General features: G+C 33.1%; 9 protein-coding genes and 1 long non-coding RNA gene across 15 annotated transcripts; 6 read left to right on the forward strand and 4 right to left on the reverse strand.

Annotated features, from left to right (window-relative positions):
• Window positions 1-236: 236 nt before the first annotated feature.
• Window positions 237-2269, forward strand: LOC130979466 (uncharacterized). Of its 2 annotated transcripts, XR_009086649.1 has the most exons (3): window positions 237-542; window positions 818-850; window positions 1455-2269. It is a non-coding gene; the product is annotated as an uncharacterized LOC130979466 (long non-coding RNA). The 2 variants fall into 2 exon arrangements; XR_009086648.1 differs by having other exon boundaries at window positions 818-2269.
• A 6745-nt stretch (window positions 2270-9014) lies between these two features.
• On the forward strand, window positions 9015-15222 carry LOC130982000 (phosphoglucomutase, cytoplasmic). Its single transcript, XM_057905808.1, has 19 exons — window positions 9015-9104; window positions 9273-9364; window positions 9718-9799; window positions 9926-9981; window positions 10384-10497; window positions 10677-10739; window positions 11401-11520; window positions 11636-11736; window positions 12052-12111; window positions 12212-12311; window positions 12415-12572; window positions 12667-12762; window positions 12879-12942; window positions 13020-13101; window positions 13212-13384; window positions 13463-13539; window positions 13664-13796; window positions 14682-14798; window positions 14908-15222. The coding sequence occupies exons 2-19, from the start codon at window positions 9284-9286 to the stop codon at window positions 14977-14979; spliced, it is 1749 nt and encodes a 582-aa protein (XP_057761791.1). The 5' UTR covers window positions 9015-9104; window positions 9273-9283; the 3' UTR covers window positions 14980-15222.
• Window positions 15223-25542: 10320 nt separating this feature from the next.
• On the reverse strand, window positions 25543-32820 carry LOC130981856 (aspartate--tRNA ligase, chloroplastic/mitochondrial). Of its 2 annotated transcripts, XR_009087048.1 has the most exons (16): window positions 32265-32820; window positions 32000-32143; window positions 31677-31786; window positions 31297-31408; window positions 31069-31140; window positions 30357-30448; window positions 29783-29903; window positions 29360-29482; window positions 28951-29146; window positions 28677-28864; window positions 28506-28577; window positions 28049-28147; window positions 27881-27961; window positions 26688-27127; window positions 26344-26401; window positions 25867-26037 (listed from the first exon to the last, which is right to left on the reverse strand). XR_009087048.1 is itself a non-coding variant. In XM_057905588.1 (15 exons), exons 1-15 carry the CDS (start codon window positions 32661-32663, stop codon window positions 25859-25861), a joined length of 2046 nt encoding a protein of 681 aa, XP_057761571.1. In that variant the 5' UTR covers window positions 32664-32820; the 3' UTR covers window positions 25543-25858. The 2 variants fall into 2 exon arrangements, 1 of the variants encoding a protein (XP_057761571.1); XM_057905588.1 differs by lacking the exon at window positions 26688-27127 and having other exon boundaries at window positions 25543-26037.
• Window positions 32821-40917: 8097 nt separating this feature from the next.
• LOC130983301 (protein NUCLEAR FUSION DEFECTIVE 4-like) lies at window positions 40918-45931 on the reverse strand. Its single transcript, XM_057907521.1, has 3 exons — window positions 45117-45931; window positions 42074-42668; window positions 40918-41693 (listed from the first exon to the last, which is right to left on the reverse strand). The coding sequence occupies exons 1-3, from the start codon at window positions 45582-45584 to the stop codon at window positions 41170-41172; spliced, it is 1587 nt and encodes a 528-aa protein (XP_057763504.1). The 5' UTR covers window positions 45585-45931; the 3' UTR covers window positions 40918-41169.
• Window positions 45932-47003: 1072 nt separating this feature from the next.
• On the reverse strand, window positions 47004-53027 carry LOC130979101 (protein NUCLEAR FUSION DEFECTIVE 4-like). 3 transcript variants are annotated; one of them, XR_009086522.1, is made up of 4 exons: window positions 52400-53027; window positions 50772-51995; window positions 48770-48882; window positions 47004-47327 (listed from the first exon to the last, which is right to left on the reverse strand). XR_009086522.1 is itself a non-coding variant. In XM_057902458.1 (3 exons), exons 1-2 carry the CDS (start codon window positions 52892-52894, stop codon window positions 50808-50810), a joined length of 1683 nt encoding a protein of 560 aa, XP_057758441.1. In that variant the 5' UTR covers window positions 52895-53027; the 3' UTR covers window positions 48663-48882; window positions 50772-50807. The 3 variants fall into 3 exon arrangements, 2 of the variants coding, with proteins under 2 accessions (XP_057758441.1, XP_057758440.1); XM_057902458.1 differs by lacking the exon at window positions 47004-47327 and having other exon boundaries at window positions 48663-48882; XM_057902457.1 differs by lacking the exons at window positions 47004-47327; window positions 48770-48882 and having other exon boundaries at window positions 50607-51995; window positions 52400-53026.
• A 23608-nt stretch (window positions 53028-76635) lies between these two features.
• LOC130980190 (calcium-dependent protein kinase 10-like) lies at window positions 76636-81344 on the reverse strand. Its single transcript, XM_057903841.1, has 7 exons — window positions 80493-81344; window positions 80111-80254; window positions 79835-79987; window positions 78771-78886; window positions 78484-78651; window positions 77546-77776; window positions 76636-77187 (listed from the first exon to the last, which is right to left on the reverse strand). Exons 1-7 carry the CDS (start codon window positions 81148-81150, stop codon window positions 77014-77016), a joined length of 1644 nt encoding a protein of 547 aa, XP_057759824.1. The 5' UTR covers window positions 81151-81344; the 3' UTR covers window positions 76636-77013.
• Window positions 81345-90442: 9098 nt separating this feature from the next.
• On the forward strand, window positions 90443-92884 carry LOC130981427 (uncharacterized). The gene has a single exon (XM_057905027.1). The coding sequence runs from the start codon at window positions 90443-90445 to the stop codon at window positions 92882-92884; it is 2442 nt and encodes an 813-aa protein (XP_057761010.1).
• A 17778-nt stretch (window positions 92885-110662) lies between these two features.
• On the forward strand, window positions 110663-115342 carry LOC130979556 (protein DEFECTIVE IN MERISTEM SILENCING 3). Its single transcript, XM_057903017.1, has 8 exons — window positions 110663-110933; window positions 111502-111645; window positions 111895-112009; window positions 112644-112881; window positions 113094-113285; window positions 113359-113679; window positions 114227-114452; window positions 114785-115342. The coding sequence occupies exons 1-8, from the start codon at window positions 110919-110921 to the stop codon at window positions 114797-114799; spliced, it is 1266 nt and encodes a 421-aa protein (XP_057759000.1). The 5' UTR covers window positions 110663-110918; the 3' UTR covers window positions 114800-115342.
• Window positions 115343-127446: 12104 nt separating this feature from the next.
• On the forward strand, window positions 127447-133329 carry LOC130983168 (uncharacterized). The gene is made up of 2 exons (XM_057907354.1): window positions 127447-128439; window positions 132247-133329. Exons 1-2 carry the CDS (start codon window positions 127817-127819, stop codon window positions 132689-132691), a joined length of 1068 nt encoding a protein of 355 aa, XP_057763337.1. The 5' UTR covers window positions 127447-127816; the 3' UTR covers window positions 132692-133329.
• A 1417-nt stretch (window positions 133330-134746) lies between these two features.
• On the forward strand, window positions 134747-141007 carry LOC130979772 (LRR receptor-like serine/threonine-protein kinase FEI 1). Of its 2 annotated transcripts, none has more exons than XM_057903308.1 (13): window positions 134747-134988; window positions 135116-135257; window positions 135379-135450; window positions 135562-135633; window positions 135723-135794; window positions 135977-136048; window positions 136127-136198; window positions 136783-136889; window positions 137011-137196; window positions 137283-137615; window positions 138667-138915; window positions 140160-140293; window positions 140693-141007. In XM_057903308.1, the coding sequence occupies exons 1-13, from the start codon at window positions 134904-134906 to the stop codon at window positions 140915-140917; spliced, it is 1821 nt and encodes a 606-aa protein (XP_057759291.1). In that variant the 5' UTR covers window positions 134747-134903; the 3' UTR covers window positions 140918-141007. The 2 variants fall into 2 exon arrangements, with proteins under 2 accessions (XP_057759291.1, XP_057759292.1); XM_057903309.1 differs by having other exon boundaries at window positions 137011-137193.
• Window positions 141008-144179: the final 3172 nt, after the last annotated feature.

Raw genomic sequence — 144179 nt, forward strand, 5'->3', positions numbered from 1 at the left:
GACCGAAAAACCAATAAACCGGTCATCTGGCCGGTCCAATTGGTCATTCTGATCGAATAAGGAATAAAACCGGAGAAAACCGGTTTGAACCGTCTGGTTTTGACAAAAATCGGAGAACCGGCAGTTTTGTGTAACCGGCCGGTTCGGGAATTTTTCCCCCTTTTCCAAACGCGACGTCGTTTTGGATTTAAAAAAAAAAAAAAAGAAAACACTCGAACTAACCCCCTTCCCCGTAACCCTAATCCCCTAAATGGGCAAACGGCAGTAACCCTCCTTCAAGTCTTTCTCACCTCATCTGCTCATCACACCGTAGTTGAAGAAAACCTCACCTCACATCAACTCACTGCTGGCCTGTCGTCTTCTTCATCTCGCCGGAGATGGTGCGCCTCCAATGACATCTCAACCTCACCTCACTGTCGCGTTTTGGGTCGCAAGCCGTCCCCTTCGTCGCGGCTCCTTGTTCCGCGGCTCCACGTCGTCGTCGTCGTCGCCGTCATCGTGTCCTCTCCATCCTCTGCGTCCTCTCTCAGACTATCGGACAGGTTGGTGGTTTCCTCATTGCTCATTCTTCACTTCTCTGCGTTCTGCATTATCTCTGATTTTTTAATTATTCTGTTTATGATATATTTGTTAATTCTTGATCATGAAATTCTGTTTATTGGTGTTATATTTATGTTATATTTTTAGTTACTTTATTGTCTTGTTTCCCTGATATTTGTTTATAGTAATATTTTAAGTATTTCTAAATCTTCTGCCATTGCAATTTGTGCTTGTTTCATTGGCTGGGTGGGGCGCATTCATCTATGGGAATTACAAGTTCTTCACTAGAGGCAAGGGCAACAAAGAAGTGGTACATAATTTTACCTTCATTGGAAGTCCGAATTCAATTTTGTGGCTACTTCTTACACTCTGAATTTGCGTGGCAATTTATCTTCTTCTCATGATTTTACTTGATAAAGTTTCTGTGGTTGCTTGTTACATTTAATTCTACAAAAACTTAATGAGAAATTATTTATCCTTCTAATTTATAAACAAAGAAACTAACGAGTGCTTTTTATGTTCTCACTATTTAGAAATCAGGAGAATATTTAGGAAGATGTTCAGGAAGATATATCATTACTGAATTGTAATTGGCATGGTTTCTAAGTTTGGGTTCTCTTGCTTCAATTCATGAAATTACCAACCTAGTTTATGAGGTTCCGAATTTCAGTTAGATATGCTAAATGTGACTGGCATGATTAGGCTAAATGCATATTCTAGCATTCATTTATCATTCACAAATTTTATTTTCGGATTTTCTGTGCATCATATCACAAATTTTAAGGTGTCTACTTTTTAAATGACTTTTAAGCAGTGACATTGATATTGAACATGTTTTTAGTGAAAACATTTTTTAGGGTTGTAACTTAGCACAATTATTTTTTTTAAACAAATTAAGTTTTACATTTTTATAGAGACTTAAGGTGCTTAGCTGAGACGGATTAACCACACAATGACACTTCTTAAGATTCTGATGCTATATCACATGGAGGCCAACTTCGAACATAGAATAGAACTTATGGACTTCTTCTTCAACAATATCTTGATCTCTGTCTTTGTAGAAAGATGATCATCCGAGACACGTATATTTCACTTACCATGGGATGTATTATCATATTCCAAGACGGGGTTGAACACTTAGAGTTGTGTATAGATGGAGATTCGGTAGGTACATGCATGAGAAATTTTCAGAGGTACCATCAACATTTGACCTAAAATTGGGTACAGAAACTACTCAGAGATAGGCCAACCGAGCTGGCTCAGGTCAAAAAGGACATATTTGCCATCAATATGACATGACTTTGAAGAGAATGTAGTATATTCTTGTTGATGTTGATCCTCAGACATGGCGCAGTTTATCTAGTGCTATATGATGATGCTCATCAAGGGTATTTGATGATGGACATGTCGAACAACTTTGTCCATATTCGATGGTTTCCCTTACTAGTGAACATCACAATTGCAAGGTTGTCCTAGAAGTCGGCAGTGTTGGCGTGGACTTATAGATCCCTTAGTAGTGCGACTGATCGGGATACTACAGACATTGTCGGATGCCTCCTCTAATTGTTAATTAGATATAACATAGGTAAACAATTAGATATAACATAGGTTTCCTACTAAGGGACCTAAAGATAGAGGTGTCTCGACATTTCACTTGGTTGTTAGGTGATATGTGAGTATCTTTCTTATCTTTTCCTAATGAAGTTGCATTTGAATTTGTTAAGTTTAACCAAGATTTAGATATTTTAAGTCACTATAAACGCTACTTTGAGTTGTGTGCAAGTTGGTCTATTTCAAGTAGCGTTCGAACGGATTTGACAAAGTTTAGAAGGAAGAAATGGATCCTGAACAATCCAAGAAAGTGGCGCCAAACTTGACAATCTCTAAGTTTGGTGCCGTGATCATCACAAGGCTTTCATTTGTTGCTGGCATGGTGGTGCCAAACTTGGGAATTCCAAGTTTGGTGCCAAGATCAATACATGCACACATTCATTTGCGGACAGGGTAGCACCAAACTTGGTCCGGCCCAAGTTTGGTGCCAATTTCATATTTCAGGATGGTCCCCACATCTCTATGAAGCCAGCAACGTGATCTTTTAAGAATTTTGATTAAAACTTTATTTTATTTACAATTAGAAAATATATTATTTAGTTTTAGAAAATATATTTTACATTAATTAGGGGGCAAATTACTATATTAAGTCAAGGAGAGCAAAATTTTACACAAATCTGCCAAACCAGAAACTGGTTCATAAATCCACCAATGCACATTTCTATATAGTTCGAACCAGGTCAATTCGAAATTTTGAATCAATGTGATTCGAACTATGTACATACGCATACACCCATTAATTTGAATCAACCTGATTCGAATTACACACAGTAATTCGAATAAGGTGATTCGAATTACACCCCAACACGCAATCTCAAGTAATTCGAATTTGACCGATTCGAATTATTCATGGTATAATTTGAATTATGCTGTTAAAAAAATAATAATTTATTAAAAAATTTTATTTAAAAATTAAAAAAATATATATTTTATTTCATACATTAAAAAAAGCTAACAAAATATTTAATTACGAGACTTCTTTAAAATATTAATGAACTATCAATTCGAATTCCATACAATACTCTTTTGTCCATTTTTAATAGCTCATGAATATTTTTTAACAAATTTTTTTAATAAATTTATTTAAATTATACTACAAAAAATATTTTATTCTATGCAAAATAATTTTAAAAAATGGCTTAAAAAATATTAAGAGTACTATAAAAATTGGTAATATTCTAGTGACTTAGGTAAATACATGCATGTACTCAAATTTTAAATAAAATACTGTACATAGTCAATAATCATTTAGAAATTAAATAAAATATTTTATTCCATACAAAACAATTAAAAAATATATTTTTTTCTATACAAAATAATTTTAAAAAAATGGCTTAAAAGATGTTATGAGTATTATAAAAGTTTGTAATATTCTAGTGATTTAGGTAAATATGTGATAAAAATATATTTTCTTTAATTTCTAAATTATTATTGACTATGTAGTGTATTTCTTTAAGTCCTAAGTCATTAGGACGTTACAAATTTTTATAGTACTCCTAACATCTTTTAAGCCATTTTTTAAATTATTTTGCATAGAATAAAATATTTTTTGTGGTATAATTTAAATAAATTTATTAAAAAATATTTATGAGCTATCAAGAATGGGCAGAAGAGTATTGTATAGAATTTAAATTGCCCACCGTATATTTGAATTAGAGTTATTTGAACTTTTCCATGGTAATTCGAATCATGTAATATCTCACCATATAATTTAAATAATTTTATTAAAAAGTTATTATGAATAATTTTTAATAAATTTATTTAAATTATACCACAAAAAATAATTTTATTCTATGCAAAATAATTTATACCAATGGCTTAAAAAATGGTTAGGAGTACTATAAAAATTTGTAACGTCCTAATGACTTAGGATACTAAAGAAATACTCTACATAGTCAATAATAATTTAGAAATTAAAGAAAATATATTTTATCATGTATTTACCTAAATCACTAGAATATTACAAACTTTTATAGTATTCATAACATCTTTTAAACCATTTTTTTAAATTATTTTGTATAGAATAAAATATATTTTTTAATTTTTTTGTATGGAATAAAATATTTTTTTTAATTTCTAAATTATTATTGACTATGTACAGTATTTTATTTAAAATTTGAGTACATGCATGTATTTACCTAAATTACTAGAATGTTACAAATTTTTATAATACTCCTAACATTTTTTAAGCCTTTTTTTAAAAATTGTTTTGCATAGAATAAAATATTTTTTGTAGTATAATTTAAATAAATTTATCAAAAAAATTTGTTAAAAAATATTCATGAGCTATTAAAAATAGACAAAAAGTATTGTATGGAATTCTCATTAATATTTTAAAGAAGTCTTGTAATTAAATATTTTGTTAGTTTTTTTTAATGTATGAGATAAAATATATTTTTTAATTTTTAATTATTAATTTTTTTAGTAAATTATTAATTTTTTAAATAAAATTTTTAATAAATTATTAATTTTTTAACAGCATAATTCAAATTATACCATAAATAATTCGAATCAGTCAAATTCAAATTATTGGGATGGGATTGCCTGCTGGGGTGTAATTTGAATCACCCTGATTCGAATTACTGTGTGTGTAATTCGAATCAGGTTGATTCGAATTAGTGAGTGTGTGCGTATGTACATAGTTCGAATCACATTGATTCGAATTACATGTAGTTTGAGTTTGAATTGACCTGGTTCGAACTATATAGAAATGTGCATTGGTGGATTCATGAACCAGTTTTTGGTTTGGCGGATTTGTGTAAAATTTCGCTCTTCTTGGCTTAATATAGTGAATTGCCCTTAATTAGGATTAGATATAAAAGAAGAAGAGATATTGGCCTAAGGTTTATTCTTCTCTTCTTCCGCACTTTTCACAATTACACACTTTTTTTTGCTAGGGATTACTTTCTTCATGAGCAACTAAACCTCCCCTGTTAAGGTTAGGAGCTTTGTTTATTCTATAGATTAATACTATTGTTCTCTACTTCTGATTAATACAATGATTTACATTCAATAATTGGTTTCGTTCTTCATCTTAAAGATTAGAGTATATTAAAAAATAACTTTTTTTTAACTTGAATTCTTGTTGATTCTTGTAAAAGCTACATCACTTGAATTATAAGCTTGAAACTAAATTCTCATGAACCTCTGATTATCTGAGTTTAATGTGATACGTGACATTTAATCAGATTATTTTTGGGTCTTTAGGATTTTTTGTGGCTTGAAACTAGGGTTTGAACTTAAACCCTCTAATGAGATTAAGTGACTAAGGAATTGACGGTTAATTGAGTTAGAAGAGGATTAAATTACCAAAAAATTGGAGTCTAATCACTTAAAGTTACTGTGAATTGAATTTTTGCAAAATCAAAATAGTTAATGAGAATTGTTAATCTAGAAGTCTAAACATCTCTAAAACCTTAACTGTTTTCTCACATATTTCTCACACCAAATTTATTGTTTGCTTTCTGAGTTCCTGAATTATTGTTTCATGTTTTTAAATCTTAAAACACTACTTTCTGCTTGTCTGACTAAGTGAATCACTCAATCATTGTTACTTGGTCCATCAATTCTCGTGGAACCGACCCTCACTCATCTAAGGTATTATTTGGTACGATCCAGTGTACTTACTAGTTAATTTGTGGGTATGAAATTTTGTACCAAATTTTTGATGCTGTTGCTGGAGATTGACAATAATTAACAATTAACTGTTGTTTGATTGTTTAGATTAAGTGTTTTACTTTAATTTTATTTAATTTCTTTTTTAAAAATTTTTAAAATTTATCTGCTTTAATTTTTTTTAATTTCTGAAATTAAATTTAGTTTCTCCTAATTTTTAATTTATTTTAATTACGTGTGCACATATATAAAGTACTTATGAACATATCTCCATCAGAGTAGGCACGAAATAGTTATGAATATATTTCATTAAAGACGAAATATGTTTAGTTAGCATCTACAAATATATCTCATCTACAATCGAAAACACTGTCAATTTTTGTACGTATTTTATATCCAATAAAGACAAGATACTTTTATAACTATTTTGTCTTCTATGCGACTAAAATATGTAAGGCAAAGAAAAAACATAATTTTTTTGGTCCGTGCCTACATGCATAGTATTATATTTATTTCATGTATTTGGAGGAAAAAAAATCCATGAGCAAAACTATGTAATTTACATGTAACTAGCGAAATACACTCAAAGGTTAAATCCATCTCATACTCAAGGTAGCGAAATAGAATAATGCTTTCTTGTTTGTGAAATACGGAAACAAAAATGCTATGTGCTAGAGTGTATATTAAAATCAATTATTAAATTAGTTATTGTTTATTTGTGTATAAATATATAAAATTTAATATTTTTAATATGTATTTATATTTTAATATATATTTTATATTAATTAATAACTAATTTTAGTGTACATTTTATAGCATAATTATTAAAATCGAACTGAACCGGTTAATTCGACCAAAAAATTAGTAAATCGAACTTAATACCGGTCTAACTTGGTCCAAGTTTAGGATCGTTTAAAGCAAAAAACTGGCACGAACCGGTCAAACTTAAAATGAACCGATAAAAATTGGTCAAATCCGAACCGGACCGAACTGCTTGGATTGCAGTTGAGACGCGTTGACGCACCAGCATATGCTCCATGTCTTGCCAAGTGTCAAGGCTTGTGAATTTTGAAAATTTTTTCAAAATGACCAACATGAGGTTCGAACCCCTTCATTTTAGAACCGGATCGAACCGCTCGAGTCGCAGTTGGAGGGAAACCTACGACACGTCGACGCTGGGCAACATAGGATAAATTATACCACCCAACTGCAGTGCTTCTTACAAATTTATGTACAAATTATAATACATATAGCAATATTTTATTTTATTTATATTTAATTTATTTTAATTGTAAAGTCACTCATTTTTAATTCAATTATATTTTTATTTATCTATAAATTTTATTAAATATATACAAATTAAAAATAAATAAAAAATTTTTATTAATCACAATTTATTTTTTCTTTTCATGATTATATGATATCTATTAATATTATTTTTTAATAAATTATAGAGTAAATGCTCAAAATGGTCCCTGAATTTCAAATCGCTATTCAAGTTAGTCCTCGACTTTTTAAAATGACCAATTAAATCCCTGAAATTCGAAAAACTGCATCTCCGTTAGTCCCTTGCAGAAGTGCCATCTAAGCGTTGATGATGTGGCATTCCAGCTATATGCTGATGTGTACCAAACTTGAATTTGATTCAAATTGGTACCTGAAATTGCTTAATAATATCCAAATTAGTCCATTTTTAATTATAAAACCCTAATTCCTAAATTATTGTCTTCTCTTCTTCGATCTCTCTGCTGTCTTCTTCTCTTCTTCGTCCTCTCTGCTATCTTCTTCTCTTTTTTGACCTCTCCATTATCTTCCAATTCATCTTGTTTTCTTGTCTGCATGAGTGATGGTGGGTGGTGGGGAGAGAAGTCAAAGTAGCTCAAGTAGGAACAACTCTGTAGGGAGACCTTATGGCAGCAAAAGAATGTGCAACAGGGGAGGTAAGAACGCCATTTTCTGTAATTGCAGACTTCGGATGGTGATGAAGTACTCAACGACGATAGAGAATCCTAGTAAACTATTTTATGGTTGTCCAAACTATGAGGTAAGGTTATACCTCTAAAAAAATGTTAAGATAGTTTCACTTTGAGTTTGGATTCACTTGCGTTTTTTACTTTATAGTATAGAATCCATTGTAATTTTTTCTGTTGGGTTGATGGAGGTGAAGACCAGTTTGTGCAACACCCATTTCACCAAAAATTTTGCATGAGTTCAATTGAAAAATGACAAATTTAGAAAGTGATGTTAATACCTTGAAGATGATGATAATGGTTACCTTCTTAAAAGTGGAAAATATATTTTAGCTTAATGGACAAACCTGCAAGAATACATATAATTTAAATCTGTGTTGAATTTAAAATTAATCCAACCGCATTAACTTGTAATTAAAATAGTTTTTAGGTAAGTGTACTGATGTTGTAGTTCAGGATGAATATGATCTGGAAGATAGCGGAGAGGACGAAGAAGAGAAGAAGAAAGTAGAGAGATCGAAGAAGAGAAGACAATAATTTGGGAATTAGGGTTTTATAATTGAAAATGGACTCATTTGGATATTATTAAGCAATTTCAGGTACCAATTTGAATCAAATTCAATTTTGGTACACATCAGCATACAGCTGGAATGCCACATCATCAACGTTTAGACGGCACTTCTACAAGGGACTAACAGAGATGCATTTTTTTGAATTTCAAGGATTTAATTGGTCATTTTAAAAAGTCGAGGACTAAATTGAATAGCGATTTGAAATTCAATGACCATCTTGGGCATTTACTCATAAATTATATAATAATAGGTAAAGACTTACATGCAATTGTTTTAATATGAAATTCATAGTTGAAAATCGTCTAACGGTTCTTAAATATCAACTTCACATAAAAATAATTGTCATTCAATTTTTATCTATAATAACATAATAATAAAATAAATATAAATTAATTAATAAAATATTAAAATTTAAAAATGATAATTACTTTTTATAAAAACAAAATAAAAATACTTATAATAAAAAATAATTAAATTTTATATAATTATTTATTTATATCGGATTAACCGGTTCGACCAATAATCTACCAATTAAATCAGTAACTCAGTGACCCAATAATCTGTCCAGTTCGATTATCGGTTCGGTTCTGATAACTATGGTTTACAGTTATATCAAAATATAACACAAAAATGTAAATTTTTAGACCTTTGTGTAATTTGAAAAATATTTTTTCTTTCATTACAATAAAAAGGTGTACACAAGATTGCTCGAAAATTCGAAAACAGGGGACTCTCGCCCGATAAATTCCCTGTCGCACAAGCGTCATCCCAGCAGCAACTCAACACTTCCAAGCTGGTACGCTCATCTTCTCCTCCCCTTGTTCGCTTCGCCCCATTGGCCCCCCCCCCCCCCCCCCCCCCCCCTCTTCTTTTCTTCTCTGTAGTTAATTAATGATCACTTCTCTCTCTTGCATATACTTCTCACTCACACTCACGCTCTCTGTCACGCTTGTGCTCTGATCAGGTGACATAGCCATGGTTGTCTTCAAAGTTTCTCGCGTTCAGACCTCTCCCTTCGATGGCCAGAAGCCCGGAACCTCTGGTCTCCGCAAGAAGGTCTCATTTCATATCCATAGATTTCTCTTTTTTATTCTAATTTTTCATTATCTGGCCATTGAATTACTGGATCGTACTTGAACTTATATCTTCTATGTCGGATCTGTTTGCGATCAAGCTTCTACACTCGCGATTCTGTTTCTGATGGGTTTCGCTTCGTATTTTTGTGAATCGTGATGGATCAGAGATGTATGCATCGTTTTGCATGTTTTCATCAAAGTTCAGTGTCGTCTAGAGAAATTAGCGATCGCATTGCATTGCATTTGTGTTGTGTGGTGAGATCTGTTATGTTTCGCTTGGCTTGGATTGTTGTACCTTGTGATAATGGATTTTTGGTTGGATCATCATTTCAGGTGAAGGTGTTCGTGCAACCTAATTACTTGCATAACTTCGTTCAGGCCACCTTCAATGCACTCACTGCTGAAAAAGTTAGGGGTAAGTGTCCTTTCTGATAAACCGTTGAATTTTGTCTAACTGTTTTCCTTTCATCTGTTTATTATCAATCTTTCAATTATACTGAATATGTTGGATTAATGAGAGTGGTTCCTTTCATATTTCTAGGTGCTACACTGGTTGTATCCGGTGATGGTCGTTATTTTTCAAAGGATGCTATTCAGGTATATTTTCACGCAACAACTTTCTTTTTGCTATTTTATTTTATTTTTTCGCATTCCTTTTGCTTTTCAATGTATAGTTCTTGGTGGCTAAAAAAACTTATATTTCAGTTAGTATTGATCCCTGGATAGTGGTCTTTGATGTAATCTATTTGAAATGAGCTGTTTACCTTTGGTGTTTATTAGTTAGCATGGTTACAACTGTTCAGTATTGATTAGTTAGTGCTGTCTTGTCCAGTCAGCTATTTCGTTTCTTTAGCTTACTGTACCTATTGGCTCTGCATTTATTTACCGATGAACTTTTCAAGGCGGTACACATTTCTTGCTACACGCCACAGTGACATACCTATCTTATTAGTCTCATTAGCATATTGTACATTACTGAAAATTTTAATGAATCTGCAGATAATTACTAAAATGGCAGCTGCAAATGGAGTAAGACGAGTTTGGGTTGGTCAGAATGGACTGCTTTCAACTCCTGCTGTATCTTGCGTTATACGTGAACGAGTTGGCCCTGATGTAAGTCATAGTTACTATAATCTGCGTCTCTTTATTCTTGCCTCTTTCTTTTCATAGAAAGTATTTTATTTTATTGAAGAAGTCCATTATTTTTATGAGTACGTTGCAAATGTAGGCAACCAATCTTCTTCCCTGCTTTATAAAGCAAACACTAGGTAAAAGTTGTGTTATTTGTACAGGGTTCCAAGGCAACAGGTGCATTCATACTGACTGCAAGTCACAATCCTGGTGGCCCTCATGAGGTGAGTGCTGCATGTTTGCTATTATTACTCTTATAATGACATCTTGTATGTTGATTTGATTTATAGATTTGTTACATCTATTTCTCATATCTAAACTGTGTAGGTTGACGTTTAGCCTGTAGCTTGGTTACAAATAATTTTTAGGTTGATGTCCTTTGATTTTACGTAGTTTATATATGCCAGGAAGAACACGGTAAAACTTTCAAAAAGGGAAAAGTTTATTAGTAAGCCTCAGATGATACTGTTTAGAAGGATCTGTTTCTGATATTAAAATCCAAATAATAAGAAAACTGGAAAAAAACATTTGCAACCTTGATGTAGGTGAACACCAAAATACTTTATTCATGTGGTCATGGCAGCACTCCTGAGCATCTCCCCTCCTTTCCACAAAATTAAAAGGCAAAAAACTAGGTGAATTGCCTTGTTTTCAATAGACGATGGTGGACATAGAAAATTGCCGTTTTTCTCATATATCAGTATGACATAAATTAATATGAAGAGTATTTTTAAAGGTGCAAGTATTCAGTTGATGGATATTTGACTTGGCTTCTAACCAAGTAGTTGACTAATTCAACTTTAACTTTATTGTAAGATATTATGGTGAACCCTTGTGTATGAAGTTAATTGTGATTGATTCTTATTGCCCTTTGGTTTTATGCAGGATTTTGGTATTAAGTATAACATGGAAAATGGTGGGCCTGCACCCGAGGGAATTACTGATAAGATATATAAAAATACAACTACAATTACAGAGTACTTGATTGCTGAAGATCTGCCAGATGTATTACTTGCAACCTGTTAAAAAATATTTTTTTTTTCGCAATTCTTGTTAATTAAGGTTACTAGGTGCTTTATGTACCTAAACATTGTTCTTAACTCTCCATTTGTTTTCTCAGGTGGATATCTCCGCATTAGGTGTTACAAACTTTACAGGCCCTGAAGGACCATTTGATGTTGAGGTGTTTGACTCAGCAACCGATTATGTAAAATTGATGAAGTACGCTATAATTTTGACTAGATTAATGTTATATCGTATAGAAAGGACATTTATGAAAGTATATTTACTTGTTCTTTTTTTATGACCTGCAAACTAGTTAATTAAAAGGAAAAAAAAATGCTTGCAAATTGGTCATGCTTCAAGATATTCTTGTAAAAAAATTTCTTGCTCTTTACATTTTTGAGTATCCAGCTGCATTGGAATTACTTATGATCTAGTTCTTGCAATTAATAATCTTGATGTTCATAACATACTAAAAATATGAATACCTTCATTGTGCCTCTGCTGATTCAGTCCTTCAATGAAATTGTGCAGGTCAATTTTTGATTTTGAATCTATCAGGAAACTGTTGACATCTCCTAAATTCTCATTCTGGTATATATTGTGGATGTTGTTCTGATAAGCTGTGATATGAAATATTCTTGGCTCTTTTCTTCATCCCAAAATTTGCTAACTTTCTGTGATATTGTTGAAGTTATGATGCACTACATGGAGTTGCTGGAGCATATGCAAAGCGTATTTTTGTGGATGAACTTGGGGCACAAGAAAACTCTTTACTTAACTGTGTACCAAAGGTCCTATTTTGTTGTTGGTTGATTCCAGGTTCAGCTTTGAGTTATTCTGAATGATATGGTTATGATATACTTCTAATTTGTAAATTACTTTTATTGGATACAGGAAGACTTTGGAGGAGGACATCCAGATCCCAATTTGACTTATGCAAAAGAATTGGTTGCTCGGATGGGATTGGGCAATTCAGAAACACAAGGTGAGCCACCAGAGTTTGGTGCTGCTGCCGATGGTGATGCAGATCGCAACATGATACTTGGTAAAAGGTATTGACACCTAAATTAATGACAACTTAATGATAAATTTGAATATAATCTAACTGTTAATTTGTAATTTGTCCGTATACCTTGTTTCTTTTAGGTTTTTTGTCACTCCTTCAGATTCTGTGGCCATTATTGCTGCAAATGCTGTTGAAGCTATACCATACTTTTCTGCTGGCTTAAAGGGAGTTGCCAGGTTTCATCCCCTCTGCATGAAAAACCCAAATTTCTTGATCGACCATTGGCTGTCAAGTTATTCCCTTGTCATGCTACCAATATATAATCCAGTTTGATTTGTAAATATTTTTGTAGGAGCATGCCAACCTCTGCTGCCCTGGATGTTGTGGCCAAGCATCTGAATCTGAAATTTTTTGAGGTATATTGTTTCTCGAATTATGAAGTTTGAGAAAGGGCATATAAAAATATTTAATTTAATTTCTCATTCGAATCCAGGTTCCGACAGGTTGGAAGTTCTTTGGTAATTTAATGGATGCTGGTTTATGTTCAATCTGTGGTGAAGAAAGTTTTGGAACTGGTATGTGTTGGCTATTTTGTGTTGAAAAAGCAAACTGCAAATGTTATGATAATGATAATCAACCGTCTAAGCTTTTATGTCTTGTGATTATTTCTTGTGTACTTGGATAGGTTCGGACCATATTCGTGAGAAAGATGGAATCTGGGCAGTTTTGGCCTGGCTTTCCATACTTGCATATAAAAATAAAGATAAACTCCAGGACAAGCTTGTAACAGTTGAAGACATAGTTCGCAACCATTGGGCTACTTATGGGCGTCACTATTATACTCGATATGACTATGAAGTATGTTCATTTTCTGTACTACGTTGATATATTTTACTTCACAAATCAGTTAACCTGTTCAATTTTGTTTCTTAAAAGAATGTAGATGCAGGTGCAGCAAAGGAGCTGATGGCATATTTGGTCAAACTGCAGTCCTCCCTCCCAGAAGTCAATAAGTATGTTACTTTTACTACCCCAGCATTATTTTCATGGAAACTGCTTAAAATATATTTCCCGTGCTAACATTGTGGTTTCAGACTTATCAGCATAATCTAATAAATTGTATTTGCGTTTTGTTAGGATTGTTAAGGGAGTAAGATCGGATGTTTCGAACGTTGTCAATGCTGATGAATTTGAATACAAAGATCCTGTGGATGGTTCCATTTCGTCACATCAGGGAATCCGGTATTTGTTTGAGGATGGATCAAGATTGGTAAGTTTACTTGGATTTCTTTTTCCTCCCGTATTTTTTTTTTTTGGGTCTGGGTGCAACTTGGTAGACACTCTTACTAGCTATATGAAAAATGTAAAGTGTTAGGAAAATAACTAAATAAGGACATTTAGATCGAAAGTTCTTTTTTAGTTCGTCTATCGCCAGTGCTGGAAATCCAAGATCAACGTGGTTTTCTTTCCCGTAGGATAATTTTAACGTTGACAATTTGACACTTCCCGTCAATTTGTTTTGATATCTAAAGCTTTCTTTTTAAAGGTAGACTACTAGAATGATATTGGAAAATTCATGTTGCTGATATCTAAAAAAGATACGAACAACAAATAAGATTCCTCAAAATTTTAGAATTTGACAAAACTAACTAGGTATTATTCAAAAGGGGTTTTGATGCCGACTTCTTAAAAATATGATTAGAAAAAGAAATTTTTATTTTTAAAATTTGGTGAATTTAAGTGAATTTATTTAAAAAGTCTTGGGAGCCAGCCGATTTTAGCAATTTTGGCCAGCACAAACACCAAATTGTCTTCAACAAATAAATTTTACTGATTTATGAGAACAAATTCTGGTAAATATTGGTACAAGCTGTGTTGACTAATGTGCAAATTCTAGTAAATATAGGTGGTGCAAACTATGTGCTTTATGTGGGCAAACTCCTGGAAATATGAGTACAAATTATTGCTGGTCCAAAATGATAATATTTGCTTGTTATGGAATTTATTGTGATCTTTTTTAATGGCCAAAATTTAAATAAAAATAAAAGAAGAGGTGAATTTTGTTTCAGTTTTTTGTCCGAACTTCTGATTACTATTTTAGTAGTTTATCTATTTTTTTAAAAAATTTATATTTATGTTGATACTGCTGTCCTAGATTTTCCGTCTCTCGGGAACTGGATCAGAAGGTGCAACTATTCGACTATACATTGAGCAGTACGAGAAGGATCCATCAAAAACTGGGAGACTTTCCCATGAAGCCCTTGCTCCTCTTGTAAGATCCTTTACATAATAATCAACTGCGTATATGCATTTCATTGCTAAACCTGAAATCGTATGGCTGGCGGACTGAAATTAATCGTCAATTATTATTGTTATAACAGGTGGACGTTGCATTGAAACTTTCGAAGATGCAGGAATACACCGGTCGATCTGCTCCAACAGTCATTACATAAGTGAATATCGGTTTTAATCCAAAGCTTGCGCAAGTCGTTTCTTGTCTATCTTCATTTTAATCTTCTGAGTGCCCAACCTTTGCTGTTTGGGTGTTTGCCGTCCCCGGCGCTTGAGTGGAACATAAATTACTGCAACTAAGTTTTGATGTGCTCAATAATTTAAAACTGCCGTGTATGTGTTGATTATACACGTTTTGCGATTTCTTTTTACAATAATGCTCTGCATTCAAGTAATTTCTCTAATCAAGTCCAACCATGTTATTATAATATTATCTCTCGCGCCGCGCCACCTTTTCTTTCATGGTTTTTCATAAACCTTTTCTTTCATGCTTTCATAACAGATTTTTAACGTAAAGTTTCATTCTTTGTTCTTTTTCAACGTAAAGCTTCTTTGTTCTTTTTCGATTTTGCTGATTTTTCTTCAGATTTTCGTTCATTTTCATTGTGTTTTTTCTTTGATTTTTTATCTTTTTTTTTTTCAGATTTCGATCTACATTTGAATAGTATATTATTCTTCTGAATTGAATAGTGTATTATCAAAACAATGAATGATTCAAGTTCAAATCTGTTGAATGAGAGCAATTTGGATTATTCTTCTAAATCGAATCAAGTGAATCAGGTTTACACCAGTCTTTATTTTATCTAGTTTCATTCTTCAACAATTTTGAATTGAATGGAATGGAATGGAATTGAATAAAATAATAAAACTAGTGTTTAATTTTCGGTTCATTTGGTATTATACAAGGTTTTATTTTAATAATATTTTTAGTTCATTCTAAAATGCAGGAGTTTTTGAATTTGAATTTATATAATGTACACTTTTCGATTCATTTGTTATTATACAATTATCATGTTATGATATTATTTCGGTTCATTCTTTAACAATTTTGAATTGAATAGAATGGAATGTAATTGAATAAAGTGATAATGAATAATTTTGTTTTTCTTTGCTAAAATCAGTGTTGTTTATGAATTTGAATTTAGATAGAATACAGGAGTTTCTGAATTTATAGAATGCATATATTTCGGTTCATTGGTTATTACACAATAGTCTTGTTATGACAATATTTTAGTTTATTTTACGGTCTAGTGTGTGTTGTCGATGAACAATTTGTTTTAAAGGTTGGGATGACTTTCAAGACACTCGAAGAAGTTAGAAAGTTCTACAAATATTATTCCAAACTTGCTAGTTTTTCTACCAAAATAAGGAACACCACTCGGAAGGAAGATGAAATTAAGAATCAACTAATTATATGTAGTAGAGAGGGGAAATGGAATTCAAGATATCTCCAACTCTGAAGGCAAATCTCTCAGCTGGAATAAACTGTCCAGCTAGGATTTATGTACATATATTGACGGACGTTGGTCTTTGGATTATTTCTAAAGTTGTTCTGAATCATTTACATCCTTGTTGTCCTGATCGTGCAGATATGCTTAAACAACACAGGGAGCTAAGCATGTTTGTGCGTCGTACCATTGAAAATAACGAGGAAGCCGGAATCAGACTGAGTAAAACATATAAGTCATTTGTAGCAGTAGGGGGTAGTCATCGTGAACTAAATTTTATTGAAAAAGATGTGAGGAATTACATTACAAGGGAAGTGCGGAATATTTTTGAACAAGATGATACCAAAGAATTTGGGAAGCACTTATTAAGAATGAAAGAGAAGAATCAAATTTTTTTTTTAGCTTAACCTTGAAATTGATCACTCTATCAAAAATGTATTTTGGGCTGATGCAAGAAGTAGAGCTGCGTATGAGTATTTTGGAGATATTTCATTTGGTACGACTTACAACACACACAGGTATTCGGTTCATTGTGATATAATATTCGGTTCATAGGCATAACCAGTTTCGATTCATAACTGTTGGTGTCCATTTGCAGTACAATATGGTTTTTGATTCTTTTGTGGATGTGAATCACCACGGTCAGTCGACACTTTTCGGATGTACTTTAATGAAAAATGAGGATATTCATCCATTCAAATGGTTATTCGAATATTGACTTCGTTGCATGAGAGGAAAGGCACCAAAAGGAATTGTTACCGATCAATGCGCATCGATGCAAAGGACTATTAAGAGTTGTATGCTAACAACAATTTATCGGTGGTGCATTTGGCATATCATGAAGAAAATCTCAAGTATATTAAATGAAGCGACATGAAGAAATCAAACAAGAGATGAGTCATTGTTTGGAACTTGTTTACAAAAGATGCATTTGATAGAAATTGGAGTAATCTTCTCAAGAAGTATGGTGTTGGAGGCAATAAGTGGCTTTCAGGTAACTGAGGTTTCATTCGAATTAATTAATGTTATTTTTCGGTGAAAACGGGTATAAGTTTTGGTTTATTTTGTGTTTGATTTCGGTTCATTTGCAGAGCTATTTGAAGATCGTCATTTATGAATTTCAGTTCATTTTGATCACCACACTTTTGGGTTGGGATGAGAAGCACACAAAGGAGTAAGAGCATGCATGGTTTTTTTAACAAGTTTATTACATGTAATAGCTCCTTGATTCAATTTGTAAAGCAATATGATAATTGCCTAGGAAGCAGAGAGCAAAGAGAGAGAGAATTTGATGCTGTAGATTTTCATACTTTCATACCATGTGCAACAAAATCATCAATAGAGGCTCAATTTTAGCATGTGTATACTCATGAGAAGTTCAGGAAAGTTCAAACACAATTTAGAGGAAATGTGAATTGCATCACAAGATCAACGCAATCAGTTCTAGGTTATACGGTATATGAAGTTGTAGAACAGGTTTCTAACTTAACATTTAATAAGTTTGTTGTTACATATGATGCGATATCATACGAAGTAAAATGTCAGTGCTTATTGTTTGAGTCAAAGGATATATTGTGCCATCATTCTTTGAGTGTCTTAAGCTTTGAGCAAGTAGATAAAGTGGCACTGAGATATATATTGGAACGCTGGAGTAAGAACGTAAAAAGGAGACACACATATCAAGAGCAACCAAGAAAAGCCTTTATTAGAGCCAAAAAATAAGAGATTTGATGATTTAGTGTTTCACTTGCACAATATTTGTGAATTTGCATCAGAATTCGAGGAGTTGATTGAAATTTTGCACTAGACTTTTGATAATGTCATGGCTGAGATGCAAGAATATCAAGTGAAAAGTAAAAGTAAATGTTCGTTATCTCACGAAGATGCTACGTTGAATGATGTTAACGACCTTCAAAGTTCTCCACGTGTTAGAACAAGAGAACGTCCCAAGAATAGACTGGGATAAAATATGGAAAAAAAGATCGCAAATGCAATAAAGAAAAAAAAAAGCTAGCTCTAAGCGAGTTTACATTGATTTGTTTTTTATTAGGGAAAAATGCGTTTGTGCATTTTGCTAATCTATAATTTATTTCTTTTTGCAGTTGAACCTTTTAGATGGTGGATCAATGATTCAGTCAAACTCCAACCTTTATCATGCACAGGATATGAATTATCTCAGAAAGGATTATAGAAATGGTATTTATTAAAATAAATTGTGCTAATATAATGTTTTTCCCTTTGATGGAAATGAGGGTTAATTTCTTGTGTTATTTTTTATTGAATAGCTACATTTTGGTTTTTCAAACTAGTTGCTGTAATTGTGTTATGGTAAATAGTTTTAGGTATTTAATAGAATACATTTTGATTCATGTATGACTAAATTTCGGTTCATTTGAGCTTTAGTCATATAATGAGGGTTAATTTTTTATTTATGTTATGTTTTATTGAATAGTCACTTTTTGGTTTTTCAAATTAGCTTCTGCAATTGTATTTGCGGCAAATAGTGTAGGTGTTTCTGCAATTGAATAGTCATATAATGAGGTTCATTTTTTGGTTCATTTTGTGTATAAATTTTGATTCATTTGTGTTTTTTCCGCTCTTGAGGTTTAATAAATACATTCAACATATTCAGTGTGAATTTAGGTTCATTCAAATTAATGTGATTTCAATATAGCCTATAACGCACTAATTTTTAGTACCTCATGATCATACTAAAAGTTTGAGTACTATTCACCTCTACACCTTTTTATTATATACTATCTTTATTTAATATTGAGCCTTCGCGAATACGAACCGAAACTTTAGTTAATAAAACGAAAGGAGACTTTATCTTAAATCACTTAATCACAAAAGTATATATATTCACATAACTTTATATACATAGACTTATTCAAAAAATTTCAATTACAAGTCCTATCCCTCTAAAAAAATAAAATAATAAACGAGAGAAAAATAAATTCTAATAACTCAACTCGTGAAAATAATCTTCTATACTCCTGTATCTTTACACTAAACTTTCGTACTTGTAACTGAAAGAAGTGAAAATAAGGAGTAAGAATAGGGAAGTTACATCACCGTCAACTTTTAGCAAACACAAGTGACACCAACACGTAGAGGAGGAAGATACGAATATTTTTATCAGATTATATTTTTTGTTAGAGTTACGGATTGCAAAAAATTGAAGCCAAAATTTCAATAGGAGTTACGACTTTCTTCCAAGCAAGTTTCGGACTCTCTCTTCCTTATTTCCTTTCTTCTTTTTCGGTGGTGATAAAAAAGAAATGAAGAATGATGATGGATGATTAATGGAATAAAATATATATATATATATATAAAAAGCCACGTTTGGCTTTTCCTTGATTTTTGTTTCTTTATGGCTTCAGCCATATATATATAAACAAGCCACGTTTGGCTTTTCCTTGATTTTTGTTTCTTTATGGCTTCAGCCATTAATAATAATAATAATAATAATAATAATAATAATAATTTTTTATCTTTTTTAAAATATTGTATTATAATAAAATTTATTTAAAATTTTAATAGATTTTAAATTTAAAGTACCATAAAATTTAATTTAATTATTTTTAGAAAAATATTTTTTTAAATTAAATAATAAATCATGAATAATTCATTATTTAATTTTCAAAAATTCGGGTTGTTACACAACTCAGACATTTCCAACAAATAAATCAAACGGAATTTAAAAAAAGATTTTTAAAAATATATATTAACATTTACAACGAGTGAAAGAAGTGTCTACCTCTTTACAATTTCTTACAAATTAGTGTTAATCACAGATTGAACCTATTTACTTTCTATATTCCCATATGAGAATTTACAAAAAGGACTTGAGAGGGTAGCGGATGGATTTGGAATTCTTATGGCTCCAAATGCCTCAATGACTTTGTCTCTCAATTTATTTACCTTGTCCAAGAGAATGGTTGGACCATATTCTTGTCTAAAAGCATCTATTTCTTACAATTCAATTGAAAGAAATTACTTAATTTGAACCCAAATAAAATAAAAAATGAATTAAAATTTATTAATTTAGAAATTACTTACCTGTTTTCAAGTTTTTATATTTGTATTTTTCATTTTTAATCTTTTCGAGATCAATTGTTTCCAGCAATTTCATGACATATATTCCACAATCATAACTAAGAAAGAAATAAGAAAGTAAAATATAATTAATAGGAGAGACACAAAAAAGCACAGTAAAACATAGTAATAACAGTACTATAGCAAAAAAATATTTATACGATGTTCATTGACCATTGATCGTAATATATGGTGCTTCAACGTCCTCTTCATTGTCCAACAAAGATTTTTTTCCAACATAGACCCTCATCTGGGATACTATTAAGCCCTGAAAAGGATACAAAAAGTGCACTTCAATTCAGTAATAATTGAATGAAATCAACCCCACAAACAATGCTCAATCAGGCAGAAGAGTGATTGATAATGGTTAGAAATAAGAGATAACTTACAACAAAAATATGTATTACGTAAATAACTTACAACAAATTTATTCAAAGCTATTCTTTCTTCAGGTATATCTTTTTTCTTGATGGGGTCAAGCACATGGAAGACCTTCTTCTTAACATCACCAATCCACAACCACCAATGGTCTTCATGGCAAACTGGTGCAAACAGCTGAAGTTTAGAAAAAAGATAGAATATTTCAGTCTAAATAATAGCAAACGATAGAATTATTAAAGAAGTTTTAGAAATCACAACTTACAAGTGAATGCGATGCCAGTTTTTTTTTTTTTGGTCAAGAAAAAGCAGGTAGTCCTTAAATTCACTGATCCGGTAGGCCGTCTTAGTTTTTGGATCAATGTATTCATGGTTGTACTTCTCCAACATTAAATTCTGTAAAATGAACCAAAATAAACTAATAAATGAACCAAATTACTTAAAGAAGAACAAATTTGGTCAGTATTTATCAGCAGCATCAAGTCAACCTCAATTTAATGACAAATGAACCGAAATTATTATTATATAGCATCAAAACTAATAAAAAAGATTTTAAGTAAAACTTACACATTAAGATGAACTTCTTGCTCTGATTCCCTTTCCAAAATTTCTACCGGAGCTTGCTGTTGAGTTTGGGACTGATAGCTGGATTACATACTAATGTGTTTAATAATGAACCAAAAATATTATTATATAGCATCAAAACTAATAAAAAGTATTTTAATTAGAACTTACTCATTAACAGAAGCTTCTTCTGTTTGAGTTTTTGAAGGAACAAAAGTAAAGGTTTTTTGTTGTTTTAGCTCTTCCACAAGAGAACTTAAAATAGCAATTGCAATAGAAACTCTAATGAAGGTAAACAAGAAAGGAGTTAATGTTAAATGATTAGAATTGAAAAGTAAATTGGAAATCTGCACTAAGTAAATCTTCACATTGATTAGAATAGAAAAGTAAATTACAAAACTCACATATCCAGATGTTGAGAATGACTTTCTTCTCAAACCAAAGGATTTGTTCTTGAGGGTCAGGTGTTGGGCTACTGATAAATAAACAAAAATTCTGTATCATTGCCTAAATTTAAAAGACTAACCTAAGTATTTCAACTTACATAGTTAGAGGTTGTAAACTCTGTTTTTTCTTTTTTTCATGCCATTTTTTTCTTCTAAAAAATGTAACTGGAAATTCAGGGGTATTTTTTCTGATAAAAAAGATATGAAAATAAAATCGTCAACCAAGATATTCTAATTAAAATAAGAAGAAATGAATGTTAAGAGAAATTACTTGGTATTGCTTGGTGCGTTTACAGACCGTGCCAAGCTCGTCTGTGTTTGAAACATAGGTTCATTTTTGCTGCTCAAATTTACCGTTGGCAGTCTAAGAAAAAAAATTATTATTCAATAAAACCAAAGAAATTATATAAGGTTTTAGGAAAACTTAGCAGAAAGAAAAAGAAATTTATATAAGAAACTTAATCTTACGTCCACGATAAATCATATCACGCGTCCGTCGAGTCACGGTTATCCGGAGCAACATTTGTTTTTGTAGCACCGTCTTTTTTTCTCTTAATTCTTTTTGTTTTCTGTTTTTACTACTCGTCTCCTCTACTTCTTCACTTCTTATAATTCATACAAAAAATTTTTTTAAAATCAGGATGAACCTTAATTCAAAAATAAATGAACCAAAATTTTTAAATGATTTGAACATACAATCCATGTTCGAAAATAAGCAAAGAAACAAGCAGCCAAATTAGTTAATTCCCAAATGAACCAAAATTATTTCAAATTTGAACAAGCAGCCAAATAGACTCAATCATAAAGAAAAACGCATCGAATGTATACAGCTGACAAATATCAGAGCTATAACTAACTTAAAAAGCACACATGAATAAATTCATCAAATCCAAGTGAAACTAAACCAAATGAACCTCAATTAAACTTAGAAATGAACCGAAATTATCAATACTTATCAACATCATCAAGTGAACCTCAATTAATTCACAAATAAACTGAAATTATTTCAAATTTGAACAAACAGTCAAAAAGACTTAGTCAATAAAAACAGAACATATATTTATAACAACAAAATAATCATTTTTGAATCTTACTCATCTTCGGATTCAGTTTTGCTTTCCGAATCTGTCTGAACAATCTTCCTTTTTTGCTTTGTTTTTTTGCCACTCTTGGTGGTTGTTTTCTTTTCTTTGGTTGTGTTTTCTCCATTTCTTCCTCTCTGCAATAAACACAAAAAATTTTGTTAAAATAACAATATAAAACTTTAAATAAATAGATAGTTTTCGATAAGTGATGGTGAGAAATATACTCAAATTCAAAAAAAAATTCTTCTTCCGAAGACGAATGCAGTATGACAAGTTTCTTTTTTCTTTCTTCTTCTTTTCATTCGTTTTTTCCTTCTTTTCTTTTATCTCTCTCCTCCTCAATTCTATTCATTTCAGAATTTCCTAAAACAGAAACTTCTTTAGTTAGCACAATAATTTAAAAGCACCTGAACCAAAATTTTAAGGAAAATAATTTTTTTATTTACCATTTTATTATTTGTCTCAAAGGCAATTCGGTCAACCAGTCTCCTCCATGTCCAGTACTCCACCCAAGGTGGCCCGAGAGCATCATCTGCTTCTGGATCAGGAAATTTCGTTTCATTGAAATATATTATCATTAAGAGAAGGACGCAGCCATCAACTGAAAGTTTGTATCCTATTCTCTGGACTTTGTTCCCCCTTTATCCGGAAGCTCACCACATGAGACGCCCAATTCCATTGTCGGACCATCTTTATAAGAAGGAGAGGTGGCTTATGGACCGGGGAATGTGTGCTTATTGTTGTCGGCAACAAGAAGCATTTCTGGACAAAGAAGATGAAGTAATGAAGTTCGTCTTGAATTTCAGCAACTTCCCCTCCCCTTCAACACATATCCATCACAGATTTTATCAAAGATGTCAAAGTAGCACCTTTGAAGCTGTCGATAATCTCCTTCTGCTGCTCATTCAATTTGCTATACACAACTTTTTTAGAAAAATTATCCCCTACAATATTTTAATATAAACAAATCAATTCCGATTTGAACATGTAGTCAAAAATCATCAACAAGAACACATTGATTTTATTTTCTGTATCCAAATGAACCTCAAATATACTAAGGAATGGACCGAAATTACTTAAGAAATAAAATTTTTTGTCAATACTAAATGAATTAACCAAAATATTTTAATATAAACAAATTAATATAAAAATAACAAAAAGATAAAAAAAAATACAAATGTAAAAGATGAAAAGTATAATACCGCCTGAATTTAGGCCCAGTGCATCTCCTATCTTGGCAAAGGTTATGTAGATTTTGCTATAGCGAGTATCTAAGAATTCATGATAGAGATCAAAGTAAAGAATCAATTCACTCAAGAGTTTGTGCGAGACATTCAATTATGGGATGTCTCGGTGCACTGAATCCTATTTCTTCTACGATAACTTTCTTTTGTTCACTCAATTCGGCGAACATCCTAGCTATCGATTTCGTTGAGTATCTCAAATCGTGATTGTTTTGCAAGGATTTGAAACATTATGTTATGATATATTTATAATACAAAAATAGAGTTGATTTAATATGTATATGCTTACATTGTAATGCGGCTTCTCTTTTTTTGAGATGGTCATCTTTTTCATTTTTGCTCTAAGGAATAAAAAATTTTGTCAATACTTAACAGCAGCCTAAACCTCAGTTAATTCACAAATGAACCAAATTTGGTTCAGATTTGAACAAAAACTAACTAAACAACCCCACATGAACAAGTTCAGCAAATTCAAGCGAAACCAAACTAAATGAACGTAAATTAAACTAAGAAATGAACCTAAATTTCTTAAAGAATAACAAATTTGGTTAATACTTAACAGTAGCATCAAGTGAACCTCATTCAATTCATAAATAAACCGAAATCGCTGCAAATTTGAACAAAAACTAACTAAATAACCCCACATGAACAAGTTCAACAAATTCAAGTGAAACCAAACCAAATGAATGTAAATTAAACTAAAAAATGAACCTAAATTTCTTAAGGAATAACAAATTTGGTCAATACTTAACAATAGCATCAAGTGAATCTCATTCAATTCACAAATGAACTGAAATTGCTTCAGATTTGAACAAAAAATCATAAACATTCAATCAGCAAGAAAAACACATTCAATTCATTTCTGCATGCAAATGAACTCAATTAAAGTAAAAAATGAACCAAATTATTTATCAAAACTAATAAACTAACACAATTTCATTTGATGCCCTAGTTATGGAGAAAAACAAAAAAATGGAATCAGAGAGAAAAACAAAAAAAATGGAATCAGAAAAACTCGATCTACTAAATGAACAAACTCGATCCACTAAACCTTAAATCAAACTAGTAAAAATACAAGATTTGTAAGATATTAACTAAACATAATAACAATAGTTTTCTCATTACTTTGCGAAATCTTTGTTCTTATTTTTGTGTATTTTTTGTTGCTAAATTCAAACGCACCACCAGATTCTGCAGTAGTTTCCGCAGAAAAGTACAAAGAGAAATGATAAAGATTTCTGGGGCGTGTAACCACTTCTTTAATAAGAGTGAGTTTTTTTTGTGTTAGACCTACTTAGTTGAACTTAGATACAATAAGGTTTGGATGTATAACCCAACTGTTCTTTTTAACTCTGATATGCGATGCGAATTAAGAATCTTATTAAATAACCAAATTAGAAGAGAAATTTTTAGAGAGTAAATTAAGAATATGCCAACGAGCGTGTAGTTCATCGACAAATATTATCCTATTAAATACTCGCTTTGATTCATAATATTTATCGTTTTAATTTATGTTCACAAACAGTTAGGTATAAAGAGTATTACAGTTGTTGGACAAAAAATAGTCAGTCCATGTCAAACATAGTGCTGAACCTAACCATTTGTCCTAATTATTGATAACTGTGATAAATATAGACAAGGACAAGTGCTACATAACTCCATTTATTCCACATGAAAACCAAAAGTCCATAATATACGTACACAGATGTAAAAATGGTGTTGTGGAGAGGTATAAAGAGGGTGCAACATCTAATCCAAAAATAGGAATATGGATACATCAATGTTGGTGTGAAGTTGCAATAGAGAGATCTTGGAGCTGCTGGGGATCGACCTCAGATGGTGACCTTGTGAGGGCACACTGTGCAGTTGTTGTCTTTGGGAATGCAATCACATCCCTTATGGAGTTAGCCCCGGCCAACAACATTACCATTCTGTCCAACCCATAAGCTATCCCCCCTACACACATACACATATAAGTCAGTACCCATAAAATAACAATCACACATCAAATTGCACCAACATTAAATTACCAAACAAAAATCCTATCATTATCTAAAATGGTGACATCCTAGTGGAATAAAGCTTTATTGTTGTTGTTCTTGTTTAAAATGGTAACATACATATTCCTTAGTCCTCACAAGTTTCTCCATGAACCACTTTAGGCATGCTTTAACAAACGCAACAAAAATATGCTAAATAGAGTTTCTATCTTTAATTGCTTGTAACTCTGTACATGTTTCTAGGATGCACAAAGCTGCGTACCATGTGGTGGAGCCCCCATGTCAAGCGCTTCAAGAAGATAACCAAACTTCGATTCAGCCTGAAAGAAAGTATAATGTGTAATTCAGGTCAGTTTAAGTCTCAAAATATCTTCAAAGGTAAACAGCATTTAGGTCCAATTGCAGACCTGAAAATTTGTTATTATCAAGTCTGTCAGATAAGGATCATCCAAATAAAAACAAAAATAAAAAAAGGCTTAAATACGTTTTTGGTCTCTATCAAAAATAGTATTTGCAAATCATGTGTACAGCTCTATTCTTGGCAACAATGCAAGTCCATGTAGAAGGTTTCGAACTGAATTTGAGCACATCAAAACATGAACCAACCTTATGATTTACGAATTCCCCTTGTTTCTGTCAATAACATAATAGCCCCAAAAATTGGCATGCATGTCATGTCAGTGTGTTCCAATTGCATTCTAGAGAGAGAAAAAGATCTTTTAAGAAAAAAATAAAAAAATCTGCCCATTCCCCATTTCCACTGAAAATATGGGAGTGCATGTGACTTGCACTTGATCTTGCTGTAGCCAATTCCCCCTGCCCGTGTCAATGAGGATTACCACCTTCCTCGCTTCCTGCATTAACAAAACCCACCACCTTGAAAGACTTGTGGTCGTGAGAGTGAGCATGCTCTTATGGGACAGCAGCAAGGAACACATCATTAGCATCAAGGGACCCTCGTGTGGCCCTCCTTGCTCTTCATCAATTCCCTCTTCATCAGGCCCTTCAACCAGCAACAAGTGGTAGTGGCTCAAACATCTCCCACTCTGATGGCAATTGTAAGGGACCACAGAGAAATATAGGAAAAAATGTGTGTATTATTAACATCTATAGCTGGATCTAAGCTACAAGTGGAGAAAACTCAGAATTAGGCGACAGAGGAAAGACTGACTTCTATCTCCCAGGCCAATTTCCCAAAAAATGACCTATTTATAATCCCAATCCTTATTTTATTTATACCTTTTCCTATTGACATTCACTCACATACTTCGTACTCTCTCTGTGCCATATCTCCTCCTCTACTCCCACGCTCTGCTAAACTGGCCCCACCTACCTCTACTTGTACTACGCCTGAATTAATGCCTAAACTGTCCCTGTAATTCTTACGCTTGAATACTCACAGCCCATGGGAAAATTTCTCTCCAACTCTTACACTCCTACTCTAAATTCACTCTCAACTCTCTTTTTCATTCTTCTGCTGTAAATAAAGGGCAGAGGTTCTACTTTACCACCCTCAGTCTTCTCTTCATTTGGGTACTTAACAATAACCCTAACCAATCTAACCATTTGCTTCAAGGAAGTGGTGCCAAACCTGGTGGTCTAACAATAATATGGTAGATGGTGAAACCAGGAAAAATGGCCATACAATTGGAGGGGAAAAAGACAATAGGAAAACTGTACATAATTCCACTCCATGTTTGAAAATATTTCAGTGAATAAACAAGATTGGAAGTAAAAGTAAGATTTAATAAGCATAAGAATGAAATCCTAATTAAACTTCAGACAAATGGTCAACTAACCTGCTCAATTGAGATTCCAACAATCTCCAAAACCTTTTGTTGTATATCACGCTTATAAATTCTTAGACTTCCACCGCCAATCTGGCAGAAAATAGGATCAAATTAATCATCGTTCATGCTAGCAGCATAAAAAGTATAGAAAGTAGCCAAGAAATAAATCTTAATTACCTCCACCCCATTGTAAACCATGTCATAAGCCAATGCACGAGCAGATGCAAGGTCATTCATGTCTTCAGGATTTGGTGCAGTGAAAGGATGATGCAAAGCCTGTACTTGAATATAATTTAGAGAATAATATTAGAATAACCATAGATATATATCCAATAACCAAATTCAAAAATCTCAATCTAAGAGATGAATCGAGTACATTATGCTATAAATCGACGGAAATAAAAGATTTTTTTATTTTTCTAATGCTTTTATTTTTACTGCTAGAAATTTGCCAAACACGCTAAAAATAAAAAAAAAAATCTTTTTTCAATGGAAAAAGATCTTTTTCTATCGACTTAATGGCGCTCAAACAAGCACTTACTGCAACAATAAAGAATAATCATAAAAATCCATAACTAAACATGCTGTTATGTTGAGAAATAAATTGACGAATGTTACTAAAATTTGAACAGACCTCAAGCCGCTGCTCTGTATCATTCCACTCAAACATTGGAAAATCAGTAATCCACAAAATTGAATGCCTGCCCTAAAACCCAGATAATGAAAGAAAATCAAAGAGAAAATAGTAAGGAAGAAAGATAAAGTACATTTTCTTTTTCTCTTAAGAGTCGGATCAGTAACTTACATGGTCAATCAAGCCAAGGTCATTGGCAACATAAAGTCTAAGACGGTCTAGAGTTCTATTAACAGACGCATGATGACCCACTGCAAATAAGATCAGATCACCGGGTGCAGCAGAGCATTGTTTTAACAAATTCTCTCTAGTTGTAGCATCCATACTCGATATCAAAGCAGCAATTCCGTCAATCTCCCCTAAAATCAAAGGTCAACAGAATAAATCATGGAATAAAATATGCCTTTTGATGTCATAAAATAAATATAGAATGTCCATCGTTTACCATTATCCAAAACCTTAAGGAAAGGTAAACCCTTAGCACCAGCTCTCATCGCTTCATTAAAAATATCGCCTTTCTTGAGAGCTGAATTTGAGTATCTTTTTGCACCAGAAGGTATACACAACACTTTAATAATTCCCCCACTTTCCAAAGAATCAGAGAAAACTCTGAAGGATGACCCTAAGAAAAGGTCAGATAACTGCAGCCCAATTAAAAATCAAACTTCAGCAAGATGAAGTGAGAAGCAAGTACATGTAAATTACCACAGAACAAAAAAAAAAATTATTTTCAAAAAGGAACAGAAGCAAGCTATACCAAACCAAATAGTTTATGAACAGAATAGTGGATCATCTTTAAATGTGAGATGCTAGAAAACATGATACTACTGAGGAAGAAAAAGCAAGATCATTACATCCTTTAACTCGAGATCAAATCTGGTATCCGGCCTGTCTGAGCCATATCTGCTCATTGCTTCAGCATATGTAAGCCTGGGAAAAGGGTTTGGTAATTCCACCCCTTTAATATCAAGGAAAACCTGCAACAATAACTTCGTGTTTATCCCACGCAATGAACATGTATTGTTATCCAGGAGGAGAGCAATTTCAAAATAGACATAAATAATTGCCACTCAACAATCTGCAATACTGCCAACACTAGAGGTACTAAATCACCCACCAATCAGATAAATTATTCAACTTTAAGTAATGGAATTTTGCATCTGCATTTTCTGATTAATCCATTAAAAAATACATGTTTTCATTCTACCAAATGTAAGATAATTGACAAATGTGGTCATAACCCATAATAGACTAGATTACAGATGGCATAAGCTAACCTTTCTGATCAATTCTTCATTTAGAGATAACATATCCTCTAAAGGAGTAAAAGCCATTTCCATATCTAGCTGGGTGAACTCAGGTTGTCTATCTGCTCTTAAATCTTCATCACGAAAACACCTGGCAAAATGGCAAAATGGTTATTTGAGTTGTTTCCATGTGATCTCAAGGTCACGGGTTCAAGCCGCAGAAACAGTCGTCGATGTAATAATCAGGTTAGGCTGCGTAAATTACACCCTTTGAGTGCGGCCCTTCTCTGGACCCTGCATTAATGCGGGATGCTTGTGCACCGGGCTGCCCTTTTTTTTATTTTAAAAAGACAGATATCCTATCTTCTTAGTCAACGACTAATCAGATCATAAACATTCTTTTATAGAAATGCAGAACATTTATTACAAATAAGAAGGGGAAAATAATACCAGGAGGTTATGATATCTTCACAGAAGAGATCAAACTAATCAAAACTCATAGGAACACATTTAAAGTGAAGAATGCAGCAAGGCCAGCAAACACTTCGCATATCTTGAACACACAAATATGAATAGAGATTCAAACATTAAAAGAGAAGCTAACCTTGCTAACTGATAATATTTATCAAAACCTGCTACCATTAGCATTTGTTTAAATAACTGTGGACTTTGTGGCAAGGCGTAGAATGTTCCTGGCTTCATAGAATAAATCAACACTACTTTAATAAAAGAAGTTTCTTAGGCAAAATACAGAAAAAATATTTATAATGATTTTCCTCATTTAGGATGTACCAAAGTGATGCTTTAAAAGTGTTCACATCAGATAAAAGATCAACAGTGTTGCTACCGAATCATATCCACAAGGCAAAAGTTCTATGTCAATTCCTTTGAGGTACACACAACCACTTTTCAATTTCTAGTAATAGATACCATAAGTAGGCAATTCAACATTTTTTCTTCTAACTGAACAACTAAAGGAACAATGAATGAATATAGTTCTTCAAAAGCTAAAGCTAAACCTACCACATGTACTATCCATGAACAATATCTTTAAGGTCTCTTGATGTCTTTACTTTATTTATAATTGGAACACATTAAAAAGAGGGGAAAAATAATAATCCAATATTTTAGAGAAATCTAGTGCAAGGTTGTCCTAACTTACAGGGAGGATCCCAATAGTATGATGTATAAATAAATGATAAGAGAAATATCTGAGAAATTCAAATTATAACCATATTCTCATGTTACTATCTTGACTGAAAAAGATTCTGAAAGAACAGTTGTAACACTGTCATGACATAAACATATTTAACTACCTGGGTTCTTGAAGGAACTAAATAATCCCGGGCACCTTCTGGCGTGGATTTAGACAGTATTGGAGTTTCAATCTACCTTATGACCAGAAAAGGGTAAAGATCAACACTGGGATACCAACCACCAAGTATCAACAACCAAAGTAAAGTAGCAATGGAAGGTGGAAACATTATAAATCGTTAAAGAGAGAAAATAGCCGAAATGATGAACTAACAATCAGAGAACAGTACCTCAACAAAACCATGGATGTCTTCTAGATATCTCCGAATGAGTTTAACAACTTTATGTCGCAGCAATATGTTGAAACTCATTTGTTGCCGCCGTAGATCAAGGCATCGATACCTTCCAACAAGTAATCATAAACAATAGATCTCCCACAAAAGAATACATTATACAAGAAAACTAACTTCTGAACATGATAAACAAAGACCCAAAAAGAAAAGGAAGAAAAACTAGTACAGAGTGCTGTGTGTGACTTGCCCAAGGAGCAGAATATAGTCCATGTCCGCACCAGATTGACAAGTAAACTGGCGAGAGCTTTTGACATTTGTACAAGAAACCAACTAAAAACATATATAAGCCACTGGGAGCAATAATAAATGGGTACTACCTCAAACGGATTTCCTCTTTAAGAGAATCTTTTGCATCATCTGCTGTAGTAACTAAGAATGGCAACTTTGAATTTACAGCATTTAACACTAGAACACTAGTAGCAGCAACCTGCCACACACATAAACAACTAATTCACATTCAAACAAAACCGTAAATAAACAAAATATTCAAAAAAGAAACGATGGTCTGATCCAAGGCACTAATTGGTTCCTAAAATGCATACTTCTTTGCAGACTAACAAGCAAGAAACAATATGAAAAAATGACAATATCCACAACCCGATTATTATCAATCCAATAGAAAAACACTAAAACTATATACCTCAATGGAGCCTGTTTTCATATTCTTATTGATTGACTCGTTTGGCCTAGACCTGACAACACCGTCAATTGCAACCACATACTCGAGTCTCAAGTCATTGATAGCAGAATGCGCATCTGGAAATTCTTCTGGAAGGGTCGTAACCTAATTTTCAGTTTCATAAAAACAAAGCAGAGACATAAAATGTTTTCATATTCTTCCCCAATAAAATAAGATCACAATTCACAACCATCAAGTTAGTTGCAAGAGTAGAGTATTGAAGTACCTGAACAATACCAGTATGGTCCCTAAGATTGAGAAATGTGAGGCCACCATGGACCCTGTGAAGTGCAACCCAGCCACAAAGCTGAACCTTTTTCCCCACATCGATTGAGGACAATTCACCGCAGAAAGCAGTTCTAGAAACCCAAGAAAGTGACTGAGACCAAGTCTTAGCGTTGGACGAGAGTGCTTGTGCTTCAGAAGAAGAAGGAGGTGGTTGTGTCAAATGAGACGTTGAAGTTGAAGCAGAAGCAGAAGCAGAAGCAGAAGCAGAAACGCAAGACAGAGTTCTTGTTCTAGAAAGAACCCTTGGAGTGGTGGTGGAAACGCTGCAGAGGAAGAAGAACGATGACGGCCTTTGGCGGAGGGCCACCAAAGGCAACGCTTTCAGCAACACAGACATCTTGCTTCCACTAAAAGAGAAAAAAAGTGTCAAGAATTCATTTTTGAACAACGAGTGGAATTTTCTGTTGAAGAAGTGTTAACGAAGAACAGTGCAAGTAGAAAACAGCTCAAGTGAATATGGTGGTGGCGTCTCAACAAGATAACAGATACGAGTAATTTCGTGGGCTGAAAAAAGCCCATCGCCCACAAAACGAATAGATTTAGAAGATATTCTAATTCTTTTTCTTTTCCCCTTATTTTAATAATGTTATTTTTATTTTTAATATATTCATATAAAAAAACCATAAACAAGAGTAAATCATTGGAATTACTTTTTAAAAATTTAGTGGTTAAAAAAATATTTTCAAAAAATAAAAAAATATTCTTTTAAAACAATACAAATAAATAGAAATATTCTATGTGAAATAAATATAAAGATGGATTTATGTTATAATAGAGTACGTAATTTACTTAAAGAAATTAAAGAAAGCGAAAATTATCAGATTGTCTTAAATGAGAAAATACAGTATTTTTGTCTTCCCATTTTTTATGTAAATCATTGTCTTTATACTAAATTTTTTATAAAAAAAATCTAAAACCTAGATAAAGACAAAAAGTTATGGTTAAATTCTATAGTATATAAATTGTGGTAAAAAAAAGGAGAATGTGGATTTGGATTCTCTAAATTTTAAATTTATTTTAGAGGATAAAGTATAATTTATCATCATTTATTTTATAAGTAGGACCAAGAGAAAATATGAAAGAGAAAATTTCAATAATGAAAAATTTTATTTTGTCCTCTAAAATAAAAATTTAAAATTTAGAGAATCTAAATTCAAAATCTTATCGACTGAACATAAATTGTGAATAAAAAAATAGTTTTAAGGATAAAAGAATAAAACATATGAAGATTTTATGATTTATAAGAGGCAAAGCTTAATTTTGACAATAAAAGCTTAATTTTGATAATGGAAGACCGTGGCCCCTAAAATTATTATAAAAGAGCTAGTAATACTATTAAAAAAAAGAACAAATGTAGTTTAATTAGTTTAACTCTTATATTTATGCATTAAATTTGTAGAATCAATGTCTACTTTTTATATTTATTCAATTATTTTTAATTTTAAACATTAACATTTTGAAATTGAATTTCAATGAGTTTTCAATGTCTACTTTTTGTATTTATTCAATTATTTTTAATTTTAAACATTAACATTTTGAAATTGAATTTCAATGAGTTTTTATAAATTAAAGATTTTGTCGGTTTATTCATACAAATTAAATCTCATTCTCAATCATCATTTATTATTCTTATTATCAACAAAATTTTACAATTTTAATATTAGAATTAGTTGTGGTAAAATAATTTGCTTTCTCTATATAATTACTTATTTTATAATAATATCTTAGACTTGAGTTTCAATGTTTTTATAAATTAAAAGTTTTATTGGTTTATTTATACAAATTAAAATTTCATTCTCATTATTATTTATTATTTTCATTATCAGTTAGATTTTATAATTTTAATGTTAAAATTAATTATAATAAAATTAATTTCTTTTATTTATATAGTTATTTATTTTATAATTTTAATTTTAAAATTTCTAAAGTATTTTATAATATTAGTCTATATAATTATTTATTTATTTTCATATTAGCAATAAATTTAAAAATAATTTTATTTATAAATTTTATTTTAATATAAATATTATTATATAATTTTTATGTTAAAAAAATTTTTCCCCTTAAAAGATCTCTTTATGCTCTGTCACTTAGTTCTAAGTCAAAACTCACGAGAATTCCATAATTTATATAGTTCTAGGCCAAAATCTATTTAAAATAATGATTTATGCAATATTTTTAATTAATATAATTTTTTTTTATCTCAATTATCAAATACAGATTAGATATCAAACTACTAAATATAGTTTAACTATTATTTTCTACCTCTAAATTGTATTCGGCATTTATACTTTAAAGAAGAATTGCAAATATTTTAGTATTTAATCATATTAAGTATTTACTAAACTAAGTTATTAAAATTAATTATTAGTATAAAATATATATTAAAATATAAAATATATTAAAAATAAATTAAATAATATATATTTATATATAAATACAAAACTAATTTTAATATATAAATAATATTTTTATTTAATATTTTAAATGTTATAATCATTTTAATCATTAATCTCATATATATATATATATATATATATATATATATCTGTGTGTGTGTGTGTGTGTGTGGATAATTGAGATCAATAATTAAAATAATTGAAACAACTAACACCGAATCACTTTAAAGTTTAAATGTTTACTATATTTTACAATTAATTTTTTAGTAGTGTATAAAAGGTAGCAGTAGTAGGCTAGTAGCTCCAAGTAGCACCAAAACATATGGGTTAATTTTTGTTTTTTTTTTTTTTATTAAGTGTTTAAGGCATTGTGTTGTGTCTTGTGTGTCAACGCATGAAGTGAATTTCACCAACATGTGTAAAAAGAACGACGGTGTCCGAATAAAAATAGATGTCAAAGAATATTAGTCTATTAGATGTACTAGAACTTTGGCCTAAAACTACATAATAATGGAATTTTTATAGATTTTTGGCTTAAAATTATATAAATCATAAAATCTTCGTATATTTTACTAACTTCAACAAAATGATTAAAAAAATAATAGAATTAAATTATTAATTTATATAAAAAATTTTATATTTAAAATTATTTTTTACCCACAATTTATGTTCATTCTACCAATAAATTATTTTTTTCACCACGATTTATGTACGGCAGAATTTAACCATGAATTGTTATCTCTATCCAAATTTCACGTTTTTTTTTTAAACTAGTATAGAGATAATGATTTACAATAAAATTAAGGGGACAAAAATATTATCCTTTCTCATTTAGGATAATCTAATAATTTTTACTTCCATTTCGTATCTTTAAATATATTACTCATTAGAATACTTATGTCATGTTTTTAAAATTTTTAAGTATATTTTTATCATTTAAATATTTTAAATATACTTTTTGTCAATAAATACGAGTGTACTTAATTTGTGTATTTATTTTTAGTTTTTTTTTTCAGAATTTTATAAAAAAATCAAAAATAAAAATAAAAATAAAAATAAAATTTTATTATTTTCATATTTTTTATATAATTTTAAAAATAAAAAATATTAAAAATAAAAATACAAACTAAATACACTATAAATTTTTAAGAAATATTGGATAATATACTTTAAAAAAATGGTGTTTTCTTTTATAATCCTTCTGAATCCTTATTTATAAGACAAAACACCTCTTGTTAATGTGTCTTTATTATTAGATATTAGACAAATAATACAGTAAAATATATAAATAAAAAATAAAAAATTTGTATAAAATAACTTTTTTCAAGAATTATAACTTCTTTCCATCACAAAAAAATTATAATAACACTCTCTTTTAATAAAAAGAGAATACACTTCTCACTAAATATAGGAGAAAACCTCTCAAAAAAATTCTCTATGTTATATAACTCAAAATTACTATTTTTTTTGGATAAATTGAATTAAACTGAATTAAGAAGACTCAATTTATAGATGTATTTTTTTAATATAAATCATCCTTTAATTAGAGGTAAATATTTTTTCTCTGTTTTCTATCATTAAACTTCTATCGTTATAAGTTAGGAATGTTTATATCCTTTCATTTTATTTAGTTTTTTACTAAAATAATTTTACTAATTTTATAATCTCCTACTTAAAGTTAATTTTGGTATTAAAAGTCTCACAATGGGCCAAATTCTGAGCCGGATGACAGGCGGAGAATCACCCATCCCATGCTCTGTCGCTAGATCTGTAGAGGGCGTAGTAGACGAAGGCATGTAGTTCAGATTTGGGACCATGATAAACTGTTAGTCCGCTGGCCCGCCTGTGACGTCACAAAAGTCAATGGGGCAATCGGAGAGTAGAGGACTAGGATTGAACAGTCACAGGAGATTCGGTGAAAACTCTCCCTCTACCACGACCATGAAATCTACTAGGTCTACTTGTGCTACATGTTGTCATGTCTGTAAAAAGAATGTATTATTAACACTAATCAGTATATGTATAAACTGCACGAATCATTCAACATTTATATTATTTAAAAAAAATTGACATAATCTTTCTTAAAATTGGACATATATCTATTTTAACGGTTCTTACAAATCCAACCAACCTCAATCCATAACATTAATTAAAACACAATTAAATAAAAATTTACAGCATCACTAGAAATCCCAAAGGCTAAAACCACTAATAATAGTACTATTTATGTCAAGAGGATATAATATAGACTAATCAAATTAAAAATAATTATTTCATAAGTAAATGGCATATCATTGCTCTTAAATTGTCACATTCACTTTATGTGATTGAAATTCTACTTTATTAGTTTTAGTTATTCACATAAAAATTAGTTTAATCCATGTTATTATGATGCTTATATTACTCTTCGAAACCTCCTTCTAATAATCCTACCTACTAAATGTATATTATATATTAAATATAGTGATACATTTTGTTCGTTTGTTCGGACGTTTGGTAGGTCAAGCTGAATTGGAACGGGAGCAGAGACTCGAAGGGGTTAGGACCTGAGCGTGAGATGGGATGTTGGAAGAGGATGCTCGTTTGGATCAGCGGAGTGACGATGTGGTAGGATCACCTGCAAAGACTCCGACGCTCAAGTCAATATTCGTACAAGAGGTGGCGATTTAGGGTTAGAGTAGGTGATGTACCTGTGGGGAAGGGTAGGTCCCTCTTCTTTTATTCCGTACTCGGGTGGGCTCCCTGTGACTAGACTCACCTGCCTGAAAACTTCTACTAGCTGTCCAAGTTCCACGTGGATGAGGAGGTGACGTGCGGGTCACCTCTTGGCTCGGGTCGATACCTGTCGGGTCGGTTACTCGTGTCTGGACTCAGGTCGCTAGTGGGTTGGGTCGGAACAGTTTTCCCAATTTGCTAGCTGCGAGCATAGGAGCTCGTAGTTGGCGCATTTGATCTAATTGTTTCTGCCTCGATCGAGTTCTCCTAGGGTCGGGAGTCCATGATGGAATCCGTGCCCCCAACGCGCGAGTTACCCTCGTCCGTTACTAGAAGCGTCGCCTCGATTTCTTTGTCGAGCATTTAATGCTCATTATGGCTGATTTGAAATTTGGGGGGAAAGCCCATTTTGTCTCTGACTTTTCGCGCTTTTCAATGACAGTTACTATTCTGCATTTTTCCCTTTTGCTCCTTATTCCTTCATACCTCTCCTAATCCTTTGTCTTTAATAGCGCCTCTGCTTGCTTTGGACTCTCTAATCTATCTTCTTTATTCTTGCACCTACATTCTTTTCTTCAAGAATTGCAGCAGTCATATCATTAAAGGAAAGATAGTCTGTCAAAATATTATTGGTTAAGTTAATAATGAGTTTATCATATGAATCCAATAGATTTTGAAGTAGAAGCTCTACACATTCATTTTCTGCTATGTTGTAATCCAACGATGAGAGTTGAAAAAATAGCATATTCAGAATGTTGATGTGATCTGTTGTCGATGTAAATTCACTTATTCAAAGAGTATAAAGTCTTCTCCTTAAGAATACCTTGTTGTGAAGTGATTTGACTTCATATGATGTGGTGAGAGCATTCTAAATTTCTTTTGCTGTCCTTTTCTCTATTACACTTTACAAGACTAAATCACTTAGTGCTAAGTGTAAGTTTGTAAAAATATTGTCATCCATTTTCTTTCATTTTTCATATGCAATCTCAGTGGGTCTACCTTCAATTGCTGCCACGTAATTACCTTTTCTCTAAATTTCTTATATTTTTTTTATTTTCATAAGAAAAAATTATTCTTATTGAATTTTAGAATTTCATACATTACTGCCACTTTTTTTATATGCGGTAACTCACAGCAAAAGAAAAAATTATTAATCAGCAACCTTTAACTCTAATACCACTTTAGGTATCAAACAAATGAGTAGCAAAATATAAAGATGAAAAATTAAAAATTTGTATAAAATATTTTTTTTATGAATTATAACTTCTCTCTATTACAAAGAGATTATATTGACACTCTTCTTTGACAAAAGGAGAATATACCTCTTTCTAAATACAGGAAAAAATCTCTCAAAAAAATTTTTTTCTATGTAACTCAATATTATTCTTGTTAGATGAATTGAAGTAAATTAAATTAAAAAGGCTAAATTTATAAATGCATTTTTTTTTAATGTGAATCATTCATTAATTAAAGGTAAATAATTCTTCTATTTTTTTACCATTAAAATTCTATAGTTATAAAGTAGGAATGTTTATATCCTTTCATTTTATTTAACTTTTAACAAAAATAACTTTACTAATTTTATATTTATAATGTGCCAACACAGTACAAGTCTCATAAATATCCTATTTTCATTTTGCAACAAAAAATCACATTATTGCCAATTAACCAACCTATCACTCGATAAGTAAGTTAAAGTTTCTAAAAAAATTGATGCTGAGGTTCCTACTTCATAACTTACCGGAGCACAAGCTCCTTAAGTGCTTGCTGTGAAAGTGGAAATTGTTGCACAATCTAAAAAGCTAATAATGTGCAATAAGTGCATAGGGATAACAATACCATTCGAATCTGCGGGTACTCACCCGCCCTTACCCGCTCGGGGCGGGTAATTATCCGCTCCGTATTGGGGCGAATTTTTAGTGGGACGGGTTCTTGGGAGGGGCGAGGCGGGGTTGAGTTTAGGTAATACCCGCCTCTACCCGTCCCGCTATATATATAATATATATTATTTTAATATATAATCTGTATAATATATGTAAAATAATTAGTAAATGATTAATAATATTGTATCATATTTAAATTTTTACTTTAATTTATGTTATGTATGTGATGATGGTTATATAAATTTTGAAATTTAATTTTATTTATTGGATTTTAATAATTATAGGAGCGGGTACCCGCAAAAGCAGGTTAGGGTTCAGCATTTTACTACCCGCGGATAGAAGTGAGACGGATTTTATGCGGGTTGGTGTACGGAGAGATGGGATCAGGTATAGCAAAAACCCGCTCCTACCCGCCCCGTTGCCACCCCTATAAGTGCATGTTGAAATACAAGATGATATAGCTCATGCTAAGTAGTTAGAAGGAGTTGAAAGGGAAGGATAAAGTAGAGAATATGTTTAGAATGTTGTATCTGAAATTGTTGTAGTAAAAAATAAATTCTCAATTTTATCTCAGAACTAAGAACTACCAAAATAAAGTAAAAAAAAAACTAAAGAAATCAAAGAAGGGTCTTGATTTTGAGAAATTGGCAAAACTTGGAGAATAAGAAGATTAATTGCTTCGTGATGGTTTGAGTGGAGAGAAAGTCATAAGAGAGTACAAGAAGCTATGAGTGTTAATAAGGATGACAAAACGAGTAGTTCTACCAAGACCTATCTAAAATAGGGGCCGTCACCCCGTCCCACCAAATTAAAATAGATTTAAAATACTAGCCCACTTCATTTTGTAGCAGATTGGGAGTCAATATGCTTTTTTGCCTAACACTTTTTTTTAAATTAATTAAATTAAATAAAATTAATAAAATTATTTATAATAATATTTTATTCTTAAATTACTGTAAAAAATAACCATTTTAACTTAATTTTTAAATTATCAATTTTGAACAATAACATTATCTAAAAATAGAATACAATACAAAAAAAAATAAGAGAGTTTTGTAAACAATGTGGATTTAGCAATTTTTTTTTATTCAACAGGTTCCAAACCCTACTCCAAATTTATTAAGAATTACGGAGCAATAATATATCTATACATTGCTAATATGTTAATTATCGAAATAAATTTATCTAGGATTGGTGAAATAAAAAAACAGTTAACTTCTAGTAAAATTGATATAATAGTAGACATAACGATATATAAGAATAAAATTGACTTTAAATCAATTTGATTATATTTAAAATTAAAGATATTAAAAAAGTTAATTCATCTCACAATTAAAAGAAATAATACACCCTACAATTTTAATTTCAAATTAGAAAAAAAAAACATACGAAGACTTGAAGTACAATTTTAACAATTTTAATATACTAGTGCTATAGAAAGTCTATCACAAAATTTCAAACAAAATTGCAATGTCCAATAATAGATTAAAGATAATAATGATCACATGGACAAAATTGGTTCACAAAAGCATAATTAGCTGGACATAGTTTATATCCAAATTCATTAAGCGTTAAATTTATCTCCAATTTGGCCAACAACACACTATTATACAAAGTAATAGCCTAAATATACAGAAATTATAGCTCACCATTGATTAAAAATTAACAATCTCCTCTCTCTCTCTCTATTTCTAGATTTATTAAAAAGTTGATGTATCTGAATACATTTATATCAAAATATAATAATTTTCAATGAATAAAAAAGAGAGAGATTTAATTTGAGGAGTACGAAGTATATATGGAATGGACATAATATATGTACAGCTCCCTGATTCTCTTCACACCATTACAGGATGTTCTGAATTCTTCTATGTGCAACCTGACCATAGAAGTTTCTTGTCCGGAAAAACAAACCAAGAGCTGCCAGAGAACCCAAAACAGTGGCAGATGCCATTATAAGGAAAGACAACATGAAACAATGAGTTCCAATGCAAATGTTTCCCTCTGATGCTTCTTTGTCATATATATACCCAACAACTCTCACTGAAAATATGTAAGATCCCACAGGACTTGCTATTGTAATGGTGTTATATATGCTACCCATATTTCCCACACCAAATATCTCAGAAGCGATTGTGGGCATTATTGACCACTGAGAGCCATAACAGATACCCACCAAAACTGAACCAACATATAGAGCACCCTGCATTCCAGAAGCAATAATCAAATGGCCAATGCTCATGACCATTAAGGTGATGACCATAAACAAAGGTCTTGCCCATCCTCTTGTGTGTAAGAAGTGATCCGAGATATAACCACCTCCGAAACGCCCAGCGAAGTTCCAAATGCTCCACAATGAAACCAAGGAATCTATGTTGCACAAATACATGTGTTCGATACGTTATGATACGATACGCAAACATTATTTCTTTTAGAAAAAAAAAAGAAACTAGTATAGCAATATATGTTAAATAACATGTTATAATTATTAACAAAATAAAGTATTTATATAAAGTGATAGTATGAATGGAGGAAAATAATGGATATAGACATAATGTAGTATTTTGTCTTAAAATCTTCAAATTACAAGATTTCTGGCACATTTAAAATTAACTAAAGGCTAAATTATTAAAGATATATGAAAATACATGAATGAATGTAGATACATAATGAGAGTATTGATACGAGATACGAGTAGTAATACAAGTATGTCGCCAATCTTAAAGTATCTGCGCATCATAGAAACAAACCTGTCTCGCGCACGGTGTAACCGAGGGATTCCCCTATTTGGCTGATATTATTAATAGTTGCAAGTCCTGATCCCATGGCACATGCCACAGACAAAAACAAAATCCAAAAGTTTAGAGTTTGTGCTGCTTGCAAAAGGTTCAGGTTTCCTCCCAGTTGCAGAGTCCTCTGTTTGTTAGTATCTGATTCTGAGGACACTTGCTCCACAATTAGTTGGGATCTCTCATCATGAAAATTTTCCGAGGTATTGGCAAGGGTCTCCTCATGTGCTTGAATTGCAATACAAAGAAGTGAGGCTAGCAACACAATGAGCAAAATCAGCATGAGCACGTGGATAATTAATGGCACTCTAAGGATGTTCTCCAGGATTATAACAGTCATTAGATATGCAGCGACAACCACAGCCATGGAAGAAAACATGTTTAGATATTTCCTTTCGTCGCCCTCTCGGGTGTTGTGGATTCTTACAAACCACATAAGCAGCAAAGTATTTATCGGCGGCAAGAGAGCTAGCATCAGAAGATATGCTTTAGGCTTGTTGTTGAATATTGTCCTATACACTTGAATTAGTATTGCTCCACTGAGACCAAGAAATCCCTATCAACAAAAAGCAAATTCCAAAAGGCAGAACTTGAAAAACACCACAACACATCAGGAACCAAAGGCTAGAATCCCATCAAGTAGAATTGGCACAACATCAGAAACACATACACTTCAAAATCAAAAGAAAGTGCTAGGAGCCAGCATGTTTTGTGATTTGTAGCCATCAATTAGTTATCATTAGTATTTTTAATAGTGTGTGAAATTACATCTAATAATGTAAATTACTCATTTTTCTTTTACTAGTTAAGTGTTGGTCAAATTTTAATAAAATTGCTGGTCTCCTAAACTTTCTCTTTATTATTATTATTATTATATAAAAGTTGATGTCAAAGTCTTTATAGATTAGATTTAAATCATCTTTGTTTATCTAATGATGCCACATTAGCACATTTGCTTACTTGTCAGAGTTTAGAAATCAACCAATCAAATTAAAAAAAAATTAAAACCATAACTCCCATAATTAATTAATTTATTGCATATTATTATTCAATAGAAATATAAAGTGTTAATTAAATACAATAAACATCTACACTAAAACTGTCATAATAATATTATCATAACAAATTTTAAATTACAAACTATTCAAATTCCATACTATTTAATATACTTATATATCATACATAAGACTCTGACCGATATTATTTTATTTCACAATTCGTGGTCTGCCTACGAAAAATATTTACACTAACAAATAAAAAAGAGCCTATTTAGTTAAAATTGATTCTATTAGATGATTAGATACAAAATAAAAATATTTATTGTATTTTTAAAACAAATTTATGAGAAAAAACACTCTTATTTCTTTTACTATATATATATTCTAAAAATTTTTAATCTTACTATTATAGATGTTATTGAAAAACTATATGCACTAGGAGAAGAAGAATAATGGTAGATGTTAAAGGAAAATAGCACCCATTGTGAAAAAGATGGTAGAATCGCGTCAGGTGGTTTGGATATGTGAGAAGAAGACCGACAGAACACCGAGTCAGAGGATTTGGATCCTCTAAATTTTGAATTTCACTTTAGAGAATAAAGTATGATCTCTTACCATTTATTTCATAGGTAGGACCAAGAAAAAATATGAGAGAAAAACCATTCAAGAGTAAAAAAATCACACTTTACCTTCTAAAGTAAAAATTCAAAATTTAGAGGATCCAAATTCCCAGTCAGAAGGGTGGATAAGATGGAAGATTGACAAATGGTGAAAGGCAAAGGAAGATCTAAGAAGACCATCCACAAGGTGGTCAAACGAGATCTACATGTAAACGGTCTCTCTGTAGATATGATACATGACAGAGCTCAATGACATCGTTGGATTCATGTAGCCGACTCCACCTAGTGGGATAAGACTTTGTCGTCGTTTTATTTAAATTATTCTTATTAAAAATAGCTTATTCAATATATTATATATACACACAAAATAAATATTCTAAAAAATTTTATTCTTCTTATTATAGATGTCATTGAAAAACTGTATGCACCAAAAGAAAACGAATAAATAAATGTCAAAAAAAATCCACAAAAAATATAAAAAATAAATTTTTTGTGCTACAACATAAAAAAAATTAGAAATTCAAATTATAAAAAATTTCATCAAATTCTATCAAATTATACCTATCATAAAAAAATTTATCAAATTATAAATTACTAACTCAAAAATTATTATAGATTCAAAATTAAATTAAAAAATTTTAGATCAAAGTGCTACAATAACTTTTATGCTATTTGATAGAAAAACAAAAAAATTATTGTGTACAAATATAACTGCCTTAAATCTAATTATGTTCCAAAATAACAATGACACTCAAACATCATCCTAATTGACAAATTTCCCACTACTAATCAAACACATCTTCTCGACAAGGGATAAATTTGCTATTTCAAATATTGAGAATTTTTTTGTGGGAAAATTAATGACCACTAAAACAGAGCTAATTATTAAAAAATACTAATCACGTCAAAATTGTAAAAGATAATTATTTTAGCCGTAGTAGTTATATAATAAGATGTTGCTTTTAAAATTAAATTCGCATTAGAGAAAGTTTTAGAAGCCAACACTTTTATTAAAATTTGATCAACATTTAATTATTAAAATGTAATTTTACATTTTTAGATATAATCTCATACCATTAAAAATATTAATAATAATTAATTAATGACTACAAATAAAAAATATACTGGCCCTAACACTATTATTCATATAAAATTAATAAGATAAAAATTCACCTACAGACTACAGTTAAAAATTATTAGATAATTTGGATTAAATTATTATTTAAGAATTATTAATTATCCACTCCATAATATGAGTTGTCCCTGCTTGTTTACCTCGAAACTCATTTACAGTTGGGCATACCTGAAATTGATAGTTTTTTTTTTTTTTTTTGATAGGGCATACCTGAAATTGATAGTTAACAACCGCATAATTTGATAGTTTACCTTCATGATGCCCACAATGGTTCCCCTATAGTCAGGGAAGTTGTGGACGCCGGTGACAACATTGGAAGTGTTGAAGTAGCCCTGAGCCTGGGCTGTCACGTACATGAATAGGCACATGACAGGCACGGGCACCGGCGCGATAACGCCCGCAACCGCTGCCCACATGAGGAAATAACCCAAGAAGCATTGGGCCGAGCCCAATAAGTGGATCAGCCAGGGCCCGTTAGCTGTTCGGCGCGCAGCGAAGTCGTAGAGAAGGCCGCAAAGGACACCGGCGTTGATCCCTACGTCCTTCCAGACGGACACAGTGGTGAGAGTTGACTGATCGTAGTGCAGCGTTGACTTTAGGGTTTGGGAATAGATTGAGAAAGTGTAGAGTGATCCGCTGCTGCACTGAATCCATGTGCTCGCCACCGTGGATATCCACTTCGATTTTGCGTATGAGCTCAACTTCCTCCAATCCATCATCACTTTGGTGGATTGATTTTGAAGTTCCTAGGTTTTTGACATTTTTCAGTGTGTCGGTTGTTATTCTGAAGTTTTAGGGTTCAATCAGGTAATGACGCCTGTAAACTCGGACGCTGTTCGTTTTGCCACTTGTAAGTTGTTTACTATTGTAGTATTTGAAATGGGCTTAGCAACTTTATTATTTTTCAGTGTGTTGGGTTCTTTCCTGTTCTCCTTATTCCTCTTCTCTGTATGTTCTACTTCTGTTGTGTTAGTGAGTGCTATTCTGTCTGTTATGTGACGCTGTTGTTACTTGTTACAATGATGAGAAGGTGATACTGTTCTCTTATTGGTGTTCTGTTCTGTCACAATAACAGAAGAGGTGATACTGTGAACTGTCAGCAATGATATTGTAAATAGTTAAATAATTTAATCAAATATATTTAGTATGTTAAATCATTTAATAATTCACAATATCATACAATTTCAGTGAAAGTTGCAACCTTACAAGAATTAAAACTTGAAACTGCAATACGAGAATTACCGTTACTGTGATTTGGAAAAGAGAGAAAATAAGAACTGTATGCAGCTTGTAAGAATTGAAGAGAGCGAGCTCTTATGCTCTAACTCTAATCGCTGAATTGAATTTTACAATAAAAGGAATTTGCTAATTAAGGAGTATGCCTGATCAAAACCTTCAATTTTGCTTTGATTTAGATTTTAAGACAGGATTTGGTTCTGACTTAAAACATGTTATTATTCTGTCTTTCATTTTTGGCTTTATGTATTCATTTTGGACTTACACATGTGGTTCATTATCATTGATTAATAAATTGATAAAGAGGATAAGTAATAAAAACTACTAAACAAAGAACAGTATCAACCAAATGAGAACTGGGAAGCCAGACCTCGAAGGTTCTCCCCTAGAGAGTTTCCTCTTTTTTGGAACAATTCGAATTTTCGTATGTTGACAATTTTTAGTACGTATACTGTATATTTTCCCTTGCATTTGTTGCACATGAAGATTACCAAGACAATTCAAATAAAGCATCTAGATGAATGTAAGAATATAAAAATAAAATTGAAAACAAGTCATTTCCAAAATACATAGAAAAACAAAAGAAAAGATTACTCGAGAGAATTACAATTTAAAATTAGTATTCATCATATATAGCAAATGTATAAATTCATTCAGATGTCATTTTCAGAATTAAAAAATATCTCATTAATGGAAAAAGGAAAAAAAGAAAATTCAAATGCATCTCATTACTTGAACATCGAATTGCTTCAAGAAATTTTATAACTTTCATTCAAACATGTCAATATTAGCAGCAAACTAAATCTCACTTGATTTTTTCTTGCCTAATACTCTGCATTTTCCATGTAAAAAATAGAACTTAATCATAAACTGCATTTTTCACATCAAAAAGAACTAGTGAGAACAACGTCCTTACTACTACCAGCTGGCCTTGTATAATATGTGCATGGTGCAATTTGCCATTAATATGAAAATTTTGCTCATCAATATGAACAATAGCAACAAAAATCTTTCCCCACTCTGTTATGTTGGCTCAAACCGCTCAATAGATTGGACAACATTTTCTTTTATCATATTTAAAACATTAACATATAAATCTCTTTTAATAGTTTCACCAGTAGTTTCTCTACTTCAAGCCATTGGAATACCACTTCTATATTATCCATTCTCGTTATTGGATACGAAGACACCACTGCTGTTCTCATTGTCAATCTCTTCAGCCACTCCTAAGTAACATGGTCATAAGAGATAGTTCAATTGAATGAAGTGAACAGAAAAAGCTCAAATCACAACACAATGCCTCTCGGGAGTGGAATGCACCTAGTCTATGATTGAAGGGGCGCCTTCATAACATTGTTACTGATATTTATTATTGTTGTATTTTTTGTAGTATCAATATGGTGAAATATCATGATATCATATTATTTTTCTCAGAAAATTGTGTTATAGGAGCAGGAAAATATAATTATCCTTGCAAAATTTACAAAGCAAGTAGCACTACGATGCACGCAGAAGTTCAAATTTGGTCCAGCCATCCTATATTCTCGCATACTCATATTAGATCCCTAAAGCCCCACCAGAAATGTATTGCATCAAGAAAGCCTAGTGTAGAAGATGTCCACCTATGGATCTTGAAGAGCTCAATTAAGAAAACTAGTGTTCATTTTCAACTCTTGAATTCTCGGGAAACCGAAGACAATGGCCTTCTAGTATCATTGACAAGAGTGCCATACTATTTCTTATCAACACTAATAGAAGTGAAATGATCAAATGCTTAACAACCTAACAGAAGCAAAATTGAAAAATAACATAAACAAGAAGCAAATTCCAGCACAATTCAGAACACTAGGCTGCATTTGGAAGGGAGACTTAGACTAAATTAAGTCTCTATATTATGTTTGGTGTAAAGTGTACAACACTGAGTTTTGTCTTAGTATCCTATTTGATTCAAGATAAATATAGAGATGAAATAAGTATATTTACTAAAATACTCTTAACTATTAAAAAAATATTAAAATTTCAGTCTTCATCCATAAAAATTTTAGTCTGTTGTATCCCCACTTTTTGGAGGTAATGAAGGGACTGAAATTTTGTATCCTGGGATTGAAATTTTAGTTCCAATTTCTAATTACCAAACACAATACTAAGTACTAGTCCCAGCTCTGAAAACAAAACACTACCTAAATGCACTCCAAAGTGAACCTTATGAAAGTAATGCCCGAGGTATCTAGTATGGATCTTATTGCATAGTTGCACACAGCAGTGACAGCACTAATACACTACTTCATGGGTGGATATCCCACAAAGAATGTTTAAATTCAAATAGCTCTTTCTTAATCTATTATGATACTAATGTTTCATTTACATTAAGAGGCAACAACGCCAACCGAAGAACAGAACTCTCCCACCTCACTCGCTACAAGTTTCAAAATATCAGCCAACAAAAACTTACTGAATCAAAATTCACAGCACCAATCAAACGGACACTTTTTCATGATTATTAAGAAGATGCTTCTTGAGCTACAGTTCATTGACGACAATTATAAGGAGCATGAACTATGAGATTTTTATTTGACGATGTTTACTACTTAAAACTTGGGAAACTATTTATAGAAACTTTACTTCACATTCACTATGATAATTCATATGGCAAAGATAGAGAATGTACCTTGATAGCAACAGAGGTGACTCCCATATCAACACAAAAATATGTTCCTGACCTACGGGCATTAAGCTCTGAGAACTTCCTCATAATTTCAACAGATTTATCTCATGGTTCCACTGGAAAAGCAACCAAATTATTTAAATAGAAGCCATATGTTAACAAGTCACCAAATTGAACTCAAAACTATCACTGTATCACAAAATCAGAACACAGTGGGGAGGTGGTAAAATTGATTTTGTTAATTTTGAAGCCTAACTCTCAAGTCTCGAAAGCAATTCTTGCCTCCAAAACTGATTTTAATAATTAATTGAACTGAAAATTCTTCACTTACTGCCACAATCATTTTTAGAGGAACCATCGAACATAAGTTTGTCAACTCTAAATCAATTTTGTCAGAATTAATTTTACCTAAAATAAATTTTACAACTAATACAAGTAATTTGAAAAAAAAAAAGTGATTTCTTATTCTTATACACATCTCCACAAACGTAAAAAGGATGTGCAGCAGACAAAATTTAACTTCCCTAAGTTCTGCCAGATTCAAAAGGCAAAAAGCATTGAAATTTGACAAAAGAAAAAAAAAATAGAAATAAAAACAAGATTTGACTTGAAAAATCAAAATCCATTTCACGCCTCACAAAATGAGTGCTAATAATTATCTTAAAATAATAATAATAGTAAATAAAAGAATTTCAAAATTATGTTAGAACTTAACAGAGAGCATTTTCGCAAATAGGATCAGCATGCAACTAAACACAACAAATAACTACAACACTTTACACCACAAGTCCAGAACCAAAGCTAGAACTGGGATTGTCAAGGGGAGAGAAAGAAAAAGGGTTTGTACTGTAAAGTTCAAAATTTAAACACTACAAGCCTTCCCTTCCAGTCAAAACCTTAACTTGCAAACAAACACTAAGGAGTTAGGAACCATTAGAGAAAGAAAATAACCAGTTCGAGATAGTGGGCGATTTGTGTCATGCATCAGTCGAAATATGAGGCAAGCAATATATAGACAACACACTGATGGATATTATTGCGTATTGACCGAGACTGGGAGTGGCTTAGGTAACAAGACACTCACTCAGTGAAGGCCAGAGGGAGTAGATACATGAAATCTACATAGGAAGAGAGATCATTTCCAATATGTGTGATTTTTGGGTCATAGTAGCAAAAATACCACTATTGAATGAATGAGACGCATGCTTCATCACCAAACAGAAAATCCAGTTGGTTAACAATTCATTTTTTTTTTGGATTAAAGACATTGCCACATGAGCTGGTTTTGTTACAAGAAGGGCAATTGAACTTGGTATCTAATTTGATCAGCAAGCACAATGCTGCATAAGCTGTTGGCAATCAAGACCTTATAAGTAAGTAATCCAGAACATTTGAGAAGTAATTAGACTTTAAAAGACAAGACATGTAAACTCTAATTCCAGCTTAATAAACCCACTCACTTGCTTCATGACCAAATACATATACACCAATAATTAACAATGGTAAAGAGCCAAGCAACACAGAAATAAAATTTAGTATTTGATTTTGTGTAATTTCTCTATTTTAAGCATGCTCCTCTTTCGAGTTCATCTTGAGTTTAATATATCACAAGACTGAAGTACTCGAGTCATCTTGATTTTCCTTTCCTACATTACTTCTTTTCTTCATCTTTCCATAATTTTCATATCTTTCAGTTTGCTCTGTAAACTTCTGGTTGTAACATCTTAAGCATCATTTTAAGCTGATGGCCAATTTTTACCAATTGAGGAAGAAAGGAACAAAAATAAATTTCTTCAAAGAATTGAGATGCTCATACTAAAAGATGAATTGATACAGAATATAACTGAAAGAACAGCAAACTACATCATTTTTCTTATTCCTTCCGACACAAAATAGTAAACTACATAATACAATCCAGCCATACAAAGAACTTCTGGAAAATTGCAAATCCAATATTTCTGCAAAACAAATCAGAGAATACGAGAACGGTTTCCTCAGACATTACCTTGTGATGAAATGATACCACCTGAATTCCTTGTCATCACACAGAATGTTTTAATCTTCTGAGCACAACTAGCTTATAGAAATTTCGTGTCCGGAAGTATAATGCAAGACCAGCCAAAAATGCGATAAAAGATACAGCTGCCAGGATAAAAAACGATGACATGAAGCAATGTATTCCAAAGCATGAGTTATCTTCTTTATCGGCTTCCTTGTCGTAAATATATCCGACAACTTTGACAGAAAGTAAATAAGATCCAAGCGGACTTGCAGCAGCAATAGTGTTGAAAATGGTACCCATATGCCTTACACCGAAAATCTCAGAAGTGATAGTAGGCATCAAGGACCAATGTGCACCATAGCAGATTCCCACCAAGACAGGACCCAAATACAGGTTTCCAGGGAAACCAACAGCTATAATGACATGGCCGAAAATCATCGTCCCCAGAGTTGCTGCCATCAACAAGGGCCTCGGCCAACCTTTTCGATGCATGATATAATCAGATACATAACCACCTCCAAAACGGCCAAGAAAGTTCCACATACTCCACAAGGACACCATATTATTAATCTCAATTGTACTATAGCCAAGAGATTCGCCTATTTGGCTCATGTTATTTATCATTGCAAGCCCCGAGCCTAACCCTGATATCATGGTTAAAAACAACATCCAAAAATCAATCGTGCACATAGCTTGCAAGAGGTTCATTTCTTGTTCATGGGTCAACATGTCATCTGAATTCAATTGTAGCTGCCCTGCATCACTAGGCAGTTCTTGGTATTCCGATTGATCCCCTGATGGAGAATAACTAGACGACATGATTAGCTTTTGGCTGTCCGTTGAAGGGGGCCTCTCAAACGAGAAGGTTTGCGCGAAGCTTCGTGACTCCTCCCATTGAGCTTTGATGGCAATGCCGTAGGGGAGTGCTAGTAGAACCATTAGGATTACAAATGTTAACATGCGCGCCCAAGTTGATAAGCTGGTGAAGTTTTGTAAAATAATTATGAACATGAGATAGGCAACAATAATCACAGTGACAACTGAGAAACCGTTCAAATGCTTCTTGTAATTGCTGTCGCGCACTTCATAGATCCTCACCAAAAACATTAGCAGTATACATATGAATGCAGGCAAGCAAGCAAGCATCAGAAGGTATGTGGCCGGGTCGCCATCACAAAATGTGTGATACAGCTGAATTAGGATTGCTCCACTGAGTCCAAGGAAGCCCTGATCAATAATGAAATGCATACCACATTATTAAACAGCAAAAATTAAGGATGTTCTGGAATCATCAAAACTCCATTTTGATTTGTAAAAGGTTTTTGAAAAACAATGTGGGTCAAAATATTTATGATAATCATTCACCGGATTATCATGTTAAAGCATTTATAATTTATTGATCTGAAGGTTTATGGATTCTTACTTCCTCACATCATAGATAAATTCACTAAAGAGAAGTATTATCCAATAAGAAATGAGTTAATGTAATAACCATATAAGTAAGCAAACCTACTTATTAGTAAGAGACTCACTATTTTAACTACTTTTGCCGCTTGATTCATTTCTGTTATTTTCAGTTAACATTCTTCAAATTAAAGATGATTTGAATTTTGGTAGCACATAAAATGTACCTTCATGATGCCCACAATGGTACCACTATATTCAGGGAAATTACGCAAGCCAGTGACAACATTAGTGGTATTCAAGAACGTCTGGCCGTTAGCTCCAAGCCACGCAAAGAAGCACATAACCCAAACCGGCGGCGTCCCAATGAGCCCAACAACAGCGGCCCACATGAACATGAACCCCACGAACACCTGGACCGCCCCGGCCGCCAGCACCACCCAGGGACCACCCAATGAGGCCCACTTCGACTTTGCCGACAAGCACTCCACGCCGCTGCTCCGGTAGGGAGTGACGGCGGTGTAGAGGAGGCCGGAGAGGATGCCGAAGTTGGCGCCGATGTCCTTGAACACCGAAACGGTATCAAGCGTGGATTGGTCGTAGCCTTGCGAGGACTTGAGCACTGGGGAGTAGATGCTGAAGGTGTACGATGCACCGCAGCTCCACTGGATCATTATAGCTGCGGCTGCGCCGGTCCACCGATTTAACAACCACTCCGCCATCGGATTTGTCGTTCCTTTGGTACGGTTTTTTGTGGTTCCTTAATTTCCACGACGATGGTGGTGGTGGTTCTTTCCAGTTTGCGGTTGCGTGTTCATATTATATAGAGATCCTTCTCGCATTTGAAAAATATGGAGTTAATGACGAAAAGAAAGTGTTTGTTATTATTAGTTTATTATTAGTTTATTATTACTGTTATTTCTATTATTAGTTGTGGACTTAAAAAGTTGCAGCAGAAAAGATTGTTAATTTATTAATTAATTATTAGTGTTGTGAGATTTCGGTACGGGTCTCTAAGAATCTCGAACACTATAACATACGGACACACAGGATAGGACACACAGCATATAATACGATACGAGATATATGGGCACACAAATTTTAAAATTATAAAATGTTTTTAAAAAAATTTATAATAAAAGTTTAATATTTTATTATATTAAAATATAAAATAATATTTTAACTATTTTTAATGTTTATTTTTAACTATATAAATATATTTAAAATATTTTTGTTTTAATATATAATAGTATATATTATTTCTAAACTTATTTTAAGAATACATGTTAAAAATAATATTGGACACACTAACATGTGATGGTATTTAGGTGTGTCCAAATGTGTCTAAAAAAAATTTATTTTTTATTAAGATACGGTTAGACACAATACACACGCATGTCGAACGAATGTCGATAAGTGTCGTATCCGAGATATGTCCGATATGCTGATATGGCAACTCAACGAAGTGTCCGTACTTTATAGCTCACATGATGTTATGTACTTGGTAGAAACTTAGATGCACTCAACTTCATGTGAAGTTAATAGTTGAGAGCGTTAGATAAAAATTTAGTCAAATTAGTCAAATCATTTAATGGCTCTTAACTATCAACTTCCAATAAAATTGACGATACCTGAGTTTTGTGGTTCCAATTTTTTTGACATGAAAATTGAAAATTCAAAAGACTTTCTTTTTGGTTTTCCTTTTTCTTTTGTTTTATTTTAGGGATGGTAATTCTCCCGACAGAATAGGTATTTGCAGGAATTTATCCGCTGGAGAGCAAATTTGGAGAGCATTTTCTCTCCACGGGGGACGGGAACGGGAACGGGAATCCATCCCGTAAGTACTCATTTAATATCTATAAATATAAAATGATAAAAATAACCTTATATATTAGTTAAAACCTAAACCTAATTCACAATTTCACACCGTCACTTGACTACTCTCTCTCTCTCTCTCTCTCTCTCTCGTCACCACCTCCTGCAATCCAAACCTAATTCACAATTTCACACCGTCACTTGACTACTCTCTCTCTCTCTCTCTCTCTCTCTCTCTCTCTCTCTCTCTCTCTCGTCACCACTTCCTGCAATCCTTCTTCCTTCTCACTGCATTGCCGGCATTCTTCCTCTTAGTCCCTCACGTCATCGTCCTTTACTTTCCTCCATCACTGCCGCCGCTCACTTTCTTCCTCTCATTGTGTCGCTCGCTGCTCGCAGCTTCGTCCGCCGCTCACTTTCTTCCTCTCATTGTGTCGCTCGCTGCTCGCAGCTTCGTCGTCGCCTTCGCTTCTGCTCCGCGCGATGCCTCACGATATCAACGACAATTCTACTCCAACAACGCCTCTTCAGCACAACGCTTCAGCTCCACGACGCCTCTGCTCCGTGACGAAGCCTCAGATCTGCGATGCCGATGACAACTGTTCTCCAACGTCGCCTCTACTCAACGGAGACGATGACGATTCTGCTCCATAGCTGGTTTCTGTTGATTGATGAAATTGGTTTTAATATATATTTTGATTTTGTATTGATGAAATTGGGTTTAGGGTTTGATTTATGGGTTTAGGATTATGGTTTTGATTCTGTTAGTTGATAAATTTGAGTTCAGAGTTAGATTCTATTGCTGTAAAATTTGATTTAGGATTTGAATTTGTAAAATTAGGACATATACTGAATTTATTTTGAACTATTTTTGAAATTTTTATTGATTCTGTTTTTCTTTCCCTTCAAACCCGTCGATATTCGCGGATATCCAAAAATCCGGTGGGTTACCAGGTCCCTGTTACTCAACAAAGTATTCGTGCTTTATAGATGTTCGTGAGTTCGGAAGGTTGGCTGGTGACAGAGTACTTATGGGAACCTGAACGTGAACTTCCGACGAGAAGAGCTGCGTGCGCGATTTGTCGGTTGGTCAGTGGATGGGGCGACTTGCAAAGACACTCTGATGTCAAAGTAAGTGTCCGTACAATAAGGCAGCTAAATTAGAATTATGGTAACGTACCTGAGGAGAGGGGTAAGTCCCTCTCCTTTATTCCCATTCGTTGGGAGAACCCTCTCACTTGGACCTAACTCTTTAGAAACTTTTGCTAGCGGTCTAAATCCCATTCCAAGAGGTCGTGTCACGTGATGAGTGTCTCGTCATATGACCAGGTCATGGATCTGTTTGATAGACCTTCGATACTTATTGCGATGGACCAAAATAATAAATAAGCACATATTTTGAATATACTACATCTAATATATGAAAATAATTTAAATACATTAATTTTGTTTTGAAAAAATATCTGAAATTAATATAGTTTGTACTAAGATGTAAGACACTCTTTTAAGTAAAATTCTGATTTATTCATGAGAAAAGTGAAATTGTTTGATGTCTTCAAAAAAAATGAGTGTAAATACTGCAAAAGACTATGATCGAGTCTCTATACCCAAATTATTTGGACAAAATAAGAATAAATCTCAAATGGACATTGTTAGGTAAATTTATCTCAGATATTGTTAGGTAAATAATGACTTTTGTAAACAATGTGAATAATAAATTTTAAAATAGCTTAATAAAAAAATATACTATATTCTTAAATTATTTATCTAAATTTTAATATTAAAATAACCATCCTCTCATCTAATAAATTAAATATTCAATATATCTATTTTTTACATTATTTAATATTTTTATTGTTTACTTGTAGTTTTTCATCTTAAATACACTCGAAATTAAATTTATGTCAAATTGAGCCCATTTCGATTACTCTGCATCGAAATGTGTTTGTGTGGGTCTTACAAATTGACAAGGGAGTGGCCGAGTGGGGTATGTCGGTATGTGTCTATGTGTGTCAAATGATTATTAATGAGTGGGGTTTGGCCATCACACCACTTTACCGCTTAGACTACTTTTTTTTAATTGAATTTATTTTTTTGTAATTTTTTTAAAATAATACTCAAGAGTTATTAAAATTTATTATTTTTATTAATTAATTATTAATATTAAAAACATAAATTAAATTATATTATTAAATTATTAAACAAAAAAATTAAATTAATAATTAAAAATAATAATTAAAATTAATAAATTTTAATAATTTTTTACTATTTCTTTTTCCATTAATCTATCATGCATGATTAAAAAAAATTTACATGTACTTTTTATGTATTTTTATATTATATATTAAATTGATGCATTATTTTAGTATTATTGAATATAGTATAAAATTTATTTTACATTAATTTTACATTTTATCTTTAACTATCACTACAGCATATGTGGGATTTGGCGGCGGTTTTAAACTGCCGCAAAATCAAATACCGGCAGTTAACCGAAACGCCATAGATATGGGCGCTGGAATTGGATTTGGCGGCGGTTTTCAGCAACCGCTGACATAACCGCCGCTAAATCAAAATTTCGCAGTGCATTTATAGAAAATTGCCACCGTATTCAACTGACACAATTTGCAACATATTTACCGACAGTTTTTTAATATTTTTTACTATTTTTTATATAATGTTTTTTTACTACTCTTTTTAAGCATGAAGTTAATTTTTTATTTAATTTGTATTATCTAATGGAATCAACAATTTATGTTATAAAAAGATAACAATAATAAACATAATACACAAGAATCATCGTTATAAAATTATACAGTGTCAAAATAAAAAAAAAAGCAAATAATAGAAAAAAAAGTTCACAAATAGAAACAATAACATGTATACAATTTAGTGTTGTTTTGATCATAATTTTTTAGTATTTTTTTACTGAGTTTAATCTTCTTAATAGAATGAATAAATAACAATAATAAATAAAGTATATACTAATTTAAAAATACACGGTAAAAATTATACAAATTCAAAAAAAATTTCATAATTTATATAAATAATGAGTACTATATTTTATTGAACTGATATTGTTTTTTTTTTCTTTTTTAAAATAAAATAATATATAAATATTTGATTATCTATTAAATTAAAAAATAAATATCATTATTCTTATTTTGATATTGTTACTCTCTTTTTTTTATAAATTTATGCAAACATATACAATATAAATCATATATGAAGTGATATTATCAAAAATGAAAATAACAGTGTCATTTCCTTTAAAATTATACTTAATAATTTAATTTAACATTACATATTGTGCATAACATTTTGAATGAGTTAAAATGAAATCTTTACTGATATATTAATTTTAAATTTAAATAATGTCATTTTAATTTATAACTAGATTAAAATCAATATTTTTAAGCCTTAATAAATTAATAAAAAAAACAATACGTATTATATATGTGTTTTATATATTTTTTTCTTATATTTGAAAAGTTATAATTTATGTAATTGACACGATTAAAAAAATTAAAATTAAAATTATAAATTTTAATTTTATCTATGCATAATATGAATTATTAAACTTATTATAAAGAATTAAAATCTATCATTACAAACATGAGAACGTTATCTTATTATATTCACCTTCTTAACTCAAATAAAATTATTCAATTTGATTTATTATTATAGTGTTATACTTTTAATAGCATATAATAAATTATACTTGTTAATTAAATTGAATTGTTGTAATATTTATTCTCTTTAGTCTATACATATATGTATAATTTATAGTTATTTTAAAAATACTGAGATAATTATTAAAAAATATCATCAATATATTTTTTTATGAAACTTACAGTATATTTTTTAATATGATTAAAGATCAATAAATAATATTTGTCAAAATTGAATATTAATTAATTGTTTAAATTACCATATATATATATTTTTATTTTCATATTAGTTGTATATTTATTTTTGTTTGCTTTTAATTTTTAATACATAAAAGAGTCATTAAAAAACGTGACTTTAAACTTAGAATGGCTCAGTTTATTATTCTACAACACATGACTTGGGAAAAAAAGGTAAAAATTTTGCAATGCAAGTACAACATGCACAAACATAAAATTTTGAACCAATTTAAACCTAGAGAAAGAAAAGACTAGTTAAAGGTATTTTGTAAACTTTTCAAATGGCATGTTCACAATAATTTTACCAATTCATTCTGAACTATATAAATTATTTAATATTAATTAGAAAAAAGAATAAATAAGTTTCTGACTCTTTGACTCTTTAATTTAAAGATAAATTCGTTTTTCAGAATTGAAAAATACAACATTATCCATCACCTTACAAAATGTGTGACATTTAGATTCTTCCATTAATTACTTGGTCAAAACATAATGAAATGAGCTGATATGTCATCCATATGTATGTTACGGTATTTATGTGGTCCGTTGTAAAAAAATTTGCAGACAGATAAGTCCCCAAACTTCAAAACGATATCGTTTTGTGATGAGTCCTCTTCGCTTCGCTTCTTGATTCCTTCCCCCTATCTGAAGTATTTTTAAAGCTCCTTTGCCGCTGAATTTTTGTTCATAAATAAAGAAAAAGATAAATTTTCATATCTCAAATTTTTTATTAAAGAACAACTTTAATCAATGAAATATTTTTTTTCATGTCAATTTTCATAAAAAAAAAGTAAATTTAAAAAAAAAAACTCAAAAATCAAATTAAATCAAATAAACCTACCCACCATCAAAATTACCAGATACATGGGAATTAACTTGATTTAAGTAGTAAGCATTGGCAATGTGATTTGCTTACATTTAAAGTTGGTGATAGATATTGATAAAGTTAAGCTGAGAGATGGGATTTTGGTGCTTGCTTATAATCCAGTATCAAGGGGTGTGCTTAAAGTTGCAATATCTGAGGATGATAGTGATTCATGGCATGAAGTTGTTACATTGGAGGATACTTTGGGAATGAAATTCTCATATCGTGCGCTCATTCAAGCTAGTGATAGGAGAGTACATGTCACCTATACATATAATAGGACATAAATTAAGGTGCATCCTTCAAAATTCAAATTGCATTCCACTTTGCTTCTCTCTTTGGCATTAATGCATAACTATTATGCCATGTTCTTGTGTGTAACTTTCTTTGTTTTTTTATTTGGATACCATGTTATTTTTAATCCAAGATGATGCAGATTAATTTTAGATTGGATTATTGGAAACAAGAGCAAACAACCCTTTATGCTTTTAATTAGTGTTTCTTTTTTAATCAGAGAAAAATAATGAATTTTTCTTTAATTTGATTTTATTTAATTTAATTTGATTTTTAATTTTTTTGTCTGAAAATTGAGATATAAAGAAAAGATCTCATTAATTCAAGTTGTTTTTCAATGAATAATTTGAGATATGAAAATTTATCTTTTTCTTCAATTATGAACAAAATTTCAGCTATAAGAGAGCTTCAGAAATGTTCCAGACAAGAAAAAAATAAGAAACCAAACAAAAAGGACTCATAGCAAAACAACATCATTTTAAAGTCTGGAGACTTATCCGTCCTCAAACCTTTTTACAACGGATTACGTAAGTACTGTAACGGACATATGAATGACATATCAACTCATTCTGTTACGTTTTGACCAGATAATTATACAGAAAAATCTAAATGTCACGCATTTTGTAAGGTGAGGGATGATTTTGTATTTTTTAATTTTGAGAGACGAACTTGTCTTTAAATTAAAAAGTTAGGAATTTATTTGACTTTTTCTCTATAATTTAAAATGATTATGAGAATTGGTATACCAAGTACAATGGTATACTAAAACTCGATCAAGTAGGGTTGCTAATCCGATCTGCAGCGAGTAGAGCAGACTGTGTACAGGGTTCTCGTGTGGGTGGAATAGAGTGCGGGCTGAGTCTCAATTCTATCCGACTAACTCGTATATATAAATGTTATATACTTGTATAAAAATATATTTAAAGTGAATGTTAAACCAAAATCTCTCTTTAAATGCAAAAGATTTTTAGCCACTAAAAAAAATTATTATTTAATAATTTAATATATTTTTTTATATAAAAGTTAGTTCTATTTTAAATTATCATTAAATTATATAATAATATTATATCTTTCGATAATTCACAGATAGAATTAAATACCCGTAAATTAAAAAATAGATAAGATTAGAATTAAGTGTAAATAAAATAAAATTAAATTTATATAAAAATCTTAATTTGAATAGAATTAAAATTAGATCCAAACTTTATCTTACTCTAGCCATAGTGATTCCTAATAATGTATGAATAGATGTAGCAGTAGATTATTTGCTACTGTCCGAGACATGATGAAACGTTGGAAAGTGAACTTCATGATTAAACGGGTAAGGTTTTAAATCGCCCATCCAAGATTAGGTGAACCTCATGACCAATCATTCTATTGAATTCGTGAATGTCTTGAGATTTGCGGTTGCTGCTGGAATTCAACATTTACTGATTTACCAACAAACATGAAAATTACAAAAGCAACAAGAAGAAGAAATATAGCAGAATGGAACTGAAAAAATGAATTTGATAGTCCAAAGCATAGTAATTATTGAAACAATTTAGATCGGTCTAAGTGATTAGTTTATTTAAGACAAAATAAAATTAAACTAATTAATAATTATTATTAGTTAGTTTCGATGGGTTTTGTTAACAAATTTCCTAATGATAATAGTATACAAGAATAATTTAGGCCAGTCACTTGCTTTTAAGTGGATGATCAACAACAACAAAGAAATTGTTCGTTATAACTTGATAGTAACACGTACACGTGCACACACTCGTGAAAGTGGGTCGAATTATTCAATAGAGGTTCGTGGCTTGATTTATTTTAGATTTGGCTCAGTTTAATTTATTTTATTAAATAGATTAGATTTGAATTTTTCATTAAACCTATTAGTTAAAAAAGATAAGATTATGATTTAAAAAAAGCCTATAAAATTTATTAGGTCGGCTCGTCAAAATATTTTATTTTTAAAAATAAATTATTTTTAATTTAGACTTTTAACTATTTATGTATATTAAACGCAAAATAAAACTAAAAAAATTAATAGTCAATATTAATTAAGATTGTAATTTTTTGTTTAAAAAAAATTTATGAATTGAAAATATGATTAACGATTAATATATAAATAAATTATATTTTACAAATTATAAATTATAAAATTTATAATACATTTAATATCAATCTAAAATTTTTAAGTTTATTGTTTTAAATTATAATTCATGAAATAAGCATTTTAAATAAACTTATAAATTTGTGAGACTTTAAACAGATTGAACTCAAACCTAAAAAATCTTATAAAAAAATAATAAACTTAAACTTAAATCATCTATTTATTTACAATATAAACCAGTCTCGCCAAAACTAAAACTCAATTTGACATTTCAACCCTATATATAAGTACGACAAAAGTCGTTATCTTTATTATCAAAATTATAAAACCTTCTGTGACTTACATCTCAAAATTATTTTTCTCTAAATTTAAAGCTTCATCCTTCTTCTCAGTGTGTTTAATTTCTATTCCTTGGTCTTCTCTTTCTTCCGTTGTCTTGCTCGTGTCTTACTTCGCATTTAAAATTGATTAAGCATGCCTTATTTATGAAATTAATTTGAGATTTATATTTTGATATTTTGATAAAAAAATTTTGAAAAATATAAGTTGTAGAATATTAATTTGTATATTATTTGTTTTTAGATTTTTTATACAAATAAATATATAAAAATATTATTTTTCTAAATACGCATAAAAAAATGATTGTCAAAATATGCAAAGCCATTTTATTAGTAGCATATGCTAAATAAAAATGCACGTCAATTCTTCTATAGCACCCACAAAAATGGGTAATAGCATTACTAAAAACAAGGGTTTAGCTACGGAAAAATTTATGGCTAAATTTCAAAAACGGTGACAATTGCACTTTCGCAACAAATGAACATTTGTGGCTAAAATGAACATCCGTGGTTAAAGAGGGTGATGCGTTTTTAATTAGCCATGCTTTTTTTAATTAGCCATGTTTTTTACTCCGATAGCCACAATTTTAACAGCCGTAGAGACATTTTGTTAGTCATAACTTTGACACGTTTAGACACACTCTTTTCTGTGGCAAAATACAAGGATACACAACAAAATAATGGTTTCTGCCACACTTTACCTGCAATAAAATTGGCCAGGTCAGACTTTTTTGCCATACTTTTTTCCATAGCTAACAATAAAAGTTAAATTTAAAAAAATATCATAATAAAAATGCTCGTTAATATAAAATTATTACATCATATAATATTAAAACAATTACATTTCTATACGTATTATCCATAGTATAAAAATATGAAATTAACTAATACTTAGTATTGAAAAGCAAATATCCTAGATTAAATAGGTTTAATGTTAAAAAAAATTACCCAATGAAACTATTACAAAATAAATATCAGGCTTTAGTAAAATAATACAGAAAACTAAAAGCCTGAAAGTACCAAGACAAAATGAATTTATCAAGCTCTGCATTTCTTGTTATACAGATAATCTACATGCAAAAATATTTTCAGGTAAATAGCAAAAAAACACATAACTTCAGCTAGGGGTGCACAGACCCGGCCCGGCCCGAAGGCCCGGCCCGGTTCCGAACACTTTAGGGGCTAATTTGGTGTGATTTCATCGGGTTTAGGGCCGGGTAAGGGTCTCAAAAATAGACCCAGTCATTATTTAGGGTCGGGTCCGAGCCATAGCTCGGGTCACCCGAAGTCCTGATGGCCCGGTCATCATACACAATTAATATTTTGTGTTATTAGTGATGGATCATGACTATTCTTATGTGAAATTTAAGTATTGTAAACTTTATTATTTTGTATTATTAGTACTATAAGTTAATGTTTTATGTTTAGAATGCATAAGACTTTAGACTAATGCATAATATTATCTTATTTGTATTGATTTAAATATTTGGTATTATTAGACAATATTAGTATTGATTGTGGTTTTGCTTTAGTATTGATTGTGGTTATGCTTTAATTTTAAAGAAGGGTTGGTTCTTGTTATATTTTTCTAAGTGAATTTTACCATGTTAAATAATGGTTGGAGTCTTGGAAATTTGGATATTTTTACATGCTAGCTTACAAGAAGGTATCAACGTAATGTAATGTTAACGGCCCGGTTTTCACCCGGTATAATTGTGGCCCGAAAGTGTATTGGTTTCATCGGGTTTAGGGTCGGGTTCGGGTCTAATAAATAGAGCCGGTGTATATTTCGGGTCGGGTTTGGGTCACATCAAACCCGGCTTCACCCGGCCCATGTGCACCCCTAACTTCAGCCACTGAATTATACACTCCGTCGATACTCCAGTTACTTTCTATGCTCCAATAAAATCTGCTAAGTAAGACAGAGATAAGAAATTAAGCTAAGAAATTAATAGGCCATGATTTGACTTCTTCAAAAATGATCAGAAAAATTAAGATACAACACTTACTTCTCGAATGTAATTTGCAACTGCTTTGCAGTCTTCAGTTATCAGTTGCATAACATTTTTTAAAATGTTAATTGATAATTTAGAATCTATCTACAGTCAACAATAAAAGAAATAATGCATATTGGAATGACAAAAAAAAGTCTAAAATTAATTTACATTGTTAACTAAAAGAAATATAAAAAATAAAAGAGTAAAGGACATTTTCGTCCCTGACCTTTTTTTTCACGGACATTTTCGTCCTCAAGGAATGGAAAATACATTCAAGTCCCTGACTCCTGAAAAACGTAGACATTTATGTCCTTCTGTTGAATTCAACCGTTTGCACTGAACGGAAAAGGATGAGCTGGCAGAGGTGGCGCTGAGGTGGCCGTAACGGAGGACAGGTGGCATGGAGCATTTCGTAACAGGACGTATAAGTCCCTGGAGACAAAAACGACGCCGTTTTTGTAACCTCCCCCAATTTCTCTGCATTTTCTTCTTCCTTCGTCCTTTTTCCCTTCCATTCTTCTTTTTCGGCCCCTGCCTCCATCACCACTGCACAGCGGCACCTCCGTCAGCCACTATCAACGCTGGTGAAGCTACTAGAAGCTTAAGCAACTAAAAGATTCCACCATCATAACTTTCACCTTCTCATGTCCCTATCGTCTTTTCGTTCCTTTGTACCCATTTGGCACCACCGTGCTTCCAACCACCGGAGCTTGGACCTCTTTGACGTCACGCAGCGTATGAAGTTGCCGCCGCCTCTCAAATGCTCCGCCGCAGAACCCGACCAGGAAACCAAGGTTCCTGCCACTTGCCTTCTCTTGAATGTGTTGCAACTATTTGATGGTGCTTGCAATTGAACTGTTCTATGATTTGATTCTGTTAGGGTTTTGGCTTGATGTGTGTGTTTGCCATATTGTTGTTTTATGTGTGATTCTTTTTGGTCTCTGGATTTTGTGGTGTGAAGGGTATTATTTGCAGGCAATGTGTTTGAAAGAATGTGTGAGTGACATTTTTATGTTTTGTGTTTGATAGGTGTTCCTCTTCCTTTGGTTGGGATGGTGGCGTATGGCTTGGTTGCGGCGCTTGGTCTGCAATTGGCCACAAATAAGATGTTGCCTTTTGGGATTGGCAGGTCCAGCTCCCAGCTCATGATGTTCCATTCTTTTTGAGTGCTTTCTCAGATTTGCAGCAGCATTGATTAGTCAGAAATTTGACTGCTGGTGGCCTAACAAACATGTGAATTTCTATGAAACGATACTGAACTCTCTCTTGTTGAGTAGCTCATGTCCTTTATCTTTGTACAAGGGTTGAAGAAGTTCGTATAATTTTAGGCTTTTAGTTGTTGTGTGTTGGAATAATGCTATTCTTTTAACTGTTTTTACATTTCCAAATCTTTTGTTCCTCTTAATCTAAACGTTGTCTAATCCGTTTATGATGATGTACAGGAATACATACAGTTATTCTGAACCATCATGGGCAATAGTCCAACACCATTTTAACTTCATTCCACGATATATACACATTCTTTAAGATTATTGTCCGAAGTTATTCTTTATATATAGTTGAATATATTCATGATTATCTGCTAGTTCATGATATGTTATCCCATCTTATTTCTTGTGTTGTAATTATAGTGCTTGACCACAGCGCATGAAGATTTATAGTGATATGGGATTATATTAAAATCAAATGTTTCTTGTACTCCTTTTTGAGTATGGAAATGCCTTGTACTCTTTCTGAGTACTTTAAATATTGAAACCCATCATGATATCTTAACTCAAATATCATAATAAGTCTAGTATATATAAAACCTACAATGCTACATGTTTGGAGACTTTATAAGTATCTGTCGCTTGAAATCCTTTAGATGGTTGGCTTCTTATCAAGCCATGTCTAAATTTGTTATAATATACTTGGCATTAAGTTGTGAACATTGCAATTCTTATGTAGATCTTTTGTACAAGGATTACAACTTTGATCAGAAGTTTAGCTTGTCAATTGCTAGCACCATTGGATTGGTAATGTTTATCCTTATTTCTGTTATTACTTTTTTTTTGTTTAATTAGGTTAATTTTTAGATTTTCTTTTTAATTGATGCTTACTAGATACAAAATCTCGTAGCTTCAATATGACATAATTTTAATATCACAACCACAATTGTGTGAACACTACATAATTTCAAATAATATATAAATTCATGACTGTTTATTTGATTTTTTATTTTAATTTTATTGGATTATGAAACATTTATTATTGTTATTAATTCGTTAAAGATACTCATGATATTCCATTCTTTTTGAGTGCTTTCTCAAGTTTGCAGCAGCATTGATTAGTCAGAAATTTGACTGCTGGGTTATGAATGTTGTTCCTGTTAGTAGCACAAATTCCATGTACTGAAAGAGCCTCTATATCAATTCCCCCAAATTGCCTTTACGATCTTGTTAGTGTTTTGTAATATTCTGCAATTTTTATAATTTAGGTGTGAAGCATTTGACACCTACCGAAGAACCTATGATAATGTCTATGTGTTGGATTTCAAGACATTGCCAAGGCAATGGGGTGGCAAGTCACATTGAAAGATACATCTGAGGGGCCTCATGCTAGTTATAGAGTATTGGTGTGTGACAAGCACCTGCTACATGCTTGAAACAAAATGGGAGGGTCAGCTTAGCAGAGAGAGATGAGAGAAAGTGAGGAGAGAGAGAGACTAATGGGAGTAAGGGAGTGAGAAAGGGAAGAAGACACGAAAAAAGAGGAAGGATGAGGTCGTCGGCGTTGATGGTGGCTGATGGAGGCGCGGCTGTGCGGCGGTGATGGAGGCAGGGGTTGAGGAAGAAGAATGGAAGGGAAAAGGAACGAAGGAAGAAGAAAAGGGCAGATGGGGGAGGAGACGAAACGGCGTCGTTTTCGTCTCCAGGGACTTATACGTCCTGTTACAAAATGCTCCGTCTCCAGGGATTTATACGTCCTGTTACGAAATGCTCCATGCCACCTGTCCTCCGTTACGGCCACCTCAGCGCCACCTCTGCCAGCTCATCCTTTTCCGTTCAGTGCAAACGGCTGAATTCAACGGAAGGACATAAATGTCCACGTTTTTCAGGGGTCAGGGACTTGAATGTATTTTCTATTCCTTGAGGACGAAAATGTCCGTGAAAAAAAAGGTCAGGGACGAAATTGTCCTTTACTCAATATTTATTTAATCCAATGATATTTAGAACAGATCGAATCAGATATGCAGATATAAGGCATTTTAAATTTGAAAAAAAAAAAGAGAAGAAAACCTGTGCTATTAATTTTGTTTTCTTGGATATACTATTTTTTTTGGGAATGTTTTTTTTCAAAAATATTATTCATACATTATTTTTTAAAACAATAGAAATAAGATAACCAATACAATAAAAAAAGAAATAAGACAACTTAACAAATAATATACTTTTTTATTTTTAGTCGGATCTATCAAATCAAATCTATAGATGTGATTAGGGGATGAAAAAAGAACAAGCGATCTGTCATAGGCCTACAACCTAATCTGTGTTTGGTCTTACCTTTTCTAGTCTGACAGAAAATAAGTCCATCTCCAAATTGTTTTAAAAGTTTATAGGTTGTTTGGTGTGGTCTGTCCGCCGACTTAGGCATGTGAAAATATATAAATGTATTAAGTCAAAAATTGATTTGATACTATACGATGACAAATATAATTAACTATTTTTCTATTATAATTAACATTTATGATGAACAATGTAGGAATCAATCATATTCTATCAAAAAAGTAAGAATAATGCATATTAATAAAGATTTTATTGAGGAAGAATCAAGTTATAATTGAAAGGATCTACTGCACTTCCTCCATGTATGACGAAACAAAGAAGAAAAGTTTTGCTCAATAAGGACCAACGGCCATGTAGCCTAAATCATGCAACGGCTAGCTTGTATCATGGGAATTTGTTTCCATACCATTCATGAAGAAGATCAAGTCTTATATATGAAAAGTTTATCAAGGATGGAAGGAACCTTTTCGTACAGATCACATTGAGAAAAATCAGATTTTAGTCATTGTATTTTGAATGTGTTCTTCATCTCTTGCGTCTAGAATTGAGAGTTATTGAAGGAAACAAAAAAGCAAAGAGAATGTTCACACAAAAACGGTATATTCATTTTGTTTGAGAGTTGTGTTTGAAAGTGTGCTTGGTTGAGTACACTTGGTTTTTCTTATTTAGGTTGGGTTAGCACCTAGATGTTGAACTAAGTTTGAGTTAGCTTAAGGTGTTAGGAGAGTGTGAGTTTTTTGGAATTAGTAGCTGTAATTCGTTTTTTATTATAATGAAAATTTTACCATTATTGTAGTAGAGATTAGATGTAGGTCATATTGTATTTTGTGACTGAACTATGATATATCGTGATGTTACTCTTCTTTTTCCTTAAAATATGCAATCTTCAGTTTCGTTTTGTCCTCTGCCGCGAGATGAGATAAAAATGAAAATAATATCCTAAAACCTGTTTTCTTCTTTATCTCAAAAAGTAGTTCTTTAATTCAACCTCTTTATTTCTCAACTTACTTAAAAACCTTCAAAATATATAAGTTTATTATACTAACAGGTATAATGGTAAGAATTTTAACTTATATCCTTTATTTTATTTAAAAATTTGTATCCACTTGACTAAATATTTTTTAAATTACATATATACATTTTTATTTTTAATATATTTAATATTTTGGATTTTGTTTGATTATTTATTTATTTTGTTATTTTTTATTTTTTAAAATTATCAAACTTTTTAACAGCCTTTAGATCAGGCTAGATTTTATAATAGGCTAGACTTAGTATTGAGTAAATAGTCTATAGTACAGGTCAAGTCCATGTCGATAAACCTTATTGCCTTATTGCATGCCTATATTATTAAGGATGAAGCCTAGCATGTAAACCACGAGTAATTAATAGATAATTAACTAATAAAGTAATTATTATTTTAAAAAATTAAAAAATGATAAGGTAAGAGAGTAAAAATATTTAAAATACGAATTTTAACACTAATTTTAAATATTTTGACCTAAAACCTAGTCAAAAGACCGAAGCAATTGGACCGAGCCCAAGGCCCCTCGTATAAGAGCCAACACTTGGCTTCTCTTCCCTCATATGTAATGGAATCATGCTAAAAGAAGAGAGTTGAAGGAGAGAACCCTAACCCCAAATCATCTCCACTTTGAAATCCTTCAAACTTTCAATCTGGAGCCCCGATTGACGCGCTGTTAGCGGCCATGCGTTCATCTCAAAATTCTCTTCAAATGCATCAGAACAAAGTAGTAAGGAATTTGAGATTTTTCACCCAGTTCTCACCCCCTTTCAAATTCGTGATTTTGAATTTTTGATGTTGATGGATTTGGTGTTTTTGATGATTTAGGTGAAATCTAGCGGTGAGTAATTGTTAGGTTTAACCCAAATCATCCGTGGGTAAGGTGAAAAACTTATATTCCTTTTGAATTTTTTATTTTTATGAAGTTAGGTATTGAAATTTTGGATATGTATGACATTATATGGTATTAGATTGAATTCATGTGAAAGTAAAGTCAAAGTGGTAAATTGGAACAAAGTTGTGGTGGATGTAAGTTAGTTGAGTTGATGTGAAGATCTTGAGGCTTGTGGAGGAGAGAATTTTGAGGTGTTTCGAGCTTAGGGAGGAATCAGTTAAGGTATGTTTTTAGTTTCTCATAGTATCGTGTGCATAGGAAGCTTCTTGAATGCCGCTAGTTGCAGCTTGTGATCCAGTTAAATGCTGAGAGATCATATTTACATGTTGAGTCAAGCTCTTGTTCTGAGCCAGTATGGCATTCAGAGTGTCAACTTCCAAGACTCCTTTCTTCCGAGCTACCCCATTGTTCGTAGGGTTTCTCTTAGAAGTATACATAAACTGATTGTTTGCAACCATTTCAATGAGTTTCTGCGCCTCTGTAGGCGTTTTCTTCAAGTGGAGTGATCCACCAGCAGAATGGTCCAAGGACATCTTGGACATCTCAAATAGACCATCATAGAAGATACCTAAGATAGTCCATTTTGAGAGCATGTCAGGAGGACACTTCCTAATCAATGGCTTGTATCTTTCCCAAGTTTCATAGAGGGATTCACCCTCTTTTTGTCTGAAAGTTTGAACTTTCACCCTGAGCTTACTCATTTTCTGAGGTGGAAAGAACTAGGCCAAGAAAGCATTGACTAACTTTTTCGAAGAGTCTAGGCTTTCTTTAGGTTGAGAATCCAACCATATCCTAGCGCTGTCTCTAACAGCAAAAGAAAAAAGCATAAGCCTGTAGACTTCAGGATCCACTCCATTGGTCTTAGTAGTATCACAGATTTGCAAGAATTCAGATAAAAATTAATGTGGATCTTCCAGTGGAAGTCTATGAAATTTGCAATTCTGTTGCATTAGAGAGACTAACTGAGACTTAAGCTCAAAGTTATTTGCTCTAATGGCAGGTATGGAGATACTTCTTCCATAGAAGTCAGAAGTGGGTGCAGTAAAGTCACCAAGAACTTTCTTTGCATCTCCTCCATTATTCTGTTCGACTGCCATGTTTGTATTTTCAGTTTCTTGTTCAAAAAGTTCTGTGAGATCTCTTCCGGAGTGTTGTGCTTTAATTTGTTGCAAACGCTTCCTTAGGGTCCTTTCAGGTTCAGGATTAGGATCAAAGAGAGGTTCTTTATCTCTGTTCCTGCTCATAAACAAGAAAAAGAAGACAAAAAAAGAAAGAGAATGAGGGCTCTATGTCAAAGGATAGAGAACTCCCTGTGAGATGTGAAGACGAAAGAAGAATGAGGGTAGAAAAATGAGAAGAAGAATTCGAATGAAAGGGTAGAAGAATTCGAAAATTTAAGAATTAAAAAGAAAAACTAGAATTAAAATATTTTTATTTTTATTTTATTTATTAATTGAACTAAAAAGATTTGAAAATTAAAAGGGGGTTTTCGAAAAAGAATAGGGAGAAAGAAGTAAGGAGTTTTCAAAAATAGAAGATAGAGGAATTAGTTAGAAAATTTTGAAAAAGAGGAAAGAAAAAATAAGTAACTAATTAAGAAAGATTTAAAAATAAGATAAGATAATTTTAAATCAATTAAAAACAAGTAACTTATTGGTGAGGGTTTGGTATTTCGTTTTTTAATTTCAGAGTTAGAATTTAAGATTTATGGCAAATCAATTAATCTATTTTGTGATTATTGTGTTATATTTTTACTCCTATTACAAATTTTATGGTTCATCAGTTTTATTAAATGGTTTGAATTATATTTTATTGACGCAGAGAGTCATTATTGTTCAATTTTTTTTAAGTATTAATCATCATTTGACATAGTTTATTGGTATAAATGCAATTTTTTATAAAGTGAATATGAATTTAAAAACAAGTTATGTAGGTCAAAACTATGTAACAAATTAACAATTGAATCTATCTTAGAAATCACCGAGATTGTTGTAGCTTCATTTTGCAAAATTTATTCTTAATATATAAAAGTAGATACATAAGCATGCACCACATTACTTCTAAGTAATTCCTTTTATTCTACTAACGCCATGTCAGCAATATTGCTTACGTGGCAAAATTTTAGAAACAACCAATCAAATCTTGTCAAATTTTAACCACTCAAATCTTGCCAAATCAACTTCTATTTTCAAATTAAAAAAAAAACAAAAAAGCAGAATAAAAAACAACAAAAACACAAATTAACATTTACCCCAAAAAAACCTCTGAAAACCAAAGAGTTCATTACTTTTCTCATGCTTCTCGCCTGAAAATTCCTTACTCTTCTCATGCTTCTCGAAACCCTCTTCTTCTTGGCACCTCTCCGTACCAAGATCCTATTTCCTCCATGCTCTTCTGGTATGAGCCATTGTGTTTTTCTCGAATCAAATTTTACTCTTCTCATGCTTCTCGAAACCCTTTTCTTCTTGGCACCTCTCCGCATTGCATCAATTGCAGAAACTAGACCAACTAAGAAAATTCGTCCAACGAAGAAAATTCGTGCCAAGTATTTTCCTAAAGATTACAACATTGAGGTAATTTTATATAAGAAATTAAAAGTAGATATACTTAACTTATCTTTTATCTTTTTTATTCATAAACTTATTCTTTACCAGTCGTTTATGCTTGCAGTACTTGATTCCATATCAATGGCATTTCAATAAACTCATGAGAATATATCTTCTATAAAGTAAGTCATCTCTTACACATTGTGAGTCGATGAATAATTTCATACCAAACTCCTTTGAAAAAACTTGCGATAATATATTTCTTCATAAGTAATTAATTTCTTACGTATAGAGTAATGTTTATATTTCTTTCTTCTAAAATTTCTCATACATATTTTTTGTGAAAATGGTTGTATCTACAGGTATAACACGCTTCGGAATAAGGTTGACCTCTACAATGCTCTAACTGGTCCGAAAATTAAATCTCAATACTTCTTTTTAGACATTGCACATATAAGTATGGGTTGAATTTAAGGATATTTTTTCCTCTTAATTTTGTATACTTCTAAATTTATTTATATATTATGCTACAGTTTTTTATTTTTTTTTCTTTTACAAAATTCTTAATCATATCATTTATAAATCATAATTTAAATCACTTAAAATTGGTCTATAAAATTTATGTAATATTCTTAATCACATATAACAATTTAAATAGGTTAAAGTTACATTTTAAAGCTTATAATAATTTATTAGTTAGTAAATAAATTTATATCATTATTATTGCATATTACTTCACTAAAAAATATATATTTAAATGTGACAATATCATATTAGGTGGAATGCTTGGTCATCTTTAGCATTAAGACATCGGCATTCAATTTGATCCACCAAGAACCGATCACATTTAATAATATGATATTATTTAATTCAACTTGCTAATTTGTGTATTTTATTAGGAATAATTGGTATTATTCATGATTACAGATAAAAATACTATTATTAATTAATAAATTGCTTTAAAAGTGGGATAAGAAAAAATGGGCAGAAAGAAGATGTACTGGGGCTTCTATTCTAATTGCAAAATTTTATGAAGTCATTTAATTAAGTAATTAGAATATTAATTTTGAATTACTGCTAATAAACTTTTTGCTATTTTCGGTACATTAGTATATATTAATTGTTCAAAGAGAAATGTTAAGGACTAATATTTTTTATTAATATTAGTCTAAAAATTTTTAATTAAGTCCATATAATATACAAATATTTTTTAATCAAGTCTTTTTAAATTAAAATTTTTGAAATTAAATTTGTAACATATAAAGACATTGAAATCATATTCCTATATTTATTATATTTTACCGTTATAAATAATACAATAAATTTATTATACTAATAATTAATTTATTATTGCATATTACTTCACTACTACCATTATTTCAGCGAACATAGGTCTTAACTTTGGATCTCTACAATACAAAAAGAGTATCATATAGTCACACCAAGCATCGGGTGTATTTCATTCATGTAGGTGAAGTATTCTAAAACTTCCTAAAACTTAAACATTTGCAAATAGCCTAAAAGTTTTCTATTAAGTCCATATAAATCTAGAAATTTTTTATTAAATTCATATAATATACAAATATTCTTCAACCAAGTCTTTTTAAATTATAAATTTTGAAATTAAGTTTGTAACCTATAAAGATATTAAATCTATATTCTTATATTTATTATATCTTACCGTTATAAACAATATAATAACTTTATAACACCAATAATTAATTTATTAATTTCTATAAACTCAATCATTAAATGTAATAAATATCCATATAATAAATGTCATAATAATATTATTAATCATAATAAATTTTACGTTACAAATATTTAAATTATATATTCTTTGAACTACTTATATAAGTCTCTAATCACTATTTTTTAAAATAACATCAAATTTACCATAAGAAATTTCTTTCCAAACTATACAACATCTCAAACTTACTCAATGGAGCATCATTCATTGGACAATATAACCAAACATACGGACAATTGGTTTATCAAAGTTCGCGTGGTTCGTCTATGAAAAACATTAATACCCAAAAATAAAGAGGAGCCTCTTTTCTTAAAAATGATTATATTAGATGAAAAGGTACAAAATAAACAAATTTATTCTGTTTTTAAATTGAATTTAAAAAATACTTTAATTATTTTTGTTTTTTATACTTTTAATATTATTTTACAATACTTTATATATAATTATATTTTAATATCGTTAAAGTTAAACTTCTCTTAATTTGATAATCATTGTTCCTTTTCTAATAATTTAAAAAAATAAACGCAATCATTTTTTTAACTAATTGTTAACAATGATTTACTAACACTAGAGGGAACACCTCTTCATGTAATTGTGAAGAAAAATATGATAAACAATTCAAAAATTTGTTAGAAGAAGGAAAAGTCTATACTATAAAAAATTTGAAAATAGAAGATGCAAATAATTTGTATAGAGCAATTAAAGGTACTATGAAAACAAATTTTTTAATAACAACTATTGTGAAAGAAATCAAAGATCCAATTTTGAACATTCTCCAACACTATTTTAAATTTGCATCACTTGAAACATTATCTGACAGAGTGGGTCAAAGACAAATTTTAACAGGTAATTTTATTTTATATTATTTCAATTATTCTTATTAAAAATAATTTATTAAAAAAAATCAACACATTTTTGTTTTTTTTTATTGTAGATGTCATTGAAAAATTGCATGCAATAGGAGAAGAAGAACAAGTAGATGTTAAAGAAAAACCCACAAAAATACAAAGAATGGAATTGATACTCAAAGAGTAAAAAAATATACAACCAATTCATTTTTCATTTAGATATATAGTTATTAACAAAATACTATTAATTTTAGGAACATCGTGTTGAAAGTCATGTTGTGGAGAAATCTCTCAAATCAGATAAATAAAGAAATTACAACACAAATCAAGGGCCAAAAAATTGTTGCACTCACATCAACATTGGTTAGTGAATATAAAGGTATGATCTTTTTCAAAAAATTTTAATTTGTTTTTTTTAGTTCAAAGAATTATATTTTATATAATACATTAATTGACACAATACAACACAATCTTATTTTATATAACCTATTATATTATAATATTAGGTGATTATTAGGTTAGCACAATTTCAAGTACAAAAATCTATATCAATCCAAAAATTGAAGAATTCACACAGCTGACTTATGGATATTTCATAACTAATAAGTCTCTCAAAAATTAATTCATTTATTTCTAATTTATATTATTCATTGATTATAGGAACTAACTTCGCCAACACCAATATCATCAGACGAAGATCACATACCTATCAAGAGTTTGAGGAGAAAAAAAATGATACAAATTCAAGACACATTTTCGGAAGAAGACTATACATGCAAAGAGAGAGCAAACAACACAAAAGAAAGTGCACACAACTCACCAATTCATAAGGAACATGCCTTCATAACAACCTATGACAGAAAGAAGAAAGCAACAACTCTAACAACAACCAATAAAAAAAAGGAGGACGAGTGCCACATAAGAAGACCAATTCCATCAATTAAACCAAATACAAAAATCAATTCTAACATTCAAATACTTTGTACTACCATTTCTTTTAAATAAAATACCATTTAAATTTATTTTTAGTTTATACATATTTCATTTAATTCTACAAAATATAATAATTTTTAGTATTTATTATATATTATTATTAATTTACCGTCCCGCGCATCGCGCGGGTCACATTCTAGTATAAAGTAATATTCATTAAAATATATTATACCTTTAGGAGAAAGTCTAGGAGCAGTAGATTTTGTGATTTTTAGCTATCAATTAGCCATTAATGATGTTTTTAATAGTGTAGAATCATTTAATTTTCTTTTGATGGTTAAATACTGGCCAGAATTTAACAAAAGTGCTGATCTCCTAGCATTCCTCTACTTTTAGATTAGTATATGATTTAAACTCCGAGATTCAACTCTGCCGTGCAAATACGGGACATTAAACTAGTTTACCATCTTAATCATGTGTCACTTTAACATCGAAAACACCAAAAAAGTACACATCGCGCAGATTTGTTAGGACTTGACAAAGCAAAGTAGCGGAGATGTTGGAGACTTGTGAAATAATGTTAAAGTCATCTAGAATATTTTAAAAACCAAACTGAGTATTTATTCTATTTTCTATGAAACCATAAATATTCTCGTTAGATGCAATCATATTTGAACAATTTGATATTCTACAGGAGACATGACTCTCCGAACATGAATTTTCGATATCCAAATCTTGAATTCAAAACCACTAATTTAGGAGAAAGAATCTACCACTCTAACCAATAAGGAGATACGTCGCCTTCTTGTCAAAAAACAAAAACAAAGTCTTCCCTTTTCTTCTAATAAAAATATTCAACTCTCTCTTATTCTTTAATGTAAATAAACAAGGAATGAAACTAACAACTGCAGATAGGATTACATATTGAAAGCATTGTCGGCAATCGCACGAAGACAAGGGGGCAATAGTCATGCAGCAAAGGACGACCAGGCAAACGATGTTGGTTGGAAGGACAAAGTGACTCGGCGGGTGTGACTCGAAACAAAGTTGGATAATTTACAGTTCTATAGGCTGCAACTCCCTTAGCTTCAAGCTCTGCAAACCTCCACACGTACGTCAAGTGCGAACAAATCGTCAACCAATGACCTGTCGCCAACTTGGAGGAGATGATGGAAGAGAAAACAAATCCGAGAAACATTTTATTAACCAAATGTGGGATAACATTTGTGTTCTCTTCCTTGAGTGAGCAAGCAAAAAGCTGCATGACTTTCTTTCATAGTTATCAAAACCAAACCCACAATCAACCTGGTCAAACCACTGGTTTGGTTAGGTTGTGATAACTATGCTTTGTTCTTCTTCCTTATGCATGATCATGCATAATTACACACAACTAATATGCTCTAAGATACCATGGTGACCCATGCATGCATATATCAAAACACAAATCAAAATATCCCGTATTTGCTAGAACTGAGTTATGGTTATCTTATCAACACAAATTAGTCACACAACCTTGCGCTCTGCGCAGATTGTACGACTAGTTCTATAAAAAGTTATAACTTCATCTAACCAATGAGACAAGCTTTAAGTCGTTTTCTGCATACAAGTAAGGAAAATCACACTTACCAATCGAATTAAAAATACAAATATAACAGCACAGTGTGATATACAAAGAATATGTAACATCTTTTAGGCCTATACTATGTGCCCCGACATTTTTGCTGCCAAACTATAAACCATCATTAGTATGCAATTGTATTCCCCCAAAGCATGCTTCAGGCATGTAAGAAACCTAAGCTACGCAAAACCAACTCAAGCTCATTAGTATGGTTCAAATGTTCATAGGTAAACCATCCCAAAAGCTGATTTCACGGCGAGATTAAATAAGCCACATCTTAAGGCAGTGTAAGCAGTGGAAAGGAATAAGAAAAACCTAGAGAGCACTGAGGTTATATAAAATAATAATATTAACAATAATAATATAATTAAACCACTACAGCTTGACCACTGATACCGTCATGAAGCTGAAGAGAGCCGTCTTTCATCAAGTTTAGGCTCAAACTCTTGAATCTCTCCCTTGAATATTGCCTAGATGCTTTTCTCCAGTCAGTTCCAGTTTTCATCATGGCAACAAACTCCTCATAACTGATGCGACCATCCTGTTAAGTGGAAACTTAATTAGAAGCATTAGAAAGGCCAACAAAATTTGACAATATGTGGGATGAGATCGAGATCCCAAGCCAAAATGTAACATGAGAAGAGTATAATTGTGAATTTCCAAGAATGGTTTTATTCTATTAATATAATAAAGGTATCATTCGCAGATAATGAAATGTGATAATTAAATAGAACTGCATACAAAAAATGATGTGTAAATAGATATAATTCAAGATATGATCATTGATGTTTTCAAATAATATCATTAATATAAGTTGTGTAATGACTAAGAATGAAAGAACCAGCAGCAAGGAAAATTAGAAATAAGTAAGGAATAAATGACAAGCAAGAAGATTAAACCTTATCAGTGTCAACTTCACGCATGATGTCATTCAAAACATCATGATCAGTTTCTCCTGACTCATCTGCTAATGCTTCCTGTAGTTCACCAAACTCAATATAACCACTACTGTCTTTGTCAAAATACTTGAATGCTTTGCGGAAATGCTCATCGTTCTCCATTTTTTGCAAGTGAATGGTAACAGCTACAAACTCCCCATAGTCAAGTATTCCATTCCCATCGACATCGGCCTAAAGTAATTCAATGCAACAATTCAACAAAGGAAACTGTCATTGAACCAAAACATTGTATTACTCTTGGATTAGACATATGAATCACTTCAAACAATGGTAAGAAACTGTAGCATCAATATTTAATACCAAATATCACCTTAAAACACCTATAAGTAGACACCTAGACAAAATTTAATCATTCAATTGCATTAATTTTGGTTCCAAAACATCTCCATATAACATGGGATGCAATGAGATATAGATAGAATTTAAAAAACTTCATTCAATGATAACCTGGCGCTACTCATCATAAAAATGCAGCCTTTTGTACACAATCATTTAGCAAATCCAGAATGGTTCCAGAAGAACTCCATTAAACTTATTAATATGTCCTGATAAAAAAAGAGCTGATATTATATGAAGCAATTCGGTCATGAACACTGCTCCCTCTGCTCTACAATAATTGTCCAACAAAAAAAAAGCCTCGGTAACAGTAAAAAATTATGTGACTAGACAAAATTGGCCTCATGGAAATTTAAAAAAAAAAAAACTTCAATGAATATTAGAATTACACTTACTCTTTTTCTTAAAGTTACAAAATTATTACGCTTATAGATGTAAAAGAAAAATTAATACTAACCTAAATATTGTAAATAAGTAAATTTGAAACCTTTAAAAAAAAATACAAACTGAAACAAAGGGAATAAACGATTATAGAAGCATACCACTTCCATCAGCAACTTTATCTCTGGCTCAGCCAATTGTGAACCAACTTTCCTCAACCCAGCCTTTAGTTCTTCGTATGTTACTCTTCCGTCTTTGTCGGTGTCCATCAATGTAAACATATCTTTGATTATTTCTACCTCTTCAACAGATAAATGATCTGCAATTACCTGAAAAATTCATCCAAAGAAAATCCAAATCCAAATCATGAACATTTCAACTTCCTCATTAATTTGATCCCGCAAAAACTTGAGCCAACAACAAGGCATATACGAAAGTGGATTCTAACCCGAAGAGCTTTCTTTTTGAATCTATTCATCATAGAAAACTGCTTAAGCCTTGACCTCACAAGATCACCTAATGGAACATTTGGAGCTTTCTTGGCATTTTGTAGCCATGGATGTGCTGCAAGCATAATTAAGAACAGTAAATGACACCACTTTCAACATTGGGTGGACTTGACTGACATTCAGCCTCCCTAGCCATGGGGATTCAAATATGTAATAATTTGTTCTCCTTTCAAAGGGAAATTGGACAATGGGGCAAAGGATCCAATGAGGATGAAAAACCTTTAGTTAAAACAAATAATAAGTCATCCTGTTGGAACACACATGACTTCAATATCTTTAACTTTTTTGAGGCCCATTGTTGCAAAATAAACCATAAATGCCAACGTTCAACTTCAGCGTTTATTCCCTCTAACCAATGAATCTATGTTAGACAAAGTGCACAAACAACCTTATATTTTAAACCCAAATTCAAATGAATTTCCAGCTTAGATTCTGAATGATAATTAAAATTCAGTGTACACATAGCTTTAGCTTGCAAGCTACAAGCATGAGAAAAAAAAAGCATCTACTTGGTGCCTTTTCTACACAGACCACAAATGAAGAATATGACTTTTTGAACATGTGGAAGATGCAACTATGGAAAATAGTGGTAATGGTTTTCAACCAAAGGTATGACCAATTCCACTATCATATTACAATCCTACCAAGAAAGTCTAAGGTGATTTCATTCCAAAATTTTCCACAATCTCCTTCCCAGTTCCCACCTACCTAACCAACCAAGCAGGACCTATAGATCCTCAAGTACCTGGCTATGTATTCTACTCTTCCCTCACTAACAACAAGACAAGGAATAAAATTCATCCACCGGAGCAGTAGCAACTCAACTGCTCAAGAATCGTTGTATGCATAATAGGCATTAAGCATAATAAAACCCATAACAAAACAAGAATCATGCTAACCAGACAAACAAAATATTTTACTCAACAAAACCGATACTTGATTGGCACGTACTCACCACAGAGAAAAGATGTAATCTCCAAAGTATAAATAGCAAGGGACTTACCAAGCACCTGTTCAGCAGTCAAGCGCTTTTTAGGATCTGGTTCCAACATCTGCCGGACAAGGCTTTTAGCGCTATCTGATATATGCGGCCAAGGTTCCCTCTTGAAATCAATCACCCCCCTCAATATTGCCAGAGCCACACCTTGCTCCGTCTCTGCCACAAACCAAAACAAGAACACAAAAGCCATTAGAGAGAGAGAGAAAAAAAAAAGGGGGGGGGGGGGGGGAGGACTGTAACACAATAAAAAAATGCAACGGCTACTGGCAATGCAAAAACCTGCCCAAAACGGAGGAACCCCACAGAGCAAAATATAAAGGATCACACCAGCACTCCACACATCTATCTCCGGTCCATAATTCCTCTTCAATACCTCCGGCGCCATGTAGTAAGGACTCCCCACAATCTCCGAAAACCTCTCCCCTATACCAAAAGCAACATCAAAATTCACTTCAGTAAAAAAAAGAAAAAAAATTAATCCAACTAAACTCATTCAAGTCCAAGCAATCAATCAATAAATAAATACAGTCACTTATTACCAAAATCCCAAAATTGAATTCACCCGTTAAATTGAAGTGAACATAGGTTAATTCATGCACAGAACAAAAGGAAAAACCAAACTAATCCACCAATTCATTTCCTGTTTTTTTCCATATCATACCTGGCTTGAAGAACACAGACAAGCCAAAATCAATGGCCTTGAGGGGCGAATTCTCCTTCTTGTTAGCAAACAAGAAATTCTCAGGCTTGAGGTCTCTATGCATGACACCGTTAGCGTGGCACATCCTAACAACCTCCGCGATCGTCCGGAACACTCCGGCGGCGGCGCGCTCGCTGTAGTGTCCCCTGGCAACGATCCTATCGAAGAGCTCGCCGCCCTCACAGAGCTCCATAACTATGTGAACGTTCTCGTCGTCCTCGTAAGCTCCCTTCAGCTGCACCACGTTCGGATGCGGCGGCAGCGTGGACATGATCTTCACCTCGCGCCGCACGTCGTCTACGTCGACGGCGGTGCGGAGCTTCCGCTTCGAGATGGACTTACATGCCAGAGCTTCTTTGGTCTCGCGGTCAGTGCAGAGGTAGGTTATGCCGAATTCGCCGCGGCCCAGCTCACGGCCAAGTATGTAATCGTCGCTGATTCGGGCCCGGTGCTGCGGGCCCGCGGGGATGTCGTTGTTGAGGACGCGGATCGGGTTGGCTGGCCGGGCCGGAGTGGAAGAAAAGGGGTTCGGTTTACGGTTGTTGGTGTTAGGCTTTGTGGTTGTGGTTGTTGTGCTGTCTACTACATCTGCTCTGGCGCAAGCGTTGCAGTTTCCCATCCTTTTTCTTTTTATTTGTTTATTTTGTTGTTTTGTTCGGTTTTGGAGGTTTAATTTAGAGTTAGGAGTGAACACTGAATACAGACCAGAGCGGTGGGTTTGTCCCGGCAGTTGGGTTTTCCCGGCGGGGAAGCGGGGCTAGCGAGACAAAAGGGGGCAGTTTGTGTGAACCTTGGTAAGTTTAGTTGAGAAAAAGTAAATCACCTTTTGGTATTAAGTACACCTTACTTCTTATAATAATATAATAATATAATAATAACAGAAAAAAACTAAGAAAAAAATCTTTTAAAGTGACATAGTAAAATGATGTTCTAATTATTTTTAAATTTGAAATATTTATTATTTGTGAGTTCTATTATTTTAATTAAGAGTGATTAATGGTGTATTTTTTTTTAAATGACAATATAACTTTAGAGAAGCCAAATCCAAAAGACTAATAATAATAATCAATTTCATATGTTTAAGAGTAATATTATATATTTAAATCTTTTTATAAACCAAGTCTAATCAAGTTAAATATTGAGATTTGGAGTAATATTATCTGTTATGAGAGTTACCTGAAACGGTGATTTGCGCCTGAATATGAGATTCGGATTCCTTCCGAAGTAATGTTCAATTTGTGCTGGTGTCAATGTGCTACCATCCAAGTTTTCGTGAGGAGGTGGAAATGGTACCTGCAAGTAGGAGTGGTAAATGGGGAAGCCCGTCTTACCAAAAGTCTGCCCTCTGGTGGACTGGCCCGCCACGACCTGCATACTGAGGTGGTCTTGAAACTAAACTTATAATAATAAAGACGAGAACAAACAGAAACATCTAAATATACAATCAACCATACAATAAGAAACACAATACTAAATAAAAACGTCAAAAGATAACATCACACGTACAACAAAAAACATAGGAATGGTAAGAATCGTCAAAAGATAAACTCAACCAAACTACAAGTGAAGAAAACTGCAACAAGCTATTTCTTCGGGGCCTTCTTGAAATAATGAGATGGGGTGTATTTATCCGAGGGAGCAATCTGTGTCCGTAGATTATATGGACGACCCTCAGAAACAGCTGCATCCAGACCACTAGGTCCGCTACCACCGCAACTCTTAGAAGCACCGACATCTGGCATGCTGGCTCTGTCAGTGTCACAGATACCAAAAGCACTCATGCCCGGAGCACTCAATCCACCATAATAATACTCGTACTTCAGGTACTTCCCTCCAACTGCCTCTTTTTCCTGCGGATATTCATTCAAATCGAACAACTCGGTCCGCGGCGGTGCGGAAAGATGAGAAGGATCAACAAGACACGACGATCGATTAATCGAAAAGTCGCTAGCGTGACCTGATACGGCACGACGACCAATTGACGGCCCAGAATCAGCAAGCCTTTGCTGAGATGACTTAAATAGATAATTTATGTCTCTTAGTACTTGAGACAAACTGATGTCATCAATTCCAATCAATGGACTAAAGTGGCCATCGGGTAAAATTACCATATGTAGTATGTACGGCTTTGCTAGATCCCTGTCAAACGTAAGTAATGTTTTTATCTGAGAACCTGCCAAACGTAGGTCATGTTTAGTGTTTTCCAATGTGCTCAGCTGTAACTTTGGTCTACATACAGGAAACAGAAAACACGTTTCAACAGTTTGTTGTTTTTCTGTACAAAATGCAACCTACATTTTACAGCTTCGATTTTCTTTTTTTTTTTCTCTTCCATGTCAATCATGGACTACGTTTTGTAGAATTCTGCATTTACAATTTCACATTTATATATAACATACCATGCACCAATATATTTAAATTACTCAATTTTTTATTCTATTATTAAATTAATTTCTATAGATTTTACATTAGTTTTTTACTTTCTTTTTTAGTGCTTCTGGAAAGAAAATATTCTTAGGATCACGTAAAGAAATGTAAAAGCAAAAAGTACTTGTTCACATTCTATGGGTCAAAATTTTTATTTCAACAATGTGGATTAAGTACTAGTACGGCAGTACCAACGTATTTATTTTTGTTCACCTTCTAATTTTTACATGTGAGTTTTTTTTTTTAATTATTTTGTTAGTCCTTATAGTTTTATTAAATTTGTAATTAAGTTATTATACTTTTTTTCTTTTAATTGAATTCTTACACTACTTTTAATTTTATAATTAGGTCCTTCTTAGAATAAAAATATTAGAATTAACTAAATATTTCTTTACAAATTAAAGGTATTTATAATTAAAAATATAATTACATCTTTGACCACATGTATTTTGGAAGAAATATTCTATTAATATTAATGTTTTTAACATGAAAATGACTTAATTACAAAATCAAAAACAGTATAAGGATCTAATTAAAAAAATATAAAAATTTAATTAAAAATTTAGTAAAATTATAAAAACTAACAAAGTAATTAAACTTTTTTTGGGATCTACTTGCAGTCTTACAAGCTGCAAAAGATGCTAAAAGGGTGTGTAATACTAATTAGGAGTTAATACCTAAATTGGTCCCTGAAATTCCCAACTCGCATCAAATAAGTTCTCCATTTTAAAATAACCAAATGTATTTCTCACTATCAGAAACGTAAATTTCCGTTAGCCCAAAAGTTACTAGACATTAAAGCGCCGCTGATGTGTATAGTTAAGTCCCAAGTTGACAGTTTGATGTATGCTGATGTGGACACACAATAATTTCAACTCAAATTGGTGTCGCTGATTGCATGAAGCATGCGTACGCACGAGCATCCCTCTAGAATGAAAATATTTTTGTGCGAGCATCGTGCTTGTATCATGCGTACGCACGATGCCAAACTAGAATGAAAATGTTTTTGTGCGAGCATCATGCGAGTATCGTGCGTACACGGTGAGGTCGGTAGCTTTATCCCGCTCTTGGATTTGGCAAGTCGGGGATTAAAGATTCTATAATAGCCGATTCTCCACAGAGTTATTCTCAGAAATTCTGTGATGAAAAATTCGATAGATATCTGTGAATCACCTCATCATAAAATAATAAAGCGGATTTAGACTCGATAAGTGAAAAAAATAGATATACCGTGAGAGATAAAAGCGTGTCCTAAGCTGAAAACCGTACCAAACAAACTCCACCCTTTCATAATCAAACCGATTTTTTCCTCCATTATAAAGCCACATTTTTCTTTTTTCTTTCTCCACATTTTTCTATCAAACATCATATCTTTAATTATTCATTTGAATTAATTAAAGATGAGTATAGATATACCATTAGACTAGTTAACGCATGATCAAACACACATTAAACCACTCTTTTTCTTGGTTCAACCAAACCATGACCATGAAACTAAAACCAAGAAAGAACTTAACCCTGATTAGTTGTAACTTCGTTCTTCCTCCTCTCATCATCGAACCGAACTAGGATACAACCATGGTCACCTCTTGCTCATTCATTGTGTTGCTTGGTGTTGCTGAGGAAGGGAGCCACGAAGCTTTCTATACTAACTCACCTCTTCTCCACCATATATGACCAAGCTTCTCATTATTCTTCATACAACAAAAAATGCACAAAACTAAAAGAGAAAAGAGGGATAGAGACGGAGCCAAGAGAGGAAGAAAAAGCAAGAATGGAGGCTAACCGAAAATAGGAGACTCCCATCTAAGCAATTTTATTTGAGTTCTTCCTGCTGGGTAAGCACCAATGTCCTCCTTTCCCCACCTCTTTTTAAAATTCAAAAATTCAACTCTCACTATGCTCCATTTTCAGTTAATTTGATCGGTTCCTTCATGAACAGACGCTTAAGGAGAGTAAGAGCTCTTCTCTTACTCATGTATCGTTCGAAGAAATGGCCTTGGAGATGTGAGAAATTCTGATTTTCGCTATGTTAAGGTTTCTAATTCAAGGAAAAAGTAGAAATAGAATTTTGAACTTCAAAAGAGGTAAGGGTTAGGATATATAGAATATTATGGTTGCTGCTGTGTGTACTTATGATGATTGATGATTTATTATGTGTTTGATTGATTAGGGGTGCATATTGAATTTCTGTTATGATAAGATGCAGAAAAGTGAATGTTTAATTATGTATGTGTATTTGTAAAAAGGTGAATTAAAGAGTCTGAACTCTTGGAGCTGTGCTAATCATTCTAGAAACTTTGGTTAGTCAAAAGAAAGATAGAATTATGATTTTAGAGGAATTTTAGACTTAAATATAAGATTTGGTATGTGAGGTTGTTAGAATTGTATTGTGCAGAATTTCTGCAATTTCTACATAATTAGCAGCAGAATGAACGAATTTCTGGGAGCAGCCTGGTAGTACGAATCCCCACACCTTTGTACTATTGTACCAGCAAGTGCATTATGTCGTCCAAGTAATACCTGAGCGAGTCAGGGTCGATCCCACGAGGATTGTGGTTTGAAGCAAGCTATGGTTATCTTGCAGGTCTTAGTCAGGAGAATCAGAAGGTTGTTGGTTGTGAGATCTAAACTATGTTGACATGTAACTAATAAAGCTACTCTGTAAATTAAATGGAAATCAGTGATAGGGATAAGGTAAAGGATTGGAGTTGCTTTGTCTTTCTAAATTAATTCCGGTATTAATGTCCTCTTTTCTTGTGAATGATCTCTTCAATGGCAGGCTGTAAGTGATTGGCGCCTTTATTGAGAGGTCATCAATACTCCTCTGGATCTGAACCCTAGGGTTAGTGTGGATCCATCTTTGCTTGAGGGTGAAGCGCATACAGTCCATTCTCCTTGATGATCCTACTCTAAACGCCACAGACAAGGTCGGATCTTCCAGATCAAAGAATGCTGCATCATTGGGTTCTAGCCTCTACCACAGAGACCCTAATCTCCCCGAAATTGACTGAACTGGTATTCCAAGAAGTCCCCAATGAAGTCGTGGATTATCCGTCTAAGAGATGTATGATTCAAGCTGGTGGTGCATGTTTTCCACTGAAGTATTCACACAAACCCAAGTAGACGCGGGTGTTTGTCAGGCACATTCGTCTTAATGTGATGAACAGAGTTGATTGTCACTGATCATCCTATCCACCATGTTGAAGTGCGAATATATATCTTAGAATTAATCAAACACGGATCGAAGAAGAAACAGTAATACTATTATTAATTCATAGGACTCAGCAAGGCTCCTCCCCTCAACCTAGGAGGTTTAGAAACTCATACTGAAGTAAAATACAATGCAAAACATAAATGATGGTAAAAAGGTTCGAAGATGGTGATTAAAGGTCTAAATTACATAAATTTAATCCTTAAATACTAAACAGATGACTAGTAAGGATAAAACAGTCTATTTACTGCTAAAATCCACTTCTGTGGCCCACTTGGTGAGCGTTTGGGCTGAGCATTGATGAGATCCACGTGCTATGAAGTCTCTTGGATATGGAACGCCAGCTAGGGGGTCCTCATTGGGGGGTTTGGATGCTGGTACTGCTTTTGGGCGCTGGACGCCTGGAACGGGGCAGGTAGCTGGCATTGGACGCCAGTTTTGAGTCTTCTAATCTGAAGCAAGATATTGACAATTATATATTGCTGGAAAGCTCTAGAAGTCAGCTTTCCATAGCCATTAAGAGTGCTCCATTTTTACTTCTGTAGCTCCAGAAAGGCTCTTCCGAATACAAGGAGGTCAGATTCGGATAGCATCTGTAGTGCTTTCTCTTTCTCTGAATCAGACTTCTGCTCTAACTCCTCAATTTCAGCCAAAAATTACCTAAAATTGTACAAAAACACAAAAACTCATAGTAGAATCCAAAAATATGAATTTAACACTAAAACCTATAAAAACTTAACAAAAATTAAATAAAACATGCTAAAAACTATATGAAAATGATGTAAAAAAGCGTATAAAATATCCGTTCATCACAACACCAAACTTAAACCGTTGCTTGTACCCAAGCAACTAAAAACACATTAGGATAAAAATAAAATTAAGATGCAATAAATCTCTAAGTTACAAATAAAGCTTAGATACAATCAGATGAGCGGGACTTAGTAGCTTTTTGCTTCTGAATAGTTTTGCCATCTCAGTATCCATTGAAACTTAGAATAGTTAGCATCTTTAGAAACTTAGAATCCAGATGATATCATTGACTCTCCTAGTTAAGCTTATTTTGATTATTGAACACAACTTTCAGAGTCTTGGCCGTGACTGACGAATGAATTTTTGCCGGTATAGAAATTATTAAGTAGTCTATCGTAGTATAGTCTAAACCGACGCAAAATCCATCATCAAACAAATCTACAATCTATAATCGAGAGTATTAGTCCCAAGTCGTTCTTCCCTAGGAATGCTACAAGGATGCATGTATTGGTTAAGTGGTCTTTTTGTGGTTTGAAGAGTGTGGCATAGAAGTGTGAATAAAAGAAAACAACAATCAATCAATATTAAAAGCCTTGGCCAAGGTTGAACATTGGAAGTCCCATCACTATAGCTTCCTTCAATTGTGATAACAAAGGAGTGTTGCTTTACTTAGTTAACCCCTAATTATAGAGGAAAGTCAAGTAAAAGTAATTAACTCAAGTCACAAGTCCTAGTCTTACCCTAGGAAAGTCTAGCTTTAGTGCACTCTAAGTCAATTAGCAATCCTCAATTCTTAATCGACGATTGACATCCATTATTCAAGTGTCTCCAATGACTCAATCACTAGGCCAAGTGAGGGAATGCTACTCCATATCTAAAGTTGGCATTTTCTCAAACATTTGGAGGGTAAGAATGAAAGACATAGTAAAATTGAGAAGAGACTTAGAATCAAAGCAATTCAACACAAGAGATTAACAACAATCAACAATGAACAACAATGAAAATGAGATCTTTAATGAATCAATAGAATCCAAAACAACAAAGCTAATTCTAAGATCTACAAGAATTGAACAATTACAAACACTAATTGAGATTATAGAAGATGATCTACAACATGAACAAAGTAAATTGAGAGTGGCAATAGATCTCACCAAGGAATGGTTGAGAATTGAGAAAATGAAGATGAATCCTAGAGAGAAGTTGGAGTTTCTCTCTCTACAAATGTAACTAACTAAAAATATCTACCTAATGATCTAGAATTAGTCTATGGATGTGAATGTGTTAATGTCATGTCAATCCCCTTCAATCCTTGGCTCTTATATGCATTTTGGCGCCAAAGTTGGTTGCTGAAACCTTCCCAAAATCGCCAGGCACGTGTTGCCTTAATGAGGTCATGTGCCATCATCGGCGCGTGCGCGCATGGTACGCGTGCGCGTCCTTGGCCTGTCTCGCAATGTGCGCGCGAGCGCCTTGTGCGCGTGCGCGTGCTTGGCTGACTTTGCTTCTTTGACTTTTTATGCTTCTCTCCATTTGTATGCTTCCTTCCTTGCTTCCTTTGATCCATGCCTAGCTTATTCCATCCTGAGATTACTAACAAACATATCAAGGCATCTTATGGAATCAAAGAGGAAATAGAATTCATCAAAATAAGACTTAAAAAGCATGTTTTTACACTTAAGCACAAATACGGGAGAGATTACGAAATCATGCTAATTTCTAGGCTAAATGTGACAAAAGGCTATCAAGATGCTCTAAATTCAATACAAAACAAACTGTCAAATTGGGGTTTGTCAACCTCCCCACACTTAAACCTTAGCATGTCCTCATGCTAAAATAAGAAGGAACTAAGGGTCATGACATTGAATGCAACTAAACTACATGAGTCCTATCTAAATGCAATTATCTAAGCAAATGGAAATGCTTAGTTCAAACAAATCAATTTCCAAGAGGGCATGTGTAAGCACAAGAGCTAGGCAATAGGAATTAAGTCCAAACCACAATTGTATTGAATTATCAAAAAAAAAAAGAGTTTAAACTTGCAAGAATATAGATAATATGGGTGAACACATGTGATTGAACTTTTGAACCCTCACCGGATGTGTATCCGCTCTATTCACTCAAGTGTTTAAGGGTTAATTCACTCAATTCTCTTCTAATCATGTTTTCTAAAATTTGATTTTCTTCTAACAATCAACACTTATTCACTGCATGCATACATTCATCATGAGGTCTTTCATTTAGGTTGTAATGGGGTTAGGGTCAAGGTAGGATCATTTATGGTTAAGTGGACTAGCATTGAATCTTTGATTAACATAGACTTTCCCACCTAACTATATAATGACCTATACAAGTTCAAGCTATCCTAACTACCCACTCTTCACTTTTTCTTACATACTCATGCATTCTTATTTGGTTCATAACACTTATGCATTGATTCCTTTTTATTGACTTCACTTTGGGGCAATTTGTCCCCTTTTTACTATTTTCTTTCTTTTTCTTCTTTTTTTTTTCTTTTTCTTTTCTCATTTTCACTTTTAATTCCCTTTTCTTTTTTTTTCTTTTCATTTCTCTCTCTTTTTTTTCTTTTGTCAAACTATATACAAGAACATCAATGCATAAGGTCTATTCATTTAATCAATACAAGAATATGTACCCAATTTCTAAACATGAAAGTGTACTACCCCTTTTATCCCATCCAATGTTCCCAAGCCTCACCAACTTTGAATAATAAACACTCTCACCAGGGGCGCAGGTACATATATGAAAAGGGGGGCAATGGCCCCCCCCCCCCCAAAATTTTAGTTTTATTTGAAAAAAAAAAACTCTACTCCTCCTTTTCTTTATTTCCCAGCCCCCCTCCCTTTTTATTTCATAATTTTCCCAGCTCCCTTGGCCCACTTTAATTTTTACAAATAGCCCAATAACTCATTCCCCATCTCCTTTTTTAATTTCCCAGTATATAACCAGTTTTCTTCCCATCTGGTCATCCCCTTTTTTTATTTCCTAAATCCTAATTCCCAGCGCCAGTCTCTCTCTCTTCCCTTTCCCTCCTTCACTTTCCAAAATTTCAGGTAACAACTTTTCTTATTCTTCTTCTTTTTTATCTCTTTAATCTTCTTATCTTTTACCTCTTTGACTCTTATTTTTTTTATTTTTTGCAAATTAAAAAAAAAAGATAGTAGTTCAACAAGTGATTCTTCACTCCTCTTTCTCAAAAAAGGTTCTATTTTTATTCTTTTTTATATATTTAGTTATTTACTTAATTAGTTAATTTATTATTATTTGTTAATTAAGTTTATGTTATTATATGTTAGTATGTATATTTAGTTTTTTTATTAGTTAATTATTTAATTACAATTTTATATTATTTGTACTAGGATGTTAGTATTATTGTTCTGAATTTTAATATTTTATTTTAAATTAAAATATAATTTTTATATTTTATAAAGATTTAGACTGTAATTTACACTTTTTGCTAAATATATTTTTAATTATAGGAACTTATTTGGCCATTTGAATTATGAGTAAGTTCAAAACCATTGATACATTTTTTAAAAGAAAAGATCAAGAGAATGAAGATGCTTCTACTATTACTACTCCAATACTTGAGGGGTCATCAAATTTCATTACTTCAAGTTCTCTATTGAATAGCTCAAAGCGTCCACGACTTCTTCCAAATCAACTGGATGTTTTTCGTTTAGAAAGAGATCCTGGAATGCGACCAATGATTTGGAAGTTTCCTCCAAATAAAAGAGATGAAATCCGTCGGGCTTATATTAAAGTTGGGCCAAATCAACCAATTCTTGATAATTATCCATTTTCTGGTGATAAAAGTCATCGTCGCTTTCAAGCTTCATGGTTTAAATTGTTCCCATCTTGGTTAGAATATTCTATAGAAGATGATGCTATATATTGTTTTCCGTGCTTTCTTTTTGCTAAGAAACCTTCAATCAATACGGGTTCAAATGCTTTTATTGAGAATGGTTTCAGGAATTGGAAGAAAGTGAATAGTGGAAAAGAATGTGCGCTTTTGAATCACATTGGCAAAGGTCCCAACTCATTCCATCATAAGGCGCTAAAATCATGTGATGATTTGATGAAACAATCACAACATATCGACAGACTTCTTCATAAGCAAACATCAGAAGAGATTGAAAAGAATCGAATTCGACTAGGAGCATCTATAGATTGCATTAGATGGTTGACATTTCAAGGTTGTGCATACAGAGGACATGATGAAAGCCAAAGTTCAAGCAACAGAGGTAACTTTTTGGAAATGTTGAAATTTTTGGGATCTTACAATGAAAGAGTGAAAAAGAATGTTCTGGAAAATGCTCCAAAAAATGCTAAGTATACTTCAAATGATGTCCAAAAAGAAATTCTACATATTCTTGCTACTAAGGTGAGAAATTCAATTAGAGAAGAGATTGGAGATGCCAAATTTTGTATTATTGTTGATGAAGCTAGAGATGAATCTAAAAAGGAGCAAATGGCCATTGTTTTGAGATTTGTTGCTCTAGATGGTTTTGTTAAAGAGAGATTCTTTGATCTTGTGCATGTCACTGATACTTGTGCAACAACTTTAAAGAAAGAATTGATTTCTGTCCTTTCTCATTATAATCTCCAAGTTGAAAATATTAGGGGTCAAGGGTATGATGGTGCTAGCAACATGCGGGGTGAGTGGAATGGTTTGCAAGCTTTGTTTCTTAAAGATTCTCCACAAGCATACTATGTACATTGTTTTGCTCATAGGTTACAATTAGCATTGGTGGCAGCTTCAAGAGAGGTACTTCAAATTCATGAATTTTTTACTCAATTAAACTCTATTGTCACTATTGTTAGTGCTTCTTCAAAAAGACATGATCAATTACAAGAAGCTCAAGCAATTGAAAATGCAAACTTGGTTGCTCAAAATGAATTAGAAACAGGCAAATGTGCGAATCAAATAAGCACTTTACAAAGAGCTGGGGATACTCGATGGAGCTCTCACTTTAATTCTATTTGCAGTTTGGTAAAAATGTTTACTGCTACCAACATTGTTCTCAATAATATCATTGAAGACGGGACAACTTATGCACAAAGAGGTGAGGCTTATGGTGTTAGTAAAATATTATTGTCATTTGAATTTGTTTTCACTTTGCACTTGATGAAAGAGATTATGGGAATCACTAATGTTCTTTGCCAAGCACTGCAACAACAATCTCAAGATATTCTTAATGCAATGCATATTATTTCTACATCAAAGTTACTTCTTCAACAATTAAGAGATGGTGGATGGTGCAATTTTCTTACAAATGTTAAAGATTTTTGTGAAAAGCACGAAATTGAAGTCCCTAATATGAGTGCACAATATGTTTTTGGAAGAGGTCGATCTCGTCAACCAAGTGTGACAGTTGAGCATCATTATCGAATAGATGTATTCTTGGCAACAATTGACTCTCAAATACAAGAGTTGAATAGCAGATTTAATGAGCAAACAATAGAGCTTTTGACTTTGAGTTGTGCCTTGGATCCTAAGGACAATTTCAAATCATTTAATATTGAAGAAATTAGCAAATTAGCAGAGAAGTTTTATCCCATTGACTTTCCTTCTAATGAGCTAAATATTTTGAAATCTCAGTTGCAACATTATCAGCATGATATACCAAATCATTTGAAAGGCATTGGTACACTTTCTGAATTGTGCAACAAGTTGCAAGAAACAGGAAAATCAAGAACTTATCACATGGTTGATAGATTAATACGTCTTGTTTTGACTCTACCAGTGTCTACAGCAACAACAGAAAGAGCTTTTTCAGCAATGAAAATTGTTAAGACAAGACTCCGAAGTAAGATGGCTGATGAATTTCTTGCAGACAATTTGGTCATCTATATAGAAAAAGAATTAGCAGCTATTTTCGACACAAATTCAATTATAGATGATTTTGAAAATAGAAAAAAACGTCGAATAGCTTTTTCATGATACAAAACTGTAAGTGGTAATTTTTATATATTATTGTCTTACTTTGATTGAGATTATATATTTATTTTTTTTTAATTTTATCAATAGAAATAATAATATAAAATATTTGTAGTAAATTATTAAATATCGCCCCCCTAAATAGTTAGCCTAGCTCCGCCCCTGACTCTCACTAGCCTAGGCTAATCAAAGATCCAAATAAGGACTTTTATTGGTTTTCCGCCTTGGGCTTGTAATGTGCTAATTTGAGAACAAGTTGGTTAAGCATAGGCTCAAAGTTGGCTAACAATGGAGAGTAAAATGTTGGCTATTTGGGCAAGTGGCTAATGAAATAATGGCCTCAATCATATAAATGCATAAATACAAGAAATAAATGGATATATAGAATCAAGCAAATCAAGGATCGTAATCATAGAAAGAGAGCTATTTCACACAAGAATGGAAAATAAGTGGTTATAAAATGTAACCACATCAATAGGCTCAAGTCTCACAAGCTTGTGTTCTTAGTTCAATACATGCTTCACAAAGTATAAAATTCAAGCAAGTTTTACCAAAAATTTTCTTTCAATCAATTGGGTTAATGCCCTATATTTAAGCTTCTTGAAAAATCTCAATGTTTGACTAAGCATTGTTGTGATTGAAAAGTTCAAAAATTTTCTTAGTTCACCCTTTCCTTTTTCACTTAAAACCAATATATTATGCAAAAAGGGTGACTAAGTATTTGCAATTCAAAGTATGATTTCTAATCACAACTACAAACTAAAAACAAAGATAAACAAAATGTATAAAGAAGAATCCAACTAAAAGTATGGAATCTATCATCCAAAACATCTAAAAAATATCCAAAAAGCATCAAAATATCTAAAATCCAAAATAAGCAATAAAAGTATCCAAAGCAACTAGAAATGCATCAAAATATATACAAAGATGTGCAAAACAAGATAACTAGGCCGAAAAGTTCACCGGTTCCCAAATAATGCTACCGGTGCCCTCCCCACACTTAAAATCAAGCATCGTCCTCGATGCTAAACCGGAGGGGCAGCCGCGGCGATGGTGGCTGCCGGCGGTTATGGCAGAAGAGAAGAAGAAAATGAAGATGGGGGTGAGAGGGTGTGCGACTACGCAGTGTGCATCGCGTGCTAGGGTTATCCCAATTTTGAATCGACGCGCGCGCGCACCTTGCGCGTCCGCGTCCCGTGAGGAAACTTGGAATCTACGCGTGCGCGTATAGCGCGCTTAAGCGTATGTTGAGCAAAATGGGAGGAGACGCGTGCGCGTACAGTGCGTGCACGCGTGCATGGAGTTGGGCTAGGGGCTTAGAGTTGGCCCAACTCAGGCCTAACTCTCTGGAGAATGGCCTGGGGGTTGCACTACCAGGCCTGCGCGTACGCGGCATGTACGCGTCCGCGTGCATTGAGAGGAATGGAGATCCACGCGTGAGCGTACGATGCGCGCTAGCACGGGATGGCAGAATAAGTAGGGGCGCGTGCACGTACAGTGCGCGCACGCGTACATTAGATTGGGCCTGAGGCTTAGAATGGGCTCGAGGCACGCCCAACTCTCGGGTACGTGGCTTAGATTGGTGGCAGCACGCAAGGACGCGCGCGCGGCATGTGCGCGTCCGCGCACATGGACGAATTGTGATATGGCGTGCTAGCGCGATGCGTGCGCTCGCGCAGATCGAGTGGGGCCTGGGGCCTAAAGCTAGCCCAGAAATAGCTCAACTCTCTGGGGTTTGGCTCAATCATTTGCAGCAGCAAATCGGCGCGGACGCGGCAGGTGCGCGTCCGCGCGAACTTCCATGTCCTCATAAACGGCGCGCACGCCCGTAGTGCGCGTCCGCGTGGGTCGTGTTGGGCTCAAGGCATAATGTTTGCCCAAGGGAGGCCCAACTCTCGGAAGTGTGGCTCGTGGTGCATCCATACAGGGACGCGTGCGCGTACGGTTTGCGCGCGCGTCCACCCTCCCCCCCCTTTTTTTTTTTTTAACAAGAAAATGCCTAAAAGCTCTAAATTGCCCAAAGACTCCCCATGGTGCCTGCAACTCCTTATTTAGTCAAAATCACCACTCTCTAAAATGCAAGTTGGTTTTGAGATTTATTCTATTTCTACTAAGCACAACATACATGTTAATATGCTAGCAACTAGTGTACACAAACAAGCTAATTATGAAGTGAAAAACTACCTACAATGGTAACTCAAACCACTTATTAAACCAAATTAAAAGAGTATGGAAAGAGTTTACCATGGTGGGGTGTCTCCCACCTAGCACTTTTAGTTAAAGTCCTTAAGTTGGACATTTTGATGGAGTCCTTGCTATGGTGGCTTATGCTTGAACTCTTCTTCGAATCCCCACCAATGTTTGCTCTTCCAATAGCCTCCGGGATCCCAGTTTAAACGTACAAGGCCTTCAAGGGGGCCTAAGCAAGTAACAAGGCCCCTAAGTTGATAGTGATCTATGTATGTTCCGGGGTCCCATACTTTGTTTGTCAACCCCTTTTCTTCTTGATCTTCATGCTTCCAATAGGGTGACAAATTTATTGAATTCTCCTTGTAACTCATACTCATCATCTTAAACCCATTGAATTTGGCTTCACTCCACTTTTGAAACTCTAAGTTTGATCTTCCATCCCTTATGCTCCTTGATTCAAATTGTCCACCAACATCTAATCCGTTCTTACTTTCTAGCCCACAAAGAGTTCTAAGTTGACCGTCCGTTTCTAACAACGCATATTGATATGGGCCAAGAAAATTAACGGATGAGATGATTACCCACTCAATTTGTGATTGGGACGGCGACTTAGCAAGGAAGATATTCAATGATCTTGACATTGTAGGTTCCACTTCCTTTGGCTCTTCCATGATGATTTCCATCTTTCGATAACTCTTTTTAAATTCTTCTTGTTTGCTAACTTCCTTCAAACCTTTATCATTGATCAAGTTATGTGTTGGAGGTTGCGCACCCTCCTCAACATTGGCTTCACATTCGAAGGGGGAAGCTTCAACAAGATCACCATTGTCACTTGATGTAGAGTTATTTTCGTTGATGGAACTTCCTTCTTGTTCAACCTCCTCTAGGTCTTCTTCCACTTCTTTATCTTCAACAATCTTCATTTCCTCCGCTTGTTGCAACACACACTCCATTTCCTTGTGCTTAACTTGAGACTCTAAAGTCTCTCTCATACCTTCCTCTTTGGTTGCTTTCTCACAATCATCCGTGAACTCGTTTCGCTTGTGATATGAATCCCAAGAATCTATCTTTTGACGGATGGTTGCTTGAAGTCGATCCATTTCTTCCTTGAAACGATCCCTTAGTTCTTGTTCCGCTTTGCTAACATAAGTAGGATCATATTGCTCTTGGATTAATGGACATTGATATGCTTCCATGGAGGTTTGTGGCGGAGAGGGGAAATCATAATATGGTTGGAGAGAAGGTTCATCAAAGCTTTGAGGTGGGAAGTTATTTTGGTCATTGGTAGAGGGTGGAATTATACGGGACGTAAATTCTTGGAGGGTGGAGGTAAAACTAGTGAAGGCGGTTCGGAGCTCTTCTTGCTCTTGAAGAATGATACCAAGTGCATCATCCATGGGGACTTGGGTTGGAGGGTAAAAATGTTGGGGTGGTGGTGATTCAAGGGTTGCTTGTTCATAATTGTCACAAGGGTATGCATAGGGGGAATATAGATTTGGATCATATGTGGACACTTGGTGGAAATAAGATGTGGGTTGAGAATATGGTGCATAGAATGGTGGTGCTTGAGAGGTATAACCATGATAAGAATCATCATATCCATAGGAATGATATGCATTATAGGAAGGATTACCATCGTAGTAACTTGAGGGGGAAGGTTGCCATAATGATTGCTCATATGGATATGGCTCCCCTCCTAAGGATTTATCTTTCCCATAATGTGAGCCATCATTCAAGTTTTCATCGCCTACAAAATAGTCATAGTTATATCCAAAACTACAAGGATGAGAATTCATAGTGGCAAATAGAAACAAAACCAATAGAGATCTAAAACTAATGGAAACCAACAAACAAACAAAAGACAAACATATTCACAATATTCACATATTTACATTAACCAAAGACATGGCACTCATGCGCATTCCCCGGCAACGGCGCCATTTTGACGAATGAATTTTTGCCGGTATAGAAATTATTAAGTAGTCTATCGTAGTATAGTCTAAACCGACGCAAAATCCATCATCAAACAAATCTACAATCTATAATCGAGAGTATTAGTCCCGAGTCGTTCTTCCCTAGGAATGCTACAAGGATGCATGTATTGGTTAAGTGGTCTTTTTGTGGTTTGAAGAGTGTGGCATAGAAGTGTGAATAAAAGAAAACAACAATCAATCAATATTAAAAGCCTTGGCCAAGGTTGAACATTGGAAGTCCCATCACTATAGCTTCCTTCAATTGTGATAACAAAGGAGTGTTGCTTTACTTAGTTAACCCCTAATTATAGAGGAAAGTCAAGTAAAAGTAATTAACTCAAGTCACAAGTCCTAGTCTTACCCTAGGAAAGTCTAGCTTTAGTGCACTCTAAGTCAATTAGCAATCCTCAATTCTTAATCGACGATTGACATCCATTATTCAAGTGTCTCCAATGACTCAATCACTAGGCCAAGTGAGGGAATGCTACTCCATATCTAAAGTTGGCATTTTCTCAAACATTTGGAGGGCAAGAATGAAAGACATAGTAAAATTGAGAAGAGACTTAGAATCAAAGCAATTCAACACAAGAGATTAACAACAATCAACAATGAACAACAATGAAAATGAGATCTTTAATGAATCAATAGAATCCAAAACAACAAAGCTAATTCTAAGATCTACAAGAATTGAACAATTACAAACACTAATTGAGATTATAGAAGATGATCTACAACATGAACAAAGTAAATTGAGAGTGGCAATAGATCTCACCAAGGAATGGTTGAGAATTGAGAAAATGAAGATGAATCCTAGAGAGAAGTTGGAGTTTCTCTCTCTACAAATGTAACTAACTAAAAATATCTACCTAATGATCTAGAATTAGTCTATGGATGTGAATGTGTTAATGTCATGTCAATCCCCTTCAATCCTTGGCTCTTATATGCATTTTGGCGCCAAAGTTGGTTGCTGAAACCTTCCCAAAATCGCCAGGCACGTGTTGCCTTAATGAGGTCATGTGCCATCATCGGCGCGTGCGCGTCCTTGGCCTGTCTCGCAATGTGCGCGCGAGCGCCTTGTGCGCGTGCGCGTGCTTGGCTGACTTTGCTTCTTTGACTTTTTATGCTTCTCTCCATTTGTATGCTTCCTTCCTTGCTTCCTTTGATCCATGCCTAGCCTATTCCATCCTGAGATTACTAAAAAACATATCAAGGCATCTTATGGAATCAAAGAGGAAATAGAATTCATCAAAATAAGACTTAAAAAGCATGTTTTTACACTTAAGCACAAATACGGGAGAGATTACGAAATCATACTAATTCCTAGGCTAAATGTGACAAAAGGCTATCAAGATGCTCTAAATTCAATACAAAACAAACCGTCAAATTGGGGTTTGTCAGTGACCCTAAGTACTCTGTTTTTCAGTATTACCACCGGATACATTCATGCCACAGACACTTTAACTGGGTGAACCTTTTTAGATTATGACTCAGCTTTGCTAGAGTCCCCAGATAGAGGTGTCCAGATTTTTTAAGCACACTCTTTTTGCTTTGGACCACGACTTTAACCACTCAGTCTTAAGCTCTTCACTTGACACCTTCACGCCATAAGCACAAAGTTAGGGACAACTTAGTTTAGCCGCTTAGGCCAGAATTTTATTCCTTTGGGCCCTCCTAACCACTGATGCTCAAAGTCTTGGGCCCTTTTACCCTTGCCTTTTGGTTTAAAGGGTTAATGGCTTTTTCAATCTGCTCTCATTTTCCTGCATTTTTTGGCAGTAATGGATTTTTCTGCTTTTTTTTTTTTTTTACCATTTTTTTGCAAGCATATAATTTTTTTCTTTTGTAACATGCTTTTTCTTTTTTCTTTTTTCTACTTTTTCTTGCTTCAATAATCAATTTTTATATTTTTCAGATTATCAATAATATTTCTCCTTTTTTCTTATTCTTTCAAGAGCCAACATTCTAAAATTTCAACTTCAAATATGCACTGTTTAATCATACATTCAGAAAATAAAAGCAAATGACACCACATCAACATAATTAAACTAATTTTATTTTAAACTTGAAATTCATGCATCTCTCAATTCTTTTCAATAATTTTTTTTTAAGTAAGGTGAGAGATATATGGGACATTTTACATTTTTAAGACATCAATGCAAATGATAATGCAACTAGAACAAGAGAATAGATAATAAAACAGACAGAAAACAGAAAAATAACAGGAAAGGGGTGTAAAGAGAACGGATATACCTTTAATGATAGCGCATAGTGCTCCTCCTTGAGAATCCAATGTGATGCTTGGTCTCTTCTATGTCATCTCTTTGCCTTTGTTGCTCTTTTCTCATAGCCCTTTGGTCTTCCCTTATGACTCTTTGATCTTCTCTTATTTCATTGAGGGTGGTAGCATGCTCTTGATGTCCCATCCTCAATTCCTCCATGTCAGTGCTCAATTTTTCAAGAGAAGTTTGCCATTGATCCCAATAACTTTGGGGAGGAAAATACATTCCTTGAGGCATCTCAAGGATCTCATACTGAGGTGGATGCATAGGCTCTGGTGCATGCTCTCTAGTTTGCTCAATTCACTTCTTAGTGATGGGCTTATCCTCCCTAATGGAGACATTTCCATTTATGACAATTCCATCTTAATTGCATAGATGACAGATAAGGTGGGAGAATGCCAACCTGGCATTGGTGTGAGGCTTCTCAGCTACCTTGTACAATTTTTGAGGAATTACATCATAAACTTCCACCTCAGTTCCAATCATGATGCAATGGATCATAATGGCTCTGTCAACAGTCACTTCTGACTGATTGCTAGTAGGGATGATGGATCTTTGGATGAATTCCAACCATCCTCTAACTATGGGCTTAAAGTCACCCCTTCTTAGTTGAATGGGCTTGCCTTGAGAATCCATTTTCCACTGTGCGTCATCTACACAGATGTCTGAGAGCACTTGATCCAATCTCTGATCACGGTTGACTCTGCTAGTGTAAGCATGAGGATCTCTTTGCATTAAAGGCAAGTTGAATGCCAACCTCACACTTTTCGGGCTGAAAACTAGGATTTTTCTTTGGACCATGGTGATCCAATTCCTTGGATTTGGGTTCACACTAGTGTCATAGTTTTTGGTAACTCATGCATTAGCATAGAACTCTTACACCATGAGAATCCCAACATCTTGAATGGGATTGGTTAGGACTTCCCAACCTCTTCTCCGGATCTCTCTTCGAATTTCTGGATACTCATTCTTCTTGAGCATGAAAGGGACCTCAGGGATCACTTTCTTCTCAGCCACTACTTCATAGAAGTAGTTTTGGTGGGCTTTGGTGATGAATATCTCCATCTTCCAAGATTCTGAGGGATTGGCTACTGCCTTTCCTTTCCTCTTTCTATATGAGTCTCCAACCTTGGGTGCCATGAATGGAAGTGAAAAGAAAAAAAGCTATGCTTTTCCAACACCAAACTTAAAACTTTGCTCATTCTTAAGTAAAAATAAAGGAAATAGAAGAATGGAGTAGAAGAAGAAGAAGAAAATAGAAGGAGGGAGAGGGAGAGAGAGGGCTCAGCCTTGTGGGTATATTAGGGTATGAGAGGTGTGTATATGGATGGTGTATTTATAGGAGTGGGTAGGGGTAGGGTTCGGCCATAGGGTGGGTTTTAGGTCGGAAATGTTATTTTGAAGTGGGTGGGGGTAGGTGGGAGTTATGATGATTGTGGAGAAGTGGGATGTATGTGGTTGGGCTAGGGTTTACAGGGAAGTATGAAAGTAAATGGGGTAGGTAGGGTAGGTGAAGATGCTGTGGGACCCATAGGTCTTAAGAGACTAGGGAATTCCAGATTCCCTGCTTCTCTGTATTGGCGTTTGAACGTCCAGGGGCTGCTCCCTGGCTAGCGTTCAATGCCAACAATGCTCCCCTCTTGGGGGCATTAAACGCCCAGCAGGGATACCCTGGATGGCGTTTAACTTTGATAGTCCATCCAGAGTGTTCTATTTTCACTGTTGTGAAATTTTGTCTCCGTTTTGAATGCCGCATATGATCATGACTCTGACAACTGAAAGAAAAACAAAGTGAAAGAAAATAAACATAGTTGAGTAAGGTTGGGTTGCCTCCCAACAAGCGCTTTTTTAATGACACTAGCTTGACCTTTAGCTCCTTATGGAGGTGAGTATGGGATCAGATTTTTACCCCTGATAGTGAATTTTCTTCTTGTCCTCTCATGAATGAGCTTTACATGCTCTAGAGATAGGACACGACTCATTGTGTGTGGTAAGACTGACTTCTTAGTAAAGACAACTCTTATGCCATGTGAGAGGTTTTTAGTTGGGACTTTCTTGTCCCTCCAGCCTTTAGGTACTTTCTTTTTAGTACCTTTGTGCTTAGAGCTTGTTGAGAGTTGCCCAACACTAAACTTAGAATTGATGTCTGGGGGCTCTGCAATGCTCTGCACAGGAAGAGAGGGTTGGCCCACTAGGTGTTGCATAGTTATCTCTCTTTTAGAGGGAGAATTGGGATGAGGCATCTTGAATAAGATGTGATTCTCGCCTAACTTTAAGGTTAGTTCTCCTTTAGCCACATTAATGATAGCATTAGTTGTGGCTAGGAAAGGCCTTTCAAGAATGACATAGTCATCCTCATCCTCTCCTATGTCCAGGACAATGAAGTTTGCAGGGATGTAGTGGTTTTCAACTTTAACCAAGACATCCTCTACCAAGTCATATGGCATCTTCATGGTCTTGTCTGCCATCTCTAATGAGATGTGTGTAGCTTGTACCTTAAGGATCTCCATTACAGAGAGTGGCATGAGGTTAATGCTTGACCCTAGGTCACACAAGGAGGCTCTTCCTACTGCAAGTTTTCGCTTCAGAAGAGGGATGTCATCATTGAATAGGTACCCAAGATGTCTTTTTATCCAGGAATCGGTTTTATATTATATTTGGGATTGTCCAAAAGCTCAGCTTGTATGGCATAGGTTGGATATTTCTTGTCATCCTTTGGATTTGAAGAACTGTTTATTGTATCATAGAAGAGAGCATCCATTCAGGTTCTTTTTGGGACTTTGGTGGATATGGCGAGTAAGGAATAATGACATCTTTAATCCTCATGAGACTTGGCCTCCGAAAAAAGTAATTTGTCTCGCATTAGCTTCAGAAACGGAACTTAGGAATATTTTTGAATTATAACGTATGTCCCTTCCCTCTATTCTAAATGATTTTAGGAATCCACCATCCATTGGTACTTTCAAGATTAATTGTAATGCAAGTTATCCTAATTCGGCTGATAGTATTGATTTTGCTTGCGTTGTTAGAGAATGTAATGGAAGTTGGCAAAGGGGTGTTTGGGAATTATTGGAAGTAATATTATTCTTCAAAGGACATTGTTTATTATTTGGAGAGGATATCTCTTAGCCTGAGATGTGGGTCAACGAGATGTTATTTGTGAGATGGATTGTGTGGAAGCATTTAATCTTGTTACTAATCACCAAGATGGTATTGGGTTTACTGATCCGTTGGTGCTTAAAATAAGAGATTTCATGCATTGGAATTAGCGTGTTGACTTTCGTTTGATTGAGAGATGCAAACACGATGACAGACACCATAACAATGATGGCGATGAGGTTACAACTTCATCATGTAGAGCTTCCTTCTCTTTGGGGGAAATTTAAGAGTAGTCTTAAACGGGGTTGTCCCTCTATTTAAGCAATTCCTTTATTTTTCTTTTTTTCTTCTTTTGTTTTGTTTATTTAAGTCATAAAAAAATTATTATTGTTAATTTAAATATTATTATTGTTATTATTATTATTGTAGTTATAATTATTTACTGCTAGTTATTATTATTATTATTATTATTATTATTATTATTATTATTATTATTATTATTCACCGTCCATTTCACGTGGACCATATGAGAGATGGCCAACAGCTCCATTTCACATGTGCTCTATTTTGCATGCGTAAGAGATGTCCATGTAAAACCCGGATAATTAGCGAAAATTAATTCATAAATTAAAATATATTCTAGAAAATTAGAAATGAAATTTTCTGGTTTAATATGGTAGAAAAAATTAAAGCGAGAATTTCGACACTAATTTTAAAGAATTTGGCCCAAATTTGGGCCAAACAGACCGAACCTATCGAATCGGGTCCAAACCGGACCCGTAGGCCCAACTAAACTCAGCCTAAAATCCTTAAACAGCACTCTCTCTCCTCTCTTAAACCTCAAAAACACTGCTGGGCAGCCAAAGAGGGAGAACCTTCTTCCAAAAATCACAAACCCTCACTTGTGATTCAAAGTGACATAACTTTTGATTCGGAGTTCCGATCGCCGCACCGTCTACGACCACGCGTTCACCACGGAAAACTCTACAAAGCCCATAAATTTGTTTTATAGGTAAGCCATGATTTTATCTCTGTTCTTCCAGCCCTTGAATTCGAAATTTTTGGTGAAAAATATTGAGATTTGTGAGCTTTTGATGTTATAGGATCCAACTAGCTTGAATGAGAGGCTTAATCTTGTCTTTTTGATCCTTGGGAGTGATAAGATTCTTAATCCTAGTAGAATTTATTGGTTTATGATGTTTGGGTATTGAGTGGGTATATTTGAATGTGGTATTGTAGTTTAGGTAGTGTATATATGTATGTTAGGGCTTGATTGAAGTCTTGGAAAGCTTGGAAAAGGGCTTTTGCGTGCTAAAAATCTATTCTTAGAGGTGTTGAAGCCTTGAGAGCTTGTGAAAAAGTGATTTGGAGGTGTTCTATGTTGAGCGGGGAATCGGCCAAGGTATGGTTTTGGTTTCCTATATCTAAAATGTAATGTGGTGTGAAAACTTAGGCTAGAGACCCTAAGATAGGATTTGAACTATTGATGATGTTAATTTGTTGAGATAAATTGTGTTGTTATGTATGTGATTAGTGAATTTTGGGTGTTTTGATGGTATGATGTATGAGAGTGATGAGTCCATATTTTACGATATATTTTGGTTTGATTTGAGTGGATTTCATCACATAAATCCATATTTATTTATCTAAATAGCATAGTTTTGTAATTCTCCCTAGATTTGTGCTTAATTGTGAAAACATGCCTTTTAAGCCTTAAAATAGTTAAAATTAATTCACTTTAATCCCATTTGGTGCCTTGATGTATTTGTTGAGTGATTTCAGGTTTCCAAGGCAAGTATGGGATGGAAGAATTGAAGAGAAAAGCATGGAAAAGGAAAAAATCATGAAGAAAATGAAGTTTGAAAGCTGCTGCAAAGGTGCGTACGCACAACGGTGACTTTGTGCAAGAATGTGTACGCACCAAGTGTCGTGCGTACGCACGATGGGAATTCTACGCAACTGTGCGTGCGCACAGTAGGTCGTGCGTACGCACGCGTGCATATGCGTGAGGTCATTAATGCAAATTGCTGGGGACGAATTCTGGGCCTCCAAAACCCAATCCAACTCATTTTTTGAAGCTATTTAAGGCAAAAGTGAAGAGGAATGAAGGGGGAGCAATTAGGGTTAGTTTAGCATTATGTAGGTTGTTTTCTAGAGAGAGAAGCTCTCCCTTCTCTCTAGAAATTAGGGTTCTTAGTTTATTTTCTTTGTAATTTCTATTTTTAATTTAGGTTTCATCTAGTTCTATTTATGTTCCTATGCTTTCTTGTCCTTATCTTCTTCATTTCTTTTGTCATTTTCTCTTTTATGTCAATTTTCATGTTATGAACACTTTTGTTATTTTAATTCCAATTAATGCAATTTTATGTTTCCATGTCATTTATTGCTTCCTTTAGTTGTTGTTATGATTTTCTTGCTTTAGTAGCTTTAGAATTTATTTTATTACAATTTAATATTATTTTGTTTTCATACACACCAAGTGTTTGATAAAATGCTTGGCTTAGTTTTTACTTAGTTTTTTCTCTACTCTTGGCTTGGAATTGTTGATTTTGGTGTCCCTTGAGTCATTGATGTCCATTCTTATTTGATATATTAGAGTAGTTAGTTAATTTGGTTTTTCTTGACTCTATGTGACCCCTAGTATTGACATAGGACTTAGGGATTGAAATTAACTATGCTTATTTGACTTATCTTCGTTGTAAGGTTGACTAAGTAGGATCAACTCTTCATAATCATCATATGTTTGTGGTTAATGACTAGGATAGGTAGCCTTAGTTCTCAATTACTTGCCAAGAGGTTTCTTGCATTTTAATTTTCCATGCTTTGACATTTAATTGCTTTGACTTTTATTGCTTTTGACTTTTAATTTCTTGCATGTTTAGTTTTCACACTCTTGGTTGAGAAAATGGTTGTTTGGGTGGAATTGAGTTGTGGATGTCCATTTCGCATAGTGTGGGAATGGCTAATTGGTTTGGTTTTCATTGACGCTAGTCTTTCACTAAGTAATTAGTAAGTTGACTAGGACTTATGGATTGAGATCAATTATGCCTTTTTGACTAATTCTCAAGGAGGATTGACTAATTTGGATTGATTCCACACAATTGCCATGTTTGTGGTCTATAACTAGGATAGGAATCCTAAATTTCCCAATTATCACAAAGAGTCATTTTTAGCATTTAATTTTCATTTTCATTGCCTTTAGTTGCTTTCTCTTTTATTTTCCTTGCATATTTATTTGCTTCCTTGCTATTTACATTTCTTGCTTTCTTGCTTTCCCAATTCCCCATGTTTCCTTCCATAGGCAATAATTAAACATTTCATTGCAACTCCTAGGGAAGACGACCCGAGGTTGAATTACTCTCGATCTCAGTTATTATAATTTGAATTTAAAATATTTGATGTAGGAATTAATTGTCGGTCTAGACTCTAGACTATACTTTCAATGATGGAATTCTATTTTGTGAAAATTTAGATCGACGATAAATTCCTATTCATCAGAGAGACATTCATGTTTTGATATATGCTTAATAATTAGTTGATATTAAATTGTGGGTGAAACCATGTTGATGGTGAGGATGATATTGATTGTATATATTGATGGTTGATGGAATTGGTATTGTTGGAACTTGGGATGAGGAAAGATATATGATATGATATTTTGTTTGAAATTGAATTATTTGATTGAGATTGGTTAAAATGGTGGATTGGTGGATTGTGAATTTAATAAAAACATTAACATATGAGTTGAGGAGGCTTGAGGTTGATTTTTGGTAAGTTTTGGTTGGTTTTGAAAGGGGTTGAAATTGGTTTGTTTTGAAAACAGAATTTTGTGGGTTTGTATGAAATTGTGATTTTTGGTCTACTTTGACGAAGCATAACTTGGTCCCCGGATCCCCGATTTATGTCAAACTTATTTAGAAATAAAATTGGATTCGAGATGTTTATGTCATTCGAAGAACAAATGGAAAATGATTTGAAACAAAAAAGTTATGCCCGTCGGAAGTTTGGAGTTTGAAAATGTAATTCTGCAGCTTTTTAAACTTAGTAAACTTTTTGGTAAAACGTACTCCCACGCGCACGCGTGGTCGACGCGCACGTGTCACTCACAATTTTACTCCCCCACGCGTGCACCTGGCCGATGCGTACGCGTCGCTGTATTGATGCAGGTGCATAGTAGAAAATTCAGAGAGTTGTGATGGTACCGTGCCAGTTTTGTGCAAGGAGCACAAAACGCACCCACGCGTACGTGTGACTGATGTGCACGCGTCACTCTACCTCTCTACTTCCCATGCGTGCGCATGGGTGACGCTCACGCGTCACTCTACTTTTTCCGCTTCCCACGCGTGTGCATGGGCAACGCGCATGCGTGATCCTGTTTTCACCAAAAGCTTATTTTTTGAGTTTTTAAAGCCGAATTTCAGACTTCTAAGCCTCAATTCTCACCCTTTATGTTCTATATCCTTATAGTATGCCTAGTGATGAGAAGAAACTAGGAAATGTGATAACTTGTGCATGAAGTAAGGGGAAAATTAATGATGAATTATGATTAAAGATAATTGTATGGAGTGTTGAGGATGATGGTGGAAGTACTTTATATGCCGTGAGTCGAAGGGTTGTGTTTGTTAATGAATTGTGACTGGTTATGGATTGTATTATAAGCCGCATGGCTGAGTTAATATTGAATTATGGCTGAGTATGAATGCATATATGTTGATTTATTGATATTGTGAATATTGTACTTCTACCTATCTGAGATACGAGTTTTCCTGGGTGAAAGCAGTGGCTAGCCACCACGTGCTCTAAGTGGAGACTCAGTACTCTGCTGACCCTATGTCGTAAGTGTGGCCGAACACTGTGAAAGTTCCGGGTGAGCTCGCCCCCGTGGATAAACACCAGTGTGGGTGTTGTGTATATGTATTGATAATTATGATTGAGAATAACTCGAGTTGGGGATGCACGACAGAGGAACAGTCCAACAGTTAGCTATCAGGACTTGTCGGGTTGGTTTTATAACCGACAGATGAGACTCATCAGCCACTAGAACAGGCATACATCATATGCATTATATGTGATTTGTCTGGAATGCCTAATTGACTGCATATTTACTTGCTAATTGTCTAACTGGCGTATCTGCTTCCTATTTGTGCATTTCCTTGTTTGATATAATTGTGTTTGCGATATCAAATTATTGATGGCAGTTGGGAGGTTCAAAAGATTTGGAAAGGGGAGTTTTAGTTAGACTGAAGATCCTTAGTTAGTTGCCTATTTTCATTCCTCATGGTTTAGTTATGCCTATACGCTTTAATTATGAATTTGGGAGTTCTAGGATTGCTTTCGGCTTTTCCAAGACATTATATGCATATGTTAGATATTTGGGCACTATTACCATGCTGAGAACCTCTAGTTCTCACCCATGTGGATTTTGTGGTTTTCAGACGCAGGACGTGAAGCTCCTCGCTGAGGCATGTTGGAGACTTCTGTTTTAGCGAATATCCTTATTATCTCCATATATATATATATATATATATATATATATATATATATATATATATATATATATATATATATATATATATTGTATTGACTCCTCTTAGAGGTTATTTTGGAGAACAGGTTCTGTAACTTGTCTTTTGAGTTTCTTTTGGGTTACTCACTTTATATATGTATGTATACTTCTATATTCGGACCAGTTTTCTTCGCAAACCGAGTCTTGAGCTTTGATATCCGTATTTTTTGCACTCTCTTGTATATATACTCACATTAGCTTATCCTTTATCTGTTTTGTTACGTTATCGATCGGAGTGTTGCGCTTTTCAATTTAACGATTTTGTTTTACCCATTTTCTTCAAAGGCTCCTAGTTATAAACATTTTTCACACTACTATATATACTAAATTTTATTTTTAGAGGTGGTAATGCCTCGCCACTTCTGTTTTATGACTTAAGCATGAGACCCTATGTGGTAGGGTGTTACAGTCAACACTACCAGAAATATGGAAGTTATCAACGGTAAAATATCCACGAATGAAAAATAGTGGTAAATTTCTTTGACCGTGGTAATCACTTACAACGTCTTGCATTTTGTTTGTTCGTGGCCAACTTGAGATGAGTTCTCTCAATTACCATTGATACAATTATCACTGTGGCGAAATCGAACGATTTTCACTTCCAAATTTCGCACTTAATTTGGTGTTTTCCTTCATCCATTTTTAAATATTTTTATATAGTTTATACTTTTCTTAATTTAAACCCTAATCTAAAGTAAATTTAATTTATTTCAATTTCCCTGATTCTTGATTTCTTTTCCCTCCTTCTTAGTGCTGCCATTGAAAAATTAATAAGGTATGCTAATTGTTTAATTTTAAATGTTGTTAATATCTCTAAATTTTTTTTTCTTAATACTGGTTATGTACTGATTTTGTTAATTTTTCCTTCATGATTTAACAGTTGTTTATTAGTGTAATTGTGTTATTCATTACTTATATAAAAATAAGATTGTAATACAACTAAAGAGACCAAATCATATATTTACAATTTTACTATTTATATTTTTTAGTTGTTATATTTTTTGCCCATTCTTTCTTGCCAAATGCAGTTTCAGTACCTAATTTCAACATACATTAATTTAGAGATTGGTGATAGAATAAAATAACTCAATTGAGAATGAATATTAAAATTATAAAAAGAGTATTAAAAGAATACAAAAAGAGTACATGTTTATTTTTAATAAAATAGGTCTAACTAATTCTAGAAAGTAGAATTTACTAAGTATAATTAATTGAAATAATAACTAATTTAATTACTCACTCTTAATTAAATTCATGTGAGTCTAATAATTAGAAATAATATATTTATGTGTATTTTGGAGGTATCCTTTACTTTTAATCCATTATACTTCGGTGTTACGGTTTTGCAAATCAATTCCTTCTTCTCTTTTCAAGAAAGCACAACCTCTTCTTTCCTTTTCAAGCAAGCATTTTAACTATTTTTGAGGAGAGCCACATATTGTGCTTATTTAAAATACGTCTCATAAAAAAATAATTTTTTGCAACTTTAATGTAGTCTTCATAGCTGATTACTTGGGCGGCCAAATAAATTACAATGTAACCACCCATTTTTTTTGTTCGATTATTCTCTCTAGAAAGTAAACAAACCCTTGCCCCCAAACTTTCTTGGAAGCCACCGCCAATATTCCTTTTTTTGTTTACTTATTTTTTCTTTGTTGGATCTCTCTAATTAAAGGAATTAACAATTTCCTTACTGAATTATTTATCTGAAACTAAGAGAACATTTAGTTCAAGAATAAAGTAAAAAAGATAGGTGCTCTCGCTAGTGATGTAAGTTGTTAATTTTTTTATATTTTGGCCAACACCTTTATACTTGATTAAATGGAGCCCCCAATGAAAAATTGGTGGAAGGTGAATATGTTAGGAAAAAGAACTTCGGTTGCGGTCATTAGAAACAAGATAGAGTAGTTATTGTTCGAATTTATAGATAAGATCAAAACATGTTCTAGCCTAACTGTGAAAGCGATTGCAATCAAGCATGTATTAACTACAGTGAAAAATTTTGAGCTGAAAAATATTCGTATGGAATCTGGTAGCTTATCTTTGATCCAAGAGATGAAATTGAAAAACGCAACAAGAAAGAATTCAGGGGTGTTCATAAAAAAACCAATAAACTGGTTAATCGGTTAAAAAAAACTTAACGAAATTTTAAATTCTTTTTAAATGGTTTATAAATTATAACCAATTTTAGAAAGTGGTTAACGGCACGAATTTTAAAAAGTGGTTAACCAATTTTGAAAAGTGCAACAAGTAAGATTGATGGTGAAAAGGAGCACGAGGTTTTATCACACGAATGCACAATAAAAGCGTGGAAGAGCGTTTCAGTGGCTGTGTGTGTGTGCCCTAAGCTCCTGACATTGATGTAGAAAAATACTAAAACAGAATACATATTTTTTCATACACGGGTTCAATCGAGCTGGATTGGGTGACACCCAAGTCTTAGCTGGAACTTAATTAAAGGAATTAACCAAACTATTTTTTAAAACCTCAGGTTTCACCGAATTACAATAAAATCGGGCTAAATTAGTCCAAAGTATTTAAGTTCGGACCGAATATCGGCCTCTCTGGTCGAACCGGGCCATGAGCACCTCTACTGATCGCCATTCCTATTGGACTGTGCGGACATGCTCACAGGCCAGGTCCAAAACTAAAAGCTGCCCATACAGAATTTTTAATGGGTGGGACCAATCCGTTTGACAACCCTACGGCAACCAGAGCCGAACCAAGGAACTGTCACTCACTCTCGCAGTCTCACTTCCTCCACTTTTTTCACTCCCTGCGCGGTCCCCTTCTTCTCCCCACCTTCTCTTTAACCCTAGCCCTTCTCCACACTCTCTGTGCAGACGCCGTCCTCCTTCTTCCGTCTTCGTCCTCGTCGTCTATCGCTTCTGTAGTTTCTTCACTGTCCAAGTTTGTATCTCAGTTCCAAAATGCAGATGCCTCAGGTAATTTACAAAATTGCATGCGTTAGCTACATTGCATTTATTTGAAATTCATATGTGGGAAAAATTAGGTCATTTTTTCTTCTGCTGCTTGGTATATAGAAAAATAAAAACAACAGGGTTTCTTTTACTCCTTCCCCTTAAGAAACGGTTTTCAGAGCTTTCTTTTGACTTATAAATTTAGATGGTTTATTTCATCTTTTGTTAGTTTAAAGACATGATGAGACAAAGGCTTTGATCTTTTTTTATAAGTTTCTAGTTTTTATGTTCTATGTCTTATGTTTTATGACCTCCTTATGACTTATGAGTTATGACTTGAACTTGATTTTATGTTTATTTGCTAAATTGCTACTATATTTGCTGCATTAATTGGATGTCTTATGACTAGATTTTAAAGTTTATTATATTTTGCAATTTTTCTGCATGTTTTTTTGTACATATATATGCATTTTTTAGGTAATCCGCTGTTTCCGTCATTTTCCACAACGCCATCTGCCATAAAACAATGGCGGAGTTTTGCCGCCATCCACAATAAAAAACTATGATGCGTGATCAAGTTCTATTTGTGCAGCATCCATATCATACCAATCCTGTATCCATTCAAGGATCTTCAGCATTGGTGCCAGTGGATTTGAATGAAAACCATGTTGATTCTCACAACGATGCACAAAACGGTGGATATCAACAAGCAGAATCCCTCTTCCGACGGTCCCAGGTTGAGTAAAATTTGTAGTGTTTAATCATGCTGTTGTTGCTGCTATCATCAGCCTAGGGTAAAAATATCTATTGTTTTGTTACCCTAAACTAATTGTTTGAATGTTTATTTGGTAACTAGTTTCATCATTTATGAGAAAAAAATTATCTTAGTTTATCACAGAAGTACTGTTATGTACTGTTTGGGGATTTCAGTTGAATGATGATGATATATGCTACAGACTTCCCTAAAACCTTTGAATACTTCCAGAAACTAGAGGCTGATCTACATATGTTGGGGATGAAAATTAAGCAGCACGAGGACAACCTAAATAATTTGAATGCTCAAAAGAGCAAATTGGACAATTCCATTCTTCATTTGCAAGGTACGTTTGCTCTTACTTTCTATCTGTTAAGAAGCTACTTATTACTTTTTCAATTTCATGAATAATTATCCTGCCTTTTGTGGTGCATAATCAAATTGATGTTGTAATCTTTCACATTGTTGAATGTCATTGCATATTCTGATGACAACGTAGCGAAGTGTCAGTGACAGTGATGTAATTGTTGGCAACAAGAGGATTCTGAAGGTTGCGCTTGTTTTGTCTGTTTATCTTAACTCCCATGTGAACCCCTTGAGCAAGAATAACCACTTATTTGATTGCATTTTTAATTGATCAAAATATTCTTACTAACAGTCATGTTTACAATTTCGCGTTCTGAAATTATGCTTTTCCCAAATTAATTCTGTATTTTTATCTTAAAAACATTAAAAAGATGCACATCACAGCTACAGAGTGCTTGTTGATTTCTAATTATACATGATGATATTAACATTATGCAGTATGATATGTTGGAGTGAAAGTTTGGTGCGTATATCTACTAGATTTGTTCCCTAGTTATACTTTTTACTCCTCTGCTCAAAACCTGAAATGATCTGTTGTTTCATTTTCTTTATTAATTCTATATTGATGAAGAGAAAGTTTCAATTGTGTTATGTATCTGTTTTTCTATTCATAGCTACTAGTGGGAAATCAGAGTCTTCAAATACACTTACCATTGATAATGGGGACAGTCCCCTCCCCATCAGTAAGGAGGAGGTTAATAAACAGATATTGCAACATGAAAAATCTGCTGCGGGTATTTTGTGCCAGATCAAGACTCGTTTTAAAGCTCAGGCATCTCATCTTACACCAACTAAGGATGTTGTGGGGATTGTTGCCACACTGGGCCAAGTTGAGGATGACAATCTTAGCAGGTACTATTTGGCATAGATATTTGACTTTTGGATTGTAAATCATGCAGTTATTCCAAACTTGTGAATTGTGATAGCTTTCATGTATCTTCAGTTTCAATGACATTATCTTTGAAAAAGACAAATTTTAAAAAAGCCTTATTCATCTCTAGTTCCATTTCTATGAATGTTACACATACATGCTGGTAGTTTCATTGTGCTTATTTGGAATGCAGACTTTTCTCAGAGTATCTAGGGCTGGACACCATGCTGGCGCTTGTCTGTAGAACCATTGAAGGAATCAAGGCTCTTGAAATGCATGATAAGGACGGCATTGTAAATAAGAGTTCTGGTCTTCACGGACTAGGTGCCTCTATTGGAAGGGCTTTGGATGGTCGGTTTCTAGTGATATGTCTTGAATCTCTGAGGTATGATTACATTTACAAGTGTCTCTATGAATAAGTTAGTGTTTTTATTAACCTTTTTCCTCTTTTCTTTTAGGCCTTATCCAGGTACATATATGGCTGATGATGCACAACGGAAGCTGGACATTTTAAACCCAAGATTACCCAATGGGTCATGTCCGCCTGGCTTTATTGGCTTTGCAGTGAATATGATCAACATTGATAGCTCAAACCTATTTGGTGTAACTCCCAGTGGTTATGGCCTCAGAGAAACCCTGTTTTATAATCTCTTCTCTCGTACACAAGTATATAAGACTAGGGCAGATATGGTACAAGCACTTCCTTGCATAAGCGATGGAGCTCTCTCTTTAGATGGAGGAATGATTAGGAGCTGCGGTGTATTTTACATGGGCAATAGGTATGGGGAATGAATGATAGATTTATTAAATATTAGTGTCGGAATGATTTTTCTTGAAATTTTATCCTGTTTAAATGTCTTTTTTGAAAAAATCCTAAGATGTTAAGCTGGATTAACTGTTATGAAAATAACATCATCTATAACCGAACTGAACAATCATAGTCATCTCAATCTTTCACTTGAACTGATACATTATCTTACCTGATATGAATTATAAATTCTAGCCTGTAGACATGTTCTGCCACATATGGAACCTCTAGATTATCATAGCTATGTCAATTTAAGTATTTCTTGGTTCTTTTGATTTATATTGTGTGACCATTGATGAAAAACTGTTGTGTTTCAAGAATCAGTTTCAAAATCCTTTTTAAAGAATATGCTTCAGTTTAGCATTAATATGCTATTTTTGCTTCTACTAGACTGAAACCATGTAAAGGAATTTAGAAATCTATATCGATCTGTACCCTATAGTAAGATGTTATCCATAAATTGCCATAATTATTTATCGACTTTCTTTTATTCTTGGCACCCTGGTGGTGGGATCCAGGGTGGATATAGATGTGAGATTCCCAAGGCCAGAAATATCAATGGGGATTGATAACTCCCTTAAACTTGAGATGCAATTAAAGGATTTGAAATCGCAGAAGGAAAATATTCTGGAAGATTTGAAAAGGGAACAGACTCTGTTGGATGTGGCAAAGGTCAATTTCCAGAAAAAGAAGAATGAGTATATCAGGTTTCTGGCAGAAAGCTCTGCAAATGCAACAACTCAGGTAACCTTTCTACCCAGTCGTTTGAAGCTTAATATAATGTAGTTGAAATTACGGAATCTGTTATTTTATCCATTCATTTTGTTTTAGCCAAGTCCAAGTTGCTTCATTTGTGGTAGAATGGTTTAATTACTTGATGGTATCTTAGGAATTTATACGATTATTGCGAGTGCTGATAGCCCTTTCTCATTTTATCTCATGTTTATTGCAAGCACATGCCGGTTTTCATATCTGAGTCACATACTTGTCCAAATGAAAAGTTCAAGGAGAGGCCTTTCAGTTGTAGCTGAGTGTGATGTAACTTACTATTTTTATCTTTAATCTAATGCACTCAGGTTGGAAGATTTTGAAATTAGCATGCAGTAAGATATGCAGAATGGGGCATGCAGCAGTAGCAACGTGTTTCAGTGCTTGAGCATTGAGCTCGGAACTTGTGCGATCAGGGTTGTGGAAGAAAGAGAATATCTCATCTCGATTTCTTAAATTGGAAGATGACGTTTGCATAGAGAAACAAGACAAGGCTTCCTCATCTATAGCCTCCCTAGGCTAACAACCATTTTGGCATTTTCTTGAATTGTAAATCACCTGAACACGCTTACTCGTCTATAGTTCTGTACAGTGTGATTATGGGAGGTGTGAATCTTGTATATTTCTCTTTAGGATTTTACCCTTTACCATTTTGCAGTTAATCGGATTTATTATTTTGTCATAGGAAATTTCATTCTATTCCTGCAGTACCCCCCTTTTATTTGGTCGAAAGTTGAATAATTCTTGGAAGGGAAGGCTCTAAGCTTACCATAAAGCATAGCATGGCTTTTGACATTAAGGATGAGCTAAGCACATTGTTATGTGCTTCAAGCGTTTTAAACGCAAGTCAATGTTATCCCTATATAATTCCCTCATCTTTTTTTTTTCTACTCTGTTTTTGCTTTCTAATTTTTGGAAACAAAATAGAGAAAAAAAATGAAACAAGGGTGTGAAGAAGAAAGAAGAAATAAAAATGCAAGGAAAGAAACACAATAACATAAGATAAAAAAGTATGACAATAGAAGATATGATCTCGTGCTTAGTTTATTAGTCTATTAGTGTAGGCATGTTGTAAGAGTAATTTTAGACCAATTAATTATTAGCCAACATAATTAACTTTACTAAAAAAATAGTTTAAAATAGTGTAAATTATTAAAATAGTATTTAAAAGTTTTTGTTATTAACAAAATAACCTTTAAAAATACAAATAACAAATAAGTAATTAAGTAATTTGAAAATATATAGTAAAAAATAATAAATATTATATTTTTTTATAAGTCGTAAAAAAACTTTGATATTTATCAAATAATTTATCTATTTGATTTGAATTTTTGAAAAAATATTTAGATAACTATTTAAAAGATGTACAACAAAATTTGATCCCTAAAATATTTTTTATTTTTTAAAATAATTTGGTCATTTATAATAAAATTTTTAACAAAAATTACCATTTATACCTGTAAGCGTACATGCAGAATAATAACAGAGAAAATGAGAAATTGAGAATTTGTATTATTTATCATTTTTACACAATGCCCTAATGTATTTATATACTGCACAACCTAGGATAAATTACACTCAATTATAGTTACATTCAAGACTCAATAAAAAAGGTCCAACTTTGTAGACTAAAGCTAAGTCATACTAACTACTTTGCACCCCTTAGATTCTTACAATACTCACGAATATTTATTAGGCTGACAAATTTACCTATAAAAAAAACTCATCTTATGCCTATAAAAGATGAATTCCTGAATAAAATTAACTAAACCTTAAAAATTTATTCAAAATTTTTAAATTATTCCTATTAACCCAACCTAACCTTATCTTATTTCCATTCTCTAACCCTTAGTTAACATCACTCTAATTTTCAACCTTTCACCGCCACTACCACCATAACTCCTCTCAATAATCAAAGCTAATAATGTCATTTATCAAATTTCACAACACCAACATCATCAACAACAATATTCTTAAGAATCAAGGCTAGGGACGGATCTAAGAATCTAAGAGTGGAGGACCAAAAATTAAAATCTTGTATAATTAAATACAATGTTATATATTTAATAATAGATATAATTATAATTAATTTTTTATTAAAAAAATTATAAATACTTGTCAAATAAAAGAATTATCTCAATTTTTATAATTTTTTATAATTTTATATCTAATAAAATATAAAATTATATATTTTTAAATATTTTGTTAATTAATTTATTTTATTAAGTATTTATGTGACAGTAAATTATATTTTTATATTTTATATCATTAAAAATATAACATAAAATAATATAAGTTAATTGCACTAATAATTTTGTTATGTGAATTTAAAATATATTAAAGTATTTTTATATAATAATAGGAATAAAAATTAATCAAAAAATAATAAAAAATAAACAACTAAATAAAATTAGACAAAAAAAATATCATAAATAATATTAAAGTATTTTTTATATAATTATAAATGTTAAAATTAATCTTAAAAAATATAAAAAAAAACTCTAAATTAAATAAAAAATAGAATATAAATATATGTAGAGAAATTTAAATCCTAATACATAAAGAATAGTAACTCTTTTTACTATCACAACACTATTAAATTTTACTCTATACAATACATCTATTATAATAGTATATGAGCTTTTAAAATTTGTTGGAGGGCAAGGCCATTACTTGCCCCCCTGAGTCTGTCCTTGATCAAGGCTACTAGACAATCCCCAACTGCTGCCTCCTCTGCCCACAAAAACTACCATTCCACTGCCTCCTCTATTTCGAACTTCTCACATTCTCCAATCCCTCTCAAGCACGCCATTAGCATAGCTGCATCATTTTCGCCAGATTAAACATCACCGGCAACATTGCCAAAGAGAACGACGAGGAAAAACAAAATGTCTTAAAGAAAAATTGTGGATTTGGTTACTTATTGTCGTCGTCTCCGCTGAAGATGCCAGAGTGGAAGGCGGTTCTGTCGATGTCGGAGGCAAATGGAACAACACGGAATTATTTTTCATGGTAGATAACATGTTTTTTAACACCCTTACTATTAGAATGTCATGCTTTCATTTGTGCCACTTTGATAGCGAGGATATTATGACGATTTTTATATACTTATTAATATAATAAGAGCCTTTAAATCGAAACCATATCGCTGTTTTCTTTAAAAAATCGAAAATTCTTTTTCTTTTTACAAACATGCATATATAAACAAATTCAATCACAATTTTCATATACATATATACACACACATAAGCATACGAGACTTCTCATACAAATAACTTACAAATATTGTAAACATACATATCATTACAACTCCTATCCTTCTTTATAGAAATATAATAACAAAGGCAAGGGAAAAACTATAACTAATATATAAATATACAACACAATCAGATGCGTAGAAAAACTCCTTAAACTCCTCATCCGTCCTGAAATGAGAAATCTGTAAGGGTGAGAACCTAACCACACGGTCTTACCATAAGAATTTAAAAATTATCATGTGAAGATATATAAAAGAAAATAGTTTTCAACCGTAGTAATCATCGCTCGTCTTATGAATCTTTTTGAAAACTAACGGTTAATTATCCGAAAATCCAAATTCATATTTTAAATTTATAAAAGCCAATCAAACATAATATCCAAAGGGTTTCACTACATACCAAATGACCATACTAACCAAACTTACCACCGATTCATCCAATCACGGCCTCTGGCCCAAACATGACCCAATCACGACCTCCAACCCAACAAATCAAATCATTCATAATTATTCTCAACATGGCAAATTCTCCAAATTACCGCAACTTACTAAATAGGGATACCTCACCCTATCACAACCTCCGGTCCAATTTCACACTAATCAATATAATAACAACTATACCACAACATTCATATCCAATTTCAATCTTACCATCATATAGCACTCACCAAACACCCAATTCACATAATCATACTAAATCACACTTCATCATCAACACACAACATTCAACACTATCCTAGGGCAATTAACCTAGGTTTTCATATAGTGTTACATAATGTCTATCTGAAATTAAGACCTGTACCTTCGTTGACGGCGGTCTTAACCTTGGAAAAACTCTTCTCCGACAAGGCGACAACGCCAACCTCCACCGGTCCAAGATGCACCAAGTTTCTCACCAATGTGATCCTTGACTCAATTCCACACCGAATTTACACTAAATTCAATCCAAACAAGTTATATTCCATCTAATCACAAAATTTTCACATAATTCAACCTAGGTTTTTGCATATAGAGGGAAAAACTGGGGGATTAAGGTTCCTTATCTTGTCTCACACAACCTTAAGTTGAAACTTTTAAAACTCAAGATTGAACCTCTCCAAAACATCAAAAATAGAAATCTCTTAACAACTCAACCCAAAAATGCAAATTAGAAGAGAAACAAAAAATAAGGAAACAATTTCAAAGGCTTTACCATAATTCTTAGATAGAATTGAAAAGAATATGGAGAGCAATGTGTGGCCGCAAATGGCTCGTCAATCGGCGCTACGATTTGGAAGTTATAAGGATTTGAAGTTTGTGATGAATAGTATCAAAAGAGGGCTATGGCACTCTTCCTTCTCTCTTGTGCTGAATGTGTGTGTTAATGAGGGGGAAGAGTGCTGAATTTCTTGTTAAGCGAGGGCTTTTGTATCTTGGGTTTGGGCTTTGGGTCCAACATGGGTTCGTTTGGTGATTTTAGGTCCATTAGCCCTATCTTGGGTTAAAACCTTTCAGATAAGTGTCTGGTTTTCTATTCTAAATCTTTTTCCGTCATTTTTATAGTTTTAATATCCTCACACACAGTACTGAACAGATTTAAGCCGGTACAACCAATGCTAACGCTCGTACACATTTCTGCAATAATTATATAATGTTTATCTGGGTTTTACATCCTATCCACCTTAATAGAAATTTTATCCTCAAACTTTTGACCGCGAAAAGAAAATAGGTGAGAGTGGTTCTTCTTTACCTCCACGTATTGTTCATCAACCTTTTGTTAACCTTTAAAACAACTTTGTATCCCACAACTCCCATATTCACGAAGCGTCTTGCTCCTAACAACATCAACTAGAATCGAGATTCACTTTAAAATTTCAAGGTCTCATCTTAAATTTTAGTCCATATTCAAACCTGGTTAGGTTATCAAGGTGACTCATCCATCAAAATCCCCCGCCGCCAAACCGTCCAACTGCCACCATGCGTCGCCATCATCGTCGAGGAGAGGGAGGGAGAACAAACGCGAGAAGAGGAAAAAGAGGATGACGCAGCACTGGTAAGGAGCGCTATCACTGTTGCTATCGTAGGAGAGCCCAGGTGACAGAGAGGAGACGCGAGCTTGGAACCTCGACGAGCTGGAGGAGATGTCTTCGCACCTTGCCATTGCTGTTCGTGCTAGTCGCTGTCGTTCGTTGCTGTCATGCCTCCACTGCCGCCGTCAGGTCTGCCGTTCTACCCCCTAGAATTGTTCTACAGGTTCTCCATTCTGTGGTTTTTCTTTAAGTACAGTAAGTTATTTTGCTCTGAAAATTCTTTTAGTCGTTGTTTTGTTATATATTACTGAGATTTTTGTGGCGTTATTGCCATAGGGTTGAGTTTCAGTTCTTGCATATCGTGTTTGGAGTTGCTATTGTTCTTGCGAAAGCGATATGGAGCTGTGGTTGTGGTTGCGGCTGCCGCTGCTGCGGGCCAGGAGCAAGAGGGATTTCGACGCGTTTTATAGCGTTTGGATTTCAACTATTTGAGGTAGGGGGCTGGGGCTTTTTTTAAACTCAGTTTATCTACAAGAATTATTATAACTTGTTATCGATACAAAAATATATTTTTGTAATTTTTGCAAGTCTTATGGATTGAACTAAACTGTTTCGATTAGTGTCATTGTTTACTTGTTTGATCTATTGACTGATTGAGAAGGCTGGATATTCTAATTTGTTGATTGATTTTGTTCAGTTGGTGGTTGTTGAATTGGTTTTCTTAAATTAATGAAAATGATTGGTTGTTGTAATTCTTAGTTATATTGATTTTTTGTTTTGGATGCTAGATTGCAATTGGTTTGATAATATATATTTGTAAGTTATTTGGAAATTATTAGTGTTGAAAATTCTGATTGAGTTGAATAATTCTGGGTTGAATGTGATTTTGGGTCGACATAGATTTAGATTTAAAATGTGAATTTATAAAAAAGAAGGAAACCCTAAGGGTGGTAAAGTCTATTTTTAAGAGAGGTTCTGTCCGAGCTTTTGTATAAATGTACAAAAAGGTGATTTTGGTTAATATTAAATGTTGAATGAAAATAATCGAAAGGTCTTGTAAAGTTTGAAATGATCAAGTGATTTTTCTTTGGTTTCAATAGAAGATTTGAAAGGAAGCTAATTTTGATTGAAATAAAAAGTGGTTTGACTTCAAAGAAAATGATTTGATATTTGAAAATGATTTGATATTTGGAAACGATTTGATTAACGAAAATGATTTGATATTTAGAAATAGTTGAGAAGGGTTTGAGAAATGTTTGGATGGGACCCGTGAAGGATGACAAAGTCCGAGTTTTAGAGAAGATGATATTTTTATGAGAATTTAGAAATTTTATTTTGGTTAATTTGATTGAAGAATTATTTTATTTGATTTTGATTTAACTAAGAAAAAGAGTATAGTTTTGGGTATCTTTATCAAACTTTAAAGTAATCTTAAAGAATAAATGATTATGTTGTTTTAGTTAAGATTTTGATTTGCAAACAGGATAATTTTTGAGTCTTTTAAAGGAGGTTCATACTTGAAAAAGTTTTAAAGTTAGTTTTGAAAAAACTTGGTTAATTTAAAAATGTGTTTTGTTTGATTAATTTTAATTAAAGAGGTTATATTTTGAAAAGTTTTAGTAAATTTAAAGTATTTAAGTTCGATTGGCAAACTGGAATGAATTCTGAGACTTTGGAAAGGCTTGAAATTTAAGAATGGAGTTGAAATCAATTTTGATTCTGATTTGGTTATATTTGATGTGATTATATAGAATTGTGGAGTTGAGTATGATTTGATTATGATTACGTTAATAATGAGATTATGATTAAAGATATGATTGGTAAAATTGATGGATTTAAATTATGATTATGATTGAATGAGGTAAAGACTTGAGACTTGAAACACCTGGGTAGGATGCAAGAGTTGTGGTTTAGTTTCACTTGCTCCAGATTGAGATTTTTAAACACCCGCCTGGGTAAGACGCAAGGATTAAGGTTTGTCCCACTTATGTTTAATCTTTATATAATTTTTCACATTTTCAAAATCCTTTTTCCTATAAAACAGTAGAGCAATTACCTTAAGATTCATGACATAAAATTGATAGCTTAATAATGTATAATGTCCTACTAGTTTACATTTTTTTTAGGAAATGATATTTTGTTATTTTTAATTTTTTTAACTTAAATATATTTTATCGCTTATATTCTATTAAGCTTGACATTAGTTTAATTATCTAAATGAGTATTTTTATCATAATGCAAACGAATTATTTTTTAATTAGGCACTATATCCTAGGGTTAAAAGTGAGCCGAGCACTATACCCTAGAGGCATGGCAAAAAGGCAACATCCCACTTGGATGTGTCGGGTTGGCAGTTAAACTGACAAGTGATATCACAACCAATAAGGTAGACATTCATCATATGTATTCTCTATGTGTTTGTTTGCTTTAATTAATTGCGTTATGCCTAAATGAATAATATGCCTAATTACTAAATGAATTACTTGATATATATGAACTCTTCTTGTGTTTTAATTGTTTACATTACTTGTGTTTTGTTGGGATTGAGGAAGTTCGGTAGGTGGTGACGATGGAATCACGTGGAGGATAAGTTGGCGAAAGCTGTGGGACAGCGTGATGTTTATTAGTTAGAAAATCCTTAAATTTAGATAGCCCTTTAAAGGCTTTAAAGTATCTTTATAAGTTTTGAATCTTTATGCTTGTGCGAAGTTCTAGAATTGTCTTTGGCTTTCTAGAACCTTATATCTTATCTATTGGGTACTGTTACCATAATGAGAACTCCCGGTTCTCATATCATATTTTGTTGTTGTTTTTCAGATGCAGGTCGCAACCTACCTCGATGAGTTTGTGGTTGGTGATAGAGCGGAGAATGACTTAACTTTACTTTTGTTTTATTTTGTTGTAGTATCTCTCCTCTTTGTATATGGTTGACTTAGAGGCTTTTGTACTTGAAAACTTTGAGAGATAGGACATAGATTTTTTTTATCAAAACTTTGTTGTATATTTTGTTTAACTAGCCAGTCTAAACTCTACGGGTTGCGGCTAGTCCCCTTTTGAATATTGTATATATATGACTTGCTTATTTTATCTACTACCTTGTGTATTTTGGAGTTGTTTACAAGGTTTTATATATTATGTTTTGTTATTTTTGTGCCAACGCACTTTAGTTATCGTGTGTGAATGCTTTGCACTTTGTATCTCTGTATTATACATCTTTGGTTATCTTTTCCTTCATCTGGTTTCTAGTCTTAATATTTCTTGGTTATATACTATGGTATGGAGTTTTAGAACTATCGTAATGCGTTATCGTCCTTTGCTTTACGGCTAGAGGTAAGGGTTATGGTGATAGGATGTTACACTAAGGACTTCGACTTCAAAGTCGAAAAAGAGAAGACTAACATCTAGCTTCGTAAAAAAAATCATACATGTAAATAAAGTGACGCTCCGACCTATCAAGTCAGAAAAAACAGACCCTCTCCTTAGGGTCGACAATCACAATCTCATAATTTCTCTCATCCTCCCAACTTAGAGATAATTTATGTTGCCTACGAAAGGTCTCAGCATACTCATTATCGATAACGGAAACATGAGTAAGAACAGAGATATTTACTCAAGTCAAGTCAGACAGGACTTTAGAGGATATGTTGTGAATTTTTGAATGAGACATAAAGGCTATACCTACAATACAACAAAAGAAGATCATCACAACAAAGTCGAAAAGTCGGGTGGAATAACCAAAGCATTTAGGTAGCCATCCTTAGCAAGAAAGAAGACAGCCATGGTTTTAACCTCTCTTCTAAATCAGCCACGCAAACTATATTGTAAAGATAAAAATGGCGCTGTACTCACATAGACATCACCATTTAGGGGCAACACAGGAAAAACACTCCACTCAAATTCACAGCAACAATAACAACCGAAAATTCAAGCAAAGAAAGCACATCCTTAAGAATGATTTTCAACATACAAAGAAAAACCCTTAAACATACAAAGAATTATCTCCAACCCTCTAGTAATAAAAATTATTTCAAACCAAAGGGATACACCCAGAACACAAGACACACAGTAAAGAAAGTTCAAAAGTTAAAGGGACCAACCTTGAAGGAGCACGAGGCAGAAAGAGTACGCGAAAGCAGCAAAAACACGAAGAAAAAATTTAGAGTTGAGAAATCTTGAAATGTTGAGACAAATAAAATGAAGAATCTGGAGAAAGAAGAGGGATGGGCAAGAACATTTCAGAAGAAGTGAAAAAAGAAGAAAGAGAAAAAGTTTGGATATTTATAAAATACTAGGGGCAAATGAGTCATTTTACACCCCTCATTAATGGGGCACGGTTACTAATGTAACCGTAGAGTAACGTGCCTTGCATTTTAAATCACGTCGAGCACCCGACCTCGCTCTAAGGAAGGCAGCTTGCCCGATCTGGTATTCTAACCTTCAAAAAATTAGTCTGACCTACAAATGCTTGAATCCGAGTTAGGAAAAGTTCGAACTCAAGTAGGGGCACTATTCATACCCTAGCCTAAAAATGACCAGGGACAAAATAAATAAAGGTCCATTCAAGAGACTTGGCCTCATCTGACCTCATAGAGGTCGGGCGCAATGATAGTAGTCCCACTCTGATATACTTATCTAAATAAGTAACTAACTCTTAAGATATCTACCATTTATCCAAAAAGAAAATCTCAACAATTTTCTTACAAAAAGAAAAACGGTTATCCATCATTAAAGGTGGAACTACTCTAAAAGGTAGTTATCTACTTTACTATAAATATACTACCATCTTCAGGTATATTCAGGGACCAATCTACTAAAAAGCCTGCTTTGAACATTTGCTAACTTAAGCATAGGAGTCCCCTACAGGTACCATCCCTACCTTCTCACGAGAAACTCGGACGACGGCACCTCGACACTAATACAAGTCAGACGTTGTCACAAAAGGAGTTTAGACCTCGCGTCCAGGCCCAAATACCACCCAGTTTCAGGTATCCCTCGAAACAGGTACCAACTAACTCTAGCCAACTACAATGTAAGCCACAACAAAAGGTCCAATAAGACAAAAAAATATCCGATAACCTTATCCAAATCTAACCTTATTTTCATTTTTCAATATTACTCACCACAAATAAAAAAAAAAACCGCACAAATTTTTGAACTTCCAAAATTATTTTAAAAATTTTTAATAAAAAACATCCAAAACATAATAAAAAAATTAAAAACTTAACAGAAATAAGATATCCATTTTTTTTAAAAAAAGTTCTAATAAAAGGAACATCCAAAACTTAAGAAAAAACATCTAAAATTATTACAAAAATCATCCAAAATCTAAAAGGAAGAAACATCTAAAACATAAGAAAAAAAATTTGAACTTAAGAAAAAGAAACATCCAAAATTGGTAAAAAGAAACATCTGAATCACAAGATAAAACCGAAACTTAGGAAAAAGAAACATCTAAAAACAGGAAAAAAATATCCGAAATTAAGAGAAAAATTCAAAACTAGTAAAAATAATTATTCAAAATTAAGAAGAAGATGACGACCTAGGAGGAGCTGTCAGGACCAATTATGTTGAGGATAAATTGCAGGTTGAGTTGCGCATCGCGGCATGAGGAACAGTTGCACCAAGAGAGGTGGCTATATGCGATGGAAGTTTGGAGAGAGAGCCAACTCGCACGACGAAAGTGGTGTACCGAAGACACGATGGCGACGCAATGAGTGGGAGGAGGCCAACGTCAACACTGCGACAAATACGAGGATGTGCGGGAAAGAGAAGGCAAAAGTTCGTAGAATTAATGGTTTGTGACTTAGAGTTATATGACACGGAAATAGAAAGGATACAAAACTAAATTTTTAAATTGAGTAAATTCTTATAATGGTCCGTGAGATCCAGGTCGTTACCCAATGTGATCCTTGATATCCCAATTGCACCATTGTAACCCTTCAGATATGGCTCCAGGCACCATAGTAGTCCCTAAATATCTTTTCGGTGATGAGTCATCACCGACACTCTGATGTGTCACGAAGTTGCCACGTTGGCATTTTGGTTTGGCACTCCATTTTGTTAAAAACGTCGTTGTTCTAGTCAAAATGAAACTGTTAAACGAGTTTGATCACTCTCCCTTCACTCGTCTTCTCCACTTCCACAGTCAGTCTTCTTCTTTTTCTTCTTCTTCTTCCTCCTATCTTCATCAATGTCGCTACCGTAGGATTCTGTTAATGAGATTAAAATTCTTGCATCTAAAAGACATTAAAATCAGGTTTTACTTCGTCATTCTTCTCCTCCTGTATCATAAACAAGAGGTTTTGCCGTTAGTAAAGATAAATTTTTATTTATTCCTTTTTTGTAAGATTTTTCTTTATGCTTGTGTCGTGAGTGTGGTTGGTGTTATCTGCCTTTTTTATGTTATTATAGTTCTAGGATTTGATTAGATTAGGGTTTCATGAGGATGCTCTATTTGATTATGATTTTGTGTTATTGTCTCTTTTTTGAACGGACAGCATTCATTGTTAATGAAAGTTTATCAAATTTACATTTGGTTGATTTGAGTTTAGGATAATAATGAGTTATAGCTAATGGAGGGTTTACCTACATTTCTTATTGTTCAATTAAAAATCCTCTGTCGAGGAGCCAATATTCTTTTGGGATCAAATTTATTCTGTGTCTTTAAAATTTTGCTACTTAAACCAAAATGCTTGATCCATTCTTCGCATGTTTTGTTTTGTGGAAGATATTGCTTGATTTCAATGTCCAAATTTTTACAGAACTCTAACATTTGATTCTATTGGTCCTGTACTAAATAAAGTGATTATATCCTGCAAATAGTTAGTGTAAATAAGATAAAAAAATCTGTTTGTGTACATATATTATTCTTTTTATCGTTTTTTATTGAATAGTTAATGTAAATAGGATAGAAAAATTTATTTGTGTTTATGGTGATTGTTAAGTAATGATTTTTGAAATTTTTTTTCAGATAAGAGAGATGTTGAATATTATATTTCATCACGGAAATAATTTAAAAAAAAAATAAAAAAAGAACATGTAAGTATGGATCATCATGTAAATATCATCATCCATGGAATAGGGTCTTCAATCTTATGTGCTTCCTTTCTTTTTTACCCGAACAGGGTTGGAACAGCTACATGGTTAATTCAACCTTTTGAATATCTTGCTTATATTCCGGCACTCTCGATTTTTTGCTCATGCTTTGCGTTCTCATCCAATAGCTACTGGACGGTGAATAAATAGAGTTTTCAGCATCATGTTTTCACCACCCATCATAGATATTAACTTTTAGCTCCAGGAATAATAAGAATAATGAGAAGAGAAAGATAAACAAAAAGAAGAATGAGAATTTATAGTTAAATATAAAAGAAAGACCACATTGAGTATAAATTAGAATTGTGCCAGCTCAACTAACTATTGGCACCATCCAACTTAGTAAAAATGAGACCACGTTAGCATCTTGATGATGATTCATCTAAAAAAATATTTAGGAACTACTATGATATCTAAACTTGTATTTAAAAGATTATAATAGTATAATTAAATTCTTAAAGACCACATTAGATAACTACCTAAATCTTAAAGACCATTATAAAAATTTACTCTTTTAAATTTTAAAATCAAAATCAAAACAAAAATTGACAGTGACAGAGTTAGCTAACCTTAGCTAACCTCTTAGTTAGTTCCCTAAATTTTCTGTTATGGAATATAGAACAGATCTTAGGGTAAAAGAGAAGAGAGAGAAATCCGGGTAGGGTCATTATGGCAGGGGTGAGGTGACCCACATAAAATTTCGATTTCCGACTTCCCGTCCCAGTAATCATCCATCACAATCTTCATCGTGCTCCCCCACTCCTAACCGTCAGATTTAAACCCACCAAAAAGAACGCCTTTTTCCGTTACCCTCACTCGTAACCATCAGATCCAGGCCACCACCATCACCGTAACTACCCATTCCAAAGGAAAAGGGGAAAAAAAATAAAGAGCCTGAAAATTTTGATTGCATGTGAGGGTGGGAGTGAGTGTGAGAGAGACAAAGAGAACAAGAGGAGGAGGACGAAGAAGAAGAGCGAATGGGCATGGATTACTACAACATTTTGAAAGTGAACCGAAACGCGAGTGACGAGGACCTGAAGAAAGCGTACAAGAGACTCGCAATGATCTGGCACCCCGACAAGAACCCCCTCAACAAGTCCGAAGCTGAGGCCAAATTCAAACGTATCTCCGAAGCATACGATGTTCTCAGCGACCCTCAGAAGCGTCAGATCTACGATCTCTACGGCGAGGAGGCTCTCAAGTCCGGTCAGTTCCCCCCGCCTCCGCCGTCGTCGTCGTCGTCATCATCTTCCTACTATTCTTCTTCCTCTTCTTCGCGCCCTTATCAGAACGGCAGCGCACACCACCACCAGCGCCAGAACCCTGGCACGTCGTCGTCATCCTTTCGGTTTAATCCCCGCGATGCTGATGACATTTACGCCGAGATCTTCGGCAGCGAAGGGGGTGACGTGGGCAGCAGTGGGGCGAGGGGAGGTGGTGGCGCGCGGAGGGATGCGTTCTTTAAGACGTCGAATGGGTTCGCCGGGGCGGCGAGGAAGGCTGCTGCTGTCGAGAACGTGCTGCCGTGTAGCTTGGAGGAACTATACAAGGGAATCAAGAAGAAGATGAAGATCTCCAGAACAGTCTGTGATACTTTTGGGTAAATATGAACCAGTTTCGAACCCTAACCCTAACCGTAACGTAACATGAAGTACATTTATTTTATGGAGTGCTTTTTTAGTTTATGAAATTTGAAGAAAAAACAAAAAGACAGAATAAGAAAATAATCAGAAGCAGACAGATAGTTACATTTGCTTTCTGCTCTCTTTTATTTTAAATGGTCTCTTTGTTTTTTAAGATGTGTATGCAAATGCAATCATATATGTCTGACAATTTAATTAGTTATTCTAATAGAGCCTCTTCTTTTTTTAGTCAAACAATGCTATATGCTGTTTTGAACTAAATAGGCAGCAAAGGTGTGGTTGGTTGTGTGGGTGAGGGGGAAAATACAGACCAAATTATACTAACTTTCAAGGTAGAGTGAAATTGAAATACATAATTTATTCTATATTTCAAATTTCCACCTACTCTATCTATAAGGTCCTAAGTTTCGTTTCCTTGGTCTATGAGAGAGTTCTAGTTTCCCTACTTAAACTTCTAGTTGCATAACAGTGATCTTGAAGTCGAATCCTTGATTCATAGGTAGACAGGAAATGATGTCTTTTTAGTCTCTGACAATAAATGATTTCCATTTCCCTTCATTTTTTTTAATCTGTTGTAGTGGAATGTTTTACTATTAGAGTGGTTGATCTACCCTATATCTAAGGCATAGGATTTGTGGCTTTTGTTAACAATTTCAGATTTGATGCAGGATAATGTGGCTTAAGAAATGAACCTTTAGGGTATTGTTAAGCATCAATCACCCAGGATTGTTGGGATATGCATATGAAAGTTAAATATGTGAAAAATTAATCTTTGCAGTGAATGTTATTAGGTTATCAGTTTTCTCAACTAAGAAGAACAATTGTATAAGTAATTTTTTTTATTAGATAAACTAATCTCATGGCTTTGTCTTATTTTGTTTCTAATTTAACACAACAATCTTCCTTAAAAGACTGAATTGGTGTTCAAACAAATGGATGGCATTCATAATTCACAAGTGTAACTTAACCTAGTTGTGTTTGCTGACATCTTCGGATCTTGGAAGTGTTAGTTTGTTGTGCTTCATACTTATGATCTTCATAGTGCCAAAATGACAGTGTACTTGGGGAAAAGGCAGTAGCTAGTGGGATATAGCTTTGACATTTATGAGTTGAACTTAGTTAAGAGGGAATGTACACTTTGCACTTGTGTGGCTGAACTTAATTGTATAATGCATTGGAGGCAAACATATATGGTTGTGAATCCATTGCATACGCATCTTGATTTGAATCTTCCATTTTAGCGGTCACTTTAGAGGATGAACCTTTTGTTTCCCCACTTGGATATCAAGAATAATTTTATTAGCCTCTACATTTGCAGCATCCCCCACTGTTACAGTGTTACCTAGTCTTGTGAAAGATACAATTTAAAATGACACACCTCTGAGGATGTGGAATCAAATGATTAATATATCAAACTCTTGATTTGAAGAATATATCTGAACATAGCTGAGTTGAGCATGTTAAATAGTAAATTTGCTAGCAATTATGAGTTTTGGCCTTTTATAATATTGAGGATCTTACTGGCATTTCCCCTGGCTATTTGGACATTCTAAGACCAGCAATTGGCTAAGAAATTCTTTTCTGCTTGTTCTGTCTGGAAATTTCTTTTCATTATTACAAGTGGTATTAATTTTAAATTAAATTAAATTGATCTCTCTTATATTTGCCATTAGGAAATCTAAATCATGTTATTCTTCCGTTAGATAATTTATGTTCATTTTCTTGATCTGAAGATTTTGGTGGCCTTGGCTTTCTAGGAAGGTAAATGTTTACCCTGCTTTTTTTTTTTTTGGAATTTATATATATGGAATTTTTATAATATTTAAAATCACATTGCATATACTTACTCAGGGATAACTTGTTGACCGTTTTTTACTTTTGGTTGATATGTTTTGATTAATGATTATAGAAATCCCACTTTGCTTTTATTTTGTTTTCTGTTTTCAAAATTATGTCAAAGAATGAGAAAAAGACAAATCGATCCCTAACTTTTTGGTCCACGAACATTAAAGTCCCTGAGGATCTAAAAATACATTTAAGTCTCGGACCTCTTCAAAATCTAGACACATCGATCCCTGGGTCTAATTTGTCCCATTTTAAAAACTCTCTCATATGTGCATCCGTATCAACCTAGTCAGTACAATGGGAGTTACGTTTGATTTTTCTGTTGGGTCTGACAGACCCAGGTGAACATGAGGGATTGATGTCTAGGTTTTGAAAAGGTTAGGAACTTAAATGTATTTTTAAATCCTTGAGGACTTAAATGTCATCGGATAAAAAGGTCAAGGGCCTATTTGTCCTTTTCTCTCAAAGAATTGTTGAAAATCAAAGTAATTTTGAAAGCAGGATAGGAAAAGAGAAGAGAAAGCGTTATTTCTGAAATCATTAATGGAAACATGTTAATTGGAAATGAAAATGGAAATCCAACCAAACTGCCTGTAATTATATGTATTGTTATCTCCTTCTTGTGATAGGTGTGATGATGCTGTGTGTATACTAGTCATCCTGCAATTTTTAACCAAAAGAAAGAAAGAAAATAGTCATCCTGCTATAAAATTTGGTTTGCTTGACAGATGATTTGCCTTTTGTAACAAGTCTACTTCAAATTAAATTTGTTTTGGCATAACAATTGTAGATTTTGATTGAGAAACCTGAAAAGTAGGGGTCGAAATAGATAAACATGATGGTATGGGTGTTATGCAGCTAAGTATAGAAACCCATTATGAGGTTGTCATTGAATGGATGACAAGAATGACAACTAGATTAGTTCAGTTGGTGATTTAGATTATAAATAAATAAAATGACATGGGTTAAGGTCTTTAATAGTCTTTTCTGCAATGATAAGATTGTTTGTGCACCCTGTTGGTTATGAATTCAATATCATAAGTAACAGACAGCCTATTTATCTGTTCTCAAAAACTGACAATTGTGGACCCTCATGCAGTATGTTCATGCTGTTTGTGGCCCAAGTTGTGGTACCTCTTCTAGAGTTCTGTATCATGCTCTATACTGGTCTTGGGAAATATTGAACCATATATAATTTGTAGTTGTCAAGATAATTTCAGTTAAATAAAAAAATGTGCCTGAGTATAAATTTTGGAATTTAATTCTGAGATGCTGTTAGTGGAAAAGTGTCTTGTACATTTATCCAATTATGTACTGCCGTGTTATTAAAAATATTTGACTTAGTAGGTTCTTCAAAAGTCATAATACTAGTATCTTTTTGTTGAACAGTGTTAATTACTATATTCTGATTATGTATCAAAATTAACTTTATACTGCGAGTGGTGTATGGCCATGTTGTTAGGGGGGGGGGGGGGGGGAGAGGGGAGAGAGAGAGAGAGAGAGAGTCATTTAGCTTAGAAATTAGGCCGAACAAAACCCAGACGAGATAATAGTCTCTCAAATGCAACTTGTATCTTCCTTTTCTTATATTTCTTACATCCCACTAGTCATTTTCAGAGGCAAGAATGATATTGAGACATCAATGTATCATTCAGCCCCTCTGCCTCTTTTCCATCTTCCTGTATTCTCTAATCTATCCTTCTGCATTATCTACTATAATACTCTATATTCTGCTTTATTCTTTGTATTATCTGTTTAGTTTAGCTGCATTGGTACTAGTATCTTACACTTTGCCTTGTTATACTAATTGCATGATCATGTCTTCAGAAAAGAAGAAAATTCTGCTGTGGTTCTTTTACACCTACTTGAGTTGATTTCTATATTTGTTTGCTATTTTGACACAAGCAATTCTATTTCAGAAAGTTCCGGAATGTGGAGGAGATTTTGACAATCGAGATAAAACCTGGATGGAAGAAAGGAACAAAGGTTACTTTCCCGGAGAAGGGTAACCAGGAGCCAGGTGTCATCCCAGCCGATCTTGTTTTTGTGATAGATGAGAAACCACACATTCTATATAGAAGGGATGGTAATGACTTGGTGATACACCAGGAGATATCACTTTTGGAGGCTCTTACAGGTAAAACTTTGGACTTGACAACTTTGGATGGAAGGAGTCTAATGATCCCACTCACAGATATTATTAAACCTGGTGCTGAGGTTGTTGTCCCTAATGAAGGAATGCCCATATCGAAAGAACCTGGGAAGAAGGGGAATTTGAGAATTAAGCTTGATGTCAAGTATCCTTCAAGGCTAACTCCAGAGCAGAAATCTGATCTCAGGAGAGTATTGGGTGGAGTCTCATAGTATTAGTATATCTTAGTGATGTGGAGTGTGGTGTTTAGCGACATGTAAATATATTTATGTTAGGCCTGATTGGTTTCTGCTTGCATTGAATGCTTTCCTTTTCAGTGTGCTCTATTTTCAAAATTTTGTGAAAGAAAAACTAGAAACAGTGAAAACAACTAAATCTTGTTGTCACTGTTTCTAAAATCTTGAAAATATAAAATATTGAAAATGGAAAGAAATTGAATAGGCATGTTTGGGTGCTATATGGTGGATGTGAATAACAAGAAATGGAATACTCTACAGGGGTAAAATAGGAGTATTAAGGGGCTGGGTATAGGGTGGGTTCATACTTTAACTTTTGGATTTTTGGCTGGGTAGGAAACATAATGTCTCGTGGAAATGAGTGGCTTGGTAGGTAGGATAAATTCTATTGGGTTGACTTTTAACAAAATCAACTTGTTTTGCTTTTTGATTAAACTCGTGTCAAGATTATAGAATCATAGGATCACTTTTTAGTCATGTATTGAAAGCTGTATATATTGTTGATTCTTGAGCCACCCCCTCCCCTCCCCACCCCTCCCCTCGTTTTTATGTTTTATTTATTTTTTGTGGCAGGGGGTGACTCATTATGAGTTGAATTTATTTATTTCTGTTTATTGCTACGTTTTCAGTTTTATCATTATGGCTTTTTATGTTATCTATTTGTATTAACATTTTCTAATTGTGGTATTAAGTCTGCATCTAGATATTAATGTTGAAACAAAAAACAGAGATAAAGAAGAGATAGATATTTTGTCTTCATTTTCAAAAATTTATTATATTAACCGTTAATTAGGGCTATTAAGTGTGTGTTGTAGTGTTACCTAATATGTTACATTAATAAATTCTAATGCCATTAGCAACAGAAGTGATAGAAGGTTTAATATGATTAATTTAAAATTTTTAAAAGACGAATTTGATTAAAAAACTTTTGGGATAGTAATTTGGAGAATAAATAATCTTTTGTCTATTTATTCATTTTTCTGTTTCTTTATAGATAACATTTTATGTCTTCATTTCCTAATATTTAATGCTTGAAACTTGAAGGTATTTCTTTACCGAGGGAAATAATGTGCACAACTAATAATTTCTTTTTTTACATTGAATAGCTTTTAAAAATTTGAGGTGTAAGAGTTTTACATAAACATATAATTATATAGATTTTAATTTTGATATACTGATGATGTAATTTACATAGTTGTGTAATCACATATATTTTAGATGATTATTTATGTGGTTAATATAAAAAATAGTTATTTTTATTGATATGGTATTACAAAATTGAATGTATGTATGAAATTATTTTACACTAGCGCTATCAAAATTAAATTCAATTATATATTGTCATCTTAGTAAAATAATTATTTTTCAAATACATTATTGTTTATATAGTCATTCGATTGCATAAGTATAGGAAACAATGCATATAGTAACAACACGAACAACAGATTAAAAAAAAGGTAAAATTAAAATTCAGATTCTTAAAATTAAAATTCAAATTTTTAATTAATTAATTATTATCTGAATATTGAACTTAAAAACGTAGTCTGTTATGTAGTTGTTGCAACTTTAGTTGTTCTATTGAATTTTATTATTTTTTTGGTGACTCTATTGAATTTTATTATGTGGCCGTGCAAAATATACCGTGCTTCTATTTAACTTTAATTTTAAAATTTTTATATGTTTTAAAAATATTTGTCAGATTTAAATCATCAGTTTATCACAATTGAAAATTGTTAGACCTCCTGTCTGAATTTCACTTCTTCTACCCATAGTGGGACTGAAACGCTGTGCTAGGCTACTCGGTATTGGCTTTAAGGTTTCATGAACAATGCATTCGCTGGTAAAATAAATAAATAAATGAATAACAGAAAACGAAAAAAAAGATCACTATAATTTAGTTTGCCTTGTTTCGAATAGTGGAGTAAAAAGCAAGCATTACCTTTCTCTCTCTTCATGCATGCTTCAAAAGTTCAATTCATTATTTCAACTAAAGAACGTTCAATCATGGCACGTTGGCAACCCCCTGAGGTCTACCCCATTCTCATCACACTACCAACCTATGGATTCATCATCATCCTCACTGTTCACTTCACTCTTTCTCAGTGACTGCAGCCAGTGACTAAACTCCATTCTCCACCCACTTCACTTTGCAAAATCTGAACTAGAATCCATTTAGAATAAGCCGGAAATGGAAAGGGCTCTGGTAGCTTGGGTGATTTTGGTGATTTCCACCATTGTTTACTTCCATTCCTCTCTTGCTCTCTCACAAGATGGTAAAACCTATGGACCCCTTTATTTTACTTTTTGGTCTTTTGGCTAGATTTTTCACATTTTATTCTTGTTCTAAGTAACTTTAATTGATTGAGTTTTCAAACTTTTGATTTTTCATTGATCTTCTAGGTGTCACATTGTTGGAAATCAAAAGCAGTTTGAATGACACAAGGAATTTTCTCAGTAACTGGCAACATTCTAATATCAAGTCCTATTGTAGATGGACTGGTATCACCTGTTATCCCGAGAAAGAACAGCGAGTTCGCTCAATGTATGTAAGAAGCTCATATTCTTCATTCTCTTGTCTTTTCCGTTACTAGAGTATAGTTCATAGTTACTAGGTAGGCAATAATCTGGTACAGTAACGTGTATGTTTATCTTGTGTTCCTCAGAAATCTGCCTTACATGCAACTTGGTGGAATCATATCTCCCAGCATAGGCAAACTCAGTCGATTGCGGAGATTGTAAGTAGTTTTCCCCTTCCACTTGTTCACTACTTCAATTCTCAAAAATGGAGATTTAACATCTATGATTATACCCTCATTTTATTCAATTGTTGGTTTGTATCGAAACAGGGCACTTCATCAGAACGGTTTACATGATATTATTCCTAATGAGATTACCAATTGTACTGAGCTAAGAGCATTGTAAGTGAAATAGTGCTTTGGCTTTTCATGATCATTCCTTTAATTTTCTTGGGTAAGGGCTGATACAGTTTATTTGGTTATAATGAAAGGTACTTGAGAGCCAATTATTTTCAAGGAGGAATCCCGCCAGATATTGGAAACCTATTGCATTTAAAAATATTGTAATCCTTTCCTCTCTTTCAATTCTTCGCATTTTTTGTCGAAATCCTTTTTGCTTTCAATCATATCTGACTTTCTTATTGAACTATTAATATCAGGTTTCAGTTAAGTTGTTAAAATATATATTAGATAATGGCATTTTGATTCATATTTTGGTTATAACTAATGGGAATTTTAAATACAGGGATTTATCAAGCAACTCATTAAAGGGTGCAATACCTTCTTCTATTGGACAGCTCACACATTTGCAACTTTTGTAAGTTCATTTTGCACTGCATAATGATATTGATAACCATAACATTCAACATAATAAGCTTGATCCTGATTTTCTTAGGAACTTGTCGACGAATTTCTTTTCTGGTGAAATCCCTGACGAGGGAGTACTAGGAGCCTTTGGGAAAAACGTGTAAGTACTTCACACAGCAAAAACAAATTCTTGTCATATTATCTGCTATTTTAAGGTGCAGCTATGCTATATTGTATCTACGAAGTATGAATATTGTTTTGTTGGAATATTGCTTAATGCAAATATTTCTTCGCGTCTGAATCTTAAGCATCACATATTTACAAATGATTACTGTATCAAATAAAGGGGATAATCTGTCCTAATTGATTTTAACAATCTCTGCTAGGTCACAGTAGAAGTAACATCTATATCTATGTTGAATTTATTTGTTTATTTTTTATCCTATATGAATTCAGTTGTACACAGTATATTTATATGAGAGAAGCTGCAAAAGTTTGATTGTAAGAAAAACATTCTATTGCCAAATGAGAAGATAATTCAAGTTAGGAAAAAATGATGGAAAGCAAAATTAAAAGATTGGAATGCCCCTACAGGTTTCACATATTTATGACATATGATTCTTAATGATGTTATCTCCAAGTCTGAAGTGTGAACTATTTGTTTCAAATGAATTATGGTCATCTTATTTGAGACGTGCTTTATATGGGGGTTCAATCCTTTTGCTTTTTTATGTATGGGAACAGGTTTATTGGCAATTTAGATCTTTGTGGACGGCAAGTTAAAAAACCATGTCACACAACACTTGGTTTCCCTGTGGTGCTACCACATGCTGAGAATGATGAATCGGAAGGCAAGTCCTACAATTTATATTCTTAGATGTGGTTTTACATACTAGATTTTACAAGTGTTTACTTATTGATTAATCAAGGTTTGAGCTTGTAAGATAATATATAAACTTTTAAAATTTTCAGTAACTACCAAAAGAATATCACATTATGTGAAGTGGGTGTTAATCGGTGCAATATCAACAATGGGCATTGCACTTGCCTTAGTACTTCTGTTACTCTGGATTTGTTTGCCGTCGAAGAAGGAAAGAACTGCTAGGCAATACACAGAAGTGAACAAACAAGTCAATCCAGAATCAAATACAAAGGGTGGTGTGTTTCACATTTGACTGAAAAAAGAAATAATTTGGCCTTTTATTCTTGATGAACATATAGTTATTTACCTGCTCCTGTAACAGGTACAATACTAATTACTTTCCATGGTGATCTGCCATATCCATCATCTGAGATCATAGAGAAACTGGAGTCACTTGATGAAGAGGATGTGGTAGGGTCTGGAGGATTTGGTACTGTTTACCGCATGGTGATGAATGATTGTGGTACATTTGCTGTTAAGCGGCTTGATAGAGGTCGGGAAGGGTCAGATCAAGGATTTGAAAGGGAACTAGAAATCTTAGGTAGTATCAAGCACATCAATTTGGTAAACCTTCGTGGTTATTGCAGGCTTCCTTCTACAAAGCTCCTTATCTATGATTATTTGGCACTGGGAAGCTTGGATTGTCTCTTGCATGGTATAACTATTTTTTTATGCGCTGGTCATCTCCCTCTTTCATTAAGCTAAATTTGTGTAAATGTTTCTTGGAAAGTGAGAACAGCCTTTCGGTGGTGAACTTTGCAATGAAATCTGTTAAGTAGTTAAGGAAAGTGGAAAATCACACCTTAAAAGCTAGCTATTAAGGGAAAGAATCACTCTCCTTTGATACAAGATCAAGCATACTGTATTGCCTAATGTGAGACTTTGAGCACCCCATAATAACCAAGTCTCTAACAACGATAAACTGGCTTAGGAGAGCTAACATCCATGGTGGCTCATTCTATCAACACTGACCTAGTGGTAGCCACTTGGCTATCGTCTATAACTATTTCAGTATTCACCTTAATCCAACCTTCAAGTAGCTCTTTTCATGCCGTCAACAACCAGTTTCTGATACCAGTTGTAACAACTGGTACCCAGAGTTAATAAGGAACAATACAGAAGTAATAGAAAGACAAGGAAACAAGAATGAATCAAGTGTGATGTCACCCCTTTCACCTTAATCCTTTAATGGTTTTTTTTTTTTTGGTCATTTTTTCATTTTGAGGGTGGATATCTCCTCACTATCTTTTTCAATCTCATTTTAGAGGAACCTTATTGATAAACTTTATCACTCATTGTAAAGTAAGTCTTCTTAAATCCTGATGCCAGTATAATGAAAAAAAAATTGGCAGCATAAATGAATTTCACGTTTGTATAGTGACAATCTCTCTCCTACTGGCTAAGTGTGTATACGGCATAAAGTTGTTGATGCATATCATTTGTCAGCATCCCTGGCAAAGGAAAAAATGATACAGGGTTCACTAACTATGATATTCAATTACAAATTTACAATTGTTGTCTGAATGAGTTGGAATTATTGGAGAACCTTAAATACATGAGTGGTTCTCATGACTTTGGTCTATCATCACCTTTGTATATTTTCTAAAAATCCAGTTTAATTATGTTTTTCGTCTACTATGATTCATGATGACATGCTCTTTAGTTCTATGATTAGCTAATTTCTTTTATGAATCCATCCTGCTCAGGAAACAGTGAGCATTTTATGAATTGGCACACTCGCCTAAAGATAGCCCTTGGTTCTGCCCGGGGTTTGGCTTACTTGCATCATGACTGCTCCCCCAAAATCGTGCATCGAGACGTTAAATCTAGCAACATCCTTCTTGATGAAAACATGGAGCCTCATGTCTCTGATTTTGGACTTGCAAAGCTTTTGGTTGATGATGACTCCCATGTTACTACAGTTGTTGCTGGCACATTCGGCTATTTGGCGCCAGGTATGCACTTAGTTCTGAATACTAGCACCTTTATTAGGGTGAAAATCATCTGTTTTAGAGTCACAACAGAGAAATCTGCCAAAAGAATGACATTTATTTAGGTATTTTTCAGGTAAGCTTCAGTATTTGATGATTTCCAGAGAATCAATTTTCAAGATCTATTTATATAATCTGTTGAGAGATAATTTTGTAAAAAATGTCCATGAATTATTCAATTAGTAACTAACATTATAGCTTTAGGTGGTCAATTTTTATGTTTTGGAAAAAGGTATTACTAGAAGAAATTTTATTTTTCTTCTTGTTTGGTATAATCTTTTGAAGTTTTGAAGTGTTATAATTCTTGTTCAAACATTTGATCAAAACACCTGCAAACAAAAATTGCTCAAATCATATCAGTGAATAAAAGAGAGAGTAGAGTGTGTGTGACAAAGAAAGTGAGTAACATATAATACACAGGACACAAACTGCAAAGACTATAACAGACACACACACACAAAAGAAGCACAACACAGTGACTAAACATTGGCCGCCGGCCTGGGGAAGGGTGGGGGGGAAGAAAAATGTTTGATAGAGAGGGAATAAAATGGTCATAGAGATGATTGGGGTAAACTTTATCCCTAAATGAGCCCAAATTTCACTCGTTAAAATTCTATACATCCTATTATAATCATATCAAACCTCCTCCTAGTTCAGAAAATTTTTACTTGTTTCATTGTTTATATTTCATCGAGTAACTCAAGTATATGTAGCCTTCCTTACCACGCTGCATCTGCTTGTGGTAGACATGTGTAGATGCTACACCTGTTTTAATAGTGTCTTATATTTTCTTGAAGAGGATTAATGCTTACCTTTATCCTTGCAAGTATATGAGTGAGTTTGCAAAGTTTTAACAAGTCAAAATAGTCTTCATAGGTAACAAATGTGAGTCAAGTTAGTCCTAGTAACTAATTCAATTCATGTTTTTTACATACGGAAAATATTTTGACTCATTAAAACTAACCTATAGAGACCAAAATGATTCATGTATGTACCAAGACCAAAGTGAACATTAACCTTCTTGAATATGAATGGGGTAAACATTAGAGATACAAAGTATACTCAAGATGAATGTATTCTTGGCCAGCAACAACTAAATCAGTTACAAAAGCAAGTGATTAACTGATTACTATAAGAGAAAACAACTGAATAAGTGATATATATATATTTATTTATTTATTTTGATGTTTTTCCTGGGTCAATAATAGAATATCTACAAAGTGGGAGAGCAACTGAGAAGTCAGATGTATATAGCTTTGGAGTTCTATTGCTAGAACTGGTAACTGGAAAGAGACCAACAGATCCTTCCTTCCTGAAGAGAGGGCAAAATGTTGTTGGTTGGGTAAGCTTTAGCTCATACAATTAAGCCACACATGCTGCACATCTTTTACTTGAGCTTATCTAGGCATTGGTTAAGGATCCCAAAAAGGATAACTTGCATTGATGAAATAAAGTTTGAAGTTACCAAATACAATAAAGGGTTTTGCTAAGAGAACTTCTTCGGTTTTCAAAATTATGAATTTTGCATCAGTAGTTTTGAGCTTGAAATGCATTTATTGAATGAAAACTTCAGAGTTTCTCACAAGAGACAAATCCTACAATAAATAACATGAAAAGTTTCTATTACTTGTATTCTTAACTAGTGCATTTAGGATACTAGTTAGTAGAACCGTATTTCATTTTCTTCTTTACCACTCATGTTTTAAACCATGTGTACCAAGTTTTGGAAAATAATTTTCAGATGAACACAGTCCAAAAAGAAAACAGATTCAAAGAAGTGTTAGACAAAAGATGCACCGATGCAGATTGGGAGTCTGTCGAAGTGATCATTGAACTGGCAGCAAGATGCACGGATGCAAATGCAGACGACCGTCCTATGATGAACGAAGTGGTACAGTTGCTGGAGCAAGAGGTTATGTCTCCTTGTTCAAGTGGTTTATATGAGTCACAAATAAATCATTATTGAATGGCTCAATCAGATCAGGATGCTAACAATGCTGTGTATATTATTCTCCTAGACTTTGTAGTAAATGACAAATGAGCAATATGACTTTTATTAGAGAGACATTTTGATAACAATGTTTAAAACGTCATTTTTTAAAGATGTTTGTTATTAACTAAAATTTAATACATATAATTGATTAAACTATATTATTTTTGTCAAAATTAGATCAGACAAATTGATTTGGTAAAAAAATCGGTAAACCAAACCTTGAACCAATTTAAATTAATATTCTTTTTTATAAAAAATAACTACAATAACCTTATTATAGAAAATTAATAAAATATTTTTATTATATATTTTTTTAATTTTAAAAATTTTAAATTCTAACCCTATATCGACACAAAGAAAGGAAAAAGATTAGAATTTAGGATTCTTAATATATATATATATATATATATATATATATATATATATATATATATAAAAGAATATTTTAGTCATTTTTTATAATAGAAATATTATAATTATTTTTTATAAAAAATATTAATTTAGACCGGTTTAAAGTATAATTGATTAATTTTTTGGTTAAATCAATTTATCTGATTTAATTTTAATAAAAATAACATAGTTTAATTAATTATATATATTGAATTTTAATTACTTAAAAATATTTTTAAAAATAGATATTTTAAGCGTCTTTATCCAAGTGGCCCCCTTTTATTAATCAACATGGGTTCACTGATTAATAAATGAGCAAACTTTTTTAATGCAGTACTCAACAAAATTCAATTGTTTTCATTGAAAAGTATTAAAAATTTAGGATAAGTTTGGTTTGTGTTTTTATTTTTTGTTTTTATTTTTAATTTTTTTTTAGATTTTGTGAAGTAAAAAGTAAAAACAATAAAAAATTTATTTTATTTTTACTTTTTTTTTACAAAATCTAAAAATCCAAAAATAAAAATACAAATTAAATGCACCCTTAAATTTTCAATGAATTTGTTTTATATTTATTAAATAAAAATATTTAAAAAATTTTACTAATAATAAGACACATATTAATTAAACTCTTGTTTTAATAGGGCAATTAATCAAGACGAAAACATCAAGTTATAGTCTATTGTTACTCTATATGTATTGGTTTTTTTCAATATATCAAAATTATCAAAACAATAGTTAACTCCTATTGTTTAGATTTGTCATTATGTTTGCAAGTCTTCTAAATATTTCTTCAAATTTTTTTGTTGCCTTTCATTTGGAAGCCTTCATATTCATAACTAAGTCTATTAATTTTAGATTGTTTAAGGTAACTTGTTCTTTTATAGGTAAAACTTAACTTTTCCATGTTTTTTTGAGTCGTTTCGCATGTTAAAATTTTCATATAATCATTTTGGGTGATGGTACAATGAAGAAAGTTATTGGCTTTGTTGGATGAAACTTTCTTGTAATAATTTTCTGGTTTAATTTTGTTATCAAAATATATTTGTTCCCAATTTTGTCGGCCACTGTTTTCTTCGAAACGTTGTTACCATTTTCAATCACACTCCAAAGTCCAAATTCTTGCATCTTGTGATTTAATCTATATTTTTCATCATATATTTTTCTAATAGCCATAATTTATACCATTTAAAAGATGAGATAATGTGTGGATAGTCCTTCAACGTGGTCAAAACTTATGCTTTTCCTACCATGTTCGATTCTCCCAAAATAGTTAAGCTTTGCAAATGTTTTTTTTTTTTCTTCAATAACTTTCGAACTCACTGGAAAGTGAGAGCTGTCTAAAGCACAACAAAAAATAGAATACTTAAACAACATACAGACAACAATAAACTACTTTAAAGAAGTAAAGAAACTATAAACACATATCTAACAAAGCAAGGCTCTTAAGAAGTGTTTGTTTTTAAAGACAGGACAACAACAAATGATTAAAACGTGTTTGGAGGTAGAGATATGGACACGAAACACTTTGTCTCTAGGACATTGTTTTATATTTTTGTGTTCAGTGTCCACTCTTTTACGAAAGACAATGATGGACACAAAATTTAAAAGGTGGACACAGACTTCTTTATCAAAATTTTTTCTCTTTCTATTTATAGATATTTTTTATTATTCTACTATTATCTCTTCTTATTTTTAATTTTAGCTTCTTCTCTACAAAGTAATTTTTCTTTCTCTCGGTTCTTTTTTTCCAAATACTTTCTTTTTTTTGGTAGAATTTTTTACTTGACTGGATAATTAATTTATTTCTTTTATCGTTCATTCTCTTCTCTATGACATGTTGTATTAATGGAGACTTAATTCACTTTTTTACTTTATGTTGCTTTATTTAATACCATTTTTATCTTATTGGTTCATAAACCAATTCTTCTTGTAATTTTCTGTACTCCTACATACTCTTATTTTTTATTAAATTAATTTATAGTTGATGTAAAAAAATTTGAAATCACATGGCTATTTTAATCATTTCGCATAATATCTTAGTTTTGTCCATGTGTATCCAAATATAATATAGGACATTACATTAGTGTTTTATCCATCGTATCCAAACACAATATACAAAAAATAATTTTTAGTGTCTCTATTCTATTGTCTCTATCTTAGTGTCATATCCTATCTTATCTCTAAAAGCAAACGCAGCCCTAAGGTCCTCATCCCCCGTATAGAGATCACCATTAGACACATATACTCCTTCAAACCGCTGTATCTCCCTTATGATACAAGTTCTTTCATCAAAGCAAATCACACATAACTATTTTCCTCTTATCCTCCAACTACCGGTTAGCAAAAATTAGATTTCGTTAATGCAAACATCAAGAGTTCTTGCCTTCTTGAAAAATTTCGGGGGTTATGATCCTTCCAAATCGCCCAAAGAACAACTAAAAAACACACCATCTATTCCCTTTTGCGGAGTTTGCTAATAAACAAATTTATTCAACATTGAAAGCAGTCCTTAGGCATTTAATGCCAAAGTCACGTCAGATTTCATCTTTTGAGAATTGTGCTCCATATTCCCCAAGACCACTCTCACCCAAAAAATATATGATGCACCGACTTCTTACTCGTACTGCAAAGAACACATCTCACCTCATTGTTAGACAACATCTTCAATTTACAGAGTCTGTCCATGGTGCTCAACCTCTCCAAAATTATAAACCACGTGAAGAGCTCAATTCTCGAAGGAGTAAGGCCAATTCACAGTTTCAACAAAAAATTGTATATGTTAGACTTAAGGTCCCTACACCGGTCTTTATATATAACACTTAAGAAATGCTTTACTGAATACTCA

Source organism: Arachis stenosperma, chromosome 5 (assembly GCF_014773155.1).
Source record: "Arachis stenosperma cultivar V10309 chromosome 5, arast.V10309.gnm1.PFL2, whole genome shotgun sequence".
Classification (NCBI taxonomy): domain Eukaryota; kingdom Viridiplantae; phylum Streptophyta; class Magnoliopsida; order Fabales; family Fabaceae; genus Arachis; species Arachis stenosperma.

Coding starts and splice junctions, on each gene's coding strand:
- LOC130981427 (XM_057905027.1), top strand. CDS start 90,443: ATGAGTAAGTTCAAAACCATTGATACATTTTTTAAAAGAAAAGATCAA.
- LOC130982000 (XM_057905808.1), top strand. CDS start 9,284: ATGGTTGTCTTCAAAGTTTCTCGCGTTCAGACCTCTCCCTTCGATGGC. Junction 12,573..12,666: donor AACATGATACTTGGTAAAAG/GTATTGACACCT, acceptor TGTTTCTTTTAG/GTTTTTTGTCACTCCTTCAG. Junction 13,102..13,211: donor TGAAGAAAGTTTTGGAACTG/GTATGTGTTGGC, acceptor GTACTTGGATAG/GTTCGGACCATATTCGTGAG.
- LOC130981856 (XM_057905588.1), bottom strand. CDS start 32,663: ATGTCTGTGTTGCTGAAAGCGTTGCCTTTGGTGGCCCTCCGCCAAAGG. Junction 31,787..31,999: donor TGAAAACAGGCTCCATTGAG/GTATATAGTTTT, acceptor TGTGTGTGGCAG/GTTGCTGCTACTAGTGTTCT. Junction 30,449..31,068: donor TAGTTCCTTCAAGAACCCAG/GTAGTTAAATAT, acceptor TATTCTATGAAG/CCAGGAACATTCTACGCCTT.
- LOC130979101 (XM_057902458.1), bottom strand. CDS start 52,894: ATGGCGGAGTGGTTGTTAAATCGGTGGACCGGCGCAGCCGCAGCTATA. Junction 51,996..52,399: donor CCATTGTGGGCATCATGAAG/GTACATTTTATG, acceptor ATTATTGATCAG/GGCTTCCTTGGACTCAGTGG.
- LOC130983168 (XM_057907354.1), top strand. CDS start 127,817: ATGGGCATGGATTACTACAACATTTTGAAAGTGAACCGAAACGCGAGT. Junction 128,440..132,246: donor ACAGTCTGTGATACTTTTGG/GTAAATATGAAC, acceptor ATTCTATTTCAG/AAAGTTCCGGAATGTGGAGG.
- LOC130983301 (XM_057907521.1), bottom strand. CDS start 45,584: ATGATGGATTGGAGGAAGTTGAGCTCATACGCAAAATCGAAGTGGATA. Junction 42,669..45,116: donor CCATTGTGGGCATCATGAAG/GTAAACTATCAA, acceptor TTTTGTTGATAG/GGATTTCTTGGTCTCAGTGG. Junction 41,694..42,073: donor TTACACCGTGCGCGAGACAG/GTTTGTTTCTAT, acceptor TGTGCAACATAG/ATTCCTTGGTTTCATTGTGG.
- LOC130979772 (XM_057903308.1), top strand. CDS start 134,904: ATGGAAAGGGCTCTGGTAGCTTGGGTGATTTTGGTGATTTCCACCATT. Junction 135,795..135,976: donor CTATTGCATTTAAAAATATT/GTAATCCTTTCC, acceptor TTTTAAATACAG/GGATTTATCAAGCAACTCAT. Junction 138,916..140,159: donor ATTCGGCTATTTGGCGCCAG/GTATGCACTTAG, acceptor GGTCAATAATAG/AATATCTACAAAGTGGGAGA.
- LOC130979556 (XM_057903017.1), top strand. Junction 112,010..112,643: donor TTCCATTCTTCATTTGCAAG/GTACGTTTGCTC, acceptor TTCTATTCATAG/CTACTAGTGGGAAATCAGAG. Junction 113,286..113,358: donor ATATGTCTTGAATCTCTGAG/GTATGATTACAT, acceptor CTTTTCTTTTAG/GCCTTATCCAGGTACATATA.
- LOC130980190 (XM_057903841.1), bottom strand. CDS start 81,150: ATGGGAAACTGCAACGCTTGCGCCAGAGCAGATGTAGTAGACAGCACA. Junction 79,988..80,110: donor GGTTCCTCCGTTTTGGGCAG/GTTTTTGCATTG, acceptor GGTTTGTGGCAG/AGACGGAGCAAGGTGTGGCT. Junction 78,887..79,834: donor GACTGCTGAACAGGTGCTTG/GTAAGTCCCTTG, acceptor TTATGCTTGCAG/CACATCCATGGCTACAAAAT.